This window comes from Lynx canadensis, chromosome A3, assembly GCF_007474595.2.
Source record: "Lynx canadensis isolate LIC74 chromosome A3, mLynCan4.pri.v2, whole genome shotgun sequence".
Classification (NCBI taxonomy): domain Eukaryota; kingdom Metazoa; phylum Chordata; class Mammalia; order Carnivora; family Felidae; genus Lynx; species Lynx canadensis.
In genome coordinates this window covers 21920635-22054935 of record NC_044305.1, presented here as the reverse complement: position 1 = coordinate 22054935, position 134301 = coordinate 21920635, and the positions used below count along the sequence as shown (strand labels likewise).

Here is a 134301-nt window from a genome sequence, read left to right as displayed (position 1 = left end):
TAACCGACTGAGCCACCCAGGCGCCCCCTAAAATTGCTATATTAACATTTATTTAGAATCTCTTTTGAAGCTGTGCTAGACCTGTTTATCAAGACTGGAACTTTATGCAAGTTCTGGCATGCCTCAAAAGCTCCACAGAATTTCATGATTTCTGCAAATTTACACCGAGAGCTTCCCTCCCTCATATATTCTATTTCCTTAAAGATTTTGACAGCAAAAAATATGTTCTGAGGTAATTAAATGGCAGGAGGTAGCTTCAGGCTGGCATTATTTTCAGTCTGAAAAAAAAAATGGGGCATGATTGCTTCTATGGTTTCTGAAAGGATTAGTTTTTACCTGATGTTACTTGCCTTGCATTTCTAAGTAGAAAGACAGCCCATGAGTTTCCTCAAGCCGCAAACAGTCTGCCTGGGGTCTTGTTCAGTCCCTACCTCCCGGACTTGGAAGAGAGCCTGAGAGGCGATGATGCGCAGAGAGGGCTCAGGGTCACACAGCAGATCTCTCAGATCTATGTGGCCAGAAAACACAGGTGGGAGGTGAATATCTATGGAAATGATCACTGATCCAGACACCAAACAGCCAACAAGCCTACAGTAGGTGAGATAAAGGACTATTTCTAAGAATCTGTCTGAAAATTACACATTTGTAGATCAATTCCAATTGTGACCTACAAAGCATTCATTTTTGAGTTTCCAAATAGTTTACTCCTTTACAATAGCCACAATGCCAAGTAGTCCACCTGAAATCAAATCATCTGTCAAGCCATGTCTAAGACTGCTAATTTCTAAATTCCTGTGTTGGTCCTAGAGATTACTCTTAAATCATTATTTTCTTTTAAGTGTACTTTTATTTTTTTTAAATCTTTACCTTTTGTTTTCTTAGTATAAAATAAATACATGTTCATTGCCTAGAAAATTTAGATAATACATGTAAGCACTGGAAGAAAATCAGTTATCCATAATTCCACCACCAGAGAAACAGTTATAGTTCTGTTTTTTCTTTTTTTTTTTTAATTTTTTTTTTTAACATTTATTTTTGAGACAGAGAGAGACAGAGCATGAATGGGGGAGGGTCAGAGAGAGAGGGAGACACAGAATCCGAAACAGGCTCCAGGCTCTGAGCTGTCAGCACAGAGCCCGACGCGGGGCTCGAACTCACGGACCGCACGGACCGCGAGATCATGACCTGAGCCGAAGTCGGACGCTTAACCGACTGAGCCACCCAGGCGCCCCTGTTTTTTCTATTCAGTTACATACATGTGCTTTTTTGTTAAAATGAAACCAGGTCATGCAGATTATCTAATCATTGCTTGTTTTATTTAATATTGCATCATCACTTATCAAAGTCATTAAATTTTTTTTCTATGATATTGTCATGGCTTTGGGGTACCTGGCTGGCTCAGTCAGTTGAGCATGTGAATCTTCATCTTGGGGTCATGAGTTTGAACCCCCATGTTGGGCATGGAGATTACTTGATAAAAAAAATTAAAAAATTTTTTTCATGGCTTCATGGGATTCTATAATATGGATATGATATACTTTATGAAAGCAATTTCTCAGTATTTCTAATCTTAGATGTTTTCCATGTTTGCTATTTTATTTATTTATTTATTTATTTATTTATTTATTTATTTATTTATTTATTATTTTTATTTTTAGAGAGAGAAAGAGACCAAGTGTGAGCGGGGAACAGGGGCAGAGGGAGATAGAATCTTAAGCAGGCTCCACGCTCAGTGTGGAGACTAATGTGGGTCTAATTCCACGGCCCTGGGATCATGACCTGAGCCGAAATCAAGAGTTGAACATTCAGCCAACTGCGCCACCCAGGCACCCCTCTTATTTTCATAGGTTAAATTCCTAGAAGTGAGATTGATAAGTCAAAGTACATATTTATTTAAAAGGTTTGATACATATTGCCGAACTTAAATATAAAAAAGGTATATCTATCTATGCTCATACCAGTGCAGTGTACAATAATGTCAGTTTTCCCTTAACACATTTATGGTGACTATTAATTAGTAACCTTTGCCATTTTGGCAGAAAAAGTCATCCTGGCATCTCATCATTGTTTTGTTTTCAAACTTCTGATTACTAGGAATAATGAATATTTTTCATATATTTACTGGCCATTTATCCTCTATAGACTTGATTTCGCCCTCTATAGACTGCTTATTCATATTGTCTGCCACTTGTCTTTTGAGATGTATTAATTTGTTGGGGTGCCTGGCTGGCTCAGTCGGTAGAACAGGCAACTCCTGATCTTGGGATCGTGGGTTTGAGCCCTATGCTGGGTGTAGAGATTACTAAAAAATAAATAAATAAACTTAAAAAAAGAGAGAGATGTACTGATTTAAGGATATTAACTCATTATCATAGTACAAATATATTTCCTAAATTATTGTTTGGTTTTTAGCTCTGTTTCTTTTTTTTTTTTTTAATCAAAGTTGATTTTAAAAATTTTTATATAGAGGAGAGTCTGGGTGGCTTAGTTGGTTAGCATCCAAATCCTGATTTTAGCTCAGGTCATGATCTCATGGTTTGTGGGATAGAGCCCTATCAGGCTCTGTGCTGACAGCACAGACCTGCTTGGGATTCTTCCTCTCCCCCTCTCTCTCTGCCCCCCCCCCGTCAAAATAAATATTTAAAAGAAATAAAATTTTTATATAGATAAATCTATCATTCTTTTACTTTATGGATCTGTCTTTGGTATCATATTTAGATAAGGTGCTCTCTCTCTTTTTAAGTTTTATTTATTTAAAATAAATAAATCTCTGCACCCAACCTGGGGCTTAAACTCACAACCCTGAGATGAAGAGTTGCATGCTCTTCCGATGGAATCAGCCAGGCCCCCTAGATAAAGCTCTCTTTTTAATTTCCAGTTCTCCGAGTTCTCAAAAATACTCAAGACCTCTTCACAGTTTGAAGCTTTTTATTTCTTCAGTAGCATTTTAGCCTTTAAACTCATGTTTATTTCCAAAAGGGAATATTTAACTATTTTTAATTTCTTTCAGTTCTTGCATTAAGATCTGTTTCACAGAATACATGAAGGAGTACACATCAATTCTAGAATCTAAAGGAATGGAACTTTATTTTGTCATGAAGTCAGTTTAAATTCACATTTAAAATTTTGTTATTTTTCTGTTTAAATTTAGCTTAAAAATTACCTACAGTAAATGACATAAATTTGTTCAGGAGTGTTGGAACACCCTATTCTAAGACAGATCAGGCACTGTTAGGGAAGGAAGAGGGTGGGATTATTCCATTAGATTGAACCACATGAGAATGTTATTTGACTTGATTTCGCCCTACAGATTGGCAATTTCATAAGGTTCATATATAGATCCTATACATAAATGACTTTAGAATGAAAAAGGAACTTTTGCTCCCCTTGTGTTAGATTAGAAAATAATTTCCTTCTTGGGCACCTGGGTGGCTCGGTCAGTTGGGCGTCTAGCTTCAGCTCAGGTCATGATTTCATAGCTTGTGAGTTCGGGCCCCATGTCAGGCTCTGTGCTGACAGCTCGGAGCCTGGAGCCTGCTTCGGATTCTGTGTTTCCCTCTCTCTCTGCCACTCCCCCACTCACTCTGTCTCTCTCTCAAAAATAAAAACATTAAAAAAAGTTAAAAAAAGAAAATAATTTCTTTTTAATTGAACAGAATCAACCAGGCACAGGCCTACCTCATAGAATAAAAGAATCTATTTTACTTTTGCTTTTTTTTTCTTGCTTCTGATAGCTGTGAGGAGATAGAAGAATTTAGAAAAGTGGCATGATCTTCCATTTTTTTTAAAGCTCTTTTGCTTTTTCTTGTTATTGTTGAGGTATAATTGACATACATTATATATTGGTTTCAGGTGTACAACATAATGATTTGATATTTGTATATTTTGTAAAATGATCACTACAACAAATCTGGTTAACATTTCTCATAACTTTTTATACAAATTATTATTTTTTTTAGTATATGTGCTGCCAAAGCGAGCACCAAATCATCTTTTAAAAAACATTTAATTGGGGCGCCTGGGTGGCGCAGTCGGTTAAGCGTCCGACTTCAGCCAGGTCACGATCTCGCGGTCCGGGAGTTCGAGCCCCGCGTCAGGCTCTGGGCTGATGGCTCAGAGCCTGGAGCCTGTTTCCGATTCTGTGTCTCCCTCTCTCTCTGCTCCTCCCCCGTTCATGCTCTGTCTCTCTCTGTCCCAAAAATAAATAAACGTTGAAAAAAAAAATTAAAAAAAAAAAAAAGGCAGTGAATTGTTCAGGATTTTATTTTATTTTTTAAAATATTTTAAGTAATCTCTACACCCAACATGGGGCTTGCACTCACAACTCCGAGATCAAGAGTCTCATGCTCTATCGACTGAGCCAGCCAGGTACCCCCAGGATTTTAATTTGGTTCTCTTACTACATACTTTTGGGTGTGAGGCTTAGCATTTCATGGCATTTCTAATTGTAGGACTACTTCTTAAATGGGAATAAATAGTTCTCTGAGTGCTAAATCCTCCAAACTGTACAGTTACAGAAAATTTCCACTCACTGACAATTCAGAAAGCCATTTATGTTATGGTTGCCTTATATGATTATAAAACATCTGTATTACCAAGTTGTACCATCTCACAGGACAACTGCTTATGGAAAGTAGTGCTACAGCCATTTCTGTGGTACTTGTGAGGTATCATCATAATTTACTAAGATAGTATTTCTAGGTAATGTCTTATTTCCCAAAAAAATTCAGAAACTGTTCCTGAGACACTCATCAAAGCTGGCTTCCAGAAAAATAGGGTCATGTCCTTTCCTAATCGGGTAGTTGGACTGGGATGAGACCATCATTCACTTGAAGTCACCAAGGGCTTTCTTACTGCAAAAGTCAGGCTCTCTGGTTCCCAGGGTCTAAATTCTGTCAGAGAGCCTGCCCACTGTCACTGCCTCAGATCCCTTTCAAAATGTGAGATGTCCCAAACCAAACCCAAGTGTGTTGTCACTCACCTTTCTCTATCCAGTCAGTGCCTTTCATCCTGAGCTCACTGTGATCCACATACTTCAATAAGAGCCCTAAATGTAGGATAAAGTCAGTGAGTCTGTGGTCTGGCTCTGGCTCTAAGCAGTTGGCAGAACTGGCCTTTTGATAATTAGATTCTAAAACTTTGACTTCCAAGTGCCTGAAAGTTACCTAAAGACAACAGCCCCTTTCTTCAAAAAAAGTATTTTTGAAGTTATCTTCATAAACAATGAGGATACTCAACAACACAGTTTGGGAGTGAAATGAAAAGATTATTTATACCTACAAATAAGACTGCTGCTCTTCTGATAGGAAGCTTTGCATTCTTGGAGAACATCAATGTTTGGGCTACGAGGTTAACTTTCCCCTTGCATTTTTTTCCCTAAGTGGGGAAAAAAGAGTAGAAAGGAGTGAAACGCACGACTATTTTTGTCAGCCTCACTATAGTTTCCAGAGTCAGGGACTATGTCAGACATCGGACACATATAGCATAGTGCTTGAAATAGTGATTGTGGTTGCTTAGCGCCACAATAACAAGCCCCTAGACAAAGTTAAATCCTCTGAATACACCTTACTCACAGCCACTCATGCCACATACTGTGCCCGTGATGCCTCTAAGTCCATCTCCACCTCTCTGTTTCTTAGTCTTCTCTGCCTTGAGCTCTGCCTCCCTATCAGCTCTTCCCCTATCACCCTTGCCTTCCTGACCTTACTCTGCTCTGAGCATTTTTGCAGGTACTCCTCTCTTGGCACATATCATTTTCCACCTTGAGTTTCCATTTAACTTCCCACAGAAGTTTTATCCCCCTTCCTAGCTAGCCAGCTCCCTTGGGAAGTTTGTATCCTTGGCATGTTTCTGGGTTCCCCATGGCCTGTTGCACATTGGATGTGTTGTGCCTACTGGCTGAATAAATGTGCCTCTCAGTGGGTCTGCTACAGGCATAGGCAGCTTGGGATAGGAGGAGGGCAATCAGAATCTATTCCTATAGATCTTACGATGGTACATGGATAATCTATAATCAGAATTTCTGCTGTAAATATTGTTATCACTGCCTCAGATGTAAGTTTGCCTACAGGTCAGAGAGATCATCCCCAGTGGAAAGCCTGACACTGTGAGGCTTCCTAGCCCTGTAACTCTGATCGGAGGAGCCCGCCACTGGGTCCTAAATAGGTTACACAAATGGAAGATCCCTGTGGGAATAGTCAGTCCTAGGGTCTTCATAGTAGGATCCCAGCAGTTCTAGAGTCAGATGTCCAGAAAACCATGGATAGGCCCCCTGAAACTGCCTTGGCTCAAGCCTTCCCCTGAGATTGGCCCCAGTAGCCTTAGTTAAGTCTGGGAGGAGAAAGGATGCCATCTGGGTCCTAGCAGAGTCAGTGGCATGCTGCTAAGCATGCTGCATGGCCCATGATAGCCTAGCAACCCTTGCTTGCGGCTCCCTAAACATGTTCTAAAGGAGGGTAAAATAATCCACTACACCCAAGAAAAGGATTAGAGATCACTGTAAAGGCAATACATAACTCCATTTCAATTCACTCCATAAGCAGTTTTTTGAGCATGTACTATCAGCCCTATACCCTATATAAGCCTCTGACCCAGGTTAATGGGGCTCCCAGGAATTCAAAAGAGAGTCTTTCTGATGAGCAAGGGTGGTAATAGAAAGTGCATCTGTGACTCAGTTGGGAGGAAACTGTAGAAAAATAGGTTCCCAAAGCAAGACGGTTCATGGATAACAGCTGCTGATGTGAAAGGGGATGGGAAATATTTCCTTTATGTCGTGTTCCTCCCTTAAAAACTACATCAGAAAAAATAAGTATGCTAGCATATGAAAGAGCTAACAAAGCCATTATTGCTCACGTACAAAGAACTTGCAGACTTTTCCAACTTTGCCACACCTGATGTACCAGGGATCTTTGCAGTACACTTCTTGGGGCAGCTTCCACTTCAGGAACTGGGCACATATAGTTAGGACCTGCCTGCTTTCCTGTGGAAAGGATTATCAGAGATCAGCACTTTTCAAATATTTCTTTTTTTAGCTGACCTAACTTTTCTTCAAATAAAACTGATACTGAAGTCCAATACGAAAAGCTGATAAACTCAGAATTATCCTGGCTAAAGCGAGGGCAGGGATGGAAAGGCACCAGAGTCCTGTCCTCCTTCAATTTCCACAGTCAGTTCCTATAGGGGACTCATAAAGCCTGCAGAATTGTGGGGAGGATAGAGAAGCCACTGGTCTAGGGCAACAGTGAGAGCTGTCAGGTGTAATACCCAGAGCAGGGATTTGGGCAGGAGTTCCCACTCCCCCACTCCTAGACCTAGGGCTCCTCCGCCCACGTGCTGCTCCTGTGATATTCTCCTGTCACTTTATACAGGGAAGTATAGCTTCTCTTCTCCCAGACCTTGTGGAATCTCTGACTTGGAACGACTTCTGGAAGGCACTGATCCCTTCCTGATCCAGATGCTTGAGCAGAATTTAGCAAGTAGGCTTCTTCTCTATTCACTGCTCTCAGAACGCTTCCCATGTACCACACACCACCTCAGATGAGTATCCAAGCAAGTATTTTGTCCCACGTCCACTAGATTTGGACCATTCTTTTGGAGACTGATAGGAATACAAGTTAGTTCAGCTACTCTGTTTATTTGTAAATATCTAGGAGAGTTAAAGATGCCCAGATATTCTACTTCTGAGTTTATTCCCTCAAGAAACTCTCACACAGGTATGCAAAGAAATACATAAAAGAATGCTCATTGCAGCATCGTAGTAATGAAAAACTGGAGGCGATGTAGATGTCCGAGCATAGGAGGGAGAAGTGTGAGGGTATCCTCAAGATGGAGGATTCTGTACGGCAGGAAGAATAAATGAGCGGGAGCCCCACATGCGGGCAAGCCTTATAATGCTAAATATGCAAAAAAGAGCAAGTTGCTTGCTGACAGATTTATAAATGATACAACATACGAAGTGTTTTTCTACATATAAAGTTTTAAAACATGAAAACATATTACCACAGAAGTTGGTAACGATACAATTCAGGATGATAGTTGTTGAGGGAATTCATTTGGGGATAGGCGTGTGATTTATTCCTATTTTATTTCTTACAGTGGGTGGTAGATATATGGGTATTTATTATGTTCTCTGTGTTAGTGACTCCCAACCTGTTTAATGTTAGATTCCACCTCTCTAGCCTTGAAGACAAGGCTAGGGATCATTCAAGGTTTGAAAGAAAATAAGCCCAGAGCCTTGGCTGCTCTATGCCTTGCCTGATTGCCAAGGGCTGACAGGGGTGGGGGTGGGGTGGGATGGGTGTCAACGCATCCACATATCTATGACCCCTACAGGACATACTTCTCCATCACTCGGTTGGGAAGCTCTACTCCATACTTTATTGGGGTCTGAAATATTTCATATTTCTGTTTATGAGGCCATAACACTTCCCCCATGTCAAGATACCAGGGCCCACTATAATCTTAAATCTTGTTTCTGATTCCGCTTTCATTTCTGTAATGGGGAGCATAAATAAGGGCAAGTTCAGCATTTTTCCAGAATCCTTGCGTACCTCTCTGGTTTGCTGTAATTGGTCATAGTTAACACCTTGGGATGGATAGGCTCCTGAGGTATGGGAAAGTACCAAAGATGATGACATCCCACCCACAACTCTATGACAGAAACTTGTGGAAGATTAAGGAGATGCAGAGCCTTCTTTAGATTGTCAGAGGAGTACTATTTCTGACTTAGCCTGAACACAAGTCTATTTGTCCAAAGGCCATGAGGCAGTTCTTAAATAAAAGAAAGGTAATGGGATATTGTTATTGACATCAACAAAAAGTTTGTTAAAGTAGGCACGGTATTTAGGCCTCTGTGCTAGGCTAAATATTGGGGTGGGGTAACAACAAGGTATATTTATTGTTCTTACCCACAAAGGGCCATAATTTCCTATATAGAAATAAGGAGTAAGATTTTTCACATAATTCACTCAGGCAAAATAATTGAAAGGTAGTCTGTGCTAGAGGAAATGGTGAATAAAGATGGCACGGCAAAGTCCCTGCCCTCAAAGCTATAAAAGCTTATTTGCATATTTGGCTCTGGATTGGAAGTTATTCAGGGCTGAAAGAAGTTTGACAGAGGTGTTACCTCAGCTACTGCATCATTTTCATCTTGAGAATACAGAAGTAGTGGGACCAAGCTGTCCAGGACTTGATTCTCTATACCCTTCTTATCTGTGTATTTCACAGACTTTATGGAGGCTCCAAAGAGGGTCATGGAGAAACGATGAACATCAGGTCTCACCTAGAAAGTATCCAAAGGGAAGCAACTCATCGAAAGTGTTCATGCTTAACTTGCAAGGGCTAGGTCAGTTGAAAACCCAGTCCTAACATGAGGCTATTTAGCTGTAGGTAGCTGAGGGCAAGAAGCCAAATATAGGTAAAGTTAGCAAGACCTGCTGCTTTGTACTACTGGTTGTTCTTTCACTCTGCATATGAGAAATGTAGTCACCACAGTTTGTGCCTGATACTAGTATTAACTACTCACACAATCTGTTTTGCTGAAATTCAAAAACCCAACCTTGGCATATTTGACTCTTCCAAGGACATGGTTCATTGTGCTCCATGTATTTCTTTTTTGAAAAATCTTTTGGGATTTGGGATGGGAACATATGTATAGTCCACCACCTTGACCCATCCTGATTGTTCCTTGAAAGACATCTTTTCTTATACAAACTCCTTCCCCACCCCATGATCAGGGTAAGTCTCTACATTTCTGTAGAGCCTCTCCTTGGCAAGTCTCTACATCTCTGTTTTTTGTTTTTGTTTTTTAATCTGAGAAAACAGTAACACCAGTCCTGCTAACATCATAGGTTACCTGGAAGGATCCCAATTTCTATTTGCTGTTATGCCAATTACCCTCCCCTAGGAAAGTCTCTCCTCTCTCATTGTCTTACATCACCAAATAGGGAGAACAGGGTCTTCATCATGGCAGTCAGGGTAGTGAAATCCATTGTCTCGACGAGTTGCAGGAGTATCTGGATGGCCAACAAAACAATCTTCTCGTCGGTTTCACATAAGAGGTCTAAGATGCACGGCAACAGGCTCTTGATGCCTTCCCTCTGTGTGCCCAAAGGGAGTGCACCATCACCTCTCCTGATAGCACTTCATCTGTTACCAAAGTAGGGCTCCCCAGCTTAACTCAGTACCTGGTGCTTGTTGAATTTTTGGTAGGGCTGGCTAGTTAAGAATAGAGAAGTAAAGAGGGCATGATTGCCCTCTCAGTATTGGCAGGACTGATAGAGAATGGAGCAGAGCTGTTGTAAGTTGCCTCATAGGGAAAAAATGGAACCAAGAGGGAGATGGTCCAATAACAGAGACTTAGGATTAATGTAAGGAATTGCTTATAGAGAGAGAAAGTGGAACGGCTAGCTCAACTCATAGTGAGTTCTCCAACATGGAATGTATCCAGAGCAGAAAGATTCCTTGCCGGAATTCAAGCAGAAATTGACTGAGGACCTTTAAGGGTTCTTCCCATTCTGAATTGGGATTCTGTTCTTCTGAAACTCCCAAAATGAAGCAATCTCAGAGTTTCAAAGTGTAAGACATACATGTAAAAAGTATTAACAATTAACATGCTAATATCTGTCATTCTTGTGTCAGACATACACAGATATTTAAATATTTAAAAGAAATGGAACTCAGATGATAAAGTCGAAGGCCCGGAATTAATTTTCCTTTCTGACCCAGGCCTAGTTTCTAGCTAGCCCTGCAGAAAATGAGCTCTCTTTCAACATGAATGTCAGTGATCTTTGTTTAGATGATACACATCTTGGGATAGATACCATGGCATATCCAATTTATTCCTTAGAGCAACATGGTTCAAGACATAAAAGGACACCTGAATGTCACCCAGGCTGTGATGATAGTGAGGGTACCTCCTTACACAAATTGTAGGTTTCAAATTTTATGAATATATGTGACTTGGACTTTTTATTTAGTTCTTATAATTTCATGAAATACTTTATAGTCAGTACTTACATATTTCCTAGGCATAAAATTTAAATGGTTCAAAAGGATGCATTCCCACTCGATCCTATTCCCAGCTACCCAATTTCCTTCTCAGCTGTTACCAGTTTCTTGGGTGTCTTTCTAGGGTATGTTTGATTTGTGACTTATAAATCAGTACTCTCAGGGCCCCTCCTACCATCTCCTGGTGTCTGGTAAGATAGTGCAGTCCCTTTAGGGCAAGAGTTTTGAAGACATTATTTCCATGATGTAGCCAGTCTTTCAAGCGGGCAATAGAGTATATGCTGGGCAGTCTCCTAGCCACTGGACTCTGGAGAAGCTGAAAGAATCCAGAAATAAGCCAAAGGATTTACCTTTTTTAAAAAAATTTTTTAATGTTTATTTATTTTTGAGAGAGAAGGACAGAGTGTGAGCAGAGGAGGGGCAGAGAGAGAGGGAGACACAGAACCCGACACAGACTCCAGGCTCTGAGCTGTCAGCACAGAGCTTGACGTGGGGTTTGAACTCACAAACTGTGTGATCATTACCTGAGCCAAAGTCGGACGCTTAACAGACAGATCCACCCAGGCACCCCTGTAGAAGTTACCTTTAAGCCCTTTTTCAAGGAGGGGAACCACCTTCCCACCAACTCCAAAATACACATTTTCCTTTGAAACCTGTACTATATTACAGGGTGATGCTTACGCTGTAGGTACATAAGACAAGAAGTATTTCAGTAGGCTTGAGCCTGAAACTATTTCTATCCCATGTCTGTTATGGATCCCAGCCTGCCATGAAGTTGGATGGGGCCCAGGAAGGCAGGCAGTGCTGTTTTACAGGCTTCCTGAATTCAGCTTCTAACGAATCTTACCTCCACGAAAAATCCTGCAGATGTGAGTTTATGTTTATCATTCCCTCGGTTAAGAAGAGGGACCAACAAGTACATGATCTTATTTGCAAAGAGGTGATTTCTTTCCAGCAATGCACTGCAAAACAGAACACCCAATAGGACACCTCTTAGAAATGCTCCTATTCTTAGGGTGCCTGGCTGGCTCAGTCAGTGGAGAGTATGACTCTTGATCTTAAGTTTTAAGTTTGAGCCCCATGGAGGGCGTAGAGATTTCTCAAAATTAAAATCCAAAAAAAAAAGGGGGGGGGTGGTGGAAATAAATGCTCCTATCCAGATTGCATTATTCCCAGGGCTAGGGGTCCTCTGAGGATTTTGCCCAGCTTCAGGTGCACAGGAGGGTATAGCACTGTCAGGACCTCTAAAATATTTGCCTGGCATAGTGGGTATTTCCCTAACCTGTGATGTTATCCAACTTAGGTTGCTGTTTTAACTAAAAGGGAGAAAAGTACCTAAATCAATGCTGATTTAGAGCAGGTGTACATGGCAAGGAAGCCTTACTTGGCAAGGAGAGATATTCCCTGAAGATGGCCATCTTTTCCTTCCAAGAGGGTCCATCCTTTATTCTTTTCCATGATGTTGAATTCCTGCCAGCACAATGTTCTGAGAAGGAGAGTCTTTGTAGCCTGTATGGCGAAGCTAAATCAAACAAAACCAGTACACGTGAATAGAACAGGTCCCTCCAACTTATCAGCACATGATTCTCTTCTTTCCAGATTTCCCCAAAGACTCCTAATGCTCTAACAACTTGAAAAGCCCTTCACACAAATTTTTAGCATAAAGAAATCTAACTAAATTTTGTATCCCTGGGAGTTTGAAAAGAAATCTATGATAAAACAAATGATATGGGATGCTAAACCCATACCCACTGCTTTCTTCCAAAGCTTTATTTCGGGGTGCCTGGGTGGCTCAGTCAGTTAAGCATCTGACTCTTGGTTTCAGCTCAGGTCACGATTCTCTCTCTGTCTCTCTGTCTCTCTCTGCCCCTCCCCCACTTGCTCTCTCTCTCTCAAAAATAAATAAACTTAAAAAAATTAAAGCTTTATTTAGATACAATTTACCCCCTCCATAAATTTACCCACACTGCTTTTTATTTTTATTTTTATATTTTTGGAGAGAGAGAGAGAGCACACAAGTGGGGAAGAGGGGCAGAGGGAGAAAGAGAATCCCAAGCAGGCTCCATGCTCAGCATGAGCTCAACACAGGGGCTCGATCCCATGACATTGGGATCATGACCTGAGGTGAAATCAAGAGTTAGATGCTCAACCAACTGAGCCACCTCCAGTGCCCTTACCCACACTGCTTTTTAAACTACCCCCATTACTGGGATGCCTGGCTGGCTCCATCAGTAGAGCATGCAACTCTTGATCTCCAGGTTGTAAGTTTGAGCCTCACTTTGGGTGGAGAGATTACTTTAAAAAATAAACTACCCTTACTACTTACTGAACTTGTATGCTGGACATAACACCAGAGAATTCTAAAACTAGAGGGTCTTTAGAGAGTACTGAGCCTGACCTAATTTACAGATAGGGAAACCAAGGCACAGAACCACAGAAAGATTTGCCCAGGGTACATAGCTAATTAAATGAATGAGAATTAGAACTCAGTTCTCCTGACTTTTAGTCAGGTGTTCTTAATAATCCACATTATAGCACTTCGTCTGAAAGAAAGTCATGGGCCACAGTGACACTAATGAATTTATACTGAGTTTACCTTGGCACCAATAAAACCAGACAACCAACCAGTGAGAGCCCAGAATAATTCCTGGGCATTTCATCTTGACGTCTCATGATAGTGGACTGTAAACTCTCCCACGATTGGGACCACATCTTGGCTATCCTTGTGTCTACCACAGTGCTGAGAGCTTAGTGTTAGTTAAGGTCAATGATATCACAAAAGGCAGTACCACAAAGGGGTGAGCTGTGAAGACATCTCCTGTTCTGTGTACAGACCGCTTGGGATGGCGACATCAGACATGGTAAGGCCAATGCTGTGGTGTATCTGGATAAGCAGTGTCATGAGAAGCTGAGGGAAGAGTCGGAATGTAGCTGCTCGGAGCCTGTTTCCCACAAACACCTCATAAAGGGCGTCTGTTGCCTGTGGTAGAAAAGACACACCAGAGGGCTGAACACCTGTTAGCACTATCCCTTACTTGCTTTATCTGTGCTTGTGCCAGAACATGCTTTCTGGCTTTACTATCCCATAGGCAGAACAGTAGTGGTAAACGGTGCAGGGACATGAAAGTGAGGGGAAAAGGAATAGGAGTACAATAGTTACTAAAAGTTACTCAAGAGTGAGGGGAGTCTAAAATCCAGAACCATAAAGGAAACTATTAACATATTTGACACATACAAATATAAAGCCATGGCAAAATTTGTAGTAAACATAGTTAGATTACAAATAACCTAGAGAAATCATTTGCACTGATGTGACGTTTTTAATATATAAAGTCCTTTTTCGTATCAGTAAGAAAAAAAAGGAAAAGACTTGCTACTCAAAGTATGGGCCACACACCAGCAGCACTGGCATTGCCTGGGACCCGGTTAGAAATGGAGAAGCTCAAGCCCCACCCCAGACCTGCTGCATCAGAACCTACATTTCAGTAAGATCCCTAGCTGATTGTGGTTTGTGTGCATATTTTTATTTTTAAAAAAAATTTTAATGTTTATTTATTTTTGAGAGAGAGAGACAGAGCATGAGTGGGAGAGGGGCAGAGAGAGAGAAGACACAGAATCTGAAACAGGCTCCAGGCTCTGAGCTGTCAGCACAGAGCCCAACGTGAGGCTCGAACTTGGGACCGGCAAGATCATGACCTGCAAAGTCAGATGCTTAACCAACTGAGCCACCCAGGTGCCCTGGTTTGCATGCATATTAAATATGAGAAGCACTGGTACATAGAACATGAGCAGACAAGTCACAAAATATAAATGGCTACTTCACTCTCACCAATAACAAGATTGTAATTAAAATAATACTCCTTTTTTACCTACCAGCTAGGCAACAATAAAAAGGCTAGGAATGCTCAGTGTGGTAAGGGTGTGGGTAAATGGGCATTCTCACATATGACTGGTAGAAGGGCAATGTTTTAGAGGACCATCTGGGAATTCTCAAAAGTTTAAATCAGCCCACCCCTTGACCTAGAAATTCCCCTACAATGGCCTTTATCCTAAGAAAATAATTGGATATGTATAACAGACTTCATGTGTGTGTGATTAAATTTATTATAGCACTGTTTTAATGGCAAAAGTTTGAAAATTGTCAAAATGTTCACTAATAGGAAACTTGGAAATGAAATAAATGGTTCTGTGCCATATTAAGTGTTATCTATTTTTAAAAACGTAATAAAAATGAATGAATTACTATGCAGCCATGAAAAGAATAACAGAGAGGCTTATGTTTTGACATGGAAAGTAGTTCATATACTGTTTAAAAAAGCAGATCATCAAACAGTACATGTAATTTGATCCTATTAATATATACATACAATTTTATAGACTAACATGATTAAAAATGTACCTTTGTCTGCCCTAACTCCTAAAACTACACTAAGTTAACATTATAGGGGTTTTTAAAAAGGTATAAATCCACAAAAACAAAGAGAATAGGAGAGAAGACTATGGCAGATTAAAGACGTCAGAATAATTTTGGAAGCTAAAAAATACATGTATGATAATAACTTAGGTCAGAGAGAGCTGAACCGTAAGCTGGTAGGAAAGAAAGTAAAAAATATATAGTGATAGTGGGGAAGGCTGTGTGCGTAGGAGTCAGAGAGTATATAGAAACTTTGTACTTTCTACTCAATTTTGTTGTAAACCTAAAACTTCTCTTTAAAAAGTATTACTTAAAAGAAAAAATGGGGGAAAGCATACCAAATACAAAAAAAAATTATACATGTATAAATACTTCTAGAAAGTTCATTTTTAGGGAGATGATACAGCTAGGCTAAGAATGGTCTTTAGGTTTTTAAAAGATTTAAAAAAAAATCCAAAGAATATATGATAGAGACTATATGTGACCTGAAAACCTAAAATATTTACCTTCTGGTCCTTTACAGAAAAAGTTTGCCGACTTCTGCTCAAGGAGGACCTTTTCTGTTATTTATACTCTTCGGTATTATTTGACATTTTTTTTCACAAGTGTATATTACTCTTTTACTATGATGATACATATTTTTTAAAGGATAAAGGAACATTTAACCATACTGATTAAACTAAACTTCATTATACCATATTGATTCCTTCATTCTCCCAAGCCCCCTCCATATCAATCCCTTGGCAGAGACATTGTAGATTTATAAATGGATGACAGATGCAAACTTTTGAGAGTGATGAGAAGGGATACTACAGATGGGGTGTTGGGCCGGTCATCCCAAGAGGGGGAGCGTATGGTGTTGAAGTTGGAAGGGCAAAGTTCAGTGGCTTACAGCAACAGCCATATAGGCCATCTTCTCGTGGGTGGGTGCATTATGGCATTTCTGCAACTTCCTCAGGAGTCTCCACAGAATCCAGGTGGTGCTGGGCAGTTTTACATCCAGAGTTCTCCACAATTCAGCCAGATGCCTGGAAATCCCAAAGACCAAGAGGGTTCAGGAGAATGGCTTATCCTAGGCCCACCATGACCATGACCTTCCTAAAATCTGGAATCCAATCTGTAAGTGATTTTCCTCTCTGCTCAGGTTTTCAGGCTATCAAAAGACTTACTCTCTGATTTCATAACAGTAAGTCCCAAGGTTTTATAATCTCAAATTCCCATGCCTCAGCATGGACTTCAAGACAAACTGGTCCTAATTGATCTTTTCAGATCCCTGTCACATATCTGCGCTCTAGCTACCCCAGTCCATTCATCTTTACCAAACAATGGACTTTGACAACTCTACACTTCTGCTTATTGCCTGTCCTTAAACTGGAAGGCCCTTTCCCAAACGCTTCCCTGCCTGACAAAATCCTTCAAGGTCCAGCTCCAATGTCATCTCCTCTGTGAAACTTTTGCTGCCTCTTTACCATGTCTCTCATGAGAGTTCTCATAACACTTTCACAATTTCTTCTGTATAGAGGTTGCCTCGATCTTACATGTACTATTTTCAGTTCTTTGTATGTGTGCATCTGTTCCCTCTGAAGGCAGGGATTATATTTGGCTTTTCTTCTATGAACCCCTCAGGGTCTAGCACAATGCCAGGCTTACAGAAGGAATTCAAAGATATATTTATTCAATCCAGTCTATGGTCCTCAAGTTTTGGACAAGTCCAAGCTGAGAAATAAAGCTTTGATTCTCCTTAGAAGAAGTCTCTTCTTTTATTTACTTATTTTAAAATTTTTACTACTGGACTTTTTATTTTTATTTTTTTTAAAGTGTATTTATTTCTTTTGAGAAAGAGAGAGAGAGCAGAAGGGACAAAGAAAGAGGGAGAGAATCCCAAGCAGGTTCCACACTGTCAGCTCAGAGCCTGAAGTGGGGCTCAAACTCACGAAATGCGAGATTATGACCTGAACCCAAACCAAGAGTCAGATACTTGAGCCACCCAGGTGACCCTGGACTTTTTTTTAAGTTTACTTATTTATTTTGAGGGAGGAGGAGGGACAGAGAGAGAGAATCCAAGCAGGCTCCAAGCTATTAGCACAGAGCCTGACTCAGGGCTTGAACTCACAAACTGTGAGATCATGACCTTAGCTGAAACCAGGAGTCAGATGCTCAAATGACTGAGCCACCCCGGTGCCCCAGAAGAGATCTCCTCTTCTTTTTTTCTTTTTTTTTTAAATGTTTATTTATTTTTGACACACACACACACACACACACACACACACACACACACACACAGACAGCATGAGCGGGGGAGGGGCAGAGAGAGAGACACAGAATTCGAAGCAGGCTCCAGGCTCTGAGCTGTCAGCACAGAACCTGACACGGGGTTCGAACTCACAGACCGTGAGATTATGACCTGAGCCGAAGTCGGACGCTCAACCAACTGAGCCACCGAGGTGCCCCTCTTTTTTTGTTTTTTGTTTTAATTTTATTTATTCATTTCGAGAGAGACAGAGAGAGCAAGTGGGGGAGGGGCAGAGAGAGAGGGAGAGAGAGAACCCCAAACAGGCTCAGCACTGCCATCACAGCCCGATGCGGGGCTTGAACTCACGAAACGTGAGACCGTGACCTGAGCCGAAACCAAGTGTCGGATGCTTACCCGATTGGTCCACCCAGGCACCCCAGGTCTCTTCTCGAAGAAAGATAGTGTGTAGGAACTTTTCTTCTTCTATAATTGACTCAAAGGTAGGGCCTGACATTTATATAAACACTGTAGAAGAGCATTATCAGGGGAACATTGGGAGTTACTCCTGGTTTTAACTCATTCTCTTATTTCCGGAATCTACTTAGGTATCTTTGTGTGCTACAGCAAGTATGGTCTTCCAACTGTCTATATCAGAATCACTCTAAAAATTGAGAGGCTTAAAGACTATTCCAACATTTCACTCCCTGATAATTTCACTCCTCTGATAATTCTCATCCACGAATAAAACAAATTGAGAAGGTCCTAAAGGACTCCTAAAGGGAAGGCCATAAAGGCAATATGAAATACTGAAAAGGCTCCTAGCTGGGGCAACAGATTGTAGAAAGTGAACATTCCTTCTTGGGATGAAATTAAGAAATTCCTATATTTACCTAACCTTTTTTTTTCCTTCTTTGAATTCCCTAGGAAGTAAATGAAATAATTTGAGAAGCTATTTATTGTGAAAGTGTTTCAAAAATGCTTTTGGTCTGTACATTTGTAAGTGCTGGGAATGCATCTGAATTAGGAAAACACATACATTAGCCTATAAGCCAATGGTTCACAAATTTTAGTGTGAAAAATACATCTGGAGAGTTTGTTAAAAATACGGTTTCCCCTCCAGTGATACTGATTCAGGGGTTTTTGTTTGCATCATCCCTTTGGGGGTATGCATTCATCAAGCTGTTTCATACCTTCCTTGTGTTTAGTTTTGCTAGTCCTCCTGTCCAGAATGCCTTTTCCACTGCCCTGTCCCACCTTCTACTTGGCTAATTTACACTAAACACTTAGCTTGTGGCTGCCCTTCTTTTAAAACTCCCTCCCCAATCCTTCATCTAATTAAATCACCTCCTACAGGAGCTTCCACAGAACTCTTTTATTTTGCTTTGGAGTCCTCTGTTATTCATCTAGGTCTGCTATCAGACTGTGTGCTGCTCCAGGACAGGGCTTGTGTCCTATCCCTTATTTCTACAGGCCCAACAGCACCTTGGACATAGTAGTTGCTTTGCACAGACTCCTAAGAACAATCACCCCAGTTAAACCAACTCTTGTTCCAAGAGCTAGAACAATAAAATTATGCTAAAATTACACTTTAAAATGATTAAGTATATTTAATATTTTGTATGAAATCATAAGTTTCATATAAGAATCTATATTTAATATTTTATATGAAATTATAAGTTTCATATAAGCTGAAGCAAGCAGTAAAGGTTTAAAAATAATGGATTACAGAAATATACAAAATAATAGTTTTTAAAAAAATTGTATGAACTCTTTTTTTTTTGCATGGGTAAACGTCTTCCTTTATTTGACTTAGTGGTAAAGTGTCTTAAGTTCAGCTTACAGAAAACATCAGCACTGCACCAAGACATTGTGAGAATCATTCATTGGAAGTGGTTTTCAAACAGTTTAAAGCTAAGAAATCTTGGGGCGCCTAGGTGGCTCAGTTGGTTGGGTGTCCGGCTTCGGCTCGGGTCATGATCTTGGGGTTCGTGGGTTTGGGCCCCACATTGGGCTCTGTGCTGACAGCTCAGAGCCTGGAGCCTGCTTCAGATTCTGTGTCCCCCTCTCTCTTCGCCCCACCCCTGCTTGTGCTCTGTCTTTCTCTGTTGTTCAGAAATGAATAAACATTTTAAAAATTAAAAAAAAAAAAGCGAAGAAATCTTTTTTTCAAATATGATAATTACCCAGAATCACAATATATAAAGCAGACAAAAAGAGATGCTGCTCTTGTCTGGCTGGCTCAGTTGGTAGAGCATGAAACTCTTGATCTTGGGGTGGTGAGTTTAAGCCCCACCCTGGGCACAGAGCTTACATTAAAAAAAAAAAAAAAAGATGCTGCTCTGATAAAGGAAGTGGGGGCCTAGAACCTTCTCATAATGCTTCATTATCTTCCCCATAAGGATCTCCCGGAACTTTCAGGGTGCCTCCAACTCTGAAAGCCACAATTGTATGTAAAAAAGCATCTTGTTTTTTTCTCTATGTGATTTATTCCTATTTATGGATATATGTATGTATGTTTTGGCTAAATCTTTCTCAAGTGCGTTACAGATAATCATGATATTCACCCCTAAATAACTTCAGCTTTGATCTCCTAAGAATAAGAACATTTTTCTGTATAACCACATTATCATTTCACACCTAAGAAAATTACATTAATTCAGTAATCTATTACAGAGTTTATACTTAAATTTCCTCAAAATTTTCTTTGACAGTTTATGTTTTCATCCAGGATCCAATCAAGTTCATGTATTACATTTGGCTTTATCTCTTTGGTGCCTTTTTATCTAGAACAGTGACCCCAGCACATTTTTCTTTCATGACATTAACTTGTTTGAAGAGTTTAGTCCAGCTATCTTATACAGTGTTCTTCATTCTGGATTTGTTGGATTGTTTCTTTATGTTTATGCGTTATATTCTGACTTATATTGTAGGTTATCTGTCTATATCTTATCTTTTCTACAAGAATATCATTCGATTTTTGAGGGCAGCCATGTTCCACAATACCAGGGGCTGTGTCACACACTCCAATTTAATTTAGAGGCTATACTAGGTTCTGTTACCTGTCATATGGTACTGGATGACACAGAAGGTGGCTGATCACTATATCTGTGTACTTGGGCCTGGAGATAAACAAACTCACAGTATTTATGATTTGTTGGCGGACTCTAGGCTGGCTGATTATGGATAGCCGGGCACAGATCACTCCCATAATTTCTGGCACCTGAAGAAGGGAAAGAAATCACCAAGACCTTGATCCTATGGGACAATGATGGTTACTGAGGATATCGTGGCTATTTCTGAAAGATTCAGGGGGTGACAAGAATGTTTAGTATTTAAAAACTACCTACAATAGATCTTTATGTATGTATATGTATATAAAAATATTTAGAAGAACTTACATACAAAGATATTAATAACGTGACTTTGAATGATGGGATATTGATTTTTTTGCTTACATATTTTTCTAATTTCTCCTCAATGACTCTGTATTGATTTTATAATAAACCAAACTAGTAAAGGTGTTCCAAGGAAGTTGGGATTTTTTTCTGCTCTCTGACAATGCCAGAGGAGTCTATACTTGCCTTTCACCCAGAGATGTCTACCATCTCTGGAAACAGGAGCCACTGGATTTTGGCGCAATTTTTCTTCTTGGCCTTCTCTGCCCACCCATAGACTCATGGCTTCAAGTCTCTGTGGAAATGTCAGCTTCTCAGAAAGGCAGTCCTCAGCACCCTCATACAAAATGGCTTTCATTATCACCAGTTGCCAGAGCCGCTTTTAAGCTGGCATGTGATGCAATTCTGGCCAATGAAACACGGGAAAAAAAATCTACTGGAGGCTTTTGGGAAACACTTTCCTCCCTGATTACAGGGACAAAAGGAAGGCAGTATCTTTCTTGTTTGCTGGATACAGTCTTATCTGTACATAAAGTCTGAAACTGCTGTGACCACCTTATGACTATGTGAACAGGCAAAGTGGCAGATGGAAAAGCCCCTGGCTCTTTGATAACACTGTCGACTGGCTGAGCCAGTCCTAGAAAATACTTCACTTCCAGGCTTCTTATTGTACGAGCAGACAAACCCTTTAAACTTCAGCTGTGTGCAAGCCACTCAGAGTTGGCCTTTTTTACAGCTGAAAGCTGATGCAAGGGCCCATCTCACCATGTTCTCATCACGTTGTTCTTTTTGTATCTTTGCTATTTTAATAGGTTAAAAGTCGGTTTTCATCATTTTAAAATTAACATTTATTGTTATCAAAGTGTAACATGTACACAATTTAAAAAGTCTGGTGCTATTTCAAGGCTCTCTCCTGCCTGTTCCCCAGGCCTGCTCTCCAGGGACTACTACTTTACCCCTTTTATCGCTTTCAGTTGTCCTCCCATATTTCTAAATGATATAATTACAGTGTTGTTTCTTGATGTATCAACTATAGATACATTTAAATAAAATCTCTTGATTTTAAGCTAAGTTGGCCTCCTTTGATGATTGCTCATGGCTTGCTTTTCAAAAATTTGGCACCTTGAATTGACCTGGATGAGGATCTAAGTAGAAGTTACCATTCTCATAAGTGCTAATGATATCTTCCCTCAAAACTATTCTATTCTGGAAAACATGGAGCACATCTTGGATTTTAAAACTATCCATCCCTAGTTGCATACAAGTGACTGTTTTTATTACATGCTTGCTGAAGGGGAGTCCACTGAACAATGGGCCCTGGGCCAACAGTAGTTACTCTCCATTGAACAGGAGTAGCAGAAGAGACCTTAGTAACTGCAAGAGGGGAGAGCATTTGCTGATATTTCAAACCCAGGAAACGACCACTGAGCTTTTTACCTTCTCAAATCGGGACTCTGCATTTTTCACCAATGTTATCAGCAATTCTCCTGCTGATTTTTGGGTGCAGGGATGTTTCAGATTTTTCAGGCCATCCAATATAGTCATTACAAACTGGCAGAGCTCGTTTGAATTGAGAAACACTTCAAAGACCTGAAATGATTTAGAGAAAATGAACTTCCAGGAAAGTTAGTACAATAGAAAGAACCCTGAATAAGAAATATTATGTTAATTTTGTTGGGTTAATTAGAGAGGCATACAAATATGGACAAGGCTGTTTATTTCGGTCTTGTTTACAAAAGTGAAAAACTGGAAGCAAGAGCAAATGTCCACTGCTAGGGTCTGTGCATGGCCTTTTACAGTTCTGAATTTTAGAAAGAGGTTTTATTACCAAGATCCTCATAAAGAATCACCTTTTATAGGAACAGAACTAAAATAAAGGCCTTAGTGCTATACAGCTCACAGGGTCCCAGACATAGCTAAAATACCTTGGCTGGTGATGATATAGTCAAAGAATGTTTCGTTCTGTTTCTCATTGTGCTTGGTGGTGTATAAAGTCCTTCACATGATTATGATACGTGTAATCTACTAGGCACCTACTATATGACAGGCACTAAGCAAAGGGTTTTCCATACAATATCTCCTTTAACACTTACAACCCAATTTTTACAGATCCCCTGTACAGATGAAACGGATACACAGGGAATTTAAATTACCTGACACCTTAGACCCTACCTGAGTAAATCTGTAGGTTTCTTTTTTCCCCATCTGCTAACATAGTGCCTAGTACCTATATTTGTTGAATAATGGATACATATATTAATTTAAAAATATATAGCTTGTTGGGTCAACTACACTCTCTAGCAGCTCCTTTTTGTGACAAGAATCTACATTTGCAAGAGGCTGGCCAAGGTTAGAAGAGCAATCAATGAGAGCAAAGCCTGTCTGAAGAGATATCCAAACAGTGATACTGGCCCCACTGACAGGTTGACCTAAACCATTAAACTAACGGGGCCAGCTGTATAACAGTCACAACCATGGCGCCTCGTCTCCAAACTGTGGAATGATTAGAGAGGAAATTCTGCAGGCAATCTTGTATGTTTAGTTTTCTTCTTCTTTTTTTAATGTTTATTTATTTTTGAGGCTGGGAGGGGCAGAAGGAGAAGGGGACAGAGGATCTGAAGCAGGCTCTGTGCTGACAGCAGAGAGCCTAATGCCACGGGGGGGCTCGAACCCAGGAGCCACGAGATCATGGCCTGAGCCGAAATCAAGAGTTGGACACTTAACTGACAGCCATCCATGTGCCCCTTGTATGTTTAGTTTTATAAGAAATTAGAACTTTTACCCAAGTGGCTTTACCTACCATTTTATATTCTCATAACAAAATGTATGAGACTTCTGGTATTTCCCATCCTCTCCCACGTGTCCAGTTATCTGTCTTTACATCTGCAGCCATTCTGATTACCTGGGCAATTTTGAAGGGACAACTGTAGAACTGCTTAATACTGTAGAGTTCTAGGAGTTCTTGACACTTTTTCATTGCTCTCCTCAAGCTTGGGTGATTTTTCTTGTCATGAGTGACATCTGAGAAGAAAACACGGAATATTAATATTTTCTGGCTTATGTCTTTCTTATTGAGTTTGCGAGTCTGGTCGATCCCCAGGCTGAAGTGAATCCAAAGATCTCACTCTTCTTATCTTTTCCACTTGGATAAGAGTGCCTGGGGGAAGGAGCATGTGTTAATCTGAAGGCTGATTTTTTCCCCCTCTGTGGTCAGACAATATATCAAAAGGGCTTAAAGAAAAAGAAAAGAGCTTTTTTGAGAACAGAGCTTTTGAGTGATTTGAGAGTATAACTGAGACACACTAAACCATTCCCCCATTGGTGAGGACTTTTGAGGGATCTCCTTATGAAGCTTAGGTCCCCATAAAAAATTGCACACTTTCACAATGTCTGATAACTCCAATATCAGAAATCTTTCTGTGTCTAGTTTTGCTGATTATCGAGCCTGCCAGTACTCCCTCACAGTGCCTTGTTTTCATGTTGCTCTGTGACTCGTGTTTGCTGGAAATTATCTATGGGAAGTCTTTGAGTACCTGGTTGAGGATACAGAGTCTCCACCTGGAAAATAAACTCTTTCGGGGAAGCAACTTTGTCTGTATTGTTCACCAACGCACCTAGAATAGTAAGTGCTTCATAAATATTTGTTGAATGAATAATCAGTTGTATTTTCTTGGCTATATATGTCTTGGTAGACATTCCTCATACTCAGAGCTGCCCAAAGATGTGATTGCTGTTTTGGGAAGCACAGAGTTTCCTTATTCTGGGGATGAGCAAGCCCAGGCAGGGTAATCCTTGGTGGGAGTAGATTAGACTGAGATTCAAATGCTGGGGCACTGGGCTAGATATCTTCTAAAATCTCTCCTACCTGGCGGGGGGGGGGGGGGGGGGGGGGGGGGGGGGGGGGGGTCAGTGATTCATTCCTTGACTGCAATGACCCTATTTCTATTTTTCAAACTCCTCAAGTTCACACCTGTTGTTTCCTCTGCCCAATATGCTCTTCCTACATCTTCATCTGGCTAATGTTTCTTATTTTTCAGGTTATCTTCAGAGAGGCCTTTGCAGAATGCCACAGCTAGATGGGATTCTTCCTCATGGCCCCTGCAATTTCCCTGTAGCAGATTTCTTTATTTATAATTACAGAGTTATTTGTTGATTCTTTGATTGTCTGATTCCCCCACTAGACAATGTGTTATACAAGGATTGGACCACTTGTGTTCTGGTTGCCATTAGATCCTAAGTAAGTGCTCAGAAAACGTTTATGGGATAAATAAATAATAATGAAGGCCCAGATGATGGCAGAACTTCACTTCTGACCAAACTAACTTACTTTAACAAACAAACTTTAGTTTGTACATGAGGCTACATGTTTAGCTATTTCAACTCCATGGCCATGCAGATGGCTGACACTAATGGATCATCCAGGGTTCTGATTCAGGTTATCAAGTCAATGTTGGTTCATCTATGCTTGTGGACTATGTGCCTTTCTCTTTGAAAACTACCATAAAAAGTCTTTCTAGAATATAGGGAATGAGGGCACAAGGAGAACTGGCTGCCATCAACAGTGCCTTACACTTCAGCCTCAGCGTGATATGCAGTAGGTAGTGAGTGCCCTCTGCAGCCTCCTCAGCTACCTCTTTCACTGGGTCCCCACACAGTAGTGCCATCAGAGCCACCAGGCGCCCAAGCCTTTGGAATTGCAGTGGAAGCTAGTTAGAAGAAAAAGAAAAATACCATTAGCATACGGGTGCATTTGATGCCTTAGATTTGAGTTACTGAAAAGTAATTCTACTTCCACCCTCTGCTCAGGAAAGTGCAAGAGTCACATGCAGCCCTTAGATCTCTTTAGGGTAAACACTGAACATGTGTGGATACACTATGTCCATCAGGTGGTATTAAATAGGACAAATTCTAACCTAAGTCAGCAGTCTAAAGAATGAAAAAGCTTTATATATACAGGTGTTCATTCTAGTACTATTTTTAAAGACATACTGGAAATAATTGTCCAATAGTAAAGAGAACTATGGTGTAACCACTTTAGGAATACAGCCATTAGGAGTCAAGTATCCTAGGAATTTATAGTAAGGTGGGAAAATGTCTGCTAAGTGAAAAAGTTGGATGCAAAGTTGAGGTGCACTATTTAATAAAACTGAAAAATGTATTTATTGATATTTTACCTTATTATGGGAAAAAAGGTAGCTGGAAAAACCATACCAGAAAAAGAAATATAGTTTAAAATAGTAAAAAAAGGAAATTATAAAAAAGTTAAAAAAAGTAAATTAAAAAAGACAATTAAAAAATGAAGGTAGAAAAGATAAATGTGAAGAATTTGGTTGCATGCAGAATGCATAATCATTTGCTCAAGGCAGGACACAGAGCTAGGTTCTGAACTTTCTCAGGGCTAATGTGGAGGTACGTACAATGTCCCACATAATATGATTCACATTGCCTAGAAGATAAGAAGCAAGTACCCATGCAGAGGAAGCACAACTGTTCTTAGGACTGAAGCAGAGAGAAATTCCTTATGTGGCTCTTTAGAGAAATGGACTGAGATATTGCGAACAACAGCCTGTTTCACCTATTTACAGTCAACACAGCAACACATACACACAGCCATGTAATGTCTTTCATTCACTGATAGAACCTTCATTCACCCAATCAACAAATCCTGAGTGTACTTATGAACCAGGAACTGGTTACGAGGATGACACTTAGGGCTAAGGCACTGTAACTGGCACTGGCAATACAAGCTGTGAACAAAAGACAATATCCTGTTCATGGAGATGATATTCTAGTTGGAAGAACATAAAATAGCAAAGAAGTAAATTTTTTTTTTAAGTAGTCTTCACGCTCAGCGTGGAACCCAGTATGGGGCTTGAACTCATGACCCTGACATCAAGACCTGAGCTGAGATCAAGAGTTGGATGCTTAACCGACTTTGACCAAGAAGTAACATTTGTTACGTGTTAAATGGTGATAAATGCTATGATGAAGAAAAATACACAAAAAAGGACAGGAATTGCTATTTTAGGATTATCAGGGAAGACCTCACTCACGTTGAAATGAAGGATGCAGCCATGTAGATATCTGGGAGAAAAGCACTCCTGGTGGAAAGAATAGCAAGTGCAAAGGGAAAGGAGTGTGTTTGGTATTTCAGAGGAACAAACAGGTTAGGTAGACTGGAGCAAAGTAAACAAGTTAAAAAACAAAAGAAATAGGAGGTAGATTAGGTATAGGGTATAGCAACTTAGAGAACACTGTAAGAATTGTGACTATTTTTCTGTGTAAGATGGTAAGCCGTTGGGAGTTTTAATGCTTATTTATTTTTGAGAGAGGGGCGCCTGGGTGGCTGAGTCAGCTAAGCATCCGACTTCGGCTCAGGTCATGATCTCGTGGTTCGCGAGTTCGAGCCCTGCATTGGACTCTGTGCTGAAGACAGAGAGAGAGAGAGAGAGAGAGAGAGAGAGAGAGAGAGAGAATGCAAGCAGGGGAGGGGCAGAGAGAGACACACAGAATCTGAAGCAGACTCCAGGCTCTGAGCTGTCAGCACAGAGCCCAGTGTGGGGCTCAAACTCAAGAACTGCAAGATCATGACCTGAGTTGAATCAGCTGCTCAACTGACTGAGCCACCCAGACGCCACAGTCATTGGAGAGTTTTGAACAGAGAAGGGACATGAGCTGATTCACACTTATTATTCAGTGCATATTTAATTAAGCATTTACTGTGTGGCATATTCTGTGTTAGGCACTGGGGATGCTGTAGTGAATAAGACAAGCATAATCACTGATGGAATTTACATTCTCTAAGAGAGAAAAAGATAGTAAATCAATAAAGAAACAATCAAACAAGATAATCTCTGATCTTAAGAAGCCCTAAGAAGGAAAGAGAGTGATAAGACAGAGCATAAGTATATATCTATTTGTAAGCAAAGGCCTTTTTGAGGTGGAAACATTTGAACTAAGCACTAAAGAATGAGAAGGAGTTAGCTACGTGAAGAGTTGGGGAAAGTCATTCCAAGCAGAGGGAAGTAGTAAGTGCAAAGGCCATGAGGCAGGAAGGACTTTATACGGTAAGGAAGATAATGGAGGCCAGTGTGGCCAAAGTAAGTCAGCGAATGCAAGGGGACAGGTAGGAGTTGGATTGTATAAGACCTTGTATTCTAGGAACAGCTGGAAATCACTGGATCAAAAGAGTGACATGGGTTTCAAGATAATAACTCTGGCTACATGTAGATAACTAGAAGGAACTAAAGTGGAAGCCCCCAATCCATCACATTCATGCAGCAAATGTTTTCAGAAGGAATAAATACAATTGTTATGTCTGGATGACAATAACTCAATAAAGTTGGTTTAAGAAAAGCTGTGGACCTTCCTCAGGAAACTCTAGAAGACTCCACTGCACAAAATTCTGCCTATAGCTTCCTGGATGTTCACAGACTCCGATGGCACCTATATTTAGCAACCTTGTATTGCCACTTCTCCCTAGGAAGAAAACACTAAGGATGATCTCCAGGGCCTATAGAAAGATTATATATAAGAGATCATTTGAAACTCTTCTTAAAAATTTTTTTAATGTTTTATTTATTTTTGAGACAAACAGAGACAGGATGCGAGCAGGGGAGGGGCAGAGACAGGGGGAGGCACAGAATCCGAAGCAGGCTCCAGGTTCTGAGCTGTCAGCACAGAGCCTGATGTGGGGCTTGAACCCATGAACCGTGAGATCAAGACCTGAGCTGAAGTCAGATGCTCAGCCAACTGAGCCACCCAGGTGTCCCTGAAACTCTTCTTTAGTCTGCAGCCAAAATTAGAGGTTGAAGCATGTAGAAAGAAGACCAACGTGATGACAGAATAGTAGGGTAGTCAGTGATGGCTGCATTGACCCGAGAGAAAAAAGGAAGTAGCATAGTTTGAGGGACTGAACTTACTTCAGTAAGGAGGTGGAAAGCTTGGATTTATTTCCAATATGAGAAATAAAAAAGTTAATGGAATGCTGTCCTTTTAATAAGCATGGCTGTTAGAATATTTATACCAAAGACAAAATCTCTACGAAAAAAATCTAGCATTAGGACCTAGCATTCCTCACTAACTTCTCTTCCAATTAGATTGGAGAAATGATGGCTGGAGACAGAAGCTCTAGTGCCTGGAAGATCTACTAGGAAAGAGCAAAAAGATTCACAGATTAAAAAAGGAAGAGATCCCGGAAAGAGGATCTTAGTTTTGATGAACTCTTTTCAGGAGTTATGGGAAAGCATTCAGAACTGAGAAGTGAGTGAGTGAAAGAGACAAATGAGAGGATTTAAAAAGAGGTGCCACAGAACCTTCTTCTGTAGGATGCTGGGAGATATTTAGGGGCTCCTGAGTAGCTCAGTCAGTTAAGTGTCTGACTCTGATTTCGGCTCAGGTCATGGGACTGAGCCCTGCATCGGCTCAGTGCTGGGCATGAAGGCTTCTTAAGATTCTGCCACTTCCCCCACCCTCAAAAAAGTTGATTTACTTACATTTGCTGTTTGACTTTATTAATTCAAATATGACACTGCACAGAGTCTAGGCCACTGTTACATTTATTTACTCACTTAGTCAAAAATATTTGCTATGTTATTATGTTCTAGCTCTTGTGTTAAGCAACAGGGATGCAAAATTAATAAACGTGGTACCTGGCCTCAAACCGCTCAAATTTTAGAGGGGGCAGATACGTGAATAATGCTAAGTGCTATGGTATTATACATGGAGCACCAAGAAGTCATCAGTTTGGGAAGTCATACATAGGAGGGGAAATAGGCAGTAGTAGGGTGGCTATGGATCCTTCTTCCTGTGTGACTGAAGGGCTGCTTACCTTCAAGCTGAGATGTCTGGATGAGCACTTTAGAACTTGAGCCATGCTGACTGTGGCCCGTTCCCGCTCATGGTCTTTGGTTGATTGTAACCAGGGGTCCATTTGCTGTGAAAAAATAGAGGGAGACTAAATGGTTTACCAGAATGATTTGGGATAACATCTTTATTCTGTTTAGAAGAAAATATGGAGAGAGAATTTCTACATGTCACCACTGTATCTGAAAAGGTCTTCCTAAATGATCAGTTAGGGTTGCAAATGAAAGTGGTGCAAAGGCAAACAAGGCATAAAGACCTGGGATCAGATGGGCTGGCTTCTACAGAGGCTTATTTTCTAGACTTATTTTTCCCTTCATCCCACTTTCTTCCATTATTTATCCTATTCTCCTGTGTTTCTAGCCTTCTGAAATCTCTTCGGAAGGAAAAGAAAATCAAGGCTGTGGTATTAAGGAACTCTGAGGATGAGAAATTGCATCTGCTTGTAACAGTCAGGGAAGGATTCCCAGAGAAGAAAACATTCATAATTAGGAACTTCATAAAGGTTACATTTCATGGCCCCATGTGGCAAAAAAAAAAAAAAAAAAGTGGCATTTTAGGTAGAAGAAACAGCTTGGATAAAGCTGCCAACATAGGAAAGTACAAGGCACAACTGGATAAAGGAGAGAAAGCCAATATGGCTGGAGTGCTGATTTACAAATATAAGAGGAAGGAGAAATAAGGTGAAGGTCAGTTGTGGCAAAGATAAATGTCCATCTGCACTTAGGCACAGATGATTCCTAATGGCTTCAAGGGCTATTCCTTTCTGGGATATCTGCATTTTAATAAGGGGCAAGAGGAGTAGATGCTTGAACTGCAGTGAATGCATTCCAATGAGCAAATTCCTAATGATGGAATGGCATACGCTGGAATGGGTACAGGTGAGGACAGGGCGTTATCAATGACCTTGAATCCTGCCTGGTAGGCACCTATTTACTCATTCATGAGGCTCACTCTGTTCTCTGGTCACTGACTGAAACATTGCTATGGTAGTAAGCAATAGTAATTTAAGGAATAATTATAGCAACCTTTTTTTTTTTTTTAAAATTTTTTTTTTCAATGTTTATTTTCATTTTTGGGACAGAGAGAGACAGAGCATGAATGGGGGAGGGGCAGAGAGAGAGGGAGACACAGAATCGGAAACAGGCTCCAGGCTCTGAGCCATCAGCCCAGAGCCCGACGCGGGGCTCGAACTCACGGACCGCGAGATCGTGACCTGGCTGAAGTCGGCCGCTTAACTGACTGCGCCACCCAGGCGCCCCTATAGCAACCTTTTAAATCACATATTGAAGGCCATTTATTCAATACTCACTGTAATTACTATTTCAATTTAAAAGTAATGAGACTCTGGGAAGGCTCATTTCTGCTGAATTTATAACCACTGAATGGCACAGAGTCAGAATTTGAATCCAAGTCTGACTAAACACTGATAGCTGATACTCTTTTTAATTTTTTTTTATGTTTGTTTATTTTGAGAGTGGCGGGGCGGGGGGGTGAACACAAGCAGGGGAGGGGCAGAAAGGGAGCAAGAGAGAATCCCAAGCAAGCTCCATGCTGTCAGCACAGAGCCCAATGCAAGGCTTAATCAAACAAACTGTGAGATCGTGACCTGAGCCGATATCAAGAGTCGGATGCTTAACCGACTGAGTCACCCAGGCGCCCCAATAGCTGATACTCTTAACTATTATGCTATCTCTTAAAACTTAATCCTTTCACATTTTTGTCTTCCACTTTCACCAGTTAATAAAAATAGTTTCCCCTTCTCTCTGATATCCTATTTACCTTAAAAATGGTGTCGAGATTTTCCAAATGTGGGTCTTTTACTACCAAACTCTGGAGCATCTCAGAGAATGCCTGAAGTGTCTGCCTGTAGAGAGACTGAAAAGGCATAGGATCAGTGATGTCCCCCCTCACACCCCCGCCATGAAGTTCCCCAACACTATACTTTTTTTGCTTCTATATAGAATTTTACTTTTCTTTTTCTTTCCAAGTTTTTATTTCAATTCCTGTTAGTTAACAGAGTTTAATATTAGTTTCAGGTGTAAATTTAGTGATTCCTCACTTCCATACAACACCCAGTGCTCACCCCAACAAGTGCCCTGCTTAATGCCCATCACCCATCTAGCCCAGCCCCCTCTCTGCCAGTAACACTGTTTCTTCTCTATAGTTAAGAATCTGTTTCTTGGGGGGCCTGGGTGGCTCATTTGGTTGGGCATCCAACTCTTGACTTCAGGCCATGATCTCACGGTTCATGAGTTCAAGCCTTACATTGGGCTCTGTGCTGACAGCATGGAGCCTGCTTGGGATTCTCTCTCTCCCTCTCTCTGTCCCTCCCCAGCTTGCATTCTCTTTCTTAAAAATAAATATAAACACTTATTATTTTTTTAAAAAGCTGGTTTCTTGGTTTTCATCTCTTTTCCTTCCCTCCCATGTTCGTTTGTTTTGTTCCTTAAATTCCACATATGAGTGAAATCATATGGTATTTGTTTTTCTCTGACTTATTTCACTTAGCATAATTCTAACTCCATCCACATCTTTGTAAATGGCAAGATTTCATTCTTTTTTATGGCTGAGTAATATTCCATTGTGGGGTGTGTGTGTGTGTGTGTGTGTGTGTGTGTGTAGACACACCAAATCTTCTTTATCCATCTGTCAGTCTGTGAACATTTGGGCTCCTTCCATAATTTGGCTATTGGTGATAGTGCTGCTATAAACATCAGGGTGTATGTATCCCTTTGAAACTCTATTTTTGTATCCTTTGGGTAAATACCTAGAAGTGCAATTGCTGGATCATAGGTCTATTTTTTTTTAATGTTTTTATTTTTAAGCAATCTCTTTACCCAACATGGGGCTTGAGATCAAGAGTCACATGCTCTTCCAACTGAGCCAGCCAGGTGCCCTGTAGGGTAGTTTTATTTTTAACTTCTTAAGGAGCCTTCATACTGTTTTCCAGAATGGCTGCACCCATTTGCATTCCCATCAACTACAATGTACACTTTTAAGGCTCCATTATCTTTGAGGAAAGGCACAGAACCAATGTAAAAGTACTGGTAGGCAGTTTGTGAGCTGAGGTGAAATAATATATTCACTTTATTTATTTTCTTTTTTTATTATTTTTTTTACATCACGTCATAGTTAACATATAGTGTAATAATGATTTCAGGAATAGAATTTAGTTATTCATCACTAAACACTCAGTGCTCATCCCAACAAGTGCCCTCCTTAATGCCCCTCACCCCTTTAGCCCTTTCCCCTACCCAACACCCGGCCAGCAGCCCTCAGTTTGTTCTCTATATTTAAAAGTCTCTTATGGTTTGTCTCCCTCTGTGTTTTTATATTATTTTTGCTCCCCTTCCCTCATGTTCATCTGTTTTGTATCTTAAATTCCACATGAGTGAAGTCATATGATATCTGTCTTTCTCTGACTTATTTCGCTTAGCATAATACATTCTAGTTCCATCCACGTTATTGCAAATGGCAAGATTTCATTATTTAAAATTTTTTTAACATTTATTTATTTTTGAGAGACAGAGAGAGACAGAGAACAGCAGGGGAGGGGCAGAGAGAGAGGAAGACACAGAATCCGAAGCAGGCCCCAGGCTCGGAGCTTCCAGCACAGAGCCTGACATGGTACTCGAACCCACGAACCATGAAATCATGACCTGAGCCGAAGTTGGCACTTAACCAACTGAGCCACCCAGGCACCCCAAGATTTCATTCTTTTTGATTGCCGAGTAACATTCCACTGTGTGTGCGTGTGTATACAATGCATATTATATATACATATATATATATATGTACGTGTATATATATATATATATACACACACAGACACACCTGTATATTTATATATAAAATGTATGATATATATATGTATATATATATATATATATATATATATATATACACACACACACACACACACACACCACATCTTCTTTATCCATTCATCAGTCAATGGACATTTGGGGTCTTTCCATACTTTGGCTATTGTCGATAGTGCTGCTATAAACATTGGGGTGCATGTGCCCCTTCAAATCAGCACTCCTGTAAACTTTGGATAAATATCTAGTAGTGCAATTGCTGGGTTGTAGGGTAGTTCTCTATTTTTAATTTTTTGAGGAGCCTCCATACTGTTTTCCAGAGTGGCTGCACCAGTTTGCATTCCCACAGCAGTGCAAAAGGGTTCCTCTTTCTCCACATCCTCGCCAACATCTATTGTTGCCTGAGTTAATTTTAGACATTCTGACAGGTGTGAGGTGGTATCTCACTGTGGTTTTGATTTGTATTTCCCTGATAATGAGTGATGTTGAGCATTTTTTCATGTGTCTGTTAGTCATCTGGATGTCTTCCTTGGAAAACATGTCTTTTGCCCATTTCTTCACTGGAGTATTTGTTTTTGGGATGTTGATTTTGATAAGTTCTTTATAGATTTTGGATACTAATCCTTTATCTGATATGTTATTTGCAAATATCTTCTCCCATTCCATCTGTTGCCTTTTAGTTTTGCTGATTGTTTCCTTCGCTGTGCAGAAGCTTTTTATCTTGATAAGGTCCCAATAGTTTTGTTTTGTTTCCCTTGCATCTAGAGACATGTCAAGTAAGACATTGCTTTGGCCGAGGTCAAAGAGGTTGCTGCCTATTTTTTCTCCTCTAGGATTTTGATGGCTTCCTGTCTTACATTTAGGTCTTTCATCCATTTTGAGTTTATTTTTGTGTATGGTGTAAGAAAGTGGCCCAGGTTCATTCTTTTGCATGTTGCTGTCCAGTTTTCCCAACACCATTTGCTGGAGAGACTGTCTTTTTTCCATTGGATATTCTTTCCTGCTTTGTCACAGATCAATCGGCCATAAGTTTGTAGGTCCATTCTGGGTTCTCTATTCTGTTCCATTGATTTATGTGTCTGTTTTTGTGCTAGTACCATACTGTCTTGATGATTACAGCTTTTTAATACAGTTTGAAGTCTGGAATTGTGATGCCTCCGGCTTTGGTTTTCCTTTTCAGGATCACTTTGGCTATTCAGGGTCTTTTCTGGTTCCATACAAATTTTAGGATTCTTTGTTCTGGCTCTGTAAAGAATGCTGGTGTTATTTTGATAGCGATTGCATTGAATATGTAGATTGCTTTGGGTAGTATCAACATTTTAACAATATTTTTTTCTTCCAATCCATGAGCATGGAATGTTTATCCATTTTTTTGTGTCTTCTTCAATTTCTTTCATAAGCTTTCTATAGTTTTCAGTGTATAGATTTTTCACCTCTTTGGTTAGGTTTATTCCTATGTATTTTATGGGTTTTGGTGCAATTGTAAATGGGATCAATTCCTTGATTTCTCTTTCTGCTGCTTCATTATTGGTGTATAGAAATGCAACCGACTTCTGTACATTGATTTTATATTCTGCGACGTTGCTGAATTCATGGATTAGTTCTAGCAGGTTTTTGGTGAAATCTTTTGGGATTTCCACACAGAGTATCATGTTGTCTGCAAAGAGTGAAAGTTTGACTTCCTCCTTGCCAATTTGGATGCCTTTTATCTCTTTATGTTGTCTGATTGCTGAGGCTAGGACTTCCAATATATGTTGAATAACAGTGCTGAGACTGGACATCCTTGTCATGTTCCTGACCTTAGGGGAAAGCTCTCAGTTTTTCCCCATTGAAGATAATATTAGCAGTCGGTCTTTCATATATGGCTTTCATGATCTTGAGGTATGATCCTTATATCATATATAGGATCCATATATCCTTTTCTTGAGGGTTTTTTTTTTTTTATCAAAAAGGACACTGTATTTTGTCAAATTCTTTCTCTGCATCTATGACAGGATCAGGTGGTTCTTATCCTTTTTTTAAATTAATATAAGGTATCATATTGATTGATTTGCAGATTTTGAACCAGCCCTGCATCCCAGGGATAAATGTCACTTGATCATGGTGAAATATTCTTTTAATGTATTATTAGATAGTATCTTGTTGAGAATTTATGCATCCATTTTCATCAGAGAAATTGGTCTGTAGTTCTCCTTTTTATTGGGGTCTTTGGTTTTGGAATCAAGGTAATGCTGGCCTCATAAAATGAGTTTGGAAGTTTTCTTTCCATCTCTATTCTTTGGAATAGCTTCAAAAGAATAGGTGTTAACTCTTCTTTAAATGTTTGGTAGAATTCCTCTGGAAAGCCATCCAACCCTGGACTTTTGTTTGTTGGGAGATTTTTTATTACTGATACAATTTCCTTACTGGTTATGGGTCTGTTCAAATTTTCTATTTCTTCCTGTTTGTTTTGGTAATTTATATGTTTCTAGGAATTAGTCCATTTCTTCCAGATTGCCCATTTATTGGCATATAATTTCTCATAAAATTATCTTATTATTGTTTATATTTCTTCAGTGTTGGTTGTGATCTCTCTTCTTTCATTTGTGATTTTATTTATTTGGGTCCTTTCCTTTTTCTTTTTGATCAATCTGGCTAGGGGTTTATCAACTTTGTTAATTCTTTCAAAGAACCAGCTCCTGGTTTCATTGATCTGTTCTACTGTTTTTTTTTGATTTTGGTATCATTGATTTCTGCTCTGATCTTTATTATTTCCCATCTTCTGCTGGTTTGGGGCTTTCTTTGCTGTTCTTTTTCTAGCTCTTTAAGGTTAGGTTCTGTATTTGAGACCTTTATTCCTTCTTTAGGAATGCCTGGATTGCTATATACTTCTCTCTTATGACTGCCTTCTGCATCCCAGAGGTTTTGGGCTCTCGTGTTTTCATTTTCATTGGGTTCCATGTACTTTCTAATTTCCTCTTTAATTTCTTGGTTAACCCATTCATTCTTTAGTAGGATATTCTTTAATCTCCAAGTATTTATGGTCTTTCCAAATTTTTCTTGTGGTTGATTTCAAGTTTCACAGCATTGGGGTCTCGAAATATGCAAGGTATGATCTCGATCTTTTTGTACTTGTTGAGGGCTGATTTGTGTCCCAGTATGTGATCTATTCTGGAGAATGTTCCATGTACAATATATTAATTTTAAATAGACATTTCAGCCTTATTGGGAACACAGTTAACCGATTCTAACTACAGTTGGGAAATTAGGGTCATCAAAATAGTTTTAAAGTGTGACTTGTGACTTTTTCTGACATCTTGCATTTTTTTTAAAGTGATCTCTACTCCAAACATGGGGCTTGAACTCATGACCCTGAGATCAAGAGTCCCCTGCTCTACAGACTGAGCCAGCCAGGTGCTCCTTCTTTCTGACATCTTGAAACAAAGGGGACTTAAGTCCCCTTTGGCAACTGCTTTACCAACCAGTTTACTAGCTGCAGATGAAAATCAAGGCCTTTGCATTTTTTTCCCCTCTCTGCCTGAAAGCTTCCCCTTCAGAGATATTCATACCATCTTTTCAACAGTCCCTTCATCAGGAAGACTTTCCCTAACCACCTACGTAAAAAAGCCCCTGTGCCTCCCAATCACACTACTCTTTATCCTCCTCTTTCCCTGTTTTATTTTTTTCATAGCACTTTACTACCACCAGATATGATATTTATCAGTGGTTTGTGTCTCTGCACTGGGATGTAAGCTCCCCAGATTAGAGAGTGTAGTGTTGTATTTCTGTTGCCTCTCATGATACTTAGCACATGATAATCCTAAATATCTGCCAAGTATATGGACCATTCCCACCTACTTCAAAGTCAAAAGCCAAGAGAAAAAGAAAGAAAGAAAGAAAGAAAGAAAGAAAGAAAGAAAGAAAGAAAGAAAGGAAGAAAGGAAGGAAGAAGACAAAGAGGAAAAAAAAGCTATTTAATTTAACTCCCTATTTTATTCACCAGATTTGGCTTAAATGATTTTTGGCTGGTTCCAAAAAATCAAATGCACTATCAAAGGCCATGATCAGCTGATGCTGTGGATGGCATGTTATTAAAGCAAAGCATGAGTTACTACCTCTGTGTTGTAGGATCCACTTGGCACGATTTCCTCCAGCTGGGTAAGAGTCTTTACAGGGGGCAGAGTGATTATACTTTTTGTGAGAAGACTGAAAAAGTCAGCTCGATCTTCAGAGCCAAGTAGCAAATGGACATCTTGGTAACTAAAAAAAGACAGTTTGGGAGTAGTGAGCTGGGAAGAATCTGATTTGACATTGATAAGCAGGGATCAAAGTAACCCAAGAGGAAAGGGTGGACCAATTGGTGTATCATTCTGATGGAAGAGACAAATGGCGTGCTTGTTAGCCTGTTTAGACAAATCTCATAAAAGGCTAGAGGAAGAGTTTCAGGGCTCAGAGGCTCCATCCTTCTCCCCTCTCCCTCCCCGCCTTCCCAAGAGGTTACTGGAGTGACATCCTTCCAGGGTTTTTCCAGTTCAACCATGGAGAAAAGCCTGCTACAGTCTCACATAGTAAACCACAACTTGCCAAAGGGTGTTCTGCTGAACATTTGTTAGTTTGGAGAATGGTGGGTTGGGCCAAGTTCAAAAATACTTTTCAACTACAGGGGTGAGTGAGTGGCTCAGTTGGTTGACTCCTGATTTCAGCTCAGGTCATAATACCAGGGTCGTGGGATCAAGTCCTGCATCAGGCTCTGTGCTGAGTGTGGAGCATGCTTAAGATTCTCTCTCTTTCCCTCTACCCCCTCCCCTGCTTGTGCTCTCTCCAGATATATAAAAAATAAATACGAAAAAAACTTTACAGGATTTCTTGGGATGGTTAATAAGTTAGTATGCCATACAAATCTCCAAGAAAGACAAACAGCAGGCCCTTCCAAATTTCTTGGACTATGGAACTGTACTGTCATGAAACATAAATGAGAGTAACTTTCCAATGAATATACTTTGGACAAAACTGAACTCCAAAGAGGTTCCAATAAGGTCTTTCAGATATGGACGGTAGCATATATGAAATCAAATTTCTTACACACACACACAAAACATGGATTTGGCTTCCCCTTCCCTATATAAACTGTTTGCAAAAGTTCAAAATATGGAACATGTCAGTTGGCTCTGGTATTGACCCTGAATGAAAAACTGGGGCATGTGTAGTGGGCGGGGGCAGATGGGTATCACCTGAGGTCAGCAATGGTGACAAAGACCTCCTGGTGCACAGGGCTGAAGAGAGAATGCAGAAGCTCCTCTTCTACCAGCATCTGCAATGAGAGGGAAAGAACTTTAAAGAGTCAAGAATGTGCCAAGTCCTTGGACCAGATGATCAGAGATGTAGATGGCCTTCAAGAACAACAGCAGGAACTTCATCGGGCCCTGCTCCTTTGTTCCACAGGACTGGCAGCAGGACAGTGGCCAGGCTAGAAGATTATTCTCTGGAGCCAGAGCCTGAGGCCTGGCTCTGCGTCTTACTAGCCATTTGAGCTGACACAGGTTATTTAACCTCCTGTATCTCAGTTTCCTCATCTGTAAAATGAGGTGGTAACAGTACTATTTGCCATCACAGGGTGGTTGTGGATACTAAAGGAGCTAGTTCATAATACTTAGTAGCCCTTGATAACTGTTAGTGTCTGTTATTCGTCATTTTTATTACTTGTGATTATTTCCAGCTGAGGCATCTGAACCCCTGTTTCTACTAAACAGCACTCTGCTATAGTGCCTAATATTATTATGTTGGCTGTCCTAGAAAAGGACTAGCTTTCCAAAGTCCACATTGGCAGAGGGAAAGCTGCCTTGCTTTGTTGGAAATAAACTCTGCAGAGTGACAGAGAAGAAAAAACAGAGATGTTAGGAGCTAGACAGCAGCTGGGTTTGGGCACTGGCTCTGCCACCCACTCCTTGTGGGACCCTGAATGTATTAACTTCCTTGGGCCTGACTTTCCTTATCTGTATAGAGATTCGTCTCAGGAGCTGATATAAATAGCAAATGTAAATGGTTGTACTGGAAGCCTTGTTGGATTGTCTAGCCAGACTCTTTGGAAACTGGGTCATAGGAATGGGTACCTCACAGCCATGTTTCTGCTAAGTCGTCCTGTCCCACTAACCCCAGCTTATCCAGACAGGAGTGCACACTAAGGTCAATTAGATTCTTTGTCTCAGCACTCTGGAATTGAGACCACGAGCTTCAATCTCAGTGTAGCTGGCCTATTAAGAGGAGAAAATTTTAAATTTGGGAACACTGTGCCCTATGAACAGGGTAACAGAGAGGGAAAATTTTGGGAAGAGAGGGGAGGGGGTGAGACAGAGAGAAATGAAAATGTATGCAAAGGAGCAAAGATAAGACATGGAGAGAAAGTTCTGAGTATGTGAACTCTGGGAACACTCAGTTCTCAGAACTAAGAACAAATCTCCCCTTTTGTGTTTCAGCTGCCTCGAGTGGATGTCTCTTACCTGCCACCAAAAAGCCTCACCGGGAACTTAGAATAGTGTCCAGGAGGCAGTGCTCAATAAATATTACTGTGTTCTCTTTCTTGCCCCTTCCCAACTTTTCTCTTTCTCTTCTCACTTTCCAACGCTGGTCAGATTTTGCTGGTGGCCTGACGCTCTTCCTTATTTCCTCAAGGAGTTCACTTAATTTTATGGCTTTATAGTCTAGAAGGGACAAAGCATAAGACTCTGCCTTCAGCCCCCCCAGGGCTCTCCTTGCCCACATCTAGTTATCTCAAGGGCATCACCACTAAGATCACTGCTATGACCTGAAAACTTGGTGTTAAAAAGTGAGTTCATTATCTTTCCCCTCAAAGGACACACCTTCCCAGCATTCCATTGTTATCAATGGTGCTCTTTCCCAGGGCTCATAAAAGACATGATTTCTTCTTCTGCTTTATTCATTTCCCACATCCAATCAATCATGATGATAGCCGCTGCCTGCTCTGCACAATATCTGATTCTCCACTCCTGCAGCCACACTCCTCACACTGGATGAAGGCAGCGCCTCTTAACTAAACCACCAGGCCTACAATCAGTTGGGTATGAAAGTCTTATTATTTGTTCACAATTATGCTAACCACTATAGGGAATTCAGAAGTGAGAGGCTATTTTTTGTTTGTAAAGTATTTGTGTAGTAGAAACTTCTTGGGTGACTATCCAGAGCACAGCAATCATTCTTTCTCTGGGAACTGCCTCCAATACACAGACAGGGATGCCCAGAAATCATGTCATTACTATATGATGCTGCCCCCAAACATACCTAATTGATGAAGGAGTGGAGAACAGACCCAGTCCGAGCCAATTGGATTCCCTCTCCCAGAATCTGGAATTTTAATTTTTTTAATGTTTATTTATTTTTCAGAGAGAAAGAGAGGGGGGGGGGAGTGCAAGCTGGGGAGGGGCAGAGAGAGAGGGAAACACAGAATCTGAAGCAGGCTCCAGGCTCTGGGCAATCAGCACAGAGCCCGATGTGGGGCTTGAACCCATGAAATGCAAGATTATGACCTGAGCCGAAGTCAGACACTGAACCCAAGACTGAGCCACCCAAGCGCCCCCCAGAATCTGGAATTTGAGAATGACAGACACAGATTGAGAGCTGCTAGAGGTTTGAGTCATAGTCACTGGAGAGCAACCCCTGCCTTTGAGACCCCAGGAGTTGTCCTGGAACATGCTCTTCTGGAGGCTTGATTGTTAAACCTCTTCCTCAGATTCTAAGAGAGATATCCCAGCATGCTGTTTTTGTTTTTTCTTTTAACTTAAGTGAGCCAGAGTTGATTTGTATTGCTTTCTCCAACAAGAATCTTAACAAGTCTTAACAAAATGACAGAGTTTGTCTCAAAGGCCTTAATGAAAGCCAGACAGATATTACTGTCTCCATTTTTCAGGTGGAGCTAGAGGTTCAGAGAAGCTAAATGATTTGTCTAAGATCACATGGGTTGTGCTTGACAGAACTGGAACTAGAATTATGTCTTCTAATTCCTAAAATAGCTCTCTTTCCTCTCCACCATTCTGTTTCAGGGAGCTCAAACTCTCACTGGCACAAATGGACAGTCTTTTCATATTAGTTCAGTCTACTATGAACTGCCCATCCTCTGAAATCCTTCAGCATTTATTACCCATACAACTGAACAGTCTTCTGGCACATCATTCTCATCCATTGCCTGCCTTGCTGCTCAAGTAAATACAGTGCCTGTTCAATACTAAGTGTACCTTTATTTACCAAACAACAAAATAGTAGCTGGGTTTTGTGGAGGACCCCAGGTACAGAATTAGGGTAGAGTCCCTAGCAGGCAGAGGAGAAGTAAGAGGCACTAAGGACGGGTCTGCCTCTATTAAAATTCCAGTAGAGTAGGTCTTAGTGCCTGTGTCTGCTGTTGGCCACCAACAGCATCTAAAAAGCACCCCCACTGCTATTCTGCTTATTTCTAGAACCCTGGCCTGGACAGAGCTATGTAGTAATTTGCCAGTCAAAGCCCCTACCCACTGGTCCCTTCTGTCTACCCTATCCATCACATCCTTCAAGCTTAATCAGAAGATCTATCTGGATTAATTTCACATCAATCTTATAATTTTTTTATTTATTTATTAAATTTTTTTTTTTAATTTTTATTTTTTTGAGAGACAGAGTGCAAGTGGGAGGGGCAGAGAGAGAGGGAGACACAGAATCCGAAGCAGGCTCCAGGCTCTGAGCTGTCAGCACAGAGCCTGATGTAGGGCTTGAACTCGTGAACTGTGAGATCATGACCTGAGCCGAAGTCGAGTGCTTAACCAACTAGCCACCCAGAGGCCCAATCTTATCATTTCTTTACTCTACATCCCAGTTGCCATTGCATTTTTTCTTTTCTATTAAAGTTCTCAACAGAATTTTTACAGCTTTTTTGACTTTGAGATAATAGACATACAATAAACAATACATATTTAAGTGTATAGTTTGATGATTTTGACTTATGTGTACATCCATGAAACACCATCACCACAATCAAGATAATAAACATATGGGGGCGTATGGGTGGCCCAGTCGGTTAAGCATCCAACTCTTAACTTTGGCTCAGGTCATGATCTCACGGCTTGTGAGTCTGAGCCCCCCATCAGGCCCTGCACTGACGGCACAGAGCCTGCTTGGGATTCTGTCTCCCTCTCTCTCTGCCCCTCCCGGGCTTGCTCTCTCTCTCTCTCAAAATAATAAAAATAAACCAAAAAAAAGAAGACAATGAACATATGGATCACTCCCTAAAGTTTTTTGTGTTACTTTGTAACTTCTCACTCCTGTTTCTCCCCACTCTACTCCTATTTTCAGGTAACCACTGATCTGATGTCACCTTACATAAGTTTGCATTTTCTAGAATTTTATATAAATGGAATCATATGACATAGATCTTCTTTTTCTGGCTTCTTTCACACAGCATGATTATTTTGAGATTCATTCAAGTTGTAGCATGTATCAATAGTTTGTTCCTTTTTATTGCTGGATAGCATTCCATTGTAAGGATATACCATAATGTGTGTATCCATTCATCTGTTGATGGACATTTGTTTCCAGGGTTTAGCTATTATGAATTGAACTTCTATGAACATTTGTGTACATGTTTTTGTTTGGGCACGTGCTTCGTTTTACCTAGGAGTGGAACTGCCGGGCCATATGGTCAGTATTTAATGTTCTAGTGGGTGTATAGTTGAATCTCACTGCGGTTTTAATTTGCTTTTCCTTAATCACAGTGAGGGAACGTCTTTTCATGTGCTTATTTATAAATCTTCTTTCATGGAGTATCATAATAGATCTTTTCCCCCATCCTTTCCATATTCTGTTCATAGCTTCTTTGGTTCTTTTTTTTTTTTTTTTTTTTTAATTTTTTTTTCAACGTTTATTTATTTTTGGGACAGAGAGAGACAGAGCATGAACGGGGGAGGGGCAGAGAGAGAGGGAGACACAGAATCGGAAACAGGCTCCAGGCTCCGAGCCATCAGCCCAGAGCCTGACGCGGGGCTCGAACTCCCGGACTGCGAGATCGTGACCTGGCTGAAGTCGGACGCTTAACCGACTGCGCCACCCAGGCGCCCCTTCTTTGGTTCTTTTTATTTAAATACTGAGGAGGCATGCATTGGCATGGGTCATGAGAAGACTGGCAAATGCCTTACGATTCTTCTTTATAATGGATTTCCCCTCCCTGTAGGTTACTCAGCAGAAGTGCCTCTCCTCTTAGGTACCTCTCTTCTTGGTTTTTGGGAGCTGTACTCTTTTATTCCCTGCACATGGACTTTCAGGGAATTTGTAGACTTGTCCAGTGATGCAATGATCCATGCAATTCTCTCATGGACACCAACTACCTTTAATTCTAGGTTATACCCCTTCTTAGCTCAAATTTTGGTTGATACCTGACAGTGGGTATTTTACTACTGGCAGGACAGATCTAGATGCACGGGATGGGGAAATTCAGTGTACTTTTGCTGTTTGTGACTTGCATTTGTGGATCTTCTGAGCTGGCTGGTCGAAAATGTGGCAACCCACTGCTGCCCATTCTTGCAGAAGTGAGATTCTGGAATTGTGACATTTTTTTTGAGTCCTGTGGCTGCCTATCACCCTCTTTCTGTGGAGTGAAGCTGAGTAGGAAACTGTATTCATTCTTAAATCTGCATTAATATCATTTTACTCTTCTTGATGTATTAGTTGGAATAGTTCTCAACCTATTTATGAAGTGTGGTCCCTTCCAAATGGACTGTAAACTCTTGGAGGGCAAAGATGAATACTTCCAGGAAATTTGTATACTTCATTAAAGTACCACAGTGTTCTAAATACAGAAGACCCTTGATAACTGTCTACTGCTTAACAAACCTGTTATCTGGTTAGCCTTCAATTCTGAAAACTAATCATCAGTCTAATTAGCCTTATAGATTTGTGGGTTGGAAAAAAAAAACTACTCATTTTCCTGGAGTGTGTGAGAAATCTCAGATTCAGAATTTTAGGCTTCAGAGAAACTGAAGGGGATATTTCATAGATGAGAAAAGTAAAGCAGCAAAAAGTTAAACACTTGCTTAAGTGCATCACCTCCTTTGTAAAGCCCTTCTGGATCTTTTGACATGGAATTGACCATTCACTAACTCCTCCATACTCATACTATACTTTTTAAAACTTTTGTCACAGTCCCCAAGACACCGGATTACACCTTGCTTGGCTTTAGGAACAGGACTCATGTCTTATCTTTGTAGCCTCAATTCCCGGACACTGCCTGGAATTATGAGGCACTCAATAAGTCGATAAATGAATGTGGCTGAGTGTGGCTGGAGTTAAGTACAAATACAACAGTAAAATGAATACAACCATGTTTCTCAAATGTAAAATATGTGTTAGGTATCATGCTACATGACTTACATTTATTTCTTATTTGGTACTCTCAATAGCTCTGTGAAGTATACAGCTATTCTTATTTTATAGATGAGGAAACTGAGGTGCTGAGAAGTTAAATAGCTTCCCAAAGGTCACACAGCTAGAAAGAGGCAGAGCTGGCACTTGAACTTAGGCATCTGATTATAGAGTTTGCCTCACAACTATAGCGTGATTAATGAGAATGCAGTGTTGTCCTTTCTGAGAATTTTAAATGTTGTTCCTCTCCTTTCTACTCATCTTTTAGTTGGTTTTCAAGGGTAATTATATTTGTGGATATTCCTGAGTATTTCTCCTCCATGCACAGATATTGATATGAAAGAGGCCAAGGGATTTGATAATGTATACAAAGCCACTAAAACATTTGTTAGTCAAGTCACTGATTCTGTGTGGTCCTGATAATTTGTGATAAGGTCACAATACTTACATTTAGGATATGCACAATGTCCTCAATGTGGCTGTGGATGAATGCTCCTACGGTTTCATCATAAGGTAAAGCTCGGCTGAGAGAAGACAAAGATCTTAGGAATGTCAGCTTCTCAAGTTCACTCTGAATTTGTGGAAAAATGACAAAAACACAATTACATATTATAATCTCATTTGATAATTGTAGAGGGCTTTTAAAAAATGTTTATTTATTTATTTTGAGAAACAGGGAGAGCACATGTGGGAGGGGCAGAGAGAGAGGGAAAGAGAGAATCTCAAACAGGCTCTGCAGGGGCGCCTGGGTGGCGCAGTCGGTTAGGCGTCCGACTTCAGCCAGGTCACGATCTCGCAGTCCGGGAGTTCGAGCCCCGCGTCGGGCTCTGGGCTGATGGCTCGGAGCCTGGAGCCTGTTTCCGATTCTGTGTCTCCCTCTCTCTCTGCCCCTCCCCCGTTCATGCTCTGTCTCTCTCTGTCCCAAAAATAAATAAACGTTGAAAAAAAAAAAAAAAAAAAAAAAAAAAACAGGCTCTGCATCATCAGTGTGGGGCTTGATGCAGGGCTCAAACTCACGAACCACGAGATTATGACCTGAGCAGAAATCAAGAATTAGATGCTTAACTAACTGAGCCACCCAGGCACCCCTGTAGAGGGCGTTGGGGAAGTTTCCTGTAATGTTTCAAACATCTGACATCTCATTAATTCTAGCATCAGTCTTTTATTATAAGTAATGAATAAATTACAGGGGAATGAAATTCCTCATCTGCTGGTCCTGCTTGGGCTTACGATTTAGTTTTCCCTCTCAGCTAGATTAAATGCTAAATTACTAACTGCTCCATGATGGCTCTCCCCACCTTTAGTCTTTGCTTCCCCACCTACCCACCCTGTCTGTATACTGATTAACTGATTAAACTTTCTAAATGTGACCTTTGGGGCGCCTGGGTGGCGCAGTCGGTTAAGCGTCCGACTTCAGCCAGGTCACGATCTCGCGGTCCGTGAGTTCGAGCCCCGCGTCGGGCTCTGGGCTGATGGCTCAGAGCCTGGAGCCTGTTTCCGATTCTGTGTCTCCCTCTCTCTCTGCCCCTCCCCCGTTCATGCTCTGTCTCTCTCTGTCCCAAAAATAAAATAAACGTTGAAAAAAAAAATTAAAAAAAAAAAATAAAATAAATGTGACCTTTGATGCTGTTACTTCCAGGTCTCGCTCTCTCTTTTTTTTAGTTTTTATTTGAGAGAGAGAGAGAGAGAGAGACCATGAGCTGGGGAGAGGGACAGAGGGGGAAAGGGGGAGAGAGAGAGAGAGAGACAGAGAGAGAGAGAGAGAGAGAGAGAGAGAGAGAGAGAGAATCTTAAGCAGGCTCCAGGCTCAGCATGCAGCCCGATGTGGGGCTCAAACCCATGACGCAGGATCATGACCTGAGTCTATATTAAGAGTCAGACACTCAAACAACTAAGCCACTCAGGTGCCCCACTTCTAGCTCTCTTCATGCCATTAAAGATTATTTTGAGACTTTAAGGGTTCCTATTAAAATGCAAGATCTTGGGAGCCTGGGTGGCTCAGTAGGTTGAGCCTTCAACTCTTTTTTTTTTTTTTTTTTTTTTTTAATATTTGAGAGAGAGAGAGACAGAGCACAAGCTGGAGAGGGGCAGAGAGATGGAGACAGAATCTGAAGCAGGCTGCAGGCTCCAAGTTGTAAGCTGTCAGTATAGAGCCTGACGTGGGGCTCGAACTCACAAGCAGTGAGATCATGACCTGAGCCAAAGTCAGACGCTTAAGGGACTGAGCCACCCAGGCACCCCGAGCCTTCAATTCTTGATATTGGCACAGGTCATGATCTCACTGTCCATGAGACAGACCCTAAATGGGGCTCTGTGCTGACAGCGAGGAGGCTGCTTGGGATTCTCTCTCTCTCTGCCCCTCCACACCCCCTGACCCCCTGCTTCCACATGCATGCGTGCTCTCTATCTCTCTCAAAAGAAGTAAATATTTTTAAAAAACAAGTCATTATTTGAAGAATAAAAATCTTTTGTATTATTCTTTTTCTGATTGTAAAAATAGTATCTATCACAGAAACCTTGGAAAATAAAGTATAAAGAAGATAGTAAAAGATACCAATAATTTCACAATCTTGAGAGAATTTCTTCTAATCTTTCTCTACTGGGCTAGAGACAGTATAAACTGGTATAAGCTCTCTGGACAGCGAGTAGCAATACATACAGCCAGAAGCTGACTTCATGGCCTAATTCTTTCTCATCTAGATTAGTACAACAATCCAACACTGAGTTTCCCTGCTCCAGTTTGCTCCCCTCCAATCTATTTCCCTAGCCATCACCAGATTCATCTTTATTAAGTGCAAATTTGACCAGGTAACTCCCTATCAAGTATCTTTCAGTAGAACCTATGGAGGTCAAGGCTCTCCCAGTGTGACCCCAGCTAACCTCTTCAAATTCATCTCTTGCCTTGCCCTGCAGCATTCTGAACTTTAGACAAATGAATTTTTATGCTGCCCTTTCTTGGTTCTGGGTCTTTGCACCTTCTGAATTCTCTACACTTCTTTTTGTTTACTGACTAAAATCTATATATCCTTTAAGACTTGGAAAATGCATTTCCTCCTGAAGCAGCATTAGGCTAAGAGTATCCATAAACCTCATGTGTATGTTGCTATCATGGTATTTATGATACTCTGACAAAACTATCTTCTTATTCATCTATTTTCCTGCCTGGTTGTGGGTTCAGATCAAGGCAGGGAATGGATTTTCTTTTTTTTTCAATTCACTGCAGCAATGCAATCCCTATATTAATTACAAAGAAATGCTTTATATAAAGCTCTGCTGCCATGAAGTGTAAAGAACAGTTTAAGTCAAAAGTGAAGACCAACAGGGGTGCCTGAGTGGCTCTGTCGGTTTAGTGTCTGACTTTAGCTCAGGTCATGATCTTACTGTTTGTGAGTTCAAGCCCTGCATCGGGCTCTGTGCCAACAGCTCAGAGCCTGGAGCCTGCTTTGTCTCCCTCCCTCTCTCTTTCTCTCTCAAAAATAAATAAACATTAAAAAAAAAAGTGAAGACCAACATTCTGGCTTTAAAAAATTTTTTTTAAATGTTATTTATTTTTGAGAGAGAGAGAGAGATAGAGAGAGAGAGAGAGATGGAGTGTGAGCAGAGGAGGGGCAGAGAGAGAGAGGGAGACACAGCATCCAAAGCAGGCTCCAGGCTCTGAGTGGTCAGCACAGAGCCTGATGTGGGGCTTGAACCCACAAACCGTGAGATCATGACCTGAGCCGAAGTCAGACACTTAACCGACTGAGCCACCCAGGGGCCCCTAAAAAATTTTTAATTAGCATTATACATAAAGGAAATGTAAAGCTTGAATAATTTTTACAAACCAAAACATCTGCATATATATATTCAAAGAAAATGAAATCTGGATCTCAAAGAGACCTCTGCACTCCCAGGTTCACCACAGCATTATTCACAACAGCCAAGATACGGAAACAACCTAAGTGTCTGTTGACAAATGACAGACACCTTCGATACTGTCACTTAAACATACCAGGCTTCTCTCAGTTCATAAAACATGCTCTTCTCCTTTCTGCCTCAAGGTTGTTAAACATACCATGTCCTGGGGCGCCTGGGTGGCGCAGTCGGTTAAGCGTCCGACTTCAGCCAGGTCACGATCTCGCGGCCCGTGAGTTCGAGCCCCGCGTCGGGCTCTGGGCTGATGGCTCAGAGCCTGGAGCCTGTTTCCGGTTCTGTGTCTCCCTCTCTCTCTCTGCCCCTCCCCCGTTCATGCTCTGTCTCTCTCTGTCCCAAAAATAAATAAACGTTGAAAAAAAAAAAAAACATACCATGTCCTATTTCTGGAATACTTCCTCCAATTCTAACTTCTCCTACTGTCTCCTAGTCATTCCTCGGATCTGAGCTCAAGGTGTCCTTCCTCAGAAATGCCCAAGGTTGGGGCGCCTGGGTGGCTCAGTAGGTTAAGCGTCCGACTTCAGCTCAGGTCATAATCTTGAGGTCTGTGGGTTCGAGCCCCACGTCAGGCTCTGTGCTGACAGCTCGGAGCCTGGAGCCTGTTTCAGATTCTGTGTCTCCCTCTTCCTCTGACCCTCCCCTGTTCATGCTCTCTCTCTGTCTCAAAAGTAAATAAATGTTAAAAAAAAATTAAAAAAAAAGAAATGCCCAAGGTTAAGATAAATTCTTCTGTTATGTGCTCTCACAGAATAAACTAATGAATGAATGTTTTGCCTGAACAACAGAATACTGTGCTAAGTAGGAAAATACAGATCTATAGCTATTGACCTAGAAAACTTTTTTCCTCCCACCATCTCTGATGTGAGAGGGGGGCTCTGAGAGAGAGGGGGAGACACAGAATCTGAAGCAGGCTCCAGGCTCTGAGGTGTCAGCACAGAGCCTGACACGGGGCTTGAACCCATGAACCGCAAGATCATGACCCAAGCCAAAGGTGGATGCTTAACCAATTGAACCACCCAGGCATGCCTAATTACATGCATTTATATGTGTTGAAGAAAAAGACTGAAAATAAATACACTGAAACGTTAACATTAGTTATCTTAGGAGAGTGGGATTTGTAAAGACTTTTATTTTTATTTTCTTCCTTTAATAGGAATTTTATAGTTTTTATAAACAAGTATAAATACAATTTATAAATGTATATATGTATATTATCAAAATATAATCATAAATAAGTTTTATAGTCTAGAATATCAGTTATATTTGCATGTTAACAAAACAATAAATGTTTAAAATATTTGTTAAAATGGAGGAATAAGTTGGATAACTAGGTAAGACTGCTTGCACATACCTGTTGGTCACCATTAAAAAACTCCTGGATGGACTGGATCAGCCTCTCAACAATGGGCTCACTGAGGGGGCCTTGTTGGGTCAGGTGTCTGAAGCTATCTGTGAGCGATTCCTGAGGGAGTCCAGCGATGTCAGAGATGTCCGAGTCTAATACCAAAACGAACACAGCAGGTGATGCCTCCATACTACGTAAAGTTATACAGTCTAGTGGGGAGAGCCACTGGACATCAGGTTAGGCATGTCCTGGTCTCACCTTTACTATCTGCTCTGCAACCTTGACTAAGTCCCTTCTGCTCTCTGAGTCTCAATTTTCTCAATTACAAATTCAACATTCTTTAAGGGCCTCCTAAGCTACAAAAACCTTTAAGTGTGAGCTATGACAGAGTGGTTAAGAGCACGGACTTTATATCTCAGTTTGAGACTAATTTGAATCCTGGCTCTACTACTTATTAGTTGCATGATCTTTATCAAGTTAGTTTGCCTCTTGGAACCTTAGTTTCCTCACCTGTAAGACAGGGTTATTATGAGGATTAAGTGAGGTAATAAATACAAAAGACTTATCTCAGTATGTGGCCTCCAATAAGCATTTGAATAGTAGATTTTATTATTAAAAAGTCTATGACTCTGGGGTGCCTGGGTGGCTCAGTCGGCTAAGCATCTGACTTCGGCTCAGGTCATGATCTCGCAGTCTGTGAGTCTGAGCCCTGCATTGGGCTCTGTGCTGGCAGCTCAGAGCCTCGAGCCTACTTTGGATTCTGTGTCTCCCTCTCTTCTCTCTCTGCCCCTCCCCTGCTCATGCTCTGTCTCTCTCTCTCAAATATAAACATTAAAAAAAAAGTCTATGACTCTGTAGTGACAAGAGCTTAAAATATAGTAGCAGCCCCTTGTTGATCTCTCCCTACTGGACCAGGTTGCAGTAATTCTCTGAAGTCTCTCCTTCCAGACCTGGGATACACTTTGATTAAGAGCACAGGCTATGGAGTAGGTCTGCCTAGGCTTGGATCCTTGCTCTGCCTCTTTCTAGCATTCTGACCTTGTGTGATCTTACTTTCTCCGGACATATTTCTTCATTTCCAAAATGGGGATGATAATAGAGCCTACCTCATTTGGTTGATACAGAGCTAGCACCAAGGAAGTGTTGGTAAATATTATTCCTTTGCTGAGTGACAATTATGGTGGCATCCTTTCTCTCTTCGTATTGCTTTGCATCCTTACCTCCTCTATTTTCCTAAACCAAATCCCTTATTCCTGTCGGGGAAACAGTCTTACTATTTCCCCCTTTACATACCCATCATCTGAGGGTTTCTACCACCCTTCTTCTGTACACTTTTTGCTCTCCTGAATTATAGCCTCTCCTGCAGATTCCTGCAACTCACTGTCACATTCTTCTCATGCACTAGAAGCCCTGTTCTCATTCACCTCTCATCTTTGCATGGGCTTTCCTTCTCTCTGCCTGTTTCTCCTTCTTCCCCACCTTCCCTACTTCCTACCCTGTTTGCCTAGCTAGCACCCACTCATCTTTCAGGGCTCTGTGCCAGGATGCCTTTCTTAAATCCTCTCTTTGCCTGTTTTGAATAAGTATCCTCCTAGCTGCTGAAAAACCTCTTTATATTTGTTCCCTATCCCCACTCCCAATCATCCATATTAAACTGAGTTCCAGTCATTTATTTATAAGTCTGTTCTGTTCACTAGTAGATCTCCAGCAGCTAGATCAGCGTTTATAGCATAGTAGGGCTTCAATAAATATTTGTTGATTGAGTGTAGAAATGAGTAAATGTAGTTCCTAAATAGTCTTTCCTGTCTCATGCACATGCTATTATATCCACCTGGAATGTTCCTTCCTCTACTTCTTGCATGGGTTGTTCTTTCATATCCTGGAGGACTCCTTCAGGTTTGAACCACACCATCTCAGATAGGTGTTCTCTGACGACCATGGCTTAAAATCGGCTCCCATCTCCCTTACTTTTTGTCTCAGCCCTTTGTATAATTCTTTTAGAGTACTAACTACAGCTCATACTTTATTTGATATGTTTACTTTTTTTGGTCCTTTCCAGCAAATTCTTTGAGGACAGGGAACATGTCAATCTTGTTCATTACTGTATACTCAGCAACTGGTATACAAACTGTATACTGTTTGTAGAATAAAAGATAGATATTCTGTAGCCCAATCAAGTTTCCACCTACAACCATCTTTCTCTTATCAGAATCCTTCCAGCACCTAGACTTGTGCAAGTCTGCAGATTGCCTGTCACAGTTTCCTATATGTCTACACAAATATATTTTATCTCATTTTGCCAACCATATTCCAAGCTCTTAAATGCAGGGACCAAATTCATTGTCAAAGTCTAGTTGAGGGCTCTTATCCAGCAATGTGACTTGAAAAGTCCCTGCCATAAATAAATAAATAAATAAATAAATAAATAAATAAATAAATATCCTTTCCTCCTTTCACCTGTAAGTTCAAGGCTACTTGCATCGTTTTTAACATCCTCTAAGTTGCTCAGCTGCAAATCCACACTTCCTGAATCATTGTCAGAAGCACAAGGGATCACTATTTCCTCCCGACTACAGATCCTAGGAATGAAGAGGGGATTAGAAAGGTTAGTATTTTAGGACTGCTTCCATGTCATCACTCAGGTGAAAGCTTAAATGTCACCTTCGCAGAGAAGCATTTACTGGTCACCAGTCTAAGTGAAGTAGCCTCTCCCCACGCAGTCCCACAGCTGTTTTCTAATTTTTTTTTCATAGTATTTAACCATTACCTACAACTATCAAGTTCATTTGTGTTTGTTTGTTGACTGTCTCCCATCAGACTGTAAGCTCCATGAGGACAGAAACCTTCTCTACACGGTCATGGCTGTATTCCCAGCACCTAGCACATTGTCAGCCTCATGGGGCATGAATGGATAGGTAAGAAATACCATGCTGCTGTTAAAAGAAACTGAGGTAGAACAATTTCTCCTTCCCTAATCTCCTTTATCCTTTCCTACTTTTTGTTTCTATAGCATGCAATACCTTTTAATGTATCATTCACTTACTTATGATATTGTTTATCATCTCCTCCTGCAAAAAATGTAAGTTCCATGAAGCCAAGGATCTTTGGCTGCTTTGTTCACGAATGTATTCTAAGAGACTAGAATACTGCCAGGCACAAGATAATGTTCAATAAAAACTGACTGAGTGACTGAATAGATCTCTATTTTCTCAATGTTTAGCATATAGTAATGAATGAAAAGGCAAGTTGTTGAGCAATGTGTGTAAACTGTGTGTATACATATGGACAGACACACACACACACACACACACACACAAATGTTGGGATACGTGTAGGAAAACTTATGGTATTTAAACTTTTATATTGCCTGAATTTTTTTTTTTACATTGGCATGAATATAAGATGTTGACAAAGATGTGGAACGGGGCGGGGGGGGGGGCACCTGAGTGGCTCAGTTGGCTAAGTGTCCAGATCTTGACTTTAGTTCAGGTCATGATCTCATGCTCATGGTTTGTGAGATCAAGCCCCACGTCGGGCTCTGTGCTGATTGCACAGAACCTGCTTGGGATTCTCTCCCTCTCTTTCTCGCTCTCTCTCTCAAAATGAATAAACATTAAAAAAAAACAAAGATGTGGAGCACAGAACTCCTATAAATCAGAGTTGGTAGTGTATATTGGTACAACCATTTTGGAAATATTTGGCATTATCTGGTAAAGCTGCAAATGTGCCTACACCATGATTGCAATAGATATAAACAACCATAAAAGCATACACAATGGTAAAATGTAGTAAAATAATAACGAAATGATGAGTTTAGTTTTCAATAGATTTTATTTCATTGTTAAGTTTGTATAATTTAATTTTTCTAAGTAGCTGTATTTAACAACCAATTTGAAAAGTTCTTGCTAAATTTAATAAGTGAGTCTCGCAAGTCAGTATGAGATGGTTCCAGCACAACACTGGTTGTCTTATTATTGAGTTGGAAGATTTTTTTAGTATTTATTTATTTATTTTGAGAGAGAGGGAGAAAGCCTGAGCAGGGGAGGGGCAGAGAGAGAAGGAGAGAAAGAATTCCAAGCAAGCTCTGCACTGTCAGCTTAGAGCCCCACACAGGGCTCGAGCTCACCAACCACGAGATCAAGACCTGAATATAAATCAAAAGTCAGAGGCTTACTGACTGAGCCACTCAGGTGCTTCAGTAAGAGTTATATATATATATATATATATATATATATATATATATATTCTCTATCAGCACCATCCATTAGAAATTTCTGTGATATTGGAAATTTCTATAATTCTGTGCTGTCCAAAATGATATCCAGTGGCCACATGTGGCTATTGAGTACTTGAAATGTGACTAGCACAACTAAGGAACTTTTAATTTTAATTAATTTAAAGTCAAATTCAGATATTCACGTATAACTAGTATGTAAGTATCTATTTTATTTAATAGTACAGTAGCAGACAGAAAGACCACTCTTCCCTATTTGGGGTAATGACATTGGGGACACTAATATTTACCATATTGTGCATGCTTTTAGATGTTCTTAACAGTTAAAAGCACAGATTATGGAGTCAGAATGTCTGGGTTCAAATCTTTAGTTCCTTTCTCTAGAAAATGGGAATAACAGTACAAACCTCACAGAATGGTGATAAGGAGTAAATAAAGTACAGAGAATGCTTACTACACTCGGGCTATCCTGTAAACGCTCAATTATTACAATTAGTTATTATTGAGTTCTTAGATAAGACACTTTCATTTTTTTTTATTATTATTACGGGATTCTTCTTATCTTAAAACAAACAAGCTGCTTTTGTCTCAGGAGTCACTTCTATTTTTGACCCTGTTACTTCTGTAAAATTGGGCTAATAGGCTCAGAGTTATTTTGAGAGGTACTAAACGTCACCTATAGGTCAGTTACTAACGAGCGAAACAGTCTTTGGAGGAAACTGCCATAATTCCTTAAAGGAAAAAAAAATTAAAAGGAAAAGAAAAAGAAAACCTAAGCCCTCGAATATTACCTGCCCTTCCTCAAGGGACCCTACCCATTCCTTTAAAATTGGCCGGGCTGCAGAGAGAAGACTGAGTGACGGCGCGATCGGCCAATCAACGCGATTGGCCAATCAGAGGAGGCCCCGTTTCGGGCCTTCCCCAAAGCCTCATCCAACCGCGTACCGGTAGCGCCCGGATCAAGACCGTTGCGAGGCGGCCGGTTCCAAATGGGCCAGGTTGCGGGGGGGAGGCGGGCCTATACAGAAGGACCGCGGCGCCCTTTGCGCGTGGGGACTGGAATTCAGGTCCCAGCTGCTGGGACTGGCCCGACCCAGCGGGACGGCAGGGACTAACCTGTGTCTAGATCCCATCCCAGCACGCGCAGACCGCCGCGAGTCCCTGGCGTCCCCTCCGGCGCGCTCTTGGCGCCACTTTCCCGAGCGGAAGTCAGCCTGCGGCTCGGGCCCTGGTGGGACCTGCTCGGAGAAATGGCGTCGCCGGGTGAGGCGTTGTGCATGGCTCGGCAACGGGGCCCCGCGGCCGGCACGCCTGGGCGAGTGGGCCGTAGCCCGCGGGAGGCTAGTGCTCGCCCCTCGGGAGCCGGCCAGGCGGGAGCTTCTTCCCCTGTGGGGAAGGGGCATGTGCTTGGGCTCTTTTTGGGGTCGTGTGATGGAGGGCTGTCTAGCTGGTGGGACTGCAGGCAAGCGGAGGTGGGGTGGTGCGAGTGCGGCGTGGAGCTACGGGTGCCCTCGAGGCCCAACCGGGGGCCGCGGTTAACCCTAGGTCTGGCTTCACTCATTCATTTGACTCGCGGCGGTTCCCGGGCCGGCGGGGGGTGCCTGAGTGGAAGCTTTCGGCCAAATCGTTCTTCTTTGGACCGTGGTTTCCTTTTTAGTAAAAAGGAGGAAGGAAATCACTCACCTGAGAACGTAGGGTATAAATTCTGAAGTTAGATTCTGCTGGTGCATGCTTGTAGCCTGTCAGGTGTTCGTTTTGTGTTCCAGCGCAAGTTCCTTAACCTCTCCGCACCTCAGTTTCTTATGTGTAAACTAGATCAGTCACATTATCCGCTGCATAAATTGCTGTATCAAAATAAGCTGATTCCCTTGCGTAGTTTAAAATAGTATATGGCACTAAGCAAGCATCAGTAAAGTTAACTGCATTGCTAGTTATTGAGTGAGCACTGTGCAGAATGGAATCCTCATGTAGTCTCACCGCGGCGGCGTGGGGCATGTGTACTATTATTTACATTTGACAGATAGGAAGGCAGAATTTCAAAGAAGAGAAGTAACTTGCCCACGATAACAGTGAATAAGATACTGGGTCATTGTTCCAGTTTTTGAAAAGTTGAGGGTGATAGAGTGGTTAAAAACAAACTTTGGATTCAAAATGCCTGCAGTTTGATTCTCATTTGTTTTTTAGGGCAGGTAACTCCTGAGTCTCAATTTCTTGGTCTGTAAACCACACTCATTTGCATGTTGTGAAGATTTAATGACTCAGTGCATGCCAAGTACTTAGCATATAGTATGGGCATATCCCACACATGTTTTCATAGTCATTTACTAGATCTTAATATATTGAGTACATGCATGTATACAAAGCACTGGAGATTCAGATTTTTCTTGCATTTTTCTACCCTTTAAAAGTTCTGGCTTTGACCTTGAATTCTAGCCAGACTCTGACTGCTTCTCACCTCTACTACTGTCACCCTGGCTGTGACCACCATTATCTTTTTACTTGGGTTATTACTAACTGGTGATCCTTTTTAGGTCCTTTCTCCTGCATAGTCTCAACACAGTTTTGTTTATTCTTGACAATTGTGTCAAGATCCCATTAAATCCTGACAATTGTGTCAATGATCCTGTTAAAATGTAAATCAAATCACTCCTCAAAACTTTCTAGTGGCTCCCATCTCACTCATTAAAAGCCAGAGGCCCTACAAAGATGTTAAAGGCCCTTCAGATTTAACCTCTGCTGCCTTTATCACCGCTTCCGTACTTTTCATCTTTTGCTTATGCTACTCTAGCTATACTTTCCTCTTTGCTAATATCCGAGAATACTATATATACTGCTGATTCAGGGTCTTTGCACTTGCTTTTCTTCTTGGGATAGTTTCCCCAATAATGTCTTTGTGACTTGCTCCTTCTTTTCCTTCAGGTCTATACACAGTAGTTTTATTTCTTGGTTAGACCTTTATAGACTCTCATATTAAAAATTGTAGTTCTTCTCAGTTAATCTCTTCTGTGCTTTTTTATTCTCCATAATGATTGTCACCTAACGTGATAAGTAACGTTTCTTAATTGTGTTGTGTGATATCTTTCTTTTCACCCTAGAATGTAGACTCCGTGAGGTCTTGTTTTGTTTTTTCTGTTTCCTGCTTTAATACCAAAAATAGGGCTTGGTAGGCATCCAATAAATATTTTATTAATGAATGCCTTATAGATTTCTTTCTAGTGTTTTTAAAAACAATTTTTTTTAATGTTTATTTTTGAGAGAGAGAGAGACAGACAGAGAGTGAACAGGGGAAGGCAGAGAGAGAGGGAGACACAATCCCAAGCAGGCTCCAGGCTCTGAGCTATCAGCACAGAACCCAACACGGGGCTCGAAGCCACTAATGGCAAGATCGTGATCTGATCCAAAGTCGGACGCTTAACTGACTGAGCCAGCCAGGCACCCCTTCTAGTGTTTTCTTAAAATGTCTATTTTTTTATTTTGAGAGGGAGAAAGAGGAAACGTGAGCAGGGGAGGGGCAGAGAGAGAGGGAAAGAATCCCAAAATGTAGGGCTCCATGTGGGGCTTGATCTCACAAAACATGAGGTCATGACCTCAGCCAACATTGAGTCGGATGCTCATATGACTAAGTCTCCCAGGCACCTCTCTTTCTAGTGCTTTAAAAAGAACTTTCACATTTTTTAGATTATTTAACACATACACAAGGATTTAAATAGAACTAGCATTCATAGAAGAACGATTCTGAGTAGCACTCATGTAGGCATCATTTCTATAATATACTCCAAAAAATAATTATCTAACCTCTTTAGTTAGATTTGAGTTTGAGTCCAAGATCGGCTGCAGGCTACTCTCACTCTGAATTTTCTTATTTGTAAAATAGATACAATCTTGCTTTTTAAAAAAAGTAATCTGTATGCCCAATGTGGGCATTGAGCTCAACAACCTCTAGATCAAGTGTCACATGCTCTACCAGTTGAGCCAGCCAGGCTCTCCCTAATAATGCCTTTCTTAAGGGATTATAGTTCAAAGTAAATTTGACACTATAGGCAGAGGTTTAGGACCATTTCTATTAGCCTCATGATTATAGTAGTGCTCCCGTATCTGCAGGGCACACTTTCCAAGAACCCCAGTGGATGCCTAAAACTGAACCCTATACATATGTGTTTTTTTCTATACATGCATACCTATGATAAAGTTTAATTTATAGATCAGGCACAGTGAGAGATTAACAACAATAACTAATAGTAAAAGAACAGTTACAACAATACATTGTGCTAAAGGCTATGTGAATGTGGTCTTCCCTCTCTTTCAAAATATCTTGTCCTGTACTCACCCTTCTTGATATAGATAACTACATGATAAAATGCCTACGTGATGAGATGAAGTGAGGTGAATGACACAGGCATTGTGATGTAACGTTAGGCTACTGTTGACCTGACAGTCCTGCACTGTGTTTGAACATGGGTAACTGAAACCATGAAAAGTATGGATAAGGTGGTGGTGGTGAAGGATGGATATTGTACAATCGGGTGGCAGACAATTCAGGAATCAGCCCATAGAATGTACCATTCCTAACTGCTTCCTGTCTCCTGGAGTGTAATAGACAAGGATTAACTTTTCTTTCCATGTATTTAGCAAATATTAATTTAGTACTATGCCGAGTGATGTGTAATACTTGGAAATACGGGGATGTATCGGAGAAACTGTATCCTGGAGCTTACTGTTTAGCAGAGGAATCAGACATTACACTATTACTTATGGTTGTGAAAAAGACAACATGGAAGAAGTACCGGTTGCTATGCATTGATCTGGCAACAATAGCAGTGCTAATAGAGGTAGCTAACATTTATGTAGTTCTTGCTGTAAGAGTCACTGCTCTAAGATCTTTCTATGTTAACTCATGTAATCCTCATTACACCCCTAAGGTAGGTACTGTTACTGTCCCACTTTACACTTGAGGAAACTAAGGCATGGGTTGGCCACATTGTAACTGCCACAGCCACACTGCTAATAAGTGGCAGAGCTAGAATTTAAACCTGGCCTCAGAGGTCACATTCTTTATAGTACTTTATAGTGTGGCTATATAAGTCACTATAGTACTGGGGACCTAACCCAAGTACTGAGGGCTGTTGGGAGGCTTTTTAAAGAAGAGATACTTGAACTGAAATCTGAGAGTAAAAATTAAGCAAAGTTGAAGTAAGGGAAAGCATGAAAAAGTGCTGGGTAGGGAAGAACATGACTCATTAGAGGAACAGAGGGAGCCAGAGAGCCACAGATGGAGGGAAGAGTGAGGGAAGAGATCCTGTGAGAGGCAGGCAAGGCCGTGGTGAGGGGTCAGGATTGGGCCTGTCCTAGCGGCATAGGAGTTACAAACGTGCTTGAAGTGGAGTGGCATGATGGGTTCTGTGCTTGAGCCCACAGAGGCTGCCAGGAGGACTGCCCTTCAGATGGATGAAGGAGACCGTACCCACCACTTCCCTAGGACTTCTTTCCAGTTTAAACCTCCCAGTCCCCTCCCACTTCCTCTTATGATTTGGTTCCCAGACCTTGGTGTACGCCATCATTGGAACTGTACGTAGAACTTTGGAATCGTTTGTGGAGTGTATTTAATAGTCATTTCCCCCCAAGGTTCAAGCACTGTCTTCCTGTTGGCTCTGACAATCATAGCCAGCACCCAGGCTCTGACGCCCACTCACTACCTCACCAAGCCAGATGTGGAGAGACTGAAAGCCTCACTGGACCGCCCCTTCACAAGTTTGGAAACTGCTTTCTACTCCATCGTGGGACTCAGCAGCCTTGGTGCCCAGGTGCCAGATGTAAAGGTAAGGCTACTTTTGTCTTGGCCTCATCCCTTGACTGTGTTCCTTTTGTGTACTTCAGAACTAACTCTTGCTCATTTGAGGAAGACCAAAGCAAATCCAATGTAAAAAATACTTATTTCCATCTGCCAGATCTTTTTTTTTTTTTTTCTTAATGCCTAATGTATGTTTAGGACCATGCCAGGTGTTATAGTAGAATATAAAGAAGAGTGAGTCTTAGAAACTTGACATTTTACTTTAAACTTGACATTTTACCTCTAGAAACTGTTGCTATAGTTCTGAGTGAGACTGTACAATACCACATGGACTTCTTAAGTGCCCTGTACGTGTGACTCATAAATAATAAAGGAATTCAAGATGAGAGCATTCATATTTATTAAACACTGACACTGTATCAGGCAGTTTTGATTTTTTGTTTTTTTGGACCTTTGATGAGGAACATGCATCATGACTAAAACTTTACCTGGTTTTAGGAACAGTCTTAAGTGAATTTACATTTTATTTATTACAGTAGCATGGATAGCTAGGGTAAAGGGGTTAAGGCCAGGTTTCTCATATAAGCCTTGTGTTATTAGTTTTCTGTGGCTGCATAACAAATGACTATAAATTTAGTTATTTAAAACAGTATTCATCTATTAGCTGATAATTCTGTAGTGAGAAGTCCAGGCAGGTTTGTATGTGCTCTCTACTTAGTGTCACAGAAGGTCCAAGTAAAGGTGTTTGTCAAGGCTGGGCTCTTATCTGGAGGCTCTGGGGAAGAATGTGCTTCAGTTTTCTTCAGGTGATTGACAGAACGCATGCAGTTCTGTGCAGCCTTAAGTCTAAGATCCCCATTTTCTTGTGGGCTGTCAGCCAAGGGCTGCTCTCTGTTCCTCAAGGCGACCCACATTACTTCTCATGTTGTCCCCTCCCCATTTAAGTCAGTAATGTCATGTTGAGTTCTTACTCTTCAAATCTCTCTGATCTCTTCTGCTACCAGTTGGAGAAAACTTTGCTTTTAAAGACATTTTTCGTCTAATAACCGTTTCCATCTTCCCCTCCCCCAGTACCTTTTACTTGTAGAACAGGCCAGATCAACTCATCCTGGAGAAGTTTCCACATTCTGCCTTTGGTTGATAGCATCTTCATACTGTTTTTGAACATACCTCCTTATCTCTTGTATTTCTGTAAACTGATGGTTAGCTCTTGAGGCTTACTTGTATTCAGGTCAATTTTCTTTTTTTTTTTTTTAATTTTTTTTTTTTAACGTTTATTTATTTTTGAGACAGAGAGAGACAAAGCATGAACGGGGGAGGGTCAGAGAGAGGGAGACACAGAATCTGAAACAGGCTCCAGGCTCTGAGCTGTCAGCACAGAGCCCGACGCGGGGCTCGAACTCACGGACCGCGAGATCATGACCTGAGCCGAAGTCAGCCGCTTAACCGACTGAGCCACCCAGGCGCCCCTCAGGTCAATTTTCTTGGCAAAAACATTTCATAGGTAGTTCCTATGTGTACTTTCTATCAATGGGTGTGTAACTAACATCTGGTTGTTTTAGTTATGATAAAGTTGGATCAGTGGATTCAGGTGTTCTCAGATTACCCTCTCTCTGTAAACAGTATCTAGTAGGGACTTGTTTTTGTAAAATCTCATCTGACAATATCTTTTAATTGGGAGTTTAGTCTATTTATATGTAATGTAACTATATTGTTTAGTTTAAGTCTACCATCTTGTTTTTTGATTAGCTGTTTTTTTCCTCCTTCCTTCCTGTCTTACATTGAATAATTTTTTATAATTTAAGTTTATTTATTTGTTTTGAAAGAGAGAGAGCATGGGAGGGGCAGAGAGAGGGAGAGAAAGAGAATCCTAAGCAGTCTCTGCACCGTCAACATGGAGTCCGATGCAGGGCTCGAATGCACGAACCGTAAAATCATGACCTGAGCCAAAACTAAGAGTTGGATGCTTAACCGACTGAGCCACCCAGGTGCCCTGGATTGAATTAATTTTTGATTATTCCATTTTATCTCTTCTGTTGGCTTTTTAGCTCTATTTATTATTTTAGTATTTGCTCTAGAGATTGTAATGTGCGTTTGAACTTCATCAATATACTTTGAATTACTATTTTGCTATGTCACGAATAACAAAAGAACCATATAACGAGATATTTCTATTTAAAATCCTGTCATTTGTGCTATCGTTTTCATACTATTTACTTTCTTTTAAGCATCACAGCTTTGTACTGTCTGTTGTCCAGTGTCTCAACTTCGTATATTTTTTTAGTTTTGTCATTATTGATGGCAGGAGGTAACTTCAATGCCTTTAATTCTGCCACGGCCAGAACTGGTAGTCCCGGTTAATGTTTTGCAATCCATGGCAGTTGTTATTCTTTTTTTTCTTTTTTCTTTTTTGAAGTATAGTTGACCTACAATAACAGTTGTTATTCTTTTTGATGCTCAAAATGTCGCCTTTTAGCCAGTAGGCCAAAATGGCGTTCTATGTGCATTTTTTGCTTGTTTTTATGTGATCTAGTAGGAGAGTTTGTGATGTCTCAGGCTTACTTTTACATTTCCTGCCCCACACTAAAATCAGTAACTGCTATTGATTTATTGAATGCCTCCTGTGTGCTGGGTACATTGGATATATTAGCTTGAGTTAATTGTCTTAATTCTATGTGGTCAAAAATAGTATCCTGTAATAGAGGAGGAAATGGAAGCTCAGAAAGGTTAGGTAATTTGCCCGATGTCTGCCAGCCGTCATCTGAATACTGTATGGCAGAAGTGTTGACAGGCTATGGCCCCCAGAGTCAAATCCTGCTTTTGTAAATAAAGCTTTATTGAAACACAGCCATGCCCACTCTTGTAGCGGCTTTTGCACTTTAGCAGTAGAGTTGAGTAGTTACTGAAGAGACCGTCTGGCCTGAAAAGCCTAAAATATTTACTCTCTGGTCCTTTACAAACAGAAAGTTTGTTAATCCTGCTGTATGAGGTCCACACTCATTCAGGTTTCTTCCTGACAGCTAGCTCTTGTTTCCTGCCCAGTATTTCCTTCCTTAACATATGACTGTATTAAGGAGACAATTTTTCCTTGTGATCATACTGTTATAAACCCTCAAGGTGAATGTACTTCCTAGTAAAATTAGTTTTGCTCAAAAGAACGAGTGCAGGCATCGGTGCTAGTTAGCCCAAGTTTTTGATTCTGGCTCCACCTCTCTGTAAAATGGGAGTTATGATCCCTTCCTCACTGGATCATTATAAAGATAAAGTGAAATCCTATTAAGCCTAGTAAGTGTTCGGCCTACAAAAGGCCCTTCAGGTGGTAGTTATTATTATTATTATCATCATCGTCAATATTTTAAAAGTTTTGCTTCTATTTATAATTTGTTCAGGGGAGTTCAGACAATGCCTGGCACAGATACTGCAATGTACAGAGGGCTGCAGTCTGTAGAGGGCCTGGGGATGAGACAGAGCAGATTGGGAGACACAGAGTGAAACAGTCTTGCTATAAAACCTATAGAGGTTTTATATTGTGAGATATAGGAGACAAAATTGGAATATTAGGTTAATATTAAATTTTGGTGGATTTGAATGCAGGAAGAGCAGTTTCTACTGGTCATTTTCAAGCTTGTATGGAACTGTAGGATTCAGTCCAGGGAGATCATGGAAGAATGAGACACTTCCACGTTAGCTAGAGCAGTGCCTTTTTATCTGTCTCATGATTTGGGGTTCCACATGGATTTAGGTTGAACACATACTCCTAAAGGTGTTCTCTGGTGATGTCCAGAGTTTGAGGGGACGTTGGTCAGGGCTGAAGATGCAGACTGAAGCCATCTGGATGGCTGCAGTGCAGTGTGATATGGGGTAATTGCATAATTGGGCCAGCTATGGCTTTGTGTTTATAACACAGACTCTAAAGTCAGACTGCTTGGCTTCAAGTTCTTGACTTCAGAACTACATAGCTGAGTTAACTGTGCAGCTTACCGAACCTTTCAGAATCTGTTTTCTCATCTGTAAGATGGAGATAATAATAGTCCACTCACCACTCATAGTCTGTTAGGGTAGTTAACATGGTGATGGCATGGAGTATGTACTAAGTATTAGCTCTCAGCTCTATTATGTAGTAGTAGTGGGTGATGGACATCGATTGACATTTTTCTCGACTGTCATCCCCATTGCTTGATGGCTAATAAACAGAGGGTGTTCGACACATGGTTGTTGAATGAATTGTAAACGTTAGCTTATTAGAAATGGAAGCTCTCAAATGTGCCTGTTAACCAGAAGATAAATGGGTTAATCACACTTTGTTCTTCAAGTCGCTTGTGGAATGTGCTGCGGTGATTGTGTGATGTGCACATCGTAAGCAATGGAAGGGAGTTGTCTGGAAGGTTCAAGCTAGCAAATTGCCCTATTAGATGTGCGCACTAAATAAGTCCACTGAGGACAGTCTCCCTTACTGCCACTTCCATGTGGTGATGTGTATCCTGCTCCATTGTTGTTGCTTTCAGCTGAGCAGAGAGAATGCCCTCAGCCCTGCTAGGTGCACTGAACTGGCTGCTCTCACAGGTAGATCCTTAGGGGAGATTTTGGTTATTTTGTCATAAGAGATTTTCCCAGCAAAACTGAGAGGAATGGGGTTTAATAAGAATATGAGTAGAAGGCAGTTGTAGGAACAACAGAATGTGGAATGAGAGTTAGTTTTAGGTGTTAGGAAGAGTGAACAATTTCATTTTAATAATCAGGTTCTATATATGTATAATTAAAAGCCATATGCACATGAGGGTCACCTGGGAGGCTCAATTCGTTGAGTGTCTGACTTTGGCTCAGGTCATGATCTCATGGTTCGTGAGTTCAAGCCCTGCATCGGGCTCTCTGCTATGTGCACAGAGCCTACTTCAGATCCTCTGTTCCTCCCTCTCTCTGCCCTTCCCCTGCTCGTTCTCTCTCCCTCAAAATAAATAAATAAACTTAAATAAAAATAATAAGCACATGAGAATGGTGGTTTTATAGATGTTACTGCTTAGCCTTCTTTAAGATTTAAGAATAATGAGAGTTGTTGTGTATTCACTATAATGAAAACATGAAGTAAATAGGTTATATATTCTGGCAAAACTTGCGATGTAGTGTTTGAATGACTAAAATCAGGAAACATTAGGCAGTGTTTACAGGTTGTCAGACAATCACACACTTTCCCTGTCTGTAAAAAGGCGAAAATGGTACCTATCTTATAGGGTTGTTATGAGGATTAAATGAGTTGATTTGTATAAAGCGCTTAGCTTGGGCCGCCTGGGTGGTTTAGTTGGTTGAGTTCTGACTTCGGCTCACATCATGATTTCTTGGTTCGTGAGTTTGAGCCCCGCATCAGGTTCTCTGCTTGGGATCCTCTGTCTCACTGTCTCTGCCCCTTCCTCTCTCTCTCTCTCTCTCTCAAAAATAAACATTAAAAAAAAAAAAAAGAATAAAGTGCTTAGCTCAGTGTCTGGTACATGGTGAGTATATATGAAGGACAGGATGTTTGTACCATTCACCGAGTACTGAGTGCTTGTTGAGGGCCAGGTACTCAGCTGGTTGCTAGGGATAGCAGGCAGTCAGACATTCCTTCAGGCAGTAATTATTTGTGGAGCATTTGCTATGTGCCAGGCATTATACTAAGTGCAGAAAAGATAACAGCTCATTACCTAGTGAAGGACAGGTACCACGATAGTGAGATCAGGTGCTGAGTACAAAAGGATGCATAGCATGTAGAAAGTCCCAGGCCCACGTGTTGTGTGGAGTTCAGCAGAGGGAGAAGCTCACTCACGCTGTCTGCTGAGAAAGCTCGCCATAAGCCCCAACCTTGTACAGGGGGGTTGCCATCTGTACTGGCTGCTGCACGATTCATTTAGTCATTTAACAGATATTTAGTGAATTCGTGCCATGTGCTTGGCACTGGGGATTCAGTGTTGAGCAGTGAAAGAAAGCTTCTGCCCTCTTGGAATGTATACTCTAATAGTGGAGATAGACATTAGTCATATAAGCAAATGTATACATGAATATTTGTAACAACAGTAAGTTTTACGAAGGTGAGGTATATAGTGTTTATTTTTATTTTTTATTAAAAAAAAATTTTTTTTAACGTCTATTTATTTCAAGAGAGAGAGACAGCGCGCGAGTGGAGGAGGGGCAGAGAGAGGCAGACACGGAATCCAAAGCAGGTTCCAGGCTCCGAGCTGTTAGCACAGAGCCTGACGCAGGGCTCAAACTCACGAACTGTGAGATTATGACCTGAGCCGAAGTTGAACGCTCAACCGACTGAGCCACCCAGGTGCCCCAAGAGATATATACTATTTATAAATAGGGGACTTTGACCTGGTCAGGGAATGCTTTCCCAAGGAAATCTCTGAACTTAAATCTCACTCTGTATCCCTCTAAATTACAGCTCCTTGAGGGCAGGGACCTTGTCCATTTTATTTGTTGTACATCTCCAGTTCCTAGAATAGCAGCTGGCATGTGGTAGGCACTCAGTAACTGTTTATTAAATGAAGGAAGGTATGACTGATCTGAATTCTAAAGGGAGAAGAAGAGTTAACGGGGACAGGGGAGGGAACTTTAGGCAGAAAGAATGTCATGTGCAAGGGACCTGTGCAGGCAGGGAGCAGATTACATTTGAGAGACTGACTGGAGGCCACATGTTAAGCAGACAGTGGGAGAGAGAGGAGTGCAGCCAGAGAGAAAGGCTGGAGCTAAGTCTAAGTGCCTTGGCAGCCACAGGAAAATTTTTGCTTTTTCTCTAAAGAGCAGTTGATTTTAAGCAGCAAGTATCACGATCCATTTTCATTTTGGAAAGGTTTCTTTCCTGTTCTATAGAAGACAGACTTTGGCAGGGGAATATGGGGCAACACTGAATGCAGAAGGGGTGCAAAAGATAATACCCGGGGACGCCTGGGTGGCTTAGTCATTTGGGCATCTGACTCTTGATTTCAGCTCAGGTCACGATCTCATGGTTCGTGGGATCGAGCCCTGCAATGGGCTCTGTGCTGCCAGCATGGTGACTGCTTGGGATTTCCTCTCTTCCTCTCTCTGTCTCTGTCCCTCCTCTGCATGCATGCGTGCTCTTTCTCTCAAAATAAATACACTTAAAAAAAAAAAAGTTAACACCTGGACTTCCAGCGTTTGCTGCACAGGTAGATGTTGAGCTATTCTGTAAGACAGGAACATAGGTTTGTGCAGGCAAGTTCATGAATTTGGTCTTAAACCTGTTGAGTTTGAAATGCCTTTGAGTCCTGTAAATGGCCATTGAGAGAAGTCTGGGTTGGGGGTAAAAATCTTGAGAATATCTGCATAAAAGTTCTGGATGAAGCCGTGGGCATGAGTGAGATTGCCTTGGGAGAGAGAGGATGGATGAGAAGTGGGCCTAGGAGTTGAAAAACTCCAGCGTTGAAAGGTCAGATAGAAGAGGATGAAAGTAAGGAGCTCCTGTGAGAAGTAGGACAAGAGCCAGGAGAGTGCTGGAGAATCCTGGAAGCAAAGGGAGGCGAATGTTTCAGAATGAGGAAGTGATCAGTTCTGTCCAGTGTTGAGGGAGTGAGCACTGGAAAGTCTCTTTTGGCTTTTCCGACTTGGAAACTCACTGGTAGCGGAGAGAAGGTAGCAGCTGGGGGGAGAGAAGGATCAAGAAAAGTTTATTTTAAAAAAATGTTTATTTATTTATTTTGAGAGAGAGAGAGAGAGAAAGAGAACCTGAGCTGGGGAGGGGCAGAGAGAGAATCCCAAGCAGGCTTTGCGCTAACAGCGTGGAGCCCAAGGAGGGGCTCAGTCCCCACGAACTGTGAAATCGAACTGTGAAATTGTGACCTGAGCCAGAATCAAGAGTTGGGCACTTAACCGACTGAACCACCCAGGCGCCCCCAAGGAAAGTTTTTTTTTTTTTTTTTTTAATTTTTTATTTTTGAGACAAAGAGAGACAGATCATGAATGGGGGAGGGGCAGAGAGAGAGGGAGACACAGAATCGGAAGCAGGTTCCAGGCTCTGAGCCATCAGCCCAGAGCCCGACGCGGAGCTCAAACTCACGGACCGCGAGATAGTGATCTGAGTCGAAGTCGGACGCTTAACCGATTGAGCCACCCAGGTGCCCCAAGTAAAGTTTATTTTAAAAGAAGTCTTGGTGACTTCTGGGTGACTCAGTCTGTTGAGCATCCGACTTTGGCTCAGGTCATTGATCTCTCAGTTTGTGGGTTTGAGCCCTGCATCGGGCTCTGCACTGGCGGTACTGAGCCTGCTTGGGTCTCTGTCTCTCTCTCTCCCCCTGCCCCACTTGCTCTCTCTCAAAGTAAATAAATAAACTTCAAAAAATAAAATAAAATAAAGTAAAAGAAGTCTTGAATTTTGTTAATATGTCAGGAGTTACCAATTGAGAGGGAGAAGTTTAGCTGACAAGTTGAATGAGATGAATGGGCTTCCAGATGGAGAGAACTGCTCACACTAATCTGGAGGCTTAAAAGTGCTTATGTTTTGGGAGCAGTGAGTCGGTTGTCCGGGACAGCCAGAACAGAGGTGCGGGGGGAAGTGTGGTAAGAGGTATGTATGAAAAAGGTGAGCCCAAGGGGCGCCTCGGTGACTCAGTCAGTTAAGTGTCCAACTCTTGATTTCAGCCCAGGTCATAATCTCATGGTTCGTGAGTTCGAGTTCCACAGCGGGCTCCATGTTGACAGTGCCGACAGTGTGAAGCCTGCTTGAGGTTCTCTCATTCCCTCTCTCTCTCCCTCCCCTGCTCATGCTCGCTCCCTCTCTCTCTCAAAATAAATAATATATATGTACATACACACATACATATATATGTGTGTATATATATGTATTATATATATATAATATATAATATAATATATATTATATATATATAATACATATATGTATATATATGTATATATATGTAGTATATATTGTATATATACTACATATATATATAATTTTTTTTTTAAGAGGAAAAGGTGGGCCCCGTTACAAAGGACCTGGTGTGGGAGCTCTTGCCTTGGAATGCCTCTATATCACAACACGGTGACGAAGTCTGGCGAGATTACAGAGTGTGGTGTGAGAGGAGTTCAGAGTAGTTGGGAGATGTTAATGGTGAAAATAAGGGAGAGGTAAGGGCAGATGAGAGAGATTTAGCTATCTTTTCTTGGCTCCTGATTCCGTTCAGGGAGTTGTAGGGAAGAATGGGTAGAGAAAAGCACTGATGTTCTTTGCTCAGGAGGATGTTTAGATAATTGGGAGTATTAATATAGGGCATAGAAGGTTAGAGAGGAGCAGATAGGGAGTGGACACTTAGGGGACGATTTGCAGGCCTCAGTTGGGAAAACGAATGTAGGATGAGGATAGCTCAAGTCAGAGTTACAAACCCTTGGAAGTGGCCAGCTGAAGCCTCAGCATTGGGTGGTCTTCCAAGAGTCCAGGGTGTGTTTCCAGAGGTCTTCTGGCACTTCTGCTGCTGCTGTTAAAACCTAGTACACATTGGGAGCTTAAAAGCCACTGACTGCTGGGACTGTTTACCTTCATTTGCCTGTACAAAGAATTAGGGAATTGGCACAATGCTGGTTTTCCTACAGGACAAATAATTTTTCACTAGAGATGAAAAACCTTGAGAGACAGAGGTTGTATGTAGCTCAAACTATGGAGCCAGGCTGCCTGGGTTTGAATTCCAGCTCCTCCATTAAGAGCTGAGTGACCTTGGACAAGTCACTTTGCCTCTCTGATGACTCAGGTTTCTTGTCTGTAAACTTAAGAGGAGGACCTAATATTTAAGGAGAAATGCACATAAAACACTTAGAACAATGTTGACACATTTTAAGTGCTCAAAAAGTGGTAGCAGTGACCATAATCCTTGGTGGGGGGGGGGGGGGGGCTTGGATGCTGTTGTTCTATTGTTAAAGCACCAGATGGCGATAAAGTACATGTCTTAAGTTTACCCACATTGTCCTGAAGGATTCCTTGAGTAGATTGCTTTCTTTTTCAGATCCCTAATTTGTGCAGTGTGAAGTATTTCTTTGTGTGTTTTTTTTCTTCTCGAACTTCTGGTTGAAACCCATTTGTTTTGAGACTCTTTTTTTTTTTTTTTTTTAATTTTTTTTTTTTTTCAACGCTTTTTATTTATTTTTGGGACAGAGAGAGATAGAGCATGAACGGGGGAGGGGCAGAGAGAGAGGGAGACACAGAATCGGAAACAGGCTCCAGGCTCCGAGCCATCAGCCCAGAGCCTGACGCGGGGCTCAAACTCACGGACTGCGAGATCGTGACCTGGCTGAAGTCGGACGCTTAACCGACTGCGCCACCCAGGCGCCCCTGTTTTGAGACTCTTATTTAACTTCTTTCATAAAATTTAAAAATAGATTTTTGGTTAAAGTAGCACACACACACACAGGAAAAAATCAGATAATACAGCACAACTGTTAGTGAAAAGCATTAACCCATTACGTGGCCCACCTTGTTCTACACCCTGTCTTACTCCTCAGAAGCACCCACTTTTAACTGGTTTTATTGCCACTTAATTTTGAATAGCTGAATTTTATGTTACCTCCATCAAAATATTTAGCAATGTAACTATTAATATTCCTTGTGGTTTGATACAGTGAGAATAGCATGAGTTTTATTATGTGCCTACTTTGTTTTGTTTTTTTTTTTTTTTTAATTTTTTTTTTTTTTACGTTTTATTTATTTTTGGGACAGAGAGAGACAGAGCATGAACGGGGGAGGGGCAGAGAGAGAGGGAGACACAGAATCGGAAACAGGCTCCAGGCTCCGAGCCATCAGCCCAGAGCCCGACGCGGGGCTCGAACTCGCGGACCGCGAGATCGTGACCTGGCTGAAGTCGGACACTTAACCGACTGCGCCACCCAGGCGCCCCATATGTGCCTACTTTGTGACAGACACTATGATTGGGGTTCATCCAAGTTTTTGCTCTTCAGTAACTGGTCACTGGGGGAGGTAGTTAGTACAGTGTGGTAAGCACTTTGGGGGAGCATTTGGGAGGGAAGGCCCTGGCCTAACCTGGGATGAATGTCCGTAAATGCTTTCTGGAAGAGGTGACATCTGAACAGAGATGAAGATAAGACCTGGTTGGGCAGACTGGAGGGACAAGGGAAGGGTGCTCCCAGCCGGGGTAGTAGCAGGGTCACATACATACCAAGGCGAGATCATAGTGTCTCTGGGTAGCTGCAGCACGCTGGAGGGTAAGACTTTGGAGTCGGAGGTGGTGTGGTGGTAAAGCTGGCACTGAAAGTGCCAATCACGGGGGCATTTTATGCTGTATCAGAAACTTTGGCTCTTTTTCTGAGGATAATATGGAACCACCCAAGGGTTTTGATAGCAGAGTAAAATGGTTACATTTGTATTTTGTGAAGACCACCCTTGAAGCAGTCAGTATGCAGAATGAACTGTATGGCTTGAGGCCAGTTAGGAGATGATTAAAACAGACTAGGTGACAAATGGCAAATACCTGAAATAAGGCAATGAGGGAAGCCAGAGGATGGGGATTGGGTTGGAAAAATGAAAGGAGATAGGGTCACCAGGCTTGTAGGGTAACGGAAAAGTCGAGAATGATTCCTAGGTTTCTGCTTCAGGTAGTAGGGTATGTGGTGGTGCCTGTACATGAGCTAGAAGGTCCAGGTGAAGAAATAGAAGGTTTCAGGCTCATTTTAGATGTGTTGAACCTGACTTAACTTTGGAGACATCTAAGTGGAGACCCCAGTACAGTTAGAATCGGTGGAGACGTTGCCATTTTGTGGCTTTGTCACCTTCATCAGGTGACTTACCAACTCTAAGCTTAGTTTCTTTTCCTGTCAAATGGGAATGGTAATCTCTACCATAGGGTCCTTATGTTCATTAAAAGGAAGAGCATCATAAACACCCAGCACAGGTTATGGCCACAGCAGGTGATCAATGAAAATGTTTTTTTTTTTTTTTTTTCTCTTTTTTCTTTTTTCTTAGGCTTCAGAAGGACAAGAGTACTTTAGGTTTGTTGCTCTTGATATGAAGTCTACAGTGTTGTGTAATACAGTGTTCTATGGAAAATACCTGCTTAAAACACAAAATCTTGTATAGTTCATACTTTTAGCCATCACAGATTGCTTAGCATTTTGTCCTCAAAAAACATGTATGCTTTCCCAGTCACTGTGTATATTGCCACTTATCATTGACTTTCCCTCCTATTTAGAAAGCGTGCGCCTTCATTAAGTCAAACCTTGATCCAGGCAATGTGGATTCCCTTTTCTATGCTGCCCAGTCCAGCCAGGCCCTTTCAGGGTGTGAGGTGAGTCCAGCTTCTACGTTTCTATATGCTTTACACTGTAATGTGTATTTTTAAAGGGGGAGGGTCATGTCAGATTAATTTTTTTTTTAACAATAAGGATCCATTAGTGTGGGTGGGAATTCCATTCTTGTGATTTTATTTTTCTTGAGGAAATGGAATTTATTTTTTTCTCCGAGTTTTCACTTTTCATGGCTTTTCAATAATTTTTCCTGTAGTTGCCTCTCTTCTGGGAAGCCTAGATTTTTCTCTCCAACTCCCTTTAACTTTTAAAAATGTTCAGAGTAAAAGAAGAATGTCCCCATGCCAGATTTCTGGAAATCCGTTTCATTGAACATAGGAGAACCATACAAATAGACAAGTGACTTGCCAGAATCTTTTCAAGTGTTATGCTGAGTTCCTACAGACATTGAATTCTGGTGTCCGAGCAGTTGAGGAGGGACAACCGTGTGCTAGCCGGGTGGTATGACTTCGGCGGTCTCTCTGTGTGTTGTTTGCCACAAGCTACCAGCACCTGTTCTAAACTCTATGTCTGCCAATCCTTTCTTAGATCTCTATTTCAAATGAGACCAAAGATCTGCTTCTGGCAGCTGTCAGTGAAGACTCATCCGTTACCCAGATCTACCATGCAGTGGCAGCCCTAAGTGGCTTTGGCCTTCCCTTGGCTTCCCAAGAAGCACTCGGTGCCCTTACCGCTCGCCTCAGCAAGGAAGAGACTGTGTTAGCGTAAGTCACCGTGTCGAGCACTTTTCAGACTTCATTTGTGTCAGAGACTGTCCTGAGAGGGTTCGTCCGCTGATTTCAGCACATATTTTCTGGGCATCTACTATGTGCCATGTGCTCTGCCAGGCACTGCAGACACGATATTAAATTAACACAGGGAAGGTCCCTGTCTTGGTGGACTCATCTGGACACCGTGTTCCTCAAGATACTGAGTCAGAATATAAACACACTGCCATATAAAGACAGAATTGCTTCAGGGGCACCTGGGTGGCTCAGTCGGTTAAGCGTCCGACTTCAGTTCAGGTCATGATCTGAGTTTGTGAGTTCAAGCCCCACATCAGACTCTGCGCTGACAGCTCGGAGCCTGGAGCCTGCTTCGGATTCTGTGTCTCCCTCTCTCTCTGTGTCCCTCCCCTACTTGTGCTCGCTCTCTCTCAAAAGTAAATAAATAAACAAACATTAAAAAATTTTTTTAAAATAAAAAATTAAAAAAAAAAGAGAATTGCTTTTGAGGTTAGAGGCTGAAGCAGGGGAGGAGATAACCGAGGGAAAGTGAGGCCAACAAGCCACGTGCATCTTTGTTGAGGTTTGGCTTCGGCACAGTGAGCTGTTGGCAGTGGAGGCCCTGCACTGGAGGAGGGCTTATAGGATCCCTTGAAGCTGTGACAGACAACATCTGCTGGGAGAAGTGTGTGCTCAGAGGAGAGAGCATTCTAGGATTCAGACTCTACTACTCTGCAAAAGCTTAGGTGAAGGAGAAGCACTTATAGGAAAGGAACTCTGAGCAACTTTCCTGTTTATTATAAATTAATGTTTTAACGGACTTAAGGATGTTTACTAAACTTTTTTTTTGTCATTAGTGAAATGCATTTAAAAATTTTTTTTTCACGTTTATTTTTGAGAGAGACAGAGACAGAGTGCGAACGAGGGAGGGACAGCAGAGAGAGAGGGAGACACAGAATCCGAAGCTGGCTCCGGGCTTTGAGCTGTCAGCATAGAGCCCGACTCGGGACTTGAACTCATGAACTGTGAGATCATGACCTGAGCCAAAGTTGGACACTTAACCGACTGAGCCACCTAGGTGCCCTGATTAGGGAAATGCATTTTAAAGTTTATTTACTTATTTTTGAGAGAGACAGAGACAACGTGAGCAGGAGAGAAACAGAGAAAGGGCGGGGGGGGGGGTGGAGAGGGAGAGAGGGAGAGAGGAAGAGAGAGAGAGAGAGAGAGAGAGAGAGAATCCTGAGCAGGCTCTGCCCTGTCAGCACAGAGCCCTGTGTGGAGCTCGAACACACGAAACCATGAGATCATGACCTGAACCGAAACCAGGGCGCCCAGGATATTTATTAAAGTTAAAAGTGATTCTAGGGGCGCCTGGGTGGCGCAGTCGGTTAAGCGTCCGACTTCAGCCAGGTCACGATCTCGCGGTCCGTGAGTTCGAGCCCCGCGTCAGGCTCTGGTCTGATGGCTCAGAGCCTGGAGCCTGTTTCCGATTCTGTATCTCCCTCTCTCTCTGCCCCTCCCCCGTTCATGCTCTGTCTCTCTCCCAAAAATAAATAAACGTTGAAAAAAAAAAAAAATTAAAAAAAAAAAAAGTGATTCTATGTGTAGTTTTTTTCTTTAACACTGAAATTCCCCACTTATAACAGTACATGTATTTTTTGTTTTGTATTTGTCCCCCATTCAGTTGCAACCCCTGAAAGGAGGGGGAGCACCTGGCCTCTTGTTATTTGTTTAGTAAGATGTTTGTGACACCAGTTCCCTATTGCAGATAGTTCAGTTGTTTCCCAGATTTTTGGGTTTTTTGTTTGTTTGTTTGTTTTTGTGGGGAGGGGGTAAGATCAAAATGTTTTTAAACTTGAAATTTTGTTAAGGGCAGGGCTCACAGTCAGTTGACATTCTCTCTCACTCACACCCTGTTCATTTGCACATGGTCAGTAAGTAATCAGTGACTTTGGGGCTACTTTTCCCAGGGCTGACGTCTTGTACACACTTTGTCCAGTGCTTGGCCCTGCAGTCCTTTGCTTTCAGGTCACATTATTTTGATCTCCTCTCATAATCCCTTGGGAGAAATCCCCAGGGATCCCCAGTGAGATCCATAGTATCATGTCCAGATATCCCTGTCATCAGTGCCTCAGTCTGATGCCATCTTCTACAGCAAAACTTTCCTTTTCCCTCCAAGCAAAAAAGAAAGTTTCCCTCCTCAAAATCCCAGAACAGGAAAAAATACAAAGAAAGTACATCTATTTTGGAGTCAGTTATACTTGGTTATATGGTTATACTTTGAACACCAGCTCTGTTCCTTTCTTGCTCTGACTTTGGGTTAGTTACTAACTTCCCTGAGCCGCATCTATAAAATGAGCCCAATAATCCTTACATCATAGAATAAATGTCAGGATTAAATGAGATAATGCATGTGAAGGAGCTCTTGCAGTGCCCAGTTCTTAGCGGGTTTGCACCAAAAGCTCCTTCTCTAGAGCATTTCCTTCTTAGTCTCTTTCTTAGGAAGCTGGTTACTTCCTCGGTTTACTGTAGTTCTTTCTCTTTTAGATTGTAAGCTTCTTTATTTGTGGTGTGCACACAGCATGGTGCATGGGAGGTGCCCAACAAAGAGTTTATAAAGGCTGAAACTGTACTTTGATGTTTCTGTTTTCTTGTAGAAAGCGTGCAGGTAGAAAGAGCATGTGCTTGGGATCAAGGAGAACTATGTTCAAATCCAGACTCTTCTACTTAATATCTTTGTGACCAACACCAGGAGCTTCAACCCCCTTAAACCTCAGTGTTTTCATATGTAAAACAGAGAGAGTGGTATCTGTCTCATAGGGTTATTGTGAAGATCAAACTGGCAGGGTGCCTTATATAACATTACTACTGACTTGCCCTGTGTAAGGAAATTGGATCTAAATTAGGACTTGTAAATGGGTCATCTACATTTAAGTGGACTTATTCTAGGATATGAATGTTCATAAACTTGTCTAGAATGGAGAAAAAAAAATTGTAGGTTTGAAGGAACCATCTGAAAAGATGCCATTGTGGTGTCCTATAACCTAATTTCTTTAAATCATTTGCTGTATATTAGCAAGACAAGATCGGCTTTCTTAGTGTTTGAAAAAGTACTTCAGAGGGAAAGAAATTGCTGACTGGGGAATAAGTAATTAAAGCCAGTGACAAAACTTTTCAAAAGCTAAGTGGATTAATTTCAGTCTAAAAACTTCTGAAGTTGTTACCAGCATGACACTCACTCGTTCTAAAGAAGAGAAAAATGATACCTTAATTGAAAAGTTCTTTCTTGGCTGTCTTAGCAACCTTTTCTGGCCTCAGCATTTATCACGGGCAGATGTGGGATTTTATCTTGTTTGGAAATTCAGGTTTCGTTTTCTCTAGTGCTTTTTAACAACAAAGATCCCATGGGAGTCATTGAATACTCTGGGGCTTTCCTGTCCATGGACTGTAACTCCCCTATTTTCCAACTTGTCATCTTAATGGAATTAATTTTCCATAGAGGGAATCTAAATTGTTATGATCTCAATGAAAGCAGATAAATTCTCTCTCTACATTCCCCAACACATTGACCTGATTGATAAATGGTGGTTTTATATAAAGGCCCAGTCGTGTCTTGGGAAATAGGTAACCATTCTGGGGTTGAGTAGCAGTGGCTTAACCACCAGGGGTCCTCAGCTTTATGCATTCTAGAAAAGCAGCATTTATATTTTCCGGGTTATCTGCACTAAGAGAATAGAATCTAATAAAAAAATCTTATGCATACATACCTTTCACATTCTGCCTTGAAAGTTTGTCTTACAGGAATATATTCATGAGTGGATAAAACTACATGAATAAGGCATAAAAACAATGAAGTACTGATACATGCTACAACATAAGTGAGCCCTGAAAACATGCTAAGGGAAAGTATAAGGAACCAAATACAGGTTACATGTTATCTGATTCCATTTACATGAAATATCCAGAATAGGTAAATCCATAGAGACAGATGCAGATTGGCATTTATCAGGGGCTGTGCCCATTAAGCTGGGAAGCAAGTGCTTAATGGGTACGGGGTTATCTTTTAGACTGATGGGAATGTTTTGGAACTAGACAGAAGTAGTGATTGTACAACATTGCGAGATACATACTAAATACCACTGAATTGTTCACTTTTCAAATGGTTAGTTTTCTAATGTAAATTTCACTTCAATTTAAAAATATTTAGAGAGATGAGTAAGGGCTATCTGTTACAGCATTGTATGACTTAGGACAACATAAATGTTTATCAACTGGAGATTGAGTAAATTCTGGTACATCTAAACAGTACGTACTATGTCATGGTTAATAAGAATGAAGTACATTTATATGTACTCATGTGGAAAGTTGTATACAACGTATCATTAAACTAAAAATAAGTTGGAGAACAATTATCTTTTAGGAGTAGGTATAGGAATTTTAACTTTCTTCTTTAGTAATGTATTGCTTGAAGTTTTGACAAATATGTACTTTTATAATCAGAAATAAATGGTAGGAAAAGAAAAAGGGAATACATTCTGGTTTCAGAACTGAATTCCTTTTATCTTATTTAATGCCTGAAGGATTAAGTGACTTTCAGGTCTCCCAGCAGGGTGATGATAGCACAAGTATTGAACATTCAACATGTGTTTCCTGAAGCCTTCTTGTTTATAACACATTCATCTGGTTTGCTCCAAATTCTACCCAACAATCTGCATATGTAGATTCTATAATATTCTTTGGTCTTAGAGTAAGAAAAGTAGAAAGTTAACAGGCAGCTAAGTTCTGCCTAACACAGTTTCTTGTGCAACATACAGCTTGGTTGAATTCAATTCTGTTCTCCCGAAGAGCGTCTCTCTTTTAAAACTAAGTAAGTCTTAGTCTCAGTGTTCTGTGTGTGATGACACTAGGAGCAAAACATATTTTCAGAGGAGAGTGAACCTGTGCTCCCTCTCTTCCCTGTGCCCACGGTACTTATTTCAGGTCATGTTGCCTGGACTGCCTTCTCTTGCTGTTATGATCTTTGTAATATGATGTCCTTTCCCAACTGGATTATGATTAAGTTCCTTAAAGACTGAGACTGTGTTATACTTGTAAAGAACAGGAGAGGGGTATTCTTGAAAGTGTCCCAATATAGGAAAGAGTGAGTAGATAAACGGAGATTTGCCATTCATTGGGGTTGTACTCTTTATCTTCCAGAACGGTCCAGGCTCTGCAGACAGCATCCCACCTGTCCCAGCAGGCTGACTTGAGGAGCATTGTGGAGGAGATTGAGGTGTGAATTTATTTTGCCAAATGAATTTCGCAGCTCCTGTCTTTGAAACCCTTTAGAAGAGTCTTGCAGAGAGACATGCATGGTTTATTTTGGCCAGTTACATTTCTTTTCATATCCATGGCACACTTATGTTCTTTGTATCAGAGCAATATGTCCTAGGAGATATTTGTTCAGGTAGGATAGCTACACCATCAATAAGGCAACAGACTACTTTTGCAGCCTTTTGTAGGTATAGGTTCATAGTCCACAGATTTTAGAGCCTAACAAACCTCAAATTCAGATATTTTTTAATGCTACTCATTACTTTGTAATCTCAGGCAAATTTTTAATGTCTGAGCCTCAATTCCTTGTATGGGGTTGTAGGAACAAGTGAGGTTCTCAAGTCCCTAGTACATAATAAGTGCTCAGCAAGTGGTCACTGTGTTTTTATTACTCCATCCTTTCCTTTACCTAGGACCTCCTGCTGCTCAGAGCCTACTCTCATGGACTGCATAGTCAGTGATGACAGGCAGTCCACACAGTGTCATCACTGGGTGCCCCACCCAGTGTGGGCACATTAGCTGCCCCCTCATATTGCCCAGAAGAGGTATATGTCTCTGTTCATCCTTTAGAGCATTGAATAAGAGAAATGCTCTGCTCTGTAGGTTGTATCCAAAAGGATGGCCATGGGATCCGCCTGTGTTACGATGCTTCCTGGGTGCACTGCGGCCTGGCCCACTGGCCCTCTGCCCAGAGCAGGGCTTAGGCTTGAGTATAGGGGTCAGGGAAGGAACACTCCCAGGGCTGCAGCAGATACTGTTCTCTTCAGATGCCTGTGTGATATTCTTCACTCTGTGCCTAAGCATCTTAATTGAGAAAGTGCTAAATGTCAGAGGTGTTCTCCAGATTTGGAGTGTGATTTCTCAAAACTGTCTGCTCGGGGCGACAGGTTTGTTCATCTTGTTTCTGTTACCACTTGACTTCCAACATGCGTCCATTTTGTTGTGACAGGATCTTGTTGCTCGCCTGGATGAACTGGGAGGTGTGTATCTCCAGTTTGAAGAAGGACTGGAAACAACAGCATTATTCGTGGCTGCCACTTACAAGCTCATGGACCACGTGGGGACTGAGCCATCCATTAAGGAGGTACCTGATAATTCTCAAGCATGAAAGCCAAAGGGGTTGTTGACTTTATCTGCTAAGAACAGCTTTTTTCAGAGGGGGCTCTTTAGTTAGCCTCGGGACGTAGTCACCCAGTGTCTTGAGTTAGGCGTTGAAAATGAGAAACAGAAAGATGTAATGCCTGTCCTCAAGAACCTGGTTGTCAGTGGGATGGACATGTAAACAAATTGTCACGCTTGCGTTATTTTATTTTTTTATTGTTTTTTTTTTTTTCTCACAACACTTAACAGTTTATAAAGCATTTTTATGTGTGGCTCATTTGATCACCATAGGAAATCTGTGAGTAATATGCTCAGTCAGATTTGGTCCCTCTCTAGAGTGGCAACGTGACATGTGTGAGGACACACAGATAATAGGTGGGAGAGATGCCTCTAAACCAGGTCTCCCCATGCTACAGGCTCTCTCCTTCCCATGTGTTATGAAATGGATGTCCAGCTTTCTTGTTCCTGTACTGCAAAACTGCCTCTTCTGCCTCCCACCTCAGCCTCAGCAGTGGCTAAATGGCTAAATCTTAGCTAATCTTTGCCGATTGACATAGTTTTCTGAGAGGCATATGTTTCTACAGACATCTACCAAGAGTTAATTCTTCTTTTTTCTTTGTTTGTTTGTTTGTTTGTTTGTTTTTTTCAAGAGGAACTGGTTAACCTGCAAGAACCTTCGGCGGGAATGTGTGTGGGAAATCTTTTTGAGTTGGGCCCTCTTTGTACCCCTTGTTTGTGAGAAGGTTACCAACCCTTAACTACAGGATTTAAAATACAAGATGCTGTTGTTTTCATTTTAGGAGAAGAGATCTGGGTTCCAAGTTAGAACTTTCATTTCTTTTAAGCATTTTGAGTTCTGTGCTGAGTTTCTTCAAGTAAATAGTAAATACTTATGTGCGTTGGGTAATTTGAATTAATTTTATATTTTCTCTGGAGGATATGACCTAATAATTTATTCATGTGTTAGCATTCTTCTGTTGTCTTTTGTTTACCCTAAGTGTAGAAGGTCTGGAGATCCCATACTCTCTTAATTTCTATGACGGGTGAAAGTGCAGGAATGTGGGTCTTATGGTACAAATCATTAAGGAACTCTCCTGTACACAGCAGAGTAGATGAATTGGCAATATACTACATATACAACTTAAACTTTTTCTTGCTTTATTCCCAAGCTTCTATTCACCAGGTATTTTGGCTGGAGTAATTTTGCTGTCACTGCTTTTGACATAACCATTCTGGTGAACAGTCCTCCATTTTAACATGTCAACAGCCTAGTGATGGAAAAATGTAATTGGTACAATTAAAGAAAATTATTTCATGTCGACTGTGAATAACACTGTCGGGAACAAGGGAGCTCTTTTGTTAGATTGTAGATTTTAAAAAACAAAACTGATTGAAGTGAAAAATGTTTCCTCTTAAGCACACAGCCTCCAGAATTTTAATAATGCCTTTTAGGTTCCACATTTTTAAAAAACTGCTTTCACTTTTCTCCTCTAAACAGCCCATTAGTTCTTAATGGAAAGTTATTTTAGTTTGTTTCTAATGTATATGTTGGTTATAAGGTTTGGTCTTATGAATTCAAACTTAGCCCTAGTGTACTGCCCAGAGGGGGTTAGGGAGAGAAGCTGGCTTAGCTCAGAGAGTGAGAAGAATCAGGAAAGAACATATTTTATTCTGGAAGGACTCGGGACAAATAGACTTCCATATAAATTTGGGTCTTTTTTTTTTTTTTTTCTCCTGTTACAACTTGTAGGACTTACTTAACCTTCTTTAGCCTCACTTTCCTCATTTGAAAAACACTGATAATATCGATCTTTTCAGGGTTTTAATTTTTTTTTTTTTAATTTTTTTTTCAACGTTTATTTATTTTTGGGACAGAGAGAGACAGAGCATGAACGGGGGAGGGGCAGAGAGAGAGGGAGACACAGAATCGGAAGCAGGCTCCAGGCTCTGAGCCATCAGCCCAGAGCCCGACGCGGGGCTCGAACTCACGGACCGCGAGATCGTGACCTGGCTGAAGTCGGACGCTTAACCGACTGCGCCACCCAGGCGCCCCGATCTTTTCAGGGTTTTAATCAAGATTTGAGTTCATGCATGTCAAGCACCTGTTACAGTGCATGGCACATATGGTAACCTGGAACATAAGGTTACTGTTGTATGTATTTTGTCATATACTTTCATATCTCAGTAGTTATCTTGCATTTGTACAGTAAGCATTCAATAAAAGGTTGACAAATAAATGTGTCAATTTCAGTTTGAATCAGAAGATGGAAAAAAAACAACCAAATCAGATTTTAATCTTTTAAAAAAAATTTTTTTTTTTTAACGTTTATTTATTTTTGAGACAGAGAGAGACAGAGCATGAACAGGGGAGGGGCAGAGAGAGAGAGGGAGACACAGAATCCGAAACAGGCTCTAGGCTCTGAGCCGTCAGCACAGAGCCCGACGCGGGGCTCGAACTCACGGACCGTGAGATCATGACCTGAGCTGAAGTCGGACGCCTAACCGACCAAGCCACCCAGGCGCCCCAGGTTTTAATCTTAACATTTGCTTTTCACCTTCTCGGTCAGTTTGGATTAATGGCTGAAAGATCCTCCTTGTGAACACCAAGAAGCAGATAGAGAATGACTTCAGCTAGTGGGGAACGAGGGGTGGCTCTCCCACCTTCCTGCCGGAGGAGGATCTCAAGCTGCATTTCTCTTTTCTTTCAGGATCAGGTCATCCAACTAATGAATGCGATCTTTAGCAAGAAGAACTTCGAGTCACTCTCAGAAGCCTTCAGCGTGGCCTCTGCTGCTGCTGCACTCTCTCAAAATCGCTACCATGTGCCAGTTGTGGTTGTGCCCGAGGGCTCTCCTTCTGACACTCACGAGCAGGCTATCCTTCGGGTATGGCTTCCACATCCAAACTGTGTCACTCTTCTTGCTGTTTCCAGTGTAAGGCTTTCAGAAACCTGGCCGTAACCCACCACCCCCCCCCCCCGCCCCGCCCCACCCCTGGACACACCCATTAAATGTAGAGCAAGGCTCATTTCCCTTAGCCTGAAACTGGGGACATGACCCCTGGGTGAACTAGTCACAGAACCCTTCAACTCCATCCAGAAAAAGCTCTCCCCCCCCTCGGAGGATTTTAAACAGTAAGACTTTCAAGAAATTAAATGCAAGAAAATTGCATTTTAGGGTTTGTAACACCAGGTGTATAGAGAAAGCTTGCTTTATTTATTTATTTTTTTGAATTAAAATTTTTTTTTTCAACATTTATTTATCTTTGAGAGAGAGAGAGAGAGAGAGAATGAGCAGGGGAGGGGCAGAGAGAGAAGGAGACACAGAATCTGAAGCAGGCTCCAGGCTCTGAGCTGTCAGCACAGAGCCTGACATAGGGCTTGAACCCATGAACTGTGAGATCATGACCTGAGTGAAGACCGACGTTTAACTGACTGAGCCATCCAGGCACCCTGAGAAGGCTTACTTCTGAAAGGCATTTTCCAGTACCAGAACTTTCTAACTATGTTATTTAAAGACCACTTTTTAAATTTCCCAGTAATTCTGGTGCTTGAAGTTGTTAACACCAGGTCTCTTCCTCCTGCTGTTGACAGTATGTCTTTCTGCCTCTTCGTAGCACAGCCCTCCTTCTCACTTAGCAGCAAGCATAAACTGCTCATGCTGACTCTCTGAACTTTTATGCTGCCTGAATCTCTTAGTAAATGTACAGATCTTGAATATGCATAGAGTTGTCATCTCAAATGGGGCTTTTGTTGCTGTTGTTTGGAAATCCGTGGTAAGCTAAGATCTTCATAAGAAATTAGCATTTTATTTATGCCTAAACATGGGGGTTCCACACAGGACAGTTGCATCAGTTCTACCCTGGTGGCCTCTCCAGATGCTCTCCTGAGGAAGTGCCCTTTCCTTCAAAACCGCCTCTCCTCTCCCTGCTTACACCCACACCCCCTCAGCAAAGGCTAGTGTGAGAAATAGCCTGATTAACATAGTTCACCATGAGTTGTGAGTGGGCGGCTAAGAGAACAAAGTAGTATTGGTTTCGTAGCTTGATAGGCTTGAGGTTGAGTCTTAGACCAACCACTTAACTGGCCTCAGCTTCTTCATCTGTAAAGTAGAGATGGTGCTGTTTATTTCAGATGATCAATAAAGGGGGGTGTATGTAAAGAGCCTATCCTCACCTGAAGAACGAGATTATTAGACAAGGTCATCTTTAATATCCTCCCTACCTCTAATATTCTATAATCTATCCCATTACCAATCTCCTTGTGTTTCCTGTGTTTGATTTCTGATAGACTGTAGACCAGAGTCAGTGAAGATGTCCTGCAATGAGGTGTTTTTTCCCCTGCAGAGCTGGCTTCCTATGGATAAAGTACCCCAGAAATGAAATTTTGTACTCCTTCAGTCTTTGTTGCTACAGATAATTTTCGAATTTATTTCTAGTTGCAGGTCACCAATGTTCTGTCTCAGCCTCTGACTCAGGCCACTGTGAAACTAGAACATGCTAAATCTGTTGCTTCCAGAGCCACTGTCCTCCAGAAGACTTCTTTTACCCCTGTAGGGTAAGTGCTGATTTTATTTTTGCAGGGCACCAATAGTCTTGTTTTGTCTGTAGCCAATATAACCCAAATTAATATGGATATTACAAAATGTCCCCATGGTTAGGTAAATTTGACTTACTGATATCAAAATCCTACAGTCATAGAAGAAAAGGATTTTTAAAACCAAAAGAGGGGTACCTGGCTGGCTTAGTTGGTAGAGCATGGGAATCTTAATTTTGGGGTTATGAGTTCAAGCCCTATGTTAGGTGTAGACATTACTAAAAAAATAAGTAAATAAACTTAAAAAAAAAAGCCAACTAGAAGAATTGTGCTTTAGTTTTATTGTTTCCTTCCCTATCTATTTCTAGTTGTCTCTGTCTTGTCATTGTGATGTAAGTAGCTGGTTTTAAATTTAATATTTAATTTTTTTTCTGATGTATAAGTAATACATATTTATTGTAGTAAAAATATGGAAAAACACAAAAAACAAAAATTGCCCATAATTCTACCATCTAGAGGTAACTACTGTTCACATTTTGTTGTCTTTTTTGGTCAACCTTTTTTCTATGCAAATAGGTGTGTGTGTGTGTGTGTGTGTGTGTGTGTGTGTGTGTGTGTGTGTATATATATATGTATATGTATATACAAAGCCATTCGTATATGTGTCCATGTATATATATGTGTGTGTGTGTGTGTGTATGTACATGTTTTTTTAAATATTTTAAATATTTAAATATTTATTTTTGGGAGAGCATAAGCGGGGGAGGGGTAGAGAGAGGGGCACAGAGGATCCAAAGCAGGCTCTGTGCTGACAGCAGTGAGCCCCATGTGGGGCTTAAACTTACAAGCTGTGAGATTATGACCTGAGCCAAAATCGGATGCTCAACTGACTGAGCCACCCAAGTGCCCTGCAAATAAATATATTTTTAACTGAATAAGGATTATGTTTTGTCTATAACAATATGTCATGAACATTTCCCCGATAGGATTAAATATTCTTCTTTAGTCTTATTTGTAATGGCTGTATATTGTTAGATAAATTTTAAAAGAATTAAGGATCAATTTTTATAAGAGACTTTGTTAAGTGTTAAATTAGTAAGCTAATGAGATCGGGAATATTCATTTCTTTTTTTCTTTTAAGGAAGCTCTAGGCCCAACGTGGGGCTCTAACTCCCAACCCTGAGATCAAGAGTCATACATATCCTCTATAGATTGGGCCAGCCAGGTGCCCCGAGAATATGCATTTTTTAGACCGTGATAAAAATACACAGGCAATATGTGAAATTAAAAAGCAAAAATTTTTTAGGAATGGTGAGCGCAATGGTAAAAGACATTGGGGATTTTGCTATGTAATTAGAGTTAAGAATTCTCTACCTTTTTCCCCCTTTAAAATAAAAGTTACTGATATTTTTATAAAAGTAAGATATGCCATTTTAAGGAAATTCACAAAACATAGGAAAGTAGAAATAATACATAAAATTACCTACGATTATACTGCTCTGCATCCAGCTTTTTGAACATTTCTACTCTTTCTTTTTTTTTTTTTTTTTTCAATGTTTATTTTCATTTTTGGGACAGAGAGAGACAGAGCATGAATGGGGGAGGGGCAGAGAGAGAGGGAGACACAGAATCGGAAACAGGCTCCAGGCTCTGAGCCATCAGCCCAGAGCCCGACGCGGGGCTCGAACTCACGGACCGCGAGATCGTGACCTGGCTGAAGTCGGACGCTTAACCGACTGCGCCACCCAGGCGCCCCACTCTTTCTTTTTTTTAAACATAATAGGTTTCATACTGTAGACTGTTTTGCATTTAATTGTGGAAGTCTACCCAAAGGAGGTGGGTTTTAGGAGCTGAGAGGAGGAAACAAAGGGAAAAAAGGGACTTTAGAATCTTGAAAGAGGAGGTCATTTTATTTTATTTATTATTTATTTTTTATTTTAGAGAGAGAAGAGAGTGCAGGCAGGGAAGAGGGGCAGAGGGAGAGAGAGAGGATCTTGAGCAGCTTCCACACTCAGCCCAGAGCCTGATGTGGGGCTTAATCCCACGACTTTGGGATCATGACCTGAGCCGAAATCAAGAGTCAGTCGCTCCACTGACTGAGCCACCCAGACGCCCCTTGAAAGAGGAGGTCATTTGAGATTGGTCTCAAGTTTTCCCCACACCATATTCCGTGATTGAGCAGGAGGTTGCCCAACTGGGGTGGGAAGCTAAAAGGTGAAGTGGTGTAGCCCTGGATGGTCTCAAGGAGGGCAGCGTGTGGCCCATTTGGTACATTCATGGCTTTGCTGTGTGAGTTCTTGCTAACCCTGCTGTCATTTTTAACAGGGATGTTTTTGAACTAAACTTCATGAATGTCAAATTTTCCAGTGGTTATTATGACTTCTCTGTCAAAGTTGAAGGTGACAACCGTTATATTGCAAATAGCGTAGAGGTGAGTGCTTTTCTTTCGTCCCCATTAAATCCAATGAAATGACCAAGTGGGCACACAGCATTAATTAATATTGACCTCACTTTACTACCAAGTTAATGTGAATATGTTAAGAGAAGGGTAGGTTTAAACTATGCTGTTTGACAGACTTCTCCAAGATGTTGATCATAGTGGGTTTTGTTTATAAATTACTCATTTTCTATTATAATTTAGTGTTACTATCTTACATAAAATTTAGGAAACAAAAATAAAAACCACCCATAATGTCACTGAGACATAAATATTCTTGTAATGTTTTACATGGTAGGTCTTGATAGGTTTAGAAAAGTGCTTGATGCTAAATTAGGTGATGAAAATCATCAAGTGACAACACACTGTAGCAAGGCTATCTGGGTAAAGTACAAAAGAATGTCAGTAAGTTTCATAATGAATTGTGTTTCAGATGTTTAGCTGCCTCTAGTTGTGTTGAAGATCTGAAGCAGTTAAAAAAATTTTTTTTTAATGTTTTTTATTTATTTTTGAAAGAGAGAGAGAGAGACTGAGCAGGGGAGGAGCAGAGAGAGAGGGAGACACAATTCAAAGCAGGCTCCAGGCTCTAAGCTGTCAGCACAGAGCCTGATGAGGGGCTCGAACTCACAAACTGTGACATCATGACCTGAGCCAAAGTCAGACGCTTAACCGACTGAGCCACCCAGGCACCCCCCAAAGCAGTTTTAAAGATGGAAAACTATGCCTCATTTATCTGATACCTTGGGAAGGAGGTACTTCACATTGGTGGTTTTCCCAGCTAATTCAAGTATACCCCTTTAGGCACTGTGGCTTTCATTTCAACCTGTTTCACAGAAGTTTATTTAAGATGAATTATACATTTTCTTTTTTCTTTTTTTTAAATACATTTTTTAAATGTTTATTTATGTATTTTTGAGAGAGTGCACAAGTTGGGGTGACAGAGAGATAGAGGGAGACACAGAATCCGAAGCAGCTCCAGGCTCTGAGCTGTTAGCACAGAGCCCAAGGCGGGTCTTGGAACTCGTGACCTGAACTAAAGTTGGAAGCCCCTACATTTTCCTACTTTCTTAAACTATGAGATATGGTTTAACCTTTTCTTATTCTGAATTAGAATCATCTGTACAAACCCTTTATTGAAGTCCTTTGACATGAGAAGCATAGGTCTTTATGCTTTTGCTTACATTATTTTAGTCTTCTGACAACCCTAAGGCATGGGTGGAGCCATCTTCATTTCACAGATGCAGCTCAAAGGGGTAGAGTAACTTGTCCAAGGTCACCCAGCCTGTACTTGGGTGGATTCCCTGCACAATAGTTTGGTTAGCGTTCTCTGGTGAATATACAGCTGGCATAGAGCCTGCAGAGCTGTGTGCAGCTCCAGCAGCTGGCCTTTTTATGATATTACTTTCTCCTTTCAGCTGTCACTTCTCAATGTTTTTGTCACTGTGTCTTTGCTGCATCTACTTGCTTATATTGTCATTTATTCTGTATGACGGGGAATTTGGAGTGGCCCTGTGCCTTTCTTTGAGTAATTGAATATGTGCTGTTTGTGATCACTCTTTTCTTCACTATTCAAGTATCATTTCCCACTCACTTTTCTTTAAATTTATTTTTATTTTTTTAAGTAAACTCTATGCCCAACATGGAGCTTGAACTCATGACCCCAAGGTCACAGGTCACATACTCCACTGACTAAGCCAGCCAGGCATTCCTCACTTTTTTAAATTATACTTTTTCATTTTTTTCCATCTTGAAATAATTTCGAAGTTGCAAAAATATAAAGTATACAGTTTTTAGTTTTTTGGGTTTAAAAAATTTTTTTTAATGTTTATTTATTTCTGAGAGAGAGAGACACAGAGTGTGAACAGGGGAGGGGTAGAGAGAGAGGGAGACACAGAATCTGAAGCAGGCTCCAGGCTCTGAGCTGTCAGCCCAGAGCCTGATGTGGGGCTCGAACCCATGAACCACGAAATCATGACCTGAGGCAAAGTCAGACACTCAACCGACTGAGCCACCCAGGCACCCCTAAAGTTTTTAGTTTTTAAGGATGGAGAACTATTCCTCATTTCTCTGATGCTTTGTGGGACTTAGCCAAGTATAGTAGTATAAAAAATGTCCTTTACCCAGCTTCCCCAAATGTTAGCGTCTTGTATAACTGTAATATATCAGTAATTACTATCCAGATAATAATCAGGAAATTAACACTGATGCAATGCTATTAAGTAATCTGTAGACTGTAACTCAAATTCCACTAGTTATCCTACTAATGTCCCTCTTCTGATCCAGGATTCTACCTAGGGACATGTTCCTTTAGCTTCCTCTAATTTAGGATAGTTTCTTTCATGACTTTGGCACTTTTGAAGAGTAGTCTAGTTAGTTCGTAGAATGGCCCTCACTTTGGGTTTGTCTGAGTTTCCTCAAAATTAAATTTATTTTTTGCAAGAATACTCCAAAAGTGAAACTCTGTCCCTCTCAGTGCATCTTCTTAGGAAGTATATGATATTGATATGTCTCACTGCTGGTGATGTTAACCTTGATCACTTAGTTTCAGTGGTGTCTGTTAGGTGTCTCTTCTGTAAAGTTGCTGTTTTTCTGCTTTATAATTGAGTCTGCAAGTATCCTGATGGTCTAGCTTGCAACCATTATTCATGTGTTGTCTGCCCAAAGGTGATTTTCTCTTTTTTTCACTGTTTCTACATTTATTAATTAGAATTCTGCAAGAAAAAGCTATCCCTCCCCTGACTGACTCTGTCTTCATTTATTTATTCAATTATTTATAACACTTTGGGCTCATGGATTTTTATTTTACTCTGTAGGTTATGATACATTACTGTCATCATTTATTTTGTTTCTCACATTATCCCAGATTTGACCTTTCGGAAGCTCCTCAAGTTGGTTCCTATGACACTCACTTTTTTTAAATGAAAGGACAAGGCAGCTAGAAAGTTTGACCTTTTCAAAACTGGGGCATTACTTAACATAGGTAGATTAAATACTTATATTTAAAGTTTGTCAGAAAGGAAGATACTTTCTGAAACTCTCATCTCTCCCTTTTCTCCACCTCATGTCTGACCTTTTTGGGCATGAGACATCTGATCCCAGTCCATTACTAACGCAATAGTTGGACAGAAGCTATTGTAGTGTGCACCTTGAACCTTTATGAGTTTTAGCTCCCCTCATTAAGGGTCCCTATTTGCAACTGAACACATTAAAAGGCAGACTTTTCTTTCTTTCCTTCTTTTTTTTTTTCCTCTCTGAAACCTTTTCTTCCTTCTACCTTTACAGTCTTGATAACAACATATCCAGCTTAAGTGCCATACCCATATGACACAGTCATTCTTAACCTCTTCCTTTCTTTCTACTTCTTTCAGTCAGTCACCAAGTCCTGTTGATTCCACCTTTGAATGTCTTTTGCATGAGTTCTTGGTTGTTTAGTCCCTGTGTTCTCAATTGGGTAGAGCCCTATATTGTCTGTAGATAAGGGAGTTTCTAACTACATCTGACCCTTGAACAAATGAGGGTTTAAAATGCAGGGGTCCACTTACACGTGGATTTTTTTTTTCGACAAAAGCAATACGGTACTATAAATGTATTTTCTCTTTCTTATGGTTTTCTTAATAACATTTTCTTGATTTTTAGCTTTACTGTAAGAATACACTATACAATATTTATAATATACAAAATAAGTGTTTATCGACTGTGTTATCAGTAAGGCTTCTGGTCAACAGCAAGCTATTAGTAGTTAAGGTTTGGGGGAGTCTAAAGTTCTAGATGGATCTTCAACTGTACTGGGTGGGAGTCAGCACTCCTCACCCTTCGTTGTTTAAGTGCCAACTGTAGTTCCATTGTCTTCAGATTTCTGCCTCTTTCATTTAATTTTCCCTAAGTGCCACTAGAATGATAAAATCATTGTTCTTTGGTTCCCCATTGCTTGTGAGTGAGGTCTAGACTCCTGAGAATGGCTTAGAAGGACGTGCATATGCTTCAGTGTGGGTGCGTCCCCACCCCCTCAATGCTAGCTGCTCTTGACTGCATACTACTCCTCAGATATACTTTACATGCACATGTCTTTGGGTTTCAACTCTTGCTGCCTGCATAAGAAATGCCCCTCCCCTCTCTTGCTCATATGCTGAACTGCTCATCCTGTGGAGTCTAGTTCAAATGTTACTCCTTCATCTGTGCTCCCACAAAACTTTTATTTTTTAGTATGGACTACTTCAAATATACAGAAAAGAACAGAAAATAATTTAGTGAATTCTCATGTACCTCATCTCCTTCACTCATTCTCAGCCACTCATCTCCTTCAAACCCTACCATTTTGCTATATTTGCTCCACCCTCTCCCTTTTGTTTTGGTAAGAAACTTCTATATTTCTGCTACACATGTACATATTTGAAACAATTTTTTTTAAGTTTATTTATTTCGAGAAAGAGAGAGAGAGCACGGTGGGGAAGGGTCAGAGAGAAGTAGAGACAGAGCCCCAAGCAGGCTCTGCAACATAGGCGCAGAGCCTGATGCGGGACCCAAACCCGTGAACTGTGAGACCGTGACCTGAGCCGAGATCAAGAGTCGGATGCTTAACTGACTGCGCCACCCAGGTGCCCCACACGTGTACATATTTTTAAATAATACAGTGCATTGATTTGCCTCTTCTCAAAATTTATATATTATCTTGTATGCATCCTTTTGCAACACACTTGTTCTCATTCAATATTATATGACAGTTAGTTGCACTTATACCTGTAGAACTAGAGCTATATGCGTAACTATGGATAATTGTCATGTAATTGCCTTCCTTTTATGAATGAAGTAGATTTTATTAATTCATTTTCCTATTGGACATTTAGATTTCACCATTACAGTGCTACTGTGAACATCTTGGTATGTTTCCTTGTGCACATTTTGTTTATTTATCTGGAGTGAAGTCATAGAGTGTGTTTGTCTTCCAGCTTTATTAAATATTGCCAAATTGCTCTTTTCTTCATATTCTTACCAATATTTGGTATTATGAATTTTTGATAATCTGATGGCTATGAAATGGTGTCTTGTGTGTTGTTTTTTAAGGTTTTATTTATTTTTTTTAGTAATCCCTACACCCATCATGGGGCTTGAACTCATGACCCTGAGATCAAGAGTTGTATGCTTTTGTGACTGAGCCAGCTGGGTGCCCCAAAATGGTTTCTATGGTTTCTTGTTTTAATGTTTTTCCTTGGTTACTAGTGAGATTGAGCATTTTTTTCTTGTGTTTATTGGCCTTTTAGTTTTCCTCTTCTGTGAATTGTTGTCTGTTTTGTCTGTTTTTCTTTTGGTTTGTTAGTCTTTTTATTATTGAATTTTAGGAGCTATTTATATTCTGGAAAGTAAGCTTTACTTATAAGCATCAGATGTCTTCCCCAGTGTTATCTTTATGGCATCTTTTGATGCACAAAAGTTATTTTCAGTGAAGCCTAATTTAAAAGCCTTTTTGCTTATGTTGTTTATGCTTTTTGTGTCTTTAAAAAACTCCAAGGTCAAAAAGATAATCTGCAATATTTTCTTCCACAAATTTTTAAGTTTTTTCCCCCTTATATTTAGGACTTCAATCTACTTAAAGTTTATTTTTGTTGCTGTAGTATTTTATATCCTATCTATAATTGTTCTTATTGTATTCTATTACCGTTGTTTGCTTATACGTTTGCTTTTTCATTGGGCTGAGAACTCCCTGTGAGAGGAAACCAAATCTTATTTTTTGAGTGCTTATTCTCCATTTCCGACCATTCGAGAAGAAAAGGATGGAGTGATATAAAAATATTTCCTTACATTCCTGGGCCCTTAAAACTATGGTAACTCATCTTCAAAGGGTTAGCTTTTCATTCTATACAAAGTAGCTTGGCCTTTTTTTTTTTTTTTTTTTTTTTTTTGGTGACAGCTTTCTTGAGGATATAATTCACATATCTAATAAAGTATTTATAATTCAGTGTTTTTAGTATATTTACAGATATTTATTTATTTATATTTACACCACTTTCAAATTCCAGAACACTTTTGTCACCCCAGAAAGCAGTCCTGTGTCTATAGTAGATATTCCTTATTCTACAGGAATAGATCTTCTAGTCCTAACAACTACTACTTTTGTCTCCATGGTTTGCTTATTTGGGACATTTCATATAAATGGAATCATACAATATATAGCTGTTTGTGTCTGGCCTTTTTAATTAGCATATTTTTCAGGTTAATTCATGTTGTAGCATGTATGAGTACTTTATTCCTTTTATGGCTGAGTAATATTCCATTGTATGGATATACCACATTTTGTTTATCCGTTCAACAGTGGATGGACATTTGGAGCTTTTCCACTTTTTTGGCTTTTTAAAATAATGTTGCTATAAACATTCATGTACACATTTTTGTTTGAACATCTGTTTTCAGTTCTTTGAGGTATATGCCTACGAATGGAATATTAGGTCATATGATAAACTCTATGTTTAACTTTTTGAGGAACTGACAAACTTTTTCAAAGAAGCTGCACTATTTTACATTTCTACTAGTAATGTATAAGGATTCCAATTTCTCTGCATCCTAACCAACACTTGTTATTATCTGTCTTTTCATCCTGGCATTCCTAAGTGGGTATGAAGTGGTATCTCACTGAGATTTTGGTTTGCATTTCCCTGATGGTTAATGATATTGAGCAGCTTTTTCATGTGCTTATTGGCCATTTGTATATCTTCTTTGGAGAAATGTCTGTACAGATGACCCTTTGCCCATTAAAAAGAAATTGTTTTTTGTCTTTTTATTTCTTCCGTCCCAATCTATATACCTCTTATTTCCTCTTCTTGATACATTATTATCTTTTTATATATTCTTGAGGTTTTTTTTGTATGTATATATATTTTTTTATTTTAAGAGAGGGAGGGGGACCATATGTATGTGCATCCCCGCAGGAGAGCAGGGGATGGGCAGAGAGAATCACAAGCAGGCTTCACACTGTCAACACATAGCCTGACACAGGGCTCAATCTCACAAACCGTGAGATCATGACCTAAGCCAAAATTAAGAGTTGGATGCTCGGGGCACCTGGGTGGTGCAGTCGGTTAAGCGTCCGACTTCAGCCAGGTCACGATCTCGCGGTCCGTGAGTTCGAGCCCCGCGTCGGGCTCTGGGCTGATGGCTCAGAGCCTGGAGCCTGTTTCCAATTCTGTGTCTCCCTCTCTCTCTGCCCCTCCCCCGTTCATGCTCTGTCTCTCTCTGTCCCAAAAATAAATAAACGTTGAAAAAAAAAAAAAAGAGTTGGATGCTCAACTGACTGAGCCACCCAGGGGCCCATATATTCTTGAATTTTAAGAGTTCTTTTTATACTATGGATACAAGTCCCTTGTCAAATACATGATTTGCAAATATTTTCTCACAGTCTGTAGGTTTTTTCCCTTTGTTGATTTTGGATTTTGAAGCAAAAAATGTTTTAATTTTGATGAGGTTCAGTTTCTTTATTTTTCTTTCACTGCTTCTGCTTTGAGTGTCATATCTAAGAAACCATTGCCTAATCCAAGGTTATGAAGATTACTCCTCTTATAGCTTTAACTCTAACATTTAGGTGTCTGATTAATTTTGACTTAGTTTTTGTATATGGTGTGAGGTAGGGGTCCAGCTTCCTTCTTTTGCATGTGGAAATCCTAGCACCATTTGTTGAAGACCATTCTTTCCCTATTGAATTGTCTTGGCACACTTGTATCTTGCCATCAAAAATCAGTTGACCATACAGGCAAGGGTTAATACCTAGTGTTGCAGTCGTATTCCATTAATCAATATTTTTATTTTTATACCAATGCTATGCTGTCTTGGTTACTTAACAGCTTGGCTTTTTGTAACATCAAATCTGGCATTTGTCCAAGTGTTTCTGTGATTGTTGGAAAAATTATTTAAGTGCAAAATAGCAGAAATGGCTAATAGCTGTTACTCATGCAATGATAATAAGCCCCAACTGAGGCCATTGCCGTCCTTTTCCTTCCTGGTGATGGAGTGAGCATTAAAAAATCTCTCCTTCAGGGGCGCCTGGGTGGCGCAGTCGGTTGAGCGTCCGACTTCAGCCAGGTCACGATCTCGCGGTCCGTGAGTTCGAGCCCCGCGTCAGGCTCTGGGCGGATGGCTCGGAGCCTGGAGCCTGTTTCGATTCTGTGTCTCCCTCTCTCTCTGCCCCTCCCCCGTTCATGCTCTGTCTCTCTCTGTCCCAAAAATAAATAAAAACGTTGAAAAAAAAAATTAAAAAAAAAAAAAATCTCTCCTTCATTATGTTAGAGCTTTATGCATGCATATGTACGTGTGTGTGTGTCTGTGCGCGTGTGTGTGCGTTCTGACCTCTGTCACATACGCAACTTTACTTTGTAATTTCAGTAATAGTCACACTTAGAACCTCAGAGCGGGTCAGCAGGTCCTGTTTCCTCTCCTGAGAGATGCTTGACATTGGTCAGAGTGCATTAACGGTGGTTTGGTGTGGAAGGCCTGTAATAGCCCTCATTGACATTGGACTTGCTGTCAGGGAAACATGGGTTTTAGAAGCTGTCATTAGCATTAATTGCCCCTAATGCACCATCATTTTTGACAGTAATGAGCTAAACAAGGGGGTTATTACTCTCAGCAGAAAGACTACATTTCCTGGCGTTAAAACATTTTTTGAGGTGTATGTGGCATGCAGTACAGGCAAAGAAAAGACTAGCATGATTCAATGTAAAGCAGGCTTAGCTGCATTTAAAGTGGCTAAACAAGTCCCTTTCCTATTATAAAAACTAATCTTGAAGTGTTAGTTTGAAGGAAGAAGCAGCTAACCCACAGGGATCTTACTCAATTCTTTACAACATGGCTTTGAAAAAAGTTACGATAATTTTTATTTCTCAATTTGCTTTAAAAGAGTAGTATAAAAACGCTTTTCTTTTCAGTGTTTCCAGAGACTCATTTGTATTAAGATTTTAGGAGCAGAAGGACTTGTTTTAAACTGTTCCCTATTTAAGAACAGCCCTGCAGTGTTTCTCTGCAACAAAGAAACCTTTAACTTAGGGAGCCTTTTAGAATTAGGGCTGAGAGCAAACCCAAAATGACTTGAGTTCACTGCAATCTGCCCTTTTGTCATCCATGTGTGCGTATTGTCTGGGAATGCTTATAATGTCTTTAAAACACACAGTTGAATCTTGATTAGCGGGCCTTAGTGACCATGTTACTGTTGAAAGTTTGTAGTCAAGGTTCTAAGGAAAAAGCTAAAAGTTGATGACTTTTCTATCACTATAATTAGGATACATTGAGGAGCCTTACATAAATCTTTAAACATCTGTCTCTATGTATCCATCTGCTGAAAGAAGAATGATTATTTTTTTAAGTTTATTTATTTATTTTGAGAGAGAGAGGGAAAGAGAGAGAATCCCAAGCATACTCCACACCTTTGGCATGAAGCCCCATGTGGGGCTTGAACTCACTAACTGTGAGATCATGACCTGAGCCAAAACCAAGAGTCAGATTTTTAACTGACTGAGCACCCCCCAGGCACCCTGGAAGAATGGTTATTTTTGCATTTCTCTTTATTGGGTGGTGCTTTTCAATACAAAATGTTTATAAAGAAAAAAGTATATGGCACACAGTCTCATTGCTGAGATAATCTCTATTTTTTTCAAAAAAGGAGTAAAATATGCATGTAGTTAAAAAAAATTCAAAGTGCAAATGAATTTTGTAAAAGTATATAATGAAATGTAAGAGCTTTCTCTCATCCCTTCCATCCAGTTCCTCTCCTCAGAGGAATCCATTTCTAACAGTTAATTATTGTACATTTTAAGAAAAAGAAGGATACAAAATTAATGAATGAATGTATGTTTATCCTTTCTTGTTTACATAAAAGGGATTACTCTAGGGGGGCCTGGGTGGCTCAGTTCGTTGAGCATCTGACTTCAGCCCAGGTCGTGATCTCACAGATCGTGGGTTCGAGCCCTGCGTTGGACTCTGTGCTGACAGCTCGGAGCCTGGAGCCTGCTTCAGATTCTGTGTCTCCCCCCTCTCTGCCTCTCCCCTGCTTGCATTCTCTCTCTCTCTCTCCCTTCTCTCTCTCTCTCTCCCTTCTCTCTCTCTCTCTCCCCACCTCTCTCTCTCCTTCTGTCTCAAAAAATAAATAAAAACATTTAAATTTAAAAAAAAAAAAAAAAAAAGGATTGGGGCGCCTGGGTGGCGCAGTCGGTTAAGCGTCCGACTTCAGCCAGGTCACGATCTCGCGGTCCGTGAGTTCGAGCCCCGCGTCAGGCTCTGGGCTGATGCCTCAGAGCCTGGAGCCTGTTTCTGATTCTGTGTCTCCCTCTCTCTCTGCCCCTCCCCCGTTCATGCTCTGTCTCTCTCTGTCCCAAAAATAAATAAACGTTGAAAAAAAAATAAATAAATAAAAATTAAAAAAAAAAGGATTATTCTAAAAACAGCTGTATTCTTTGCTCTTGTCATAAAATAGAGACTCCCAGCTTTCCCCTCAGGGATCTTTTTAACTTGATGACCTCCTCCCAACCCTCCACCATTCCTCTGCCATAATTCACCCAGTTGCCTAGACTCCATGACAGTGATGTTAAATATAATTATGTCAATGGATGTACTCAAAAATAGGTGATAATATCTCTTTATCTGTTTATAGACATCTACCTTGTCCTTTGTAATTGTTCCATGGTAATTCATAGTGTACACGTACCATTAGTCATGTAACCATCTCCTGTTTATGGAAATTTAGGTGGGACGATGATTTTAAGATCACATTTACAAATTAAATGGGTGAGCCCTTGAGGGAATGAGTCACAGAAGTAAGGAAAGAATTATCTGGGTAGTGTTGATGGGTAGGTTGCAGAGTGGTTAACTATGAAGAGGGATTGTTTTTATAGCATGGAATATTGCTAAACTCCTACCTCTCCCCAAACTGGAGGACTTCTGAGCCGTTGTGCTACACATTCTCTCGCTCCCCAACCAAGCAAGGGCTACCCCCAGGCCAGCTTAGGTCACAGTTATTTCTCCTGTGCTTTCATAGCACTTTGTACATCCCTCCATTAAAGCAGCAGCCTGGTTTGTTAACATTTAGCTTTACATTTATGCTTCTCTTTAGGACAAGAAGTGCATCTTGCCATCTCTGTATATCCTCTGCACCTGTGTGCTCCAATTGTGCTAGGGGGATGTAGGCAAAGTGATCTTAGTGGGAGGTATCTTGCTAAACAGCAGTAGTCTAATCACAGCTCTTTGGCTACTTTTCTGCTTAAGCCTTCCACTCCAGTTTTTCTTCAAATGGTCCCAGTGCCTCTCCACATTGAGTTTCATGTGGTTCCAAGCCCTATGTGAGTTGCGAAGCTGTTTGCTCAGCGCAGAGCCCAAAGAGCCAAAGGAGAGGCTCCCAACTCTTTCCTTGGGGATTTATTCAACTCGAAGGCCATCTGTTTCCCTTCCCTACCACTGTCATTCACCCAGTTGCCTAACCTCAGTGACAGGCAGCGAGGCTGAGTATAATTCTACCAATAGGTGGCTATGTATTTAGGAGTAGGAGGTAAGACTATCCTTACAGGTTGTGTAATAAATCTTGTACATTCAGTTTTTTGTTGTTTTTTTAAAATTTTTTTTTAATATTCTTGAGAGAGAGAGCACACAAGCAGGGGAGGGGCAGAGAGAGAGACAGAGACAGAGACAGAATCCCAAGCAGGCTCCAGGCTCCAAGCTGTCAGCACAGATCCCAACTCGGGCTCGAACCCATGAACTGTGAGATCATGACCAAGCCGAAGTTGACACTTAACCAACTGAGCCACCCAGGCGCCCCTTGTTTTTTAAGTAAAACATAATAGCCCTATTCAATCTGATAATTGAGGCTGTTGTCACAAAATAGTTATTATGGAGGTAGGAGAGAAGGCTGTTACATTACTTGATAGCTGTCTTTATCCCTTTTTAATTTTTCTTCTTTGTCCTCAATTTGAGGTTGTTACACCTTGATAGTGCATTTTAGCAAAATGCTAAAGCCATTCTTCAATTATTTGCCCAGCCCTCTATCTCTGTTCCTTGATCCTGACTTAGACTATAAACCAGTGGATTTGGCAAGGATTTCCTTAAGCATTACTTTCAAGCTTAGCAAATATTTGCAAGTCTTATAGATATGTTTGCATATAAAAAGTACCTTGGGTTTTTATAATTTGCACATTAAAACTTGGACTTATTTATTTTTATTATTTTGGTTTACAGTTTTTATTATTTAAAAATTTTTTTAATGTTTATTTAATTTTGAGAGAGAGAGACAGAGCACAGCAGGGGAGGGGCAGAGAGAGAGAGGGAGACACAGAATCCGAAGTAGGTTCCAGGCTCTGAGCTGTCAGCACAGAGCCCTACGTGGGGCCCGAACTCACCAACTGGGAGATCATGACCTGAGCTGAAATCAGCCACTTAACCAACTGAGCCACCCGGGCACCCCAAAACTTGGACTTTAAAAAATTTCCCATGAATAGACTTTCAGAATGTTTTCTGCCTATTGGAATTTTACACTTTAAGTCTAACTTTTAAAAAGTTTGTGTTTATTGTGTTTATTGTGTTATCTAGCTCCTCTTTGTGAAAATATTTACAAGGAATATATAGAATTCAAACCCTAAGAGTCAAGATGGGCTGGTTTGTGCTTCTGCCAGACTCCAAGTCTCAGTAGCTTAAAATAACAAAAGTTTCTTTTTTGCCCATGCTAGGTATCTTAGCATATCAACTGGAGGCTCAGCTTCATGCTGTCCTTCGGCTGGGACTCAGACTGAAGGAGCTGGCCTCTCTCTGCATTGTCTGTGTCCAGGCAGAGGAGGGGAGAGAATCACACACTGACTCTTAAAGCTTCCATTTGGGGGCTCACATTTCATTGGCCAAAGCTAGTCATGTGGCCACACCTGATTCCAGGGAAACAGGGAAGCACATCCCTACCATGTGTGCAGAAGTGCCTGGTGAATGGTGCAGATGTCTGCCATGCTTCTTACATCTTCATGGACAGACTTAAAATACTGCTTGGTGCAGAGTAAGTTGTTGCTGGGAAGTTGGATAACCAGGTGCCTAAGAGTATGGACACTGAATCAGAATGCCTGAGCTTGAATACTGGCTCTGTCACTTACTAGCCATCAAAACTTGAGCTAGTGGCTTTATCTTTTTAATCTTTAATTTCCTTATCTGAAATAGCACTACCTTAGAGAATTGTTGTGAGGATTACATGAAATTGTCGTTTTAAAGTCAGTGTCTTTCACAAAGCAAACAATAGCTGTCATTAGAATCAAGCACTTGTTGATTCAAATTATTTGAAGGTTACTGCTTACAAATTTTCCCCCTTATGTATTTTAATTTCTTTTTTTTTAAGTTTATTTATTTATTTGTGTGTGAGAGAAAGAGCATGAGCAGGGGAGGGGGAGAGAGAGAGAAAGAGAGAGAGAGAAAACCCCAAACAGGCCCCATACTGTCATTGCAGAGCCCATGCAGGGCCCAAACTCACAAACCGTGAGATCATGACCTGAGCTGAAATAGAGTCGGACACTTAACCAACCGAGCCATCCAGGCACCCCTTCATATCCTTTTTTTAATGTTTATTTATTTTTGAATGAGAGAGAGAGAGCACACGAGCAGGAGAGGGGCAGAGAAAGGAGACAAAGAATCTTAACTAAGCAGGCCCTATGCCGTCAGCACAGAGCCTGATGTGGGGCTCGAACTCACAAACCGTGAGATCACGACCTGAGCCAAAGTTTCAACTGAGCCACCCAGGTGCCCCTCCCCCTTATTTATTTTAAAGGACACGTGAAAAATCCTACTTTGTTTTCTTCTTTTAGTATATACCATCCAACCAATGCCAAAGAAGAGAAGAAGGGATAAGAATCAAGGAGTTGCTTTTTTTGTTTGTTTTTAGTTTATTTATTTATTTTGAAAGAGAAAACGAGTCTCATGAATTGTGAGATCATGACCTGAGCCAAAATCAAGTCAGACGCTCAACCTAGTGAGCCACCCCGGGAGCCCCACGGAGTTGCTTTTAAGCCTTGAGATTGAAGAGCTGGAAATCCTACCTGGCCGAGTCAGCTTTATTAAAATCATTGAAGACTCCTGTCCTAGGATCTTTTCATGCCTTTGCTCACCTTTATGAGGAAAATTTGGGTATGCCTGTAATTCTTGATGTATCAGCTGACTTGGTGATTTTCTTCTGTGTTTCACTCTAGCTCAGAGTTAAGATCTCCACTGAAGTTGGCATCACGAACGTTGATCTCTCCACTGTGGATAAGGATCAGAGCATCGCACCCAAAACCACCCGGTAGGTGGGGTACCTTCTGGGCACCGGGGAAGTCTAGGCTTGAGCTGAGAGGAGCACGCCCAGGCACTGATCCCCTCTGGATGCCATTTCTGGGTCAGCAATAATCCAGCTTGCACTTTAAATTAAAGAGGCTTCAATTTTGCTGGCACCGTGCCACACAGCATCCAAGCAGATTTGGGGTTGTCTCTACCAGCAGTTAGTCCACAATGGGATAGGGAGCATCTGAGTCTGAATCAACTATGTCACCAAGTATATTATTTAGTTCGGATGACTTTTTCTTAAAAAAGGCAAGACTTTCTCAACGAAGGAAGCAGTGTGTTTATATTTTGGTAATTTATCTTCATAGTCCTGAATCGGCTTTTAGTGGCCTCATGCCTACTCCCTTCGGCTCACAGTGGGTCTGAAATTGGTTGGAAGCCTCAGAGGTCCTTAGAATGGAGATGGCAGATACCTAGCACTGGGGCTGTGAATTCCTTTCTCAAGTTTGTGGAAGGCATCACTAATCAGTCATAGCTTTTGTTCCTGTTGAACTCAGAATCTTTTCTAACACAACCTTCAAGGTCATCATTGGCAGTTGATCAGAGCAGGCTGGGCACTATATGAATCCTGTCAGCCCTCTTCCAGATTCTTGTTTTGGGGGGGCCCATCTAGACCTCTGGGTATAGTTTGGACCTCAACTTGACTGGGTGGCTATAGCTGCTAGAGAAAGTAGGTGAACCCTCAAGGCTGTTATGAAGACAGGAGATGTTAACCAGGGCCTAGAAGCTAAACATTCACTCCTTTTAAGTCATGTGAAAAGGCTGGGCTTTCTGCTTCTGGCTTAGTTATTTTCATAGTGACACTGGAGATGAGAGCCCTGTTGAGAGTCCGTGGAAATAATGTAAGAGTGCCTTGCAAAGTTTAATACTCTATACAGATGAAGAGTTGGTATTCCTCACACGTAAATATAAAGCCTAAGTATAAAATATAGTCAGGTGTGAGCTTTATAACCATTTGGCTTGTTTTTTCCCATGGCCATCTTACCGCATCCCAGGAGATGGCTGGGAAAAGAATAGTTTTCTCACCAAGTCTGCCTTTTGAGAAAATAACTCTTTAAAACCCAACTTGAGGCAGAAAAGTAAATTGAAACTGTATCCATGAAAAAATACAGCATTAAAAAAAGAAAAAGTGATAAGTACCCGTCTTTCCTTTGCATCTCCTACCCCCTCATCTTCCAACCATGCACCCACATGCTGCTGACATCAATCCTGTGATTATTTCTCCTTGCCCGCTTGCCAGCCCAACTCTCTATTCCCCCCTGTAGCTGCAGAGGGACACGTGAGCCCCACTGGTACCTGACTTGGTTGAGCTGACATCCTTAGGTCCTTGAAGTGACAGCCTGGAGCGTCTGTGCATAGCATTTCCCCAGACCCCAATGAGAGTTTATCCTGTGCTTTTCTCAGTCCTGGCTCTCCTAGTCCGGTTTGCCCTCTGGCCACAGACAACTGTACTCCTGTCTGTCTGCAGCAGGGAAGTTTTCCAGTGGGGAGAGGGAGGATTAGGCAGTGAAGTTCAGTTTGTCTTTTTTATTCTGTTCTCAGAGACCTGCAGATCCTCTCCGAAGATTTACTGTATACATGTCTCTTTCAGGGTGACCTACCCAGCAAAAGCCAAGGGCACATTCATCGCGGACAGCCACCAGAACTTTGCTTTGTTCTTCCAGTTGGTAGATGTGAACACTGGTGCTGAACTCACCCCTCACCAGGTCAGGAAAAAGCCCAGGTTTTCCTCCTGGCCTGTAGCCTTACCATGCGCTAGAGTGTACGGCATGGTGTATAAAGTCCACACTCCCTTTCAGGTCTTCACTCTGGACCCTGATGGACTGGCACATTTTCCCACATGGCACTGTCCCCACTCATACTGGTTGTAACTCTGAACGTGGCAGACACAGTTCTTTTTATTTTTATTTTTATATTTTTCAATGTTTATTTATTATTGAGAGACAGAGAGACACAGAGCATGAGCAGGGGAGGGGTAGAGAGAGGGGGAGACATAGAATCCAAAGTAGGCTCCAGGCTCTGAGCTGTCAGCACAGAGCCCGACACTGGGCTCGAACCCACAAACTGGGAGATCATGACCTGAGCCAAAGTCAATTGCTTAACCAACTGAGCCACCCAGGTGCCCCGACACAGTTGTTTTTAAAAGAATAAATTTAAGGCAGATTAGCGCTTAATTGAGGTTTTTTCCTTTCTGAGGAAAAAAAAAACAACAAAACAGATTGAAATAATTTTGAAAAAGGAAAACCTAGGTAGGCCCAAAGGGTTTTGTTCTGACCACAGCAGAGTTCCTCTTTTTAGGAATCTGAAGAATAGCCCTTTTTAACTCATGCTTAATTTGTATTAGAAAACAATAGCCTTCATTTTTGTTTTCCATATATAAAATCATGAGAATTATTATTTAGAAGATTTTCAGGGGCGCCTGGGTGACTCAGTCAGTTAAGCATCTGACTTCAGCTCAGGTCATGATCTCCCGGTTCGTGGGTTCAAGCCTCGTGTAGGGCTCTGTGCTGACAGCTTATAGCCTGGGAGCCTGCTTCGGATTCTGTGTCTCCCTCTCTCTCTGCCCTTACCTGCTGCTTGTGCTCTCTCTCTTTCTCTCTCTCTCTCAAAAATAAATAAACATTTAAAAAAATTTTTTTTTCAAACCATATACCCTTTCCCCAGAGAATCTGATGTGGCTCCTTATCCTCTCAGACACCTTCTCCCCTGCCCCTATCATCCCCCTAGATTGAGAATAACTGCTCTTGGGCCTTCCCCATCCATGATAGTATTATAATGGGAAATTCCAGTAAATACTTTACTGAAAGAAAACAACATGGGACATAGGGGCCTTGGTTGAGATGTTTTGTGGGGATAGTTTAGCAAGAGCTGGCGGAGTCGAGTTTGTGCCGAGGGACAGCTTCAGAGCAGATGACTGAGGTGAGTGGATTTACTTGGAAACCTTCCTGCTTTCTGCTTCTTGTAGCTACAACTGCTGCACATGTGGCCAGGCTCCAGAGTGGCTGCCCCCAAGACCGCCACCCCTGGCACTTCTCTGCTCCTCTCCCCTCCACCCCCATGCTTCAGAGAGCTCGGTCAGGATACTTAGCCATGGCTAACTGACTTTAAGCACTTCAGCCTCTCAACATTTCCCAGCTCCTTTTCCGAATGACGTTTGCCAACCAAACAGCACAAGGGAAGAAAGAATATGAAGAGAAGAGATAATAAGATTAAACTGGTGGGATTAGGGCTGAGGCAGGGAATTAGTGAGGGAGTGTAACTTTAACTGAATACTTGTCTCATTTAAGATTCTGCTTTGGAACCGTGACATAGAGAACCCCCCCAGGTAGAGATGGCGATGTGCAGGTGAACCTGGCTGCCACGTGCCCTTGGCTGTCACAGGAGGAAGGTCGGGCCTAAATCCCATTCTTGGCCAAGACTGCTGTAGTCAGGATACTTCACATCTCTGGACCTTTTCTCTAAATACTTTGATGGTGGTTCCTCGTTGCCCAGATGCAGAATGACAAATGAGATTTACATTTTTTTCTGGGTGCCAGGGCTGAATTGCGTAACATGGCAACTCATTTAATCCTTGGAACCTTCCAGCCTTGTTCAGTTCTTTATTTTGAAACACCTGAAAGGAAAGCTCAGAATGGATGTTAAGTTTGCTGCAGTTCTAATATGCAGAAACCTTAGTTTCTTGTGCCATTGGGGGGATAAGGACTCGTACCATCACATTGGTGACAGTATCAGCTACTATTTGTCAACTAGCTAGCATATACCAGGTCTTGTGCTAAATGCTTTGCATTTATCATTGTGAATCTTTGCACAGGTACACCACATATAGAGGTTAATCGTTCTCTCATAAAGATGAGGAAATCAAGGCCTGAGGGGGTGAAGTGACCTGCTCACCTAAAAAGTAGTGGAATCAAATGTGTCTGTCTTCAGAGCCTGGGCTTTCTCTGTGACACCAGGCTGCTCTGCTTGGTTAGAACTCTGCCTTGCTATCAATCCTCAAGCCTCTTCTACTAAATCTTTAGCTAGAGGCACTAGGAAATTGAAAATGGGCCTCTTACAGTTCCACCTCATTTCCCTTCTTTTCACCCTCTGGTGAAGAAGTTAATTGGGCAGCAAAGTGGCCAAAAGGCTGGCAGGAAGAAGAAACTGTAGTAGCAGCAAAGGGCTTAAATCTTCCACAAACTGGGCATTCAGCCTCCGTGTAGTTGCGAATTGGCTGGACCCCTAAGTTAAATATCTTAGACTAACAAAAAGTGATCTCTAATCTCTGAGCTGGGAACCAGAGTGGGATGGCCACTCCTTCCTCGCTCCTAGGCAGGTCTGGCACATCCCAGAGCTTCCACTGTGACAAAAGAGCCAATAGTCTGCTGCCTTGTTGATTTGGTGTTGGGTATGGAGGGAACTTTGAAATTATCAGATGAAAGGTTTTATTATTATTGTTCTACCCAGACATTTGTCCGACTCCATAACCAGAAGACTGGCCAGGAAGTAGTGTTTGTTGCTGAGCCAGACAGCAAGAACGTGTACAAGTTTGAACTGGATACTTCTGAGAGAAAGATCGAATTTGACTCTGCATCCGGCACCTATACTCTCTATTTGATCATCGGAGATGCCACTTTGAAGAACCCAATCCTTTGGAATGTGGTATGCCCTAATGCACCTTGACCTAGGCAAGAGTGGCTGTGCCACAGTCAGACAGAGACTGCTCTTTTTCAGGAACATGGCCTCTTTACCCTGGCCTTGCCTGTGCAGGGCAATAAATAGGCATGGTGAGGTGAGGGGCCGTGTGCTGTCTTCCATTAGTAGTCCTAGGGGTATGCACATGGCCTGGCACATCGTAGGTGCTGGATAAATAGTGACTGAGTGAATGAATGAAGCATGAATTTGCCCTCGTGGGTCCTAGCAAATTTCTATAAAAGTTCCACTCGAAGGAAGTTTTCATTTTATAGCAAAGCACTATGGGGGATACATAAATGTAAGAGATAAAAGCCTGGTCTTTGAGATGTGGTATAGCCTCACAGGGTGGGGTGGGAAAGGGTAAGATTTGAATTTTGAAAATAATTCAGATGAATTCTAGAATATGCAAGATGCTAATGAACTATTAACCAATATTTGCATACCGTGTTATAGTTTACATAGTGCTTTTCACCTCCATATCTCACATCTGATGGATGTGATGAGTGAAATACTTCTTGAAAGACAGCATTCGAGTGAGGGGTGGAAGAATTGCAGGGGTTTATCAGAATAGTATCTGGGGGCTGGGGAATGACCCGCAGAAGATGTTTTCGGTGAGGCCTGAGTGGGTCCATTTTGCTGGAGCCCCTGCATCTGGTCAAGAGCAGTGGGTGGTGAGGTTGGAAAGGTAGCAGAGGCCAAACCCCAGGCCTTGGATGGCGGTCGCTCCCTCTGCAAGACAAAGGGGCGGCTGCATTTCTTTGCGTTGTATTCAGAGCCCTTTTTCTTCTCCTGGACTTCGGGCTGCTTTTTGTACGAGAGCACATTTTCATTTCTTTTTTCTGTGACTAAATCACACTTCCCAGGGACACCAGCAGTTTCTGATTGCAACTGTAACAGCCTGAATACCAGCTGGGATTTTTGTATTAAGCAGCTCTGTGGGGCTCACCAGACCAGTAGAAAATTGAAATTCTAGCTCTAAAAAGCAGTTTCAACAAATACTTATTATTTTGTTCTTGACATTTTTACTGCCTCGGTTGTCAGCTAATAGATCAGAAGTGATTAGACTGCTAGGAGCTGTTTTCAGTTATGGGCCTGCATGTGAGTTAGGGCATGCTACCCTGTTTCAACCCCTTCTCTACCCTGTGCCTTTAAAAGCTGCCCTTATTTTTTTAGGCTGATGTGGTCATCAAGTTCCCTGAAGAAGATGCTCCATCGACTGTCCTGTCCAAGAACCTTTTCACCCCCAAACAGGAAATTCAGGTATAAGGAGCCTAAGGGCTCTCCCACTAAACATGGAGGAGATACGTAAAATGGGCACAACGAGAGAGGGCAGCGAATGTCTGAACTGTGGCTCTGGGATCTCCTTTAACCTGTTTACACGATATTTTATAGTTTTGGCTTCACCACACTGCAAATTAAACGGGACAAATATCAGCGCCAACCTAGAACTTGAAAAAACAGGCTCAAAGAGCCCAGTGACCAGCTCCCTGAAAGCAGATAGTTGGACACAGAATCAGAGTCTGTTTTTCCTAAACATTCAGGAGGCTCAGCCTTCAGTTGACAGCTACAGGACCGATGGGTTTGGCATTCTTCCTCTCTGCTCCTGCAGAAATCAGGGCTATTGGGGCCTGTAGGTGGAAAACTCAACTGGGTGGGAGCATAGGGCTCTCCTCCCCCAGGCAATCCTCTCTCCAGGGATTCATCTTCCATGCACACAGTTAGCAATCTCTGCCCAGCCCAGCTCAGCTCCACAGGACTGTTGTGAGAATCAAAATAAGTAACTGATCAAGGAAGAAAGGCTTTGAAAAGTCTCTAAAACATTTTACAAAATAAACATAAACAAAATAAGTATAGTAATTGTTAAGCAGTTTGAGCCATTGGTTAAGGAGACTGAGGTGGACGCACTCAGTGGACTATTTTGCAGTCCTAAGAAATGATCATACTGTAGTAATGTGGAAACTATTCACACCACATCTGAATGAATGTCGAGATGTTCCAAGCAGACTGCTTACTCTTGTTTCACTATTTAAAAAAAGGACAAGGGTCCAAAGGGTGTAAGTGGTAGGATTCTTCTTTGAAATCCTCCTAATGTTGATACAGCATTGTTTAAGATTGTAAAATGCAGTTAAATAGAAGGTACAACTGTGAGGATGAAGGGTGCTGACTGATCTGCCATAGACAGTGTTAGAGATCCCTTAATGGTAGTGGCAGCAAAGAGGAACTGAGGTGAAAATTTGGGAACAGGACTCCCAGGTGGTGTTACCTCATCCTGGAGCTGGGTTGGTTGGACATTGGCAAGGAAAGACAGACATGAGTCTGTGCATTGGAAGAAAGACTGAAAAGAAGTTAAATTTGCACATGTTAGAGCTTACAAAGCACAGTCAGATGCCCTATTGCATTTGGTCTTTACAGCCACCTTGCAAACCTAATAGGATGGTCATTGCCCTCCCATCCCCGATTTTCCAGTTAGAAACTGAGGCAAAAAGTTGGTAAAGCAACTTGCCCCTCTACTTGGGCCCAAATAGAAGTCTTCTGGACCCCTAGTCCATCACTGACCCTGCTGGGTGACACTGTCTAGATGAGCCTCCCAAAGATCTTCATACAGAGGTTCTCAGAACAAAGCAAAACAAAGAAATACCAGAGCAGTGCTTGCCCAGCTTTCTGGTTCCAATTCTGGAAATCAGGCAGAACAAGGAAGAGAGAAGGTTCATTTAGGGCTTCCTTAGAGCCATGGGCTGGATGCAGAAGGGGTGAGTTATGGTTGGAACCATCAGTAGTGAAGCTCTTTTACAGTGAGTGAGGTTACCACCAGTTAGCTAACTTAAGTGGGGCAGTAATATATGATAGTGCCACCCTAGGAACCCAGAAGCATTATGAAAGCCAGAGTCCTGCCTTGGATATATCATCCAAACCATCCATATACCTGGGCACCCTCTCTGACACTAAGCAAAATGCCACTGAATAGGTTGCATTTTCTAACCTCTAAACGGCAGTGAGTCTTTGCGAGAAAAAGAGGGTTGCCCAAGTAGTGAGCTGGGACTGGTGTCTTTGGAAAGAGGCCTCTGGGATTAGAAGCCAGCATTGAGAAGAGGCAGAAGCCCAGTGTCCTCTCACTTCCAGGAGGGTTTAGCCTCTGGGAAGCATTTCTTCTTCTTGACTGTCATTGGCATTTTGGTTCCTGGTATACATGGCAGCCCCTGCGGGCAAGGGCACATTCTTAAATACTCTTGGTATGTCTTCTTTTGGCAGCACCTGTTCCGAGAGCCTGAGAAGAGGCCCCCCACCGTGGTGTCCAATACGTTCACAGCCCTGATCCTCTCGCCCTTGCTCCTGCTCTTTGCTCTGGTGAGTAGCTGTAATTAGCATGGGCAATGTGTGTCTGGCGCCAGACTCAGCAGATGTAGCTGTTCTAAAGGAGGCTTTGTGCTCTGGCCTCTGCACAGCTCTGAAGGGGTCCAGCAGCTGTGACCTGAACCGATGGTCAAAAAATTTTAGAATAACTGAAATTCCCCACTGTGGGGAACAGCCAACTGATCCATAAACGAGAGGCATGAGAAAGTACCTTATAGCCACTAAAAAATGATAAAAGTGTATGGACTGGGATAGTCTGCAGGAGTGTTCAGATGAGGTCAAGTGTGAAGAAGGCAAGGCCCAATGCTGATAGCTATATAAAAAGAGAGTACAGAGGGACACCTGGGTGGCTCAGTCGGTTTAGCGTCTGACTCTTGATTTCAGCTCAGGTCATGATAACACAGTTCATGATATAGAACTCTGCATTGTGTGTCGGGCTCTGCACTGATAGCTCGGAGCCCGCTTGGGATTCTCTCTCTCTCCCCTGCTGTTTCTCTCTCTCTCTCAATAAACAAGTAAATAAATAAATAAATAAATAAATAAATAAATAAATAATTTTTTTTTTTTTTAAAGATAACAACAGAGAACAGAGGCTGTGCATTTCAGTGAACCTAAAACCATAAACAACCCAAAACCCTCATAAAAGCAAGTGTTAAATAAATTATGGTACATCCATATGATGGAATAATATGCACTTTATTAAAAGAATATATAGATTTATATGCTGGTATTGATAAGATTGCCAAGATGTACTGGGTGAAGAAGGCCAGGGGTAGAAGAGTATGTTTAGTATGGTCCTCTTTGTAAAAACCTTGAAAAGGCATTATCTGTTAGTGTTGGTCACCTCTAAGGAGAGGACCTTTTAGGGAGTATAAAGGAAGGAAATTTTTATACTTCAGTGTACTGTTTGAATTTTTTTTTAATAATTTTCTTTTGGTCTCTCTTTACAAATTATAAATATAAGAAGCATATCCTCGAAGTTCAGAGAATTTTGATAACTGTATGGAAAACTCATTAGATCTTACTTCTGGAAAGTTAGCTGCCTGTGTTTCTAATTTATTCATTGATTTTAGTAAAGGAATTATTGGTCAGTCTAAATCTGGAAGGCATGGCACAGTCTTTCAGAAACCAGACTGAGGGTATGGGCACCTGTTCTCATGAGTGATCAGAATTTCAAAAGGCATGGAACCCACGGCAGGAGCGTGCACCCTACCGGCTGCCAAGGGTCTTATCTTACCAGTACTTAGAGGAATTAGCCTGAGTGCCAGTTACTTCATCATAAATGCGGTCTGTGACCTTTCAGCTTTGTGGTTTCACCTGCTTTAAAATAGAAGAGTTTGCAGTCATTAAAAAGGATGTTCAGGTTTGAGTTACTCGAGCACATTTGAGAGCAGGTGTAGGAATGCCTTCCTAAAGAGAAAAGGGAACAATTTTTTTCCCGAGGACTTATAATAGGATGGCTGTCACTTGGAAAAATTTCCTGTCCTTCAAGTATACATGAACTTTTAAGCCCTTGGGGCTGTTCATTGGATTAGCATTGACGTAGCATGTGTTGCCTTCCCTTTCAAGTTCTAATGTCTTTTTAATTTATCTCTCCCCATCGTTCAGTGGATCCGGATTGGTGCCAATGTCTCCAACTTCACTTTTGCTCCAAGCACAATCATCTTTCACCTGGGACATGCTGGTAAGCACTCTAGGCTGCTAATTCCATTTAGCTTCCTCTGACATTTTGCCTGCCCATGCAAAAGCCCTGTTAAGTAGACCCACAACCTATTAACTATAATGACTTAATAGCATAACATTTCCCTCTTCCTCCTGGCCTTTTAGGACAGTTAATATGATGATAAACCTGTTTGGTCCATCAGCGTAGAACAGCTGTCATTATATTGGGTTTCATTGTGCTAGGCTGCTGTTGGCTGGCCATTTACCCATACTTAATAGCCCTGTTCATTTCCAGAGATTACTCACTTGCCGTAGCTTTACATTGAGCCATCTTCCTGGATGAAGAGCATTAATGCAGTTTCCAAAGGTTATCTTTCCCCACCATATCGATCTTCACGTTTGTTGGCGGCTGAGCCTGGACAGTAATAGAAAACAGTTTCTTCCACAGTTGGCCACACTATCCCATGTTATTCTCTTGAGAACTTAGGACCTAAACATAACAAGACGGTAAATTCACAAACCAGCTAAGCGTTTGAGACGTTTGACCCTGTTGGATCTGTGGCGCCTTGCATTTCACTGAGATTTCAGTATTCTCTGATTTCGTTGACGCTTTGGGGAGTCACCCTCTGTGCATCCATAGTGTGTGATTCTGTAGCGGTCCACAGATGAATCAGTTAAAATTCTAGGCAAATGTGTGTCTGTGTTTTTCTCAGGAAAGAGGGAGTTTGTAACTTTGATCAGATTCTCACAGTGGTCCGTGACCTCAGAAACAGTTAAGAACCCCTGCCGTAGTTCATCCGTCATCTTTCTGGGCAAAATTGACAGGATGACCTTTCTCACCAGCCTAGTTACTGGGTTTGATGATAGCCCTCCTGAGTGAAGCTGAGACTAGAACCTGAATATAAATTTGTTTAGAGCCATGACTTTTCTTGCCAGAGTGTTTTTTGTGCACATTCCCTCATTTGATTTTCATCACAGCTGTGATGTGGGTGCCCAGGGCAGGAGTTACGATCCTCCCTGTTCAACAAGTGAGAGAATGTAGGCTCAGAGAAATGGAAGCAGCTAGGCAAGGAAGAGCCTGGACCAGAACCCAGGGCTCCCAGTGCCCAGGCCTGAGCCCTTTTCACTAAACCTTCCTCAGTGCTTCCTGCTTCCTTCCTACTCACACTGGCAAAATCCCCTTAATTAATCTTTTTTTAATAGAAAGGAAATTATTCATTTATTTAACCCTGCATGCTTTCATTCAGAATTTAAAAAATAAAATGAATGCCAAATATAGTATCATAGTAATGCTTTAAAAAAAACCCAACAAAAATAAAAAACCTACATTAAAGGAAATAGATGTGAGTTGGAACATGGAACCGGATAGTTAAGGTAGCTGACATCTGATTTTTACCTCTGAATTTCTCGGTAGCCAAGGTAAGTATATTGAGTTAATTTTCTGGCACCAGATAAAAGGAATAAAATGAGCTGGTCTAGAAATAGAGACCTCTTCAGAGTCCAGAAGTTTAATTGGCTGTCATGACATCTGTTCCTGTAGCCATGCTGGGGCTCATGTATGTCTACTGGACTCAGCTCAACATGTTCCAGACCCTGAAGTACCTGGCCATCTTGGGCAGCGTGACGTTCCTGGCTGGCAATCGGATGCTGGCCCAGCAGGCAATCAAGAGGTAAGGCTGGGGATGGGCCAGGGACTCAGAGTGGGATTAGAAATATTTTTGTCAGCTCTGCTCACCCAGCTCTTTGAACAAGGGTATGTGGCAGAACGATTCGTATCCTTAGGGGCAAGTGTGACACCTTAATCCAGCCTTTTAAGTCCGAAAGGGGCCTTGGTGATCAGTTTTAAATGTATTAAAACCACAGTGATTTATGCCCTGACACATTAGAACAAGAGAAGAAAATAATTGCTTTATGAAGATTAAAATGGATTAGAACATGTGCGGCAGAAGATCGTTGTTAATGTGCTGGCTGTGTAAAAATGTTCTCTACTCGCCACGGGGAATCCTATTTTGTCCTCCTCCCATGCCCCAGAGCTAATCCTCTATAACCCCTGGCAGACTCACGGAGCGTTTCCTCCTAAGTGTGAGGTCCACGCTCTTCCCATCCCATCCCACCCCCACCCCCAACTGCCATAGGTTTTAAGAAGCCCCTAACAGGGAGCCCTGCTCGGTAGCCTGTACCACGTCCCTGAGAACCAGACAACCTTAGGTTCACACAAACGGTCAGATCTCAGCACGGCAGCAGCTTGCTGGCAGCTTGATTTTCGAACCTGGATTAGAAGCAAATTTAAATGTCACATAGGTGTTTCTCATTGATTTGACTTTATTAGAACTTGGGTGATTTGAGCCACGGAAAGGTCGGTAAGAAAAGGTCAGAACTGCTTTCACCTTTGGAAGTTAACATTTTCAGATGTGCCCTGCTTTCTCCTCTCCAGGACTTTTGCTGTAAGAATGTAACTCAATAGTGTGCCCTCCAACATGGCTGCCAATTAAGTTGGGCAGATCAGAGAGGCTTTCTCAGAGACCATTAGTAGGCGGGAGAGCCACCTGTCTCATCCCTGCCTGAGTCGCCATTGTGCGCTGAGTGCCTCGCCTCATGGAGACCTGGCCCCGAGGTGCTCCCTCACTTCCCTGTAGTGATCCACGTTCCACCAGAGCTTCCCTTAGCACCGGCAGTGGCAGCTGGTTCATTTCTCTGCCCTTCCAGGAGCCTTAACTTGGCAGCTACGCATCGCATCTGAGAAAGAGCCAGGGACTCAGCTGTTTTTTCTAAGCAGAGCCCTGTTCCCTTGCAGCAGCCAGTCCAGGCCCCAGGGAGCCAAAAGGCTGTGCTCTGTTGAGTTCTCTCTTTTCTGGAAGTTGCCCACACAAGATGTACAAATCAGGGGAGTAGTGGACTGGAAACCATTTGATTTAGATCCTGTTTAGCAGGAGTTCCTAATCTGAAATCCTAAAATTGTGTACATTTTCTGGGGAGAGAGACCATGGTCCTCATCCCCTCTCCAGCATGTGTGCACACGGACATGCACACACCCTCATACGGAAAGTTCTGCTGTGAGTCCTAGAACAAACTCTGCCACTGGGGGAGTCACGGACCCTAATGGAAGCTCTGGTTGGGTGTTTGCCATTTCTTTTCTCAAGCTTATTTCTCTTCCCACTGTCCTTTCTTGATTCTCAAACCCTCTTTCCTTTGGCAGGATCGCTGCAGAGCAGAGCAGTAGATTGGCAAAATATAGGACACTACGGTAAAGATGAAGGGTGGACTCATCCCAGAAGCAGGGCCCCTTTCCCATCTTGCCCACCTCATGCATGTCAGTTTTTTATCTGATGTTCAGCCCACTCGTTCCTCCCCACCTTCCCCAAGCCAAAGCTGAATTCTGGGGCCATTTTTGAACTTAGTGGACCAGGGCAAAAAACCAAAACTCCCTGAGTGAGCCCAACTGATAGGGTAATTTGACCTGGCTTTGGCTGCATTAGACTCCATCCTCCCTTATGCCCATGGGGTACTTGATAGACAGCAGCCCCTTTCTCGATGAGGAAAGCAGAGTTGAGGATAAGACAGATGCAACCTTGGACTTCTTGAAAGGGGACCCCGTTCAGAACATCTCAATTCATTAAATGATGGTCCCATGGCAAATCCTGGCACACCTTGTCACTGTTTCTAGGCCTTTTTGTAACACTGATCTTTGGTTGGGCCAAACAGTGTGGTTTGGTGAGATTCTCTGTTACGAAGGACTAATGGCCATAGCTCAAAGCCAGCATCAGAACCCCGGTTTCTAGAACTCAGGGTGTAGTTCAGGGCTGATCCCTGTGTGACTAAAATGTCAAGTGAACTATCACCCATTTTCCTAGGTATTAATCCTAGGATGAGGATGGAGGTGAAAGCAAGGTGAAGGGAGGGAAGGAGAGAGAGTATGCGCTTCATTGATCAGTTCCTCTAGACTAGGGATCAGGAAAAGTTCTCTGGAAAGATAGTATTTTAGGCTTTGCAGACCATATGGCCTCCGTCACAGCTACTCAACTCTGTCACTATAATGTGAAAGCAGCCGTAGACTAAACAAATGAGCATGGCTGTGTTCCAATAAAACTTTATTTACAAAAACAGGTGGTGGGCTGGATTTGGCCCATGGGGCATCATTTGCTGACACCTGTAACTAGGCCAACATATAGAGAAGGAAAGTATTTGAATTTTCAAGTCATGTTCCCTGATCCCTTGCCTTGGAAGTGGCTTCCCTGCCAAGGCAGCAGAACCATCTAATTTTTAATCCTCTGCAGATCAGGGAGATCAACAAAAGCATGGAATGTAGAGCCTTTTCACTGATGTGTGAGCATAAGCTGGCACATCTAATCCTCAGCACAAAGACTGCGTTTGTCCTGGTTTTGTTGTTTTGGGTTTAATTGAGGTACAATTTATATCCAGTAAAAGTTGCCCTTTTTGAGTACAATCTGAATATTGACAAATTACACAGTCGTGTAAATAGCACCTCAGTCAAGGTATAGACTATTTCTACACTCCAGAAAGTTCCCCTGTGTAGTCAGTCCCTTGTGTCCTCCCCCATTCCCTAACATACCCAGTTGATTTTGTCCTGCATTAGAGTTGTTCTGAGATTTTACTTTCAGAACTAGTCCTTTCTGCTAAATATTGAGCTCTTTAATTCTTCAAAATAACTCTGGATTGATTTTTTTTTTCTTGCTATTTAGATAGTCTACTCTCATGCTGCTGCTACCCCCAAATCACACTGCTTGAGAGAGAGGAAAGATGCTTGATCATGTGGACGTTTGGGACTTCAGAGGTCGGGGCCTAGTATTTTAAAGGAAAGTCTGTGGTAGCTAAGTGCTTTTGATCTGAGGACAGACATCGATTTGATGAGGCACAATAGAGGCTGCACCTCCTTAGCCAAGACGGAGGCTGGTGGGCCGCTGCCCTTTCAGCTCCTCCTGTTTCATACTCACGCTCTCCTCTCCTCATGGTCGTTCCGGAGCACACACGTTTTAGTGCACCTGGGAACCTCTGCATGTTGCCAGGGTATTAGGGGCACTCACTTCAGCCTTCAGGATTAGTTCTGTGCCTGTGTGTGTGTCCCCTGGAACTGTGGATTAATCGGTTTGGAGCCTACCATTCTGCAAGACTGCATCGCCATCGCGTCAGCCCTCACCACTGGGTAGAACTGCCCGCTAAGGACGGCGTGCGTGTCGGCGCGGTGCCTCTGCCTGCCGGAGCTGCCCGAAACACCTGTTTGCTGCTTCACCCTCCTACTTGCACAGCAGCTGTCTAGATTGTCATTTCCGTTCTCACGTTTCCCCTCAGTTTGTAGAGTCGAGGGTAGGGCAGCCATGGGGAAAGAAGGAATAAGAGATAGAGAGGTTTTTGTCTCCTCTTAGAGTTTTTCTGTGAGCTGAGTTCCATTTTTGAGAATCGTTCTTAGGTTTAGACACTGAGGCTGACCATTGGCAAGAACACGACTGGAGACCTGCATGGCAGGAGTATGGTGCGGGTTTCTGTCCTGAGTGGCCGGAATGTCATCGTCCAAGCTACGTGAGGGCCCGTGCTGGTTGGCGGACCTGGAGCGTGGGAAATTGAAGATGGACATTCTTTAGGCTTTCCTTTTTCTTCCCCTAGTTGAAATTTACACTGTCTTTCTGGCCTTGCACTGTGAGAGGTGTGCCTGGAATTACCTCATGTCAGAGCTCCACATGCCACTTTCTTTCCTAGTCGTCAGGTTTGCGCTGTTGTTCGTATTTACGTTATCATCAGCTTTTGCTGGAACTAGTGGTCTCACAATCTCTTGTGAAATGAGATGGGGGATAAATAAATACAATTAATAGATTAATGATTATTCGTATATAAATAGGATCTTAAAACGGCAGAGAACCTTGGTCTCTCTGTTGTCACCAGTTAGGAACTGTAACAGCGAACTGAAACCTTCAGTAATTTGGTGTTTGTCTCCATTTTCTTTCAGAACAGCACATTAGTGCCAGAAGAAGGAAAGAAATTTTGCAAGCTGAGATGAACATCAAGAAAAGGAGTCAAGAACAATTCACAGTTCGTAAAGAGGAATGAAGAAACTTTATTTAAACAAAAAAAAGTCAGAATTGTGGTTATACGTTTGCTTGTTGTTTTTCTATTTCCCCGACACAGAGCGCACACCTGTGAGCCCAAATATCCTGTTTCTTTGGCATGGCGCCTTAGCAAGAGGCTGTGAATATTCCTAACTTAGCCAGATGTTGCATTTGAAAAGTTGACATTTGTAATTAATCTGTTTTGGAATAAAGAGAATAACAGGAACAACGGCCCGATTGAGAGTTTGTTCTAGTACTTTTGGGCTGGTGGGATCCCCGGGGTACATAACATGAGGACTGTACTTACGTCATATGACTGAAGGAGTTTCCTGCATCTAAAGTGCTTGGCTCAGCTCTTGGCACCTTCCCCAATTAGCTCCTAGCTACATACTTTCGCTCATCACCTCTGATTCTATTAATTGAAACATAAATACATTTAGATTACTTTTGAAAAGCAGGTAATCCTCATGGTATTTATTGAATTTGGGAGGCAGAAATGATTTGAATCAGATTGCATTCCAGTGCAAGCTGGATTTCACTACAGTGAGGAAATTGGGATTTTTGGTTGGGGAAAAGAGATTCTGGAACTTTGGACTACTTCTGAATGGGATTCTACAGGTGAGAGAGGGTGATGTGGGCAATTACAGGGTTGCTTCCAAGGTGGGAAGAAGGCCTCACCTTTCCCAGAGGCTGCAACCAGAGGTGGCCCATTGATAGGCTTTATTTGATCCATATGTTTTCTCAAAAACTGAATAAGCTGCTAACTTAACTGAGAAAGTAATAAAAATACAGGTTTTGGGTGCTGGATTCTTTTTTTTTTCATTTTTTATTTTTGTTTTTAGGGAGGGAGAGCATGTAAGTGAGGGAGAGGGACGGGGGGTGGGGGGAAGCAGGGAATTCAAAGCAGACTCCATGCTCAGGACAGAACCCCACACGAGGGCTCAATCCCATGACCCTGGGATCATGACCTGAGCCTAAATCAAGAGTCAGACCCTCAACTGACTGAGCCACCCAGGCTCCCTGGGTTTTCGATTGTCTTAAAAAAGAAAATCTGAGCCTGTGACATTGGGCCTGATTGCTACATGGCAACAATCAGCTGGAGCTGAGCAGCAGCAACTCCCTGTCGGTGGGGCCTGCTCTTTCCAGCTTGCCAGAGCTCCGTCCCCACAGGTGTCTGTGCCTCTCACCACAGCACGGCGCCTCTGCTGTTGCACCTGCCAATTTCACCTGCCTGGTTCCTGTCAACTATGACTTTGGAAGCCTTCTTTGCTTTTAAGTGTTTGTTTCTTATCCCACTCTGTGGGGAAAGGGTAATATTGGGCTCTAGAGTGGCTCCTAGTGACCCTACTTAGGCTGGCACCACACCAGCTCCGTGGTGGGGGAGGGATGACAGCAGGGGGAGCCCACCCAGCTGGGACTTACACCTAGAACCAGATGGGTACCATTCTGGAAGACAGACCAATGAGACCTGATGGACAGAGATGTAGAGAAAGGGCAAAGCCTGAGAACAGAAGTATAGGGGCTGTAGGAAAGGAAGTCAGAAAACAGCTTCCAGGCTGGTTGAGGGTTGGCCTGTGGACCCAGAAAGGAGCTGGGGAGTAAAGCACAGCAGACTTGCTATGTGCCACGCTCTGTGCTGCGTCGAGCTGTAGCCGAGAGCAAGACGGACAGTTCCCTGCCCTCGATCCACTTAAAATTGGAGGGGACAGGGGAAACAGACTGCAAATCTGAAGGGCTTTCAAGGAAGCACTTTTTACCTAGCGGGGTTGGGAAGGCTAAGTTGACACCAGAAGGACAAGAGGGAGCCTGTGCAGAGCTGGGAGAGAGCACTCTGGGCATAGGGTCAACATATGCAAAGACGCTGAGGCAAGAGCTTGGCATGGCATGTTCGACCTGAAGGCAGGCCAGTATAACTAGGGTGTAGTTAGCAAGGAGGAGAGTATTCTTGGAAGCCAGAACAAGTACAGCTTTTAAAGGCTGTGGTAAAGGTCACAGATTTTATTTTAGGACCAATGGCAAATTTTAGGCAACTTGAATTTTATGCTGGGACAGAACAGAGTGTGATAATGTGTAATAATGATTTCAGGAATAGAATTTAGTGATTCATCGCTTAACATATAACCCCTAGTGCTCATCCCAGCGAGTGCCCTCCTTAACGCCCATCACCCATTTAGCCCAACCTCCCACCCAACACCCCACCAGCAATCCTCAGTTTGTTCTCTGTGTTTAAGAGTCTCTTAGGCTCCTGAAACTTCTCCTGGACCCATGTCTGCACTTTCTTGTAAAATCTAGTTTAATAAGAATCTGCTAAGTCAGTTTAACCAGAACCTACCCCCCACCTCGATATCTGATCAGGTCCTTCATCCTCTACCAACCCCCAGGTGATGTCTGAGCACCCTGGCCTGTCTACAGCAGGGATCTTGTTAAGGTCCGTTTGGTCAGAAGCCATCCACCTATCCCCACCCTACTCCTTGGCTATAAATCCCCCCTTGCCGATGCCGTATTCTGAACTGAGCCCAGTTCTATGCCGAGGTCTCTTTCGCCCTAGTGCAGTAGTCCTGAATGAAATCTTACTATTTTTACTATGTGGCTCTGGTTTTTCTTTGACAATGTAGTAGTGCTGAGCCTGGCTTTCTCTAAGAAGTATTAAACATGGTGATTTAGAGCCCAGCTGACCTGCTTGATTAGCTCTGTGCCCTTCTTTACCCCTCAGGGTCTTAGTTTCCCATCAGTAAAAATGGGGATAATACCTCCGAGAGCTTTAGAAGGATTAAATGAGGTCACAGCCAAAACACATACCACAGTGCCTGGCGCTTAGCATTGACTCCGTATTTGCTCTGGTCAGCGCAGATATCGGTATCACCATTATTTCCTGTGTGTCATTAGTAGGATCACAGAAAGCAGTTTGTACCAGGTCCACGTGTTTATTTGTCTGATTGTTTAATTCACTCGATTCCCCAGCTCGCATTTCCTGAGGGACCTGGAATCGTGAAACCACATAAGAGCGCTGCCCTGGAATGAGGAATCGGTTCCCGGCTTTGCTCCCTCTGCGCGGGTGGGACCTGGCTGGGGCGCCTGACCTCTGTGAGGCCACCCCTCCCTGCCTTTCTCCAGAGGGCTGTGGGAGGGAGCGAATGCAGTAATGGATGGGAAACCTCTCTGTGAACTTTAAGTTAATACAAACACAAGGGATTATTATTAAAAGCAACAAGTCCCCCATTGATTAGAGCATTTCCTTAGGGGGAAAAAAATAACACTGGGTCTTAAGTAGGACCCCCACGGGAACGGGAAGCTCCCAGCCCCTCTGAGGGGAGGGGTAAAGTCTTTTAAGACCATTAGTGTTGTAGTTAATGGTGATAAAGCACCGGAATTGTGGCCATCATGGTTTTTTCCTTTATAATTGTATTCGCCTTGAAAACCACAAGTAGCAGTGGGTCCCAGTGGTCATTATTTCATTTGAAAAACTAATTGGAAGTTGGGAGAGTCCTCAGTGTTTGTTTCTGTCGGGGTGGAGGAAAGAGATGAGCAGGTGGGTCTGGGGGAAGGAGGGGGCCTCGGGGCTGGCCATGGCGAGCCCACCATTCAGCAGCTTCCTCCTTTGTTCTCCTTCCTTGGCAGGTTCTCGGCCTGCCCGCCTCTCTTGGTTGAAGTGGACTGCCAGCCCTCAATGGCCAGCCTTCTCCTCTGGAGAGGGCTTTTGTCCCCCATTGTTGGTATGGTCTCCTCGGCAGAGCCGCCACAGTGGTCCCCTGCAGAGCCTTTCCCACGCCTGACATTCTTTCTTGGAGGGTAAACTGGGGACTCCCAGGGAGAGCAGGTGGTCTAAACCCTGTGAAGAATCAAGCTGGCTTTACAGTTCTGATGCAAGGAGACAGGAGACCTGCCTGCCAGGCCCCAGGTCAGTGCTGTGTGTCCCTGGCTGCAGAATGGGAGTAGGGATTGCTTGTCTCTGAGTCCCCATCAACTCCAAAATGCTGTGATTCTTCTTACACTTTTAATCAAAACAGACTTCCCATCACCCGGACTTTTCATAGTTGGTTTTTTGTTTTGTTTTGTTTTTTAATTACAGCAAAATACACAAATCTTAAGTGTACAGCTCAATGAATGTTTATATCTAACTACACTGGTGTAACCATTGCTCAAAGCAAAATATAGAACAATTTTTCCCCCCGGGAAGTTGATGGATTCTAAGAGGCATGTGTAGGGTAGATGATACGCGAGGGTATCTGGCCCAGGTGAGAAATGGTTCATCAATAGAAAAAGCTGAGTAGTCACTGGCCTAGGTACCTGTGGTCAGTGGCTTCAGTTCTTTGCTTTCCCTTATAGCAAAACCTCAAAGTGTGCTGGGTGGCTCAGTCAGTTCAGTGTCTGACATTGGCTCAGGTAATGATCTCAAGGTTCATGGGTTTGAGCCCCACATTGGGCTCTGTGCTGACAACTCGGGGTCTGCTTTGGATTCTGTGTCTCCCTGGCTCTCTGCCCCTCCCCCATTCACACTGTCTCTCTCTCTGTCTCTTAAAAATGAATAAACATTAAAAAAAATTGTTTTTTAACTCAAAAGGATTAGCTCTACCAGCACTATTTCTTAGAGATGTAATGCAAGCCACATGGGTGCTTTTTAAATTTTCTAGTAACCACCATAAAAATGTAAAAAAAAAAGGGGGGGGGGACACCTGGCTCATTTGGTGGAGCATGGGACTCCTGATCTCAGGGTTGTGAGTTCAAGACCCACAGTGTGTGTAGATGTTACTTAAGTAAGTAACTAAATAAATAAATAAAATATTTTAAAGAATAAGTTTCTTTAAAACATTTTTTTTAATGTTTATTTATTTTTGAGAGAAAGAAACAGAGCACCAGCAGGGGAGGGGCAGAGAGAGGGAGACACAGAATCTGAAGTGGGCTCCAGGCTCTGAGCTGTCAGCACAGAGCCCGATGCAGGGCTCGAACCCATGAACCATGAGATCATGACTTGAGCCAAAGTTGTACGTCCACTCAACCAACTGAGTCACCCTGGCTCCCCAGTTTCTTTTTTTTAAAAGAAAGATATTTTTAAAAAAAGTAAAAGAGAAACAGGTGAAATTAATTTTAATATCTTATTTAAACCAGTATTATCTAAAATATTATTATATAGCCAATATAAAAAAACATTGTGGTATTTTATATTCTTTTTTCATACTGTCTTTGAAATCAATGTCTATTTTACACTTACTGCACATTCCGGCTTGTACTAGACACATTTCAAGTGTTCAGTATCCACATGTGGCTAACGGCTACCATATTGGACAGCCAGGTCTATAACTACCAGCTCTGATTCCTCTCCTTCCATGCTCTTGCCTCGGGGCCTTTGTGTTGGGTTTTCACTCTGCTTGGAATGTTCTTTACCCAGATACTCACACAGCCAACCCCCCTCTCCTCCTTCAGGCCTTTACTCAAATGTCACCCCGTCACTGAGGCCCTCCCTGCCCACAGCGCAGCACAAGTATGGATTCTAGATACAAAAATGCCCTCCCACACTCTTCAACCCTTTAAATGTTTCTCCTTTGCAACTGCTGCCATCTACCATTTCTATATTTACTTGTTTTTATTATTCTTCCCCCTCATTAGAATATAAGGTCTTTGCCTGTTTGCTCACAGTTGTATTCCCAGTGCCTGGCACATAATGGGTACTGTATAAATATTTGTTGAATGAATAAATGATATTGCTCGTGGATGAACAAGCCACCAGTGGATGAAGAATGACTTTGGCCTGGAGTGGATGGGAATGATTAAGAGCCTGGTTCTGAACCCCCCGCCTGGGTTTGAATCCCTGTACTCTCACTTGTCAGCAGTGACCTTGGCAGTTCAGTTACCCTTTCTGTGCCTCAGTGTTTTGTCTGTGAGATAAGGATACCGAGACCTCCCATTAGGCTGTGTGAGGAGCATATGAGATTCTATGCATGAAGCTTCCCGGCTACCACTCCGCGTACTTGGTAAATGTTAGCTATTTTTGTAGTATACCTTGTAATACCTCTTTGAGAAATGTAACTGTGTAAAACACATAAAAAATTAGGCAGAAGATAAAAGGAAATTGAGATGCAGAACAGTATGGGGGAATTTTATTGTATCTGTGAAGGAAAAAGGTAGGTCAGAAATTAAATAGGAGTAACTGGATGCAGTTGTGTTTTGGCTGCAGGTGGCATGAGACACAGGTGGAATCCTCATCCTTGGGAATTCCTGTTTCAGAAAGAAAGATAAAGCTCAACTAGGGAGACCGAAGCAAGGGTGAGTTTGGGCAAGACACCCGGAACTAGGGTGACAGGTGCTCCAATGTCAGGCCTAGCTGTCTGGGTTCCAGAAGAGGGACTATGGGAGGAAGGGAAGGATCTCACGGGTTCCAGCACAGCGAACACCAGTCTCAGCCCCAGCTCTGCTCACCTATTCCCACGGAGATCCTGGGCCAGTTACTTCCTCTTGAAGTAGCCACCTCTAATCCCCAGACAGGGTTAGATTAGGTTATTCCTTCCGGCACGTATGTTCAACCACACCCCTTACATCTCTTACCACTTATCACAGATTAAATAATCCACTGTTCGGGGACTTGCTAAATTTCTGTCTGCCTCAGTGCATCAGTGAATTCCACGGGAGCAAGGACCACTGTTGTCCTATTCACTGCTGTAACTCTCAGCCCAGGGCCTGGCATGTCGTAGTCAGGGGACGATATTCCAGAGAGAGGAGGACAGGTAATTCTGAATCTCGGTTTCCTCACAGGGCCATTAGGTGGACATAAAGTGTGGTGGGTGCACAGATGTGCCGTCTTCCAGATCATTCTACTCTAAGCTCTAAGAATTCATTCTTCTGTTATGTGTCCTCAGGCCCACCAGGAGATCCTAGGATTTGCAACCCTTAAGCTGGAGGGGGAACAATGTTTGGAGCAGCCTCCAGGCCCCTTCCTGCCTGCTCTGTGACCTTGAGCTCTGCAACTGTCTCTGGCTTTTAACCTGCAGGAACACAGCCTGTGTTCTTAGCACTTGGCCCTCCTTGGGGCCACTACACCCTATCCCACCAGGGCCTGGCGGGAGCCCTAAAGCAGGTGAATGATGACCTAATCCCAGCGTGGGCTGCTTGGGGGAGGCATTATTTTTAGAATTCTAGTCGTAGGATCCTTAGGGGTGATTGGAGCCCCTCCTCCCTTCACAAAGGAGGAGACAAGGAAGGCAACTTGCTGTGTGTGCCTCCCAGGCTGGCTCTCGCCCCTCCTGCAGCCTGACCATCTGCCTGCCGCTCGTGTCTCCACAGGACTGTGGTTGGTGAGATCTCTGGGCTCTTGGTGTCTGATTAGGTTGGGAGGAAGGTGCGGGAGCACATGGAGAGCTCTGCTGGGAATGGATTTGCTTAATAGGCTCATCCAGAGGTGACTGGCAGAGCCCTGCTGGGACATGTTTGTGCTCACAGTTAAAATCAGGCTCAAAAATACAGCAGTTTCTCCACAAACAGTCCTGTCATCCCTGGGGAGCTGTGTCTGTGAAGTGGAACTCCGTGTGAAGAAGGGAAGAAAACAGGTCTTGGGTCTGGCTTTCCAGTCCCTGACTTGGGGCCAGCTGCTGCCCCTCTTTCCTTCAGTTTCCCTCCTCTCTAAGCCGAGAGCACTCCCTGAGCTTCCCTGATACCCAGGGGAACATGAGGGGCCATGAAAGGAGGGGTGACTGTCCTTCCCAACTTTCCTGGTCGTGAGTGCTGCCCACGCTAGTCTGCCCGAGGGTGTTGGGAGGGGCTGGCCTTTCCTTGGCCTTGTAGTTTTGGAAACTTGCCAATGGACCCAGGATGTGCCTGTCACATCGTCTGCATCAGAATCCCCTGGACATTTTTTGAAATTCAGGTGCCTGGTTCCTATCCCAGAACTACTGAGTAGGGAACATTTTTGTACACAGACGCTGAGCCTGGCCTCTTGCTTCTCACTGGAGATACAGCAGTAGGTAAGATCTGGTCTCTATTATGCATTTGCTCCCCTTCCTCCAGTTCTTCATGTGTGTAGGAAGGAACCTTGTTCCTTGGCAGGAACCCATGTCTTTGGAGAGGAGGAGATTCTTTCCTTTTCCTGGCAACCCATGTGGAAGGAAGCCTGCAAGGTCCCTAACTACACACACACACGCGTGTGCATGCACACACATATTCCTACCTGTGCTTCTGCAGCAGGGCCACCAGGATGCTCTCCAACGCCATCTGCTTTTGACCTGCCCACACGCTGTCCACCTGACGGCCAAGCCGTACCTTTGCTCCTTGCTCCTGGTTTCTCTCTCTGTTGGATTAGAAAAAGAGCAGCAGTGGAGGTGACTATTTGGATAGGATGTGGAGAAGCCTGGGAAAGGCCAGGGCCAAGTAAGCAGAACAGGTATATCCTTAAACCTATTCCAATATCTGGTGTGGCCTCTTTCACCCAATCGAACTAGATTCAGCAACACTTAGGAAGGTGCTCGATATAGTAGTGAAGAGCATAGGCTGCGAAATAGATTTACAAAATACCTCCCCACAGATTACTTGTTAATGATAAAGGAGAAATGTTAACTGGACAGAGGAGAAACGTGGCCGACATCACGTTAACCAGGCGATTAAAGTTATCATCACCAATAAGGGGATGAATTGACATCATGTGCCTCCTGATGTAATGCACCAAGAAGGAACAATATCACTGCTATGAATGCATAACCTGAATCTAATCATGAGGAAGCATCAGGCAAATCCAGTATGAGGAACGTAGGGACGTTCTATAAATAATAACTGAACTTTACTAATAAAAAATGTCAATGTCACGAAAGGCCGAAGAGCAGTTCCAGATTAAAAGAAACTAAAGAGACATGGCAATTAAATGCAATCCATGACCCTGGCTTGGATCCTGGGTCAGGAAAATGAAAAATTGCCATAAAGGACATGTTGGGAAAACTGGTGAAAGGTGAATGTATACACTAAGTGATAATTACACTGTGATTATATCAGAGAATGTCCTGTTGTTAGCTGTTTGGAGACACCGTGCAGAGCTCCTTAAGGGTAAATGGTCGTGATGACCGCAGTTTACTCTCATATGGTTCAACAAAGTAATGACAAAGTGCACATGTGTTTGCGTGTGTATATAAGCAAATATGACAAAATATTAGCAATTGCTGAAGATAGGGAAAGGGGATGTGGAAGTCCATTGTATTATTGTTGCAGCTTTTCTGTATGCGCCAAACTTTTTCAAAATAAAAAATATACAGGCTGTGATGTCAGGCTCTTTGGATGCTAGCTGTCTGGTATGCGTCCTTTAGAAGCTATTAACTGCCCCGTAAGATGGGAGTAAACAGTACCTACTTTGTAGGGTTGTTACAGGCAAGAAACCAAGAGTAATGGCTAATACTACCAAGGGCTTCCTGTGAGCCCAGCACTGTCCCGAATGTATGTAAATGTCTGAGGGCACAGCCTCTGTGTCCAGCACAGAATCATGATCAGATGGTAACTATCATTGGTATCATTCCTGTTGGAGCCTAACATGGGGAGAAGCACATCACTGGTGTTCGACAATCATAGCATAATTAGAGGTAAGCTGGGGCTTCGCGTTAGGGCCTTTTTGCTATGGCAAATCCAGAAATAATAGATGCTGTGCCAGGCAAGGGACCAAAAGTCCCTCCAAACTCTGATGCTTGGAAGACTGGGAAAAAACCCACTACACCTGCTTACCCCTGCTGCCTGCTCATGATGTCCTGCAGTAGCTTGCGGGCAGACAGCTGACCCAGCACCTTCCGGTAGCTGTTGGTGAAGATGGCATCTGCATACCGAGGCATTCTATATGGAAGGAGTCAGACGTCAAAGGTCTGGGTGGCAGGGCCAGGTGAGGAAACGGGGGTGGGGTGAGGGGTACTCACCATGTCCCCGTAACGTCCTTCTGCCCTTTGCCCTACTCATCCCCGGAGAAGGTAGGACCTAGGGCTGGGAGGCTTCTCTGGAACTCAGGATCTGCCCCCCTCCCAAAGATAGGCAGTGGGGGCTGCCTGAGGAGATGGCTGGGGCCTACTTAGGGCTCTGTTCTGCATGCCCTAAATCATCCCCCGCTGGGCTGCAGGGATGGTTCTGGGACATTGGGTATCTAGGCCCTGGCGGCAGGACTGCTCACCTGAGGGGCAGGGATGGTGGGGAGCAGTGGGAGCCACTGTCGAGGGTGAGGATCACCAGGAAGAACACCCAGAGCAGCATCCTTCACCCCTCCGGTGGCTCCTGGAAAACGACAGAAGGAGAAGGTCAACTGCAGCCATAGCCACAAGGATGCCTTTTATTGGCTGGGCCCAGTTCTGGGCTTGGCTGTATACAAACCTTAGTCCTTGTCATTTGGAGGCGGTGAGGTACGAAAAAGAACCCAGACTCTGGAAGTCAAACAGACCTAGGTTCAAGTCCTGCTTTTGCCAGTCACAAGCTTTGACCTCGTTTTCTGCATCTATAAAATGGGCCTGGTAAGCTACCCTGCTGACCCCATAGGGTTGCATGGAAAATTAATGACATTGGTGAAAATGCCCCTTGCTGTAAGGCATCATATGTGGAATTCAGGCCTCAGCAAGGGTTGGGGGCTACACCTTCTCCTAGTCTCCTAAGTCACCCCACCCACTGTGACACTTGACAACAGTGAGCAGGGCCAACAGCTCAGTCTCTGAGTCAGACAAATCTCAGTTCCTATCTGGGCTCCACTGTCACCAGCTGTGTGTCCCCGGACACGTGGCTTCTCCTTTCTGGGCCTCAGTTTCCCTATCCATGAAATGGGGTCTATGACTATACTGACTGCATAGGGCCCTTGTGAGGATGAGATGAGATGCTTGGCGCATAAGGAATTCTCCCAAACACTTTTGCTGCGACGACCTCAGATCAGACCCACTGGAGGGGGCAGGCTCACGTCCTGTTTGGTTCTGTGTGAAGTCAGAGGGAAGGGAAAGCTCTACTTCTCGCTCCAGACATTTCGATTTCGCTGAAGGCTTTTAGCCTTGGAAGAGACCAGGGAGCCTGGGGAGCCAGTGTGGCAGAATCATCTAATAGATCATGTAATTACCCTTAATTGGGGCCTGCTGACACCGTGCTCTGCAATCAGGGAAAGAACAGGCAACGTGAGAAAGAGCCTGCCTGGGCTCGGGGAGGAGGCTCCACAGTCAACCCAGACCTGCCCAGTGTGGAAGCAGGGGCTCAGCTAGGAGACCTAGGAATTGGGTCTCCCCAACTCTCATGCCCCCCTCAGTAGAATATCCATTCCATGGGGCTACAGGCCCATGTGGGGACCCAGCCAGCCCAGAGAGGGGTAGGAACCCATCCTAGCCCAACCTCACCCCCTGTCTTCCGTGTTCTCTCCTGTCCTGTTGAAGAGTGATCTCCAGCAAGCAGGGCCGGCACTGGCAGAACCCACCTTCCTTTTCTGGTCTCGCCCGCCCTCTTAGGGCATCCCCTCTACCAGACACCAGGGTCTTGACTAAGCCAGGGAGCATCTGCAGAGCTGGGCTCAGAGCAACCTGTGACTCTGCACCTCCAGAGCAGAAGGGAGGAGCCCTCCAGGCCTCACTGTCTCCCCAACAATCCTCCAGTTCCTGCTCAAATGCTCTCTGCCAGCGAGTGGCAGAGAGCTCACTACCCCCGAGCCAGGACGTGCTATCTCCAGGCAGCTCTTCTTGTTAGGATTTTTTTCTCATTGTGTCAAGTGCAAAAAGACGTGTTAAGCTTCTACTCTTCTGGGAAGGACTGGGGCTGGAGGAAAGATGAGAACATGGCATTTGCCTGCCCCTCCCTCTCCCCGGCTTTGACATCCACCCTCTGTGCCACCCACAGCTTCTGCACCCTCATCCCCATGAGGTGGATCTGACTTAGGCCTTTGCTCTCCAGACCAAGGATCTCAGTCCTCTTCGTCACACCATATCACATCTGGCCTCTTCGTCACACCATATCACATCTGGCCCCCCGTCTCCTGGCCCGGTTCCAGGCTACCTCTCTAGCAATGGAGTTTCCTAAGCAGGGAGTTCTTTGGAGGTAAGGAGGGCCCCTTGTAACGAGCCCTCTTTTTTTCTGTCTCTTGGCTGGACTTCCTTGCCTTCTTTGCTGCTGATCTTTAAAAAAATTCTTTTAAATGTTTATTTATTTATTTTGGGAGAGAGAGAGATAGAGAGCGAGCAGGGGAGGGGCAGAGAGAGAGGGAGACAGACTCCTTAGCAGACTCCACACCAGCAGCGCAAAGCCCGACACGGGGTTCGAACCCCCCAACCGTGACATCATGACCTGAGATGAAACCAAGAGTCAGACGTTCAACTGACTGAGCCACCCAGGTGCCCGCTGCGGATATTTGAAAGACCTGGGCACGTCCAGGCCCTGAATCACTTCATTCCCCTGCTCAGAGGCCCTTGGTTGCTCTCCAGAGCAAAGCCCAACCCCCTGCTCTTGGGCTAAGCTCTCCCTTGGCTTCCCCACCTCCCGCCCCTTCTCGTGTGTTTCACAGCCCCTGTGCTCCCCTGGCCTGCACAGCCCACCCTCACACTCGCCCTCTGGAGCAGGTATCAGGGTCTTCATCTTACAGCTGAGGAAACGAGCCCAGAGAGGAGAAGGACCTTTTCTCCATGGTCCTCCATCACATTGGTTTCTGACTGGACACTTCAGAATGGGCCTCAAAGTTCCCAGGCCAGCAGGCCCCTCCCGCTCCGTGGAGGCTGCCTCCCAGATACAATACCCTATTCACAGCTTCCTACTCAGCTCCCCGTTCATGGGAGGTGCTGCAGGATTCATCACCTGCACATGGGAAGCCGTTCTGAAAAACAGAAAGCTTTTGCTCTTTGTCACTGGATCTCCAGGGAAATTAAAAAAAAAAAAAAAAGGGACACACACAGGAACACCTGCCTGCTTGGCGCCTTCCTATGTGCAGCCAGTGGTTTCAGGGAGTTGAAAATAACCTGATACGAGGGCAGACTTTGGAGGGCAAGTCACAGTAAATTCTGTAACCCCTAGCTTATTTGGAACGAGGTTGAGCAACTGTATAGTCTGGTCAACCAAGAGGCACATTTACTACAAACCGTGTGCCCCAGGGGTGAGTCAAGACACCATTGCAACCTCTAGGCTTGGGGTTGCAACCTCTAATCCTTGGGGTGGCAAAATTCCACTGGACAAAGTTGGGAAACGACAAGAATTCTCTTGCTAACGGTCCGATGAGAATTAGATGTTGTATCACCACGGATAAAGTAGCTATTGACAGACGTATTCCATGCGAGCAATCTACAGAGACAGAATTCCACTGAATCAAGTGTAGTACAAATTCAACAGCATCCTCAACAACTCCTTGATAGCTCCAAAGGCATTTTAAGGTTTATCATCTATCCTCATGAGTATCAGTTAGCTTTCTGCAGTGTTGACAAGTGAATTCTGCGGTTAGATCTAATTGAGGTCATCTGGATTCAGGATAAATGGACACTTGACCTACATTAGTTGGCACCTCTTGCCAGCCTCTATGCCAAGAATGCTATGAGAATTCTCCAGATGCACCTTTTGCTAATGACAGAGGTCAGGTCTCATGTGCCCAACCTAGCAAGGCCACTTTTGGACAACTAGGAAGAAAATCTTTTACCTTTCTTTTTTATTTTAAGTTTATATATTTACTTTGAGAGAGAGAGAAAGTGCGAGCAGGGAAGGGGCAGAGAGAGAAAGGGAGAGAGAGAATCTTAAGCAGGTCCTGTACTGACAGTGCAGAGATCGATTTGGGGCTCAAACTCCATGGACCGTGAGATCATGACCTGAGCCAAAACCAAGAGTCAGATGCTTAACCAACAGAGCCACCCAGGCGCTTCTCGTTTACCTTTCTTAAACATTCTGCTTTGTAATTTAAGAATGCTGAGGCACTGACGTCCTGATTTAGTTTATAAACTGTTTCAGCAATAGCATTCCAAATTGAAAGAGATCTAAGTTTTTAATGAGGAAGCATCTTGAATTGTCACTCAAAAGAGAGACACCCCGCCTCCTTCCTGGAAGAGTTTGAGGCGGCTTATGGTGAAAGACACAAATACTACGAGACCATCAAAACATGGATCAAGAAACAAGCGTGGGGGTAATGGAGTGCTCCAGGGGCAGATAATTGTGTCTGAACCCTCGACTAAGGAGCGCAGCAGCAATTGAGCAAGAAAGCAAAATGTTATCAATTTCCAGGCAATTATGTTGAATGGGTTCAGAGCGATAGATGGGATGTATTGATTTGCACAGCCACTTGGCTCCTTTCCGATCCATGGCAGACCCCCATCGTTGATGGGAGAATCTAGCCAGCTTGTGTCTTGCCCCAGACACCTGCCTGCACACCGGAGAAGGAGTGCTGAGATTTCATCCGCCCCCTGACAAACCCCTGGAACACATCCGTCTGCCTGCCCCTTCTCCATGGTTGAGGTGCCATGTATCCAAAACAACCTCAACATGGAGCCAACCATCAAAAGCGTGTTCCAGAGCCCCTAACCAGGTACCTGAGTGTACTCACTAGTCCACAGGCGACGAGGATGATGGTGGGCCTCTTTGACTCGGTGTCTCTGAGTTGGTGAGAAGGTCAACCGTCTTGCCCCCATCCAGCCCAGCCCCCAGGACCACCCCCTCTCACCTCCGATATGGCAGGTGTCCCCTCTGCTATGAGGCGCTGCTTCTGCTGCCTGGACCTGGGGCTCAGCGTTTGTTCGGTGACTGCGTGACGCGTCCATCATTTATACCTTCATTTTCCTAAGCGTCGCCAGCGTCAGAGAATCAATTACCCACAAGTCAACCAAAGGACCGTTTTTAGCATCATACTGACAAACCCTAATAGGGGAAAGAGGTTTTTCCCCTTGCAGATGAAGACCTGTATGGAACTTTCCCTTTACGGACAGAATGCAAAGTTATGATGTTATTCCGAGGGGAATAGAGAATATAATACTGCTTCTCTAATAATTGGAGTAATCATAACAGTGAAACAACAAAGGTTCATTTACTCTCTGAGTTAAATGTGCGTTTTAAAAAGTTGATATAATTTTTTTTGTCCGTGTGCAACTTTATCTCACTTTCAGGTAGTCCACTTATTACAGATAAGTGTTTTTCTCTCCTTAGCGCAGCATCCAATTATCAAGATTTCCCCCTATTTGATTTACATCTGCTGCAGTCATAGGCCACTGTAGGCAGCTAGCCCGGGGAGCACCTGTTCTCATGTGTCAAGGCAGCCAAACATGGAAGGAGATGGAAAACCTTGGGAGGGTCGTTGTGTTTCCTGATTTTGCTAGCCTGTAGCTAAAGAATCCTCGAGAATGGTCTAAAAGCGTGTGAGTCAGAAACACCAGTTTTCCACGAGGCTGTTGTGGAGGGGTGGAAAGAGCCATAAGCTTCAAGTCCAGAGCCCTGCCCAGCCCTCCTGTGTCTGTTAGTCATGACCTCTGTGACCCTCAGCAAGTTACTTCTACCCTCCAGATCTCAGTTTCTAAACTTGGAAAAGCGAGGGCTGCCAGAGAATAGCAGCTTTCAAACTTAAAAAAAAAAAAAAAAGGTGGCATAGAACTTTCTTCGGAAATCTTCTATGGAAGTGCAGTATATAAAGCAGATTTAAAACAGGAAACTGCTCTGGCTGAAGAGGGGGGAGTGAAGACTCCCTTTGGCTGCACCTGGGGTACCTCCATGGGCCACAGAACCAGCAGCTTCTGAATGGACCTCTTGGCAATGTTACGTTGTGATCCTTCGGCTTAGCCTGCACCGAGCCATGTTCTTGGCACAGAGCACACAAGGGGTGTTTCCCATAGAAGCAGGGACTGAGTGGCTTGTCACCGTGCCGGCCTGGACACCAAGTGGTCAGGTCAGGCCAGGTCCCCAGGGACTGAGAGTGGGCAGATGGAGCGTTTGGGAGCCCCCCGGGCAATAGGTTCTCATACAGTCAGGAGGTGTGAGGTTATCTCAGGGAATGCAAGGTGGGGACCACCTACAGCTCGAGTACCCACAATGGACACCAGCCAGAGTACAGATGTAGGACACATGGAGTTGCCTGGAGAAGCCATGGGGATCAGAATGCAACCTTAGTTGAAGTTCTGTTGCTAAGGACTTCATGCCTCTTCTCAAGTTTTCTCATCTGTAAGAGGAGAGTGATAGGGCTCGACTCATGAGGCTGCTGGGTGAGGATTAAAGGTGCCAGTGCATAAGGCACAGGCCTGGTATAGAGTAAGTCTCAAAAATTAGCTCTCACAGGGGCACCTGGGTGGCTCAGTCGGTTAGGTGGCCGTCTTTGGCTCAGGTCATGATCTCTTGGTCCGTGAGTTCGAGCCCCGCGTCGGGCTCTGTGCTGATAGCTCAGAGCCTGGAGCCTGCTTCTGTTTCTGTGTCTCCCTCTCTCTCTGCCCCTCCCCCATTTGCACTCTGTCTCTCTCTGCCTTTCAAAAATGAATAAATGTTAACAAAAAATTAAAAAAAAATAGCTCTCACTTACCGTTGCTACTATTGTAATAAGCGGGAGAGAACAGAGGCACAGAGAGGTTACCCACTCATCCATAGGCACACACCTGGGCAGCTCAGCGGTAGAGCCAGGACTCAAACAAAGGTTTCCGACTCCCGAATCCAGTGCCCCACACCAGGCTAATGTTCTCCTAAGGCCCTTCCGTGGCCCACTGGGTCTTCTACTCTCTTTTAAAGAACTTTAACAGTTTTGCTTTTTACTTTACTTTTATTTTATTTTATTTTTAAACAAAATTTAAAAAATTTTGTTTTCAACATTTATTTATTTTTGAGAGACAGACGCTCTATTTGAGTGTGAGCGGGGGAGGGGCAGAGAGAGAGGGAGACACAGAATCCCAAGCAGGCTCCAGGCTCTGAGCTGTCAGCACAGAGCCCGACGCGGGGCTCAAACCCATGACACTGGGAGATCATGACCTGAGCTGAAACCAAGTGTCAGACGCTTAACCGACTGAGCCACCCGGGCGCCCTGAGCACTTTAACAGTTTTATTGACGTATATATAACTCATACACCGTAAAAGGCACCTGTTTGAAGCCTATGGTTCAACAAGTTCTCATAAGTTTATAAAATTGTGTCACTGTCACGCAACCCCGTTTAGAATACCTCTGTCAGCCCAAAAGTTCCAGTCCCATTTGCTATCAACGCCCACTCCAACCCCAGCCTTCGACAACCACTGATCTGCCTTTTGCCTCTATACTGTTTCCTCTGCTAGAACGTTCATACGGATTCATGTGAATTATGGAGTTACATAATACGTACTCTGTGCTGTCAGTCTCCTTCACTCATCCACCTGTTTTTGAGATTCATTTGTGTTGGATCCATATCAGCAACCTGTTCCACTTTATTGCTCAGTAGCGTTCCGTTGTACAAAAGTCTGACAGCTTGTCGACCCATTCACCGTGATGGGCATTTAGGTAGATTTCAGTTTGGTGCGGTTACGAAAAACGCTGCTATGAACATTCGTGTACAAGACTTTGTACGAACGTGTGCTTTTATTGCTCTTGGGTGATTACCTAGG

The 134301-nt window shown here is 42.4% G+C and overlaps 3 protein-coding genes across 4 annotated transcripts; 1 reads left to right on the top strand and 2 right to left on the bottom strand.

Moving 5' to 3' along the window:
* Positions 1 to 25009: 25009 nt before the first annotated feature.
* MROH8 (maestro heat like repeat family member 8) lies at positions 25010 to 55814 on the bottom strand. Its single transcript, XM_032592573.1, has 7 exons — positions 55716 to 55814; positions 52823 to 52944; positions 50372 to 50517; positions 45557 to 45679; positions 31694 to 31789; positions 29880 to 29984; positions 25010 to 25755 (listed from the first exon to the last, which is right to left on the bottom strand). The coding sequence occupies exons 1-7, from the start codon at positions 55730 to 55732 to the stop codon at positions 25522 to 25524; spliced, it is 843 nt and encodes a 280-aa protein (XP_032448464.1). The 5' UTR covers positions 55733 to 55814; the 3' UTR covers positions 25010 to 25521.
* Positions 55596 to 117055, top strand: RPN2 (ribophorin II). Of its 2 annotated transcripts, none has more exons than XM_030309649.2 (17): positions 55596 to 55862; positions 60222 to 60415; positions 72570 to 72665; positions 73213 to 73388; positions 78585 to 78660; positions 79651 to 79785; positions 82511 to 82687; positions 84239 to 84357; positions 86662 to 86767; positions 100954 to 101045; positions 102675 to 102789; positions 105530 to 105724; positions 106931 to 107017; positions 109007 to 109102; positions 110717 to 110792; positions 112311 to 112440; positions 116730 to 117055. In XM_030309649.2, exons 1-17 carry the CDS (start codon positions 55850 to 55852, stop codon positions 116740 to 116742), a joined length of 1896 nt encoding a protein of 631 aa, XP_030165509.1. In that variant the 5' UTR covers positions 55596 to 55849; the 3' UTR covers positions 116743 to 117055. The 2 variants fall into 2 exon arrangements, with proteins under 2 accessions (XP_030165509.1, XP_030165508.1); XM_030309648.2 differs by lacking the exon at positions 116730 to 117055 and adding an exon at positions 113967 to 114033 and having other exon boundaries at positions 55769 to 55862.
* Positions 117056 to 124272: 7217 nt separating this feature from the next.
* GHRH (growth hormone releasing hormone) lies at positions 124273 to 127029 on the bottom strand. Its single transcript, XM_030311752.1, has 4 exons — positions 126950 to 127029; positions 126517 to 126621; positions 124985 to 125104; positions 124273 to 124327 (listed from the first exon to the last, which is right to left on the bottom strand). The coding sequence occupies exons 1-4, from the start codon at positions 127027 to 127029 to the stop codon at positions 124273 to 124275; spliced, it is 360 nt and encodes a 119-aa protein (XP_030167612.1).
* Positions 127030 to 134301: the final 7272 nt, after the last annotated feature.

Excerpts from the sequence above, each read along its gene's own strand:
- RPN2 (XM_030309648.2), top strand. Across the intron at positions 101,046-102,674 it reads ATCGCACCCAAAACCACCCG|GGTGACCTACCCAGCAAAAG; the intron begins GTAGGTGGGGTA and ends TGTCTCTTTCAG. Across the intron at positions 102,790-105,529 it reads CTGAACTCACCCCTCACCAG|ACATTTGTCCGACTCCATAA; the intron begins GTCAGGAAAAAG and ends TGTTCTACCCAG.
- GHRH (XM_030311752.1), bottom strand. The coding sequence starts at position 127,029 with ATGCTGCTCTGGGTGTTCTTCCTGGTGATCCTCACCCTCGACAGTGGC. Across the intron at positions 126,622-126,949 it reads CCACCATCCCTGCCCCTCAG|AATGCCTCGGTATGCAGATG; the intron begins GTGAGCAGTCCT and ends CCTTCCATATAG. Across the intron at positions 124,328-124,984 it reads GCCCTGCTGCAGAAGCACAG|ACACAGCTCCCCAGGGATGA; the intron begins GTAGGAATATGT and ends TCCACTTCACAG.
- MROH8 (XM_032592573.1), bottom strand. Across the intron at positions 31,790-45,556 it reads ACATTGTGCATATCCTAAAT|TCTCTCTACAGGCAGACACT; the intron begins GTAAGTATTGTG and ends ATGCCTTTTCAG. Across the intron at positions 29,985-31,693 it reads ATCTCGACACCATTTTTAAG|CAAATGGACCCCTGGTTACA; the intron begins GTAAATAGGATA and ends ATTTTTTCACAG.